At 50.1% G+C, this 143,235-nt stretch overlaps 1 protein-coding gene and 1 pseudogene across 1 annotated transcript; one reads left to right on the top strand and one right to left on the bottom strand.

Annotated features, from left to right (window-relative positions):
* Positions 1-49,708: 49,708 nt before the first annotated feature.
* On the top strand, positions 49,709-125,671 carry UMODL1 (uromodulin like 1). Its single transcript, XM_061168050.1, has 21 exons — positions 49,709-49,784; positions 54,250-54,492; positions 61,981-62,142; positions 63,630-63,751; positions 66,117-66,303; positions 68,296-68,436; positions 82,306-82,560; positions 85,174-85,286; positions 87,246-87,465; positions 93,568-93,705; positions 95,118-95,696; positions 96,853-97,110; positions 98,849-98,961; positions 102,623-102,836; positions 104,458-104,595; positions 106,327-106,646; positions 116,701-116,846; positions 117,334-117,570; positions 118,157-118,316; positions 120,492-120,576; positions 125,490-125,671. Exons 1-21 carry the CDS (start codon positions 49,709-49,711, stop codon positions 125,669-125,671), a joined length of 4,089 nt encoding a protein of 1,362 aa, XP_061024033.1.
* On the bottom strand, positions 109,125-116,443 carry LOC133073828 (ubiquitin carboxyl-terminal hydrolase 1-like; annotated as a pseudogene).
* Positions 125,672-143,235: the final 17,564 nt, after the last annotated feature.

The raw sequence follows: 143,235 nt of genomic DNA, 5'->3' as shown, positions 1-143,235 counted from the left end.
GTTTCCTTCTCACGCCCTTGTGCACGCTGTCAGCTCCACTCTGGACACGCTGCCCCAGCCCACGGTCCCTGCCTGTTGAATCTTTGCTGGTGGCTGCATTAATCAATCCCGGATTAATTAATTAACACTGCCAAAAACTCCAGAGTTCATCCGGTAAGTAGCTTTTGTCTTGGATGGGAAGGGCTTCAACTGCATTACACATATGCTAATAAGGAGAAAAGGAGAAAAGGAAGGATATACCCATTTAAATGCAGAGTTCCAAAGAATAGCAAGGAGAGATAAGAAGGCCTTCCTCAGTGATCAGCCTGAAGAAATAGAGGAAAACAATAGAATGGGAAAGACTAGAGATCTCTTCAAGAAAATTAGAGCTAACAAGGGAACATTTCATGCAAAGATGGGCTCAATAAAGGACAGAAATACTATGGACCTAACAGAAGCAGAAGATATTAAGAAGAGGTGGCAAGAATGCACAGAAGAACTATACAAAAAAGATCTTCATGACCCAGATAACCATGATGGTGTGATCACTCACCTAGAGCCAGACATCCTGGGATGTGAAATCAAGTGGGCCTTAGGAAGCATCACTACGAACAAAGCTAGTGGAAGTGATGGAATTCCAGCTGAGCTATTTCAAATCCTAAAATATGATGCTGTGAAAGTGCTGCACTCAATATGCCAGCAAATTTGGAAAACTCAGCAGTGGCCAGAACACTGGAAAAGGTCAGTTTTCATTCGAATCCCAAAGAAAGACAATGCCAAAGAATGCTCAAACTACCGCACAATTGCACTCATCTCACACAGCTAGTAAAGTAATGTTCAAAATTCTTCAAGCCAGGCTTAACAATATGTGAACTGTGAACTTCCAGATGTTCAAGCTGGTTTTAGAAAAGGCAGAGGAACCAGAGATCAAATTGCTGGATCATTGAAAAGCAAGAGAGTTCCAGAAAAACATCTATTTCTGCTTTATTGACTATGCCAAAGTCTTTGACTGTGTGGATCACAATAAACTGTGGAGAATTCTGGAAGAGATGGGAATACCAGACCATCTGACCGGCCTCTTGAGAAATCTGTATGTAGGTCCAGAGGCAACAGTTAGAACTGGACATGGAACAATAGACTGGTTCCAAATAGGAGAAGGAGTATGTCAAGGCTGTATATTGTCACTGTGCTTATTTATCTTATATGCTTAGCCAAAGGCATGGAAGAGCCCCGTCCAGGGCAGCAGAAGCAAGTATCCTGCCTCCTGAGGCCCGTGGGTGCCAAGATCTCTGTTCCCACAGCATGTGCATTCAGGTGGTTTTTTCCATCCCCTGAGAGCAGGGCTCAGCCCTGGGGGAGCCCTGGGACACTGCCCTGCTTCCTGCCTCTTCCTCCCTGCCATTCCTGAGGACCCTCCATTCCTTGGGGCAGGTCTGAGCGCATACTGGGTGGAAATGTTTTCCCAAGTATGTCCACTTCCTAAGCCCCAAACTTGTGAAGGTGACCTTATTTGGAAATGGAGTCTTTGCAGATGTAATCTGGTTGAGATGAGGTCATCCTGGAGTGAGGTGATCCCTAGATCAGAGATCCCATGTCTTGAGGAGGAAGAGCCGTGTCTTGGAGACACACAGATGCACCGGGAGCAGGCCATGTAAAGATACAGGTGGAGAGTCGAGTGAGGTGGCCACAAGCCCGGGAAAGCCAAGGATTGCTGGTGGCCCCCCAAAGCTGGGAGTGGCACAGAGGGGCTCCTTGCTGGAGTCTTCAGAGAAAGCACAGTCCTGACCACACCTGGATCTTGCATTTCTGGCGCTTAAACTGAGAGAGAGTATATCTCATTGTTTTAAGCCACCAAGCTTGTGGTCCTTTGTTCTGGCAGCCCTGGGACAAGAACACAGGCTGAACCACTTAGTGTGGAAGGAGGAGGCTGTGAGTCCTACCTGAGTCACGTCCCCACCTTGCCAGGGCTGAGCTGTGTGACCTTGGATGAGTTACCTAATCTCTCTGTGCCTTGGCCTCCCCCTGAGTTGTGGAAGGGCTGAGTTAGTGAGTCTCCAGGGTTGGACAGTGGACAGGTGCCCAGCATGATGTATGCCCCTAAGAGTGCTAGTTCCATGTTTCAGAATTTAAGTTTCCCATTCACTTCAGCACTGCCATGGACTCTCAGGACACACACTTGTTCTGTGCCATTTTTGGGGGGCTCATTCTATGCCCCACAGACCAGGCAGCTCAAACAACAGAGCTTTATGCTCTCAGAGTTCTGGGGGCCAAAAGTCCAGAATCAAGGAGTCAGCAGGGCCGTGGTGTCTCCGAGGAGTCTAGGGGAGCTAGAAGGTCCTCCCTGACCTTTTCCAGCTTCCAGGGGGGCCCGGCCCTCCTCCGTTTGTAGACACATCGCTCCAACCTCCACCCTCCCTGTGTGTCTTCTATGTCTCCTTCTCTTTCCTCATGACCCCAGTAGTTAGATTGGTGACCAACTCCTCAATGACCTCATGTTAACCTGATGACATCTACGAAGACCCAGTTTCCCAAGGCGGCCACCGTTGTGGGTGTTGCGGTCAGGACTTCAGTGTGTTTTGTGGGGGACATGATTTGCCCCACAGCACTGCTTCTTGTGAAAACTTCCAAAAACCATGGCGAGGTATTTTCAGTTCAGGCACTTAACAGATTTTTTTTTTTTTAATGTATTTTACCCATGAGCATTGGACAACCAGTGGAACGTGTGTTAAAACAGCTGCCGAGTATAGATGGCTGCCGTGTGAGGTTTCATGAATAGCTGGGACGTGGCTCAGACGCTCAGTCGTGTCCGACTCTTTGCAGTTCCATGGACTGTAGCCCATCAGGCTCCTCTGTCCGTGGGATTCTCCAAGCAAGGATACTGGAGTGGGTTGCCATTTCCTTCTCCAGAGGATCAGAAATTGACCTGTCTGCATGTACCTTCTTCTTGCCTGGGGAATTCCATGAACAGAAGAGCCTGGCCAGCTACAGTCCATGAGGTCACAGACTCAGACATGACTGAGCGGCTAACACACACGCACATGCACACGCACACATGCACACACCCACACACCCACATGTGCGTGCACACGCGCGCACACACACACACTTGTGCCCAGAAACTTCCTAGCTTTTGACTTTATGGGATTCACTCATTCATTTATTCATTCAGTGAGTATTTGTTGCATCCTTTGCATTCTAGCATCCATGGAAGATACAATGGAGTATGACGCCTTGGTCCTCTAACTCCGGTCCAGCTTTTTCTGGCTTGAACTTGTCCTGAGCATCTTTTCCCCATTTTGGAAAGTTCCATTTTCTGTTCCAAATCAAGCTGGTTTCCCATACCCTTCTCCCCATACCCAGGTGGGAGACACACAAGCTTCTGTTTGTGTCTTGCTTGCATCTGGATCTGGTGAAAACTTCATTCCTGAGGATCTCTGCTATGGGTGGATGGGACAGCTACTTTATTCACCATTGTGATTTCACAAGCTACACATATGCATGGTGACCCAGGCATCAGTGGAATTCAAAATCTTTGTGAAGAACAAACTTTTGCACAGTAAAGGGAACCAAAAATAAAACAAAAAGACAACCTACAGAATGGGAGAAAAAACAATGCAACTGACAAGGGCTTAATTTCTAAAATATACAAATAGCTCATACAACTCAATAATAAAAAAGCAAATGGCTCAATAAAAGAGTGGGCATTTCTCTAAAGAAGACAAACAGATGGTGAATAGGCACACGAAAAAGTGCTGGATATCATTAATTATTAGAAAAATGCAAATCTAAACTACAATGAGGTATCACCTCATACTAGCCAGAATGGCCATCATTAAAAAAGTCTACAAACAATAAATGCTGGAGAGAGTGTGTAGAAAAGGGACCCTTCTATTGGTAAGAATGTAAGTTGGTATAGCCACTATGGAGAACAGTATGACAGTTCCTTAAAAAGCTAAAAATAGTTACCATATGATCCAGCAATCCCACTCCTGGGCATAAATCCAGTTGAAACTCTAATCCAAAAAGATACATGCTCCCCTATGTTCACAGTATCACTATTCACAATAGCCAAGACATGGAAACAACATAAATGTCCATTGACAGACGAATGGATAAAGAAGATGTGGTACATACACGCAATGGAATACTACTCAGCCATGAAAAAGAATGAAATGATGCCATTTGCAGCAATGTGATGGACCTAGAGATTATCATACCAAGTGAAGTAAGTCGGAGAAAGAAATCACTTATAGCATCTAAAATATGATACAAAGGAACTTACTTATAAAACAGACTCACAGACATAGATATCAAGCTTAAGGTTTTCAAGGGGAAGGGTGGAAACAGGGATAAATTAGGAGTCTGGAATTAGCAAATACAAACTTCTAGATATAAAATAGATAAACAATAAGGACCTACTGTATGGCACAGGGAACTATATTTAATATTCTGGAAAAAAAAAGAAAAAAAGCCAATGTCATATGAATAATGCAGTGTCAGCCACTTAAAATCTCAAATGAGGGCCATTTTACAGGAAAAATAATAAATATAGTATATTTGGGTTCTCCAGAGAAACATAACAGATAACCAACAGGGTAACAGGGTTTGTGTGTCTATATGTGTGTATCTATGTCTAGATCAAGAGAAATAAATATTTAATTTAAGGAATTATCTTACACATTTTTTTTTGTAAAAACATTTATTTTTATTTATTTGGCTGCATAGAGTCTTAGTTGTGGCATGTGGGATCTAGTTCCCTGACCAGGGATCGAACCCAGGCCCCCTATATCAGGAGTGCAGAGTCTTAGCCACTGGACCACCAGGGAGTTCCCTATCTTACACATTTAAGGGGACTGGTCAATCCAAAATTTTCAGGGTGGGCTGACCGACTGGTGACTCAGAAGAGTTGCATTTTGAGCCCAAAGTCTGTTTTGGCAGAATTCCCTCTTCCTTGGGGGATGTCTTTCCTTTTTCTTTGTCTTCCACTGATTGGATGAGTGTGTTGTGTGTGTGTGTGTGTGTGTGAACTCAGTCACTCAGTCTTGTCCAGTTCTTTGCAACTCCATGGACTGTAACCCCTGAGGCTCCTCTGTCCATGGGATTTTTCAGGCTAGAATACTGGTGTGTTGCCATGCCCTCCTCCAGGGGATCTTCTCAACCCAGGGATCAAACCCACGTCTCCTGCATCTCCTGCATTGGCAGGTGGGTTCTTCACCACTAGCACCATCTGGGAAGTTGATTAGGTGGGACCCCCCTCCCCCAGTACAGACAGCAATTTGCTTTACAAAGTCTACTGATTAAATGTTAATCTCATCTAAAAAATACCTTCAAAAAAACATCTAAAATCATATTTGACTAAAATCTGGATACCACAGCCTAGCCAAGTTGATATGTAAAACTATGACTAATCAGATTTTAAATTTAGCTTTGTTTTTAAAAATCAGTTAAGCTTTTGTAAGCCTCCCAATGGAAATGAACAATGCAAGAATGAGAATAAGGAAGGCTCATCACTGAAGACGATGACACGTGGGTTTCTCAGACCTTGGACGCGATGTTTGTGCAGGACGGATGTGCAGCTGTAACTCTGCGTCATCAACAGACACTCCTGTCTTCAGTCCCACCTACGTGCAAGTGATCGGGCAAGTGCGTTACTCACACCCTCTTCATTTTGCTGTTGCTGTTGTTCAGTCACTAAGTCATGTCTGATTCTTTGAGACCCCATGGACTGCAGCACGCCAGGCTTCCCTGTCCTTCACCATCTCCTGGAGCTTGCTCAAACTCATGTCCATTGAGTCGGTGATGCCATCCAACCACTCATCCCCTGTCGTCCCCTTCTCCTGCCTTCCATCTTTCCCAGTATTAGGGTCTTTTCTAATGAGTTGGCTCTTCCCATTAGGTGGCCAAAGTATTGGAGCTTCCACTTTAGCATCAGTCCTTCCCATGAATATTGATTTCCTTTAGGATTGACTGGTTTGATCTCCTTGGAGTCCAAGGGACTCTCGAGAGTCTTCTCCCATTTTTCTTATTGCTTTTTTCCCTTATGAGGATGAAAATACAATGGAATTAATGGTAATTCATGAGAACATGGCAGTTCATAAGCATTGCCCTGGATAAAAGTACCACAGGTGTCAATGATGGACTGATGCAGTGGACACATCTATCCCAGGCTGGATGCCTGACAGATATGAATCAGGAAGTGCTAGGGGCTGTTGAATCATTGCTGGGTGTAGGAGCCATCCTGTGCATAGTAGGAGGTTGTGCAGCATCGCTGGCCCCACACCTGTGAGATGTCAGTAGCAACCCTCTTAGTTTTGACACCCAAAAACATCTCCAGATGTTGCCCAGTGTCCCCTGGCTGGAGGGGGCCCCAGAGCATCAAGCGTGGGCAGCAGGATCCAGGGGGTGTAGGGAGTGGGAGGATCCTGGGGGTCACTTCAGGCTGAAGCTACAAGGCCACACGGACTGTGCACAGAGAAGTCAATGGCCTTGGCGGAAGGTAGAGGTGGTACAAATGTGGATAGGAGCCCAGGCACTGCACAGTTTGGAGCTTTCACATTGGGAGCTGGTATGCAGATTCAGAGGTCAGCAGCAGTCGATTCTGGGTGCAGACCTTTCCTTCCCATCCAGAGCCTCCGCTTGCTGCAGGAACCCTGTGGCCTTCACCACCGTAAGTACTTGATTAAGACTAGCTGAAATCCCACCATCCCTGAAGACCCAGCCCCAGGTGGGCTTAAGGTTCTGGGGATTCTAAGTGCACCAGCTGTGTGGTCCACACTCTGTCTCCCTCTCAGGAGAGCATGTGAACGCACAACTGGAGAGGCACCTTACTGAACCATCCCTGGTTCAGTACAGGGCCCATGAAGGACTTCCAGACTCACAAGTGATCCACATGCCCAGGTACTAGGACTTTCCCCTGAGGAGCCTTCCCAGATGGCTGCGTGTGTCTTACAGAACCTCAAGGATGCTCAGGGCATCATAGAGGTGACATGAAGGAAAATGAGCACCAACAGACTGAGGTGTCTCCCCACCCCACTACTCGTGAGCAGCCTGGATAAGAAAATGCAGAGCTTCCATTTTCAAAAATAGGCTGAGCAGACTCCAGAGGAGAGATGTAGACCCCAAATGAACACGTGAAAAGGTGCTCAACATCGTTTATCATCAGGGAAATGAACAGTAACATGATAATGAGATACCACTACATGTCTATTGTTGTATCACTAAGTTGTGTCCAACTCTTTTTTGATCCCATGGACTGTAGTCCACCAGGCTCCTCTGTCCGTGAGATTTCCCAGGCAAGAATACTGGAGTGAGTTGCCATTTCCTTCTACAGGGGATCTTCCTGGCTCAGGGATTGAACCCACATCTGCATGGCAGGCGAATTCTTTACCACTGAGCCACTTAGGAATCCAAACAGGTATCCATTCTACCCCCCAAACTCCCCTCCCATCCAAGCTGCCACATAACATTGAGCAAAGTTCCCTGTGCTATACAGTAGGTCCTGTTGGCTATCCATTTAAAATATAACAGTGTGTACATGTCCATCTCAAACTCCCTAACTATCCCTTCCTCCCATCTTTCCCCTCAACCTCGGGCAGACATAAGTTCATTCTCTTAAGTCTGTGAGTCTCTGTTCATTTGAATCATTCATTTGAATCATTTCGTTTTAGATTCCACATAGACGGGATGTCATAGGACATTTCTCCTTCTCTGACTTTCCTCACACAACATAATAATCTCTAAGTTCATCCTAGAGGTTGCTGCAAATATTTCATTTGTTTTAATGGCTGAGTAATATTCCATTGTATATATGTACCACATCTTCTATATGGGTCTATTTATATGACATTCCGGGAAAAACAAAAATATTAGGACCTATACCAGGGGTGCTGAGGGTGTGGGGAGAGCTGACTGACAGCAAAGGCATAGGAGAGGGCTTTTACGGGTGATGGCAATGCTCTGTACCTTGATGGAGATGAGCTGTACATCTGAAAAGGATGCACTTTTTATTTATTGAGATACAACTGACATGTAACATCATATTAGTTTCAGGTGTGCAACATAACTATTCTGTATATATTGTGAAATGTGTAAATTTTATTGGCTGTACATTTTACCTCAATAAATCCATCTTAGAGAGGAAAACATAAAGAATGCAAAGTAAGCTCTTCTTCAGAAGATGTGAAGACTCAAGGTCACAGGATCCTGAAATCTTCTGAAATCTTGGGACTTCCCTGGTGGTTCAGTGGCTGGGACTCTGCACTCTCAATGCAGGGGACTTGGGTTTGATCCCTGGGTGGGGAACTAGATTCCACATGATGCAACTGAGAGTTCCCATGCTGCAAGTAAAGATCCCACTTGCCATGACTTAGACCTGGTGCAGCCAAAAAATAAATATTTAGAAAATCCTCTGAAATCTCAGCATGGAAGGGCAGCAGGTTTTGCCATCCCCAAATAGGCCACTTGCAAATAATTATTTTCAGTTAAATGCAGTCAGCCCCCAGGAGATTCAGGAAAGGCTCTGTACCTCCTCCTCTGCCTGTTTACATTGGAGAGGGAGCCTATACCAGAAAGACAGCACTGACCAAGGAAACTTTTTTACCTAAGAGGCTTACCTGCCTAACAGGGCAGCTCCTGTTTTCCAAGCATCTCCGCTGCCTTCATGTGAAGGGTCCCTCTCGCCGTGGCCTCCCCACCATTTGCCTTAGCTCAGGATGTTCTACAAGCTTCAGTTACCAGGTTGCCTTTTGAGTCTTTATGTCTTTCTGGGGCTTCTGTATGTCAGTCATTTTCTTTTGCTTCTTTCCCTGTGCATTAATGGATTTAATGATCAGACCAGCCAAAGAACCTGAAAGAGCGGAAGGAAAAACTTTCTTCCCCTGTACTACATGCCCTGGAGAAACCCAGAGGAGGACAGAGTTTCAGAGCAAAAGCCTCAGGAACCTTTTCATTTCTGGGTTTTAGGTTTTTTGTTTGTTTGCTTAAATATTTATTTGTTTATTTGGCTGTGCTGAGTCTTAGTCATGGCATGTGGGATCTAGTTCCCTGACCAGGGATGGAACCCTGGCACGCTGCATGGGAAGCGTGGGGTCTGAGCCACTGGACTTCCAGGGAAGTCCCTAGATTTTAGGTCTGGGGTGTGAGCCGCCTTATCTATTTAAACATAAGACACAGGGAGGCTTTCTGGGACTGTTCTGGCCTCCATCATGCAAGGATCCTTCTTCCGACTCCTTTCCCTAGATCTTAGGTCTGGGGCGTGAGCCGCCTTATCTATTTAAACATAAGACACAGGGAGGCTTTCTGGGACTGTTCTAGCTTCCATCATGCAAGGATCCTTCTTCCGACTCTTTGCTGAACCTTTAGTGTAGACACTTAATTTTTCCATAAACAAGGATATTAGGAAATGATACTTTTGGCAGGCACTGCTTTATGAAAACTTGTTCTCTTTGGATAATTCTATACGAGGAAACAGGGATGGTGAGATCACTCGTTTCGGTGAATATTTTTGAAGTGAAGCATCAAAAACAATGCTATAATGTTTGTACACCTTGAAATAAAACATTAGTGGGAAAACTGCATCTGTTGGGAGCCCGTGTTGGACCCTGAACCTCAGAGCAGGGAAAAGCGAGATGGTTGTGATTGTGCCAGGCAAAGCTCGGCCTCTCGCCTCCCCACTCCTGGGTTTGCCCCCTACTTCTCCCCCGCCCCTCTGCACACTTCCCCCTGCCCCAGGCCCACCATCCGCGGGAAGAACTTCGATCCCGTGAGTCCCTGGCACGTCTTGTGGGAGGGCAGGGCAGAGGGCCCTGAAGGTCAGCCTGGGAGCCTTGGGCTTGTCCTGGGAGGAGCTCAGGTTTCGGGTCTGTCCCCTCATCCTGGCCCAGACACTGTTCCTGCCACTTTCTGGATCTTTCTTTGGGAGGTAGGGTCAGGTCAGGAGATGCTGTGCTGGGGCTAGTCGGCCCCTTCTCCCTGCAGCTGGGCTTGAGCAAACTGAATCCGGGGTGTGGGTCTGGGCAGAAGCCAGTTTCAGTCCTGCCTCCAGACCTCGGTTGTGGCCTCTGGACCAGCTTTCTCCAGACACCTGCATCTGGGGACTGGAGCCAGCAGCGCCTTTCCTGGATGTGAAAGTGGTGATGTGGCAGCATCTGGCTTTTGTTCTCATATAGCTCCCACTTACACGGGCATTTCCAGGTTTCTGTCCACACAGCACCTCCCCAGACCACAGCTTCGTCCCATGGGCCCCGTGCTAGAGGAGGCCTGAGGTGGAGGGCTTGTAGGGGATTCCTGGGTTGGGAAAGATTGAGGGCAGGAGAAGGGGATGACAGAGGATGAAATGATTGGGTGGCATCACCGACTCAATGGACTTGGGTTTGAGCAAGCTCAGGAGATGGTGAAGGACAGGGAAGACTTGCGTGCTGCAGTCCGTGGGGTCGAAAAGAGTCGGACATGACAGACTGACTGAACAACAACCTGGGCCTCTGAGAAGCTGATCCGAGGCTGCAGGTCCTCCAGAGAACACAGTTCTGGACCACTCTCTGTCTGGGGTTGCATGGAGGAGAGCTCTGCAGTTTGTTACTTGGTGTGACACAGGCTCAGCAGTTGCTACTTTAAAAAAATTTTTAAGACATTTGGGGAATTCCCTGGTCGTCTAGTGGTTAGGACTCTGCACTTTCATTGCTGAAAGCCCAGGTTCAATTCGGGTGGCTGGTTGGGGAACTAAGGTCCTACAAGCCATGCAGCATGGACAACTAAAATAAAAATAAAAAATAAAGAAGACATGATTTTTCTGGAATGGGTTTAAGTTCACAGCAATATTGAGAGATTTCCCATAAACCCCCTTTCTCTACTCCGGCACACCCTCCTCCACTATTGACACCCCCCCCCCACCACACCCCGATGGTACATTTGTCACCACCGATGAGCCTGCATCGACACGTCATTATCATCCAAGGTCCATAGTTTGCATTAGGGGCCACACTGGAAAGTAACCTTTAAAACTGTCATAAACATTTTTTAAACAAAAAATTGCATTGAGCAGTGAGGTCATCACTGTGACCTTGAGATTTACTTAGGGGCAGTAGTGGAGGTGACAGGCTGATTAAAGTTGGTTCAAGGATGCAAGGCAAGGCATTAGGACACACTTGCATTTGGACAGCAAGTGTGTGTGAGTGTGTGTTTGAGTGTGTGTGTCGTGTGAGTGTGCATGTATGAGGATGTGCGTGTACGACTGTGTGTATTTTGTGTGTGTGAGTGTGTATATGAGTGTGTGAGTGTGTGTATGAGCCTCTGTGTGTGCCGTGTGTGTGTGTGTGCATGTATGACTGTGTGTGTTGTGCATGTGTGTATGAGTCTGTGTGTGTGTGTGTGTGCTGTGTGTGAGTGTATGTATGTGTTGTGGGGCTGGGAACAGAGAAGGCAGGATGGTGTCCAGACCATATGTGAAGGTCAAGAGTTCTGTGGTTTCTCATGTAGGAAAGAGTAACTACACGCGAAAAACACTTAGGACTGTGCTTAGCATGTATAAAGGCTCTATCCATGTGAGCTGTGATCGTTGTCACCACACTGCCAGGAAAGTTTGCCTCTTCTTCCCTGCTCACGGGCCATGGGGAGCTCAGAGCCTTGTGTCTCCCTCCTTTCCGCTCATCTCTGCTCTCCAACATCGGGGTGGGCGTCTCCTCCCCTCCCACAGCCATGGCTGTGGCTTTTAGCCTTAAAGAGAGAAATCTTTGTTCTTCCTGAGCTGGCCTAGGTATGAACTGAGGGACATAGTGGTCCTAGAACCAGGGGAAGGTGGGCAGCCTGAGAACTCAGGCTGTCTGGACTAAGATGCAAAATGGGGGGGCATGATGTCTAGTCCTGATTCAAGGCCAGAACAAAGTCTCCCAGCAAGACTAGGAGATGAGGGCGTCCCCCACTGATGCACGCAGGCTTCAGTTGAGTCTAAATATTTTGAAAGAGGGCTCATAGTCCTAGCTTATCAACTTCCTCTTCGTTTCCACACCCACCCTCGCCTTCTCTGTTCCTGGGTGTACGGGGCGACCTTAAACTCTGAACACACGGTGTTCACACTCACTGAGGTTGAAGGCGTCCCTGATGACATTCTCACACTCACTGAGGTTGAAGGTGTCCCTGATGACATTCTCCATCCTCCGCCTCTTTTTCCAGACATGATGAATGCACTCGGTACCAGGGTGTGCAGCACACGAATACAGGAATTATTTTTGTCTCTTTTTCACCATGAAACATCTTTTTACCATTTTAACTGTGCAGGCTTAAAAAATTTTTTTTCATATTATAATTGTCTGAGCTCAGAAGAGCCAACAGTGTTACTCATTGTCACCAAAACCCAGATGGTATTTTTATTCTATGCTCAAATTGGCTTCCACACTTCTTTCCAGGCCCTCTAAGTGCCTTAAAATTTCCATTTATCGGGTCAAGCTGTTCTTTAATCACCAGAAAGTGCAGGACACGTGTATGACTTAGTCCGTTTCAAGCTGAGATAAAGGAAGGTTGTTTTAAAAAAAAAATAATCTATGAATGTTTATCTGTTTTAAGAAGAGGAAAAAAGTGAGTTTGTTTCTAATACAGGGGGCTTCCCAGATGGCTCAGTGGTGAAAAAAAAAAAAATCCACCTGCCTATGCAGGAGACATAGGAGACTTGGGTTCAATCCCTGGGTTGGGAAGATACCCTGGAGAAGGGAATGGCAACCCATTGCAGTATTCTTGCCTGGAAAAAAAATTCCATGGACAGAGGAGACCGGCAGGCTACAGTCCGTGGAGTTGCAAAGACAGAAATGGCTGAGCATGCACGCACGCACTCTAATACAGGCGTCTCTGGGTAACCTCCGGGATTCATCTCGGGACCTTCCTCAGATCCCAAATCCAACTCGAGTCTCTTACAGTTGCCTCTCAGAATCCATGGGTTCTGCACCCTTGGAGGCAGAGAGCTGGCTGTATTTCATCATAACTCATACTTAATAAAGAGTGGTTTGCAGGTGGCCCTGGAAGACAGAAGGTGGTCTGAGTTCAGCTGAGCCTTGATAGAGTGCATGCCTCCACATTCCCTGTGGGCAAGGTGGGGGACAGGGTCCCAGAGAACATGGCAGGTTTGGACTCCTAGATTAGCAGGGCACAGTTGCACCCCACAAGGCTGGTTCACAAATCAGTTCCTCTTGGTTCCCAAGAAAAAGTTGTAAGACTCTGGAGACGGACAGGAGCCTGGAGGTCTCTAGTTCCACTGGCTCACGTTTTTGGATGGGGAGCTAAGCATTCCAGCCTGGGGGCAGCGTCAAGGCCAGAACTCAGACATTGACTCCAGGGCTCTTTCTCCAAGGGCGAGAAGGCTGCAGAGAGCCTCTCCAGCCTGCGAGAGGTGTCTTTGTTTATCCTGTGCTGAAGCCCTGGTGTCAGGGTAAGGCCAGGCCTCCCATGGGAGGATGAGCTTGCCGGAAGAGGCCATGGTGTCTGGTGTCCGGGACTGGACCGGCCTGGTCTTGCCCTTGGCTTTTCCTTCCCCAGCTCTGAATGTCTTTGCAGATCCTGGTGCTGGTGCCCTCAGCCCCAGCATTGTGGAGTATGGGCCATTCTCCCTCAACTCTGCAGTATGGCAGATGTCCACTCCCTCCCCAGCATTTGTGATGCATAGAAGAGTAGAATGACTGCGGCCCACCTTTGATTTCAGGTCTCCTGGGCCTGCACAGGTGAGCCATGACCCTATTCCTGTAAACCTAGACTCCGCCAAGGGGGGCTTGCTTAAAAAATGCAGTCATGATGCAGTCACATTGAAGCAGACCGTGGCTGGGACTGATCTGAGAGGCTTAAGAGGGCTCAAGAAACTCAAGATTAGTGGTTAACTTATTTTAGGCTAAATGGTTCAAAATGAGAGCTCCTGCACTTAACTAGAAAAATCACAGAGTCCCTAAAATTAGTTTACTTTTTTTGCCTCCAGAAACACCAAAAACTTGGCCCTTTGAGGCACTGAAGCTCTATTATAGCTTCCGGGAACCAGTCTTCTGAACCAGATATTAATGTCTCTCTGCTCTGGGGAAACACTGAGGAGTGGGAGAAACATGCTCAGAAATACTGAAGTGTAGTTCCATTAAATTATTAGCAGGGTCTTAAATAGAGAATGGTGATAAGAGTCCTGCTTTGAGAGGTGTTATGGGCTGAATTGTGTCCCCAGATAATTTATATATTGGAAATCTTCACCCTCAGTATCTCAGAACATGACCTTATTGGAAATAAAGTCTTTAAAGAGATGATTAAGCTGAAATTAGGTCCAATCTGACTGGTGTCCTTCTAAGAAGAGGAGGTCAGCACACAGTCGCCCATAAGGGATCACCATGTAAGGACCCTGGGAGATGATGACCGTGTGCACATTGATGAGAGAGGCCTCAGAGGAGCTACCCTGGCTGGAACCTCAATCTGGGATTTCCAGCCTCGAGAACTGTGAGAGAATGAGCTCCTCTTGTCGAAGCCACCAGGTCTGCGGTATTAGTCAGCAGCCACAGCTGACTAACGGGCTGGGGATAGACACTCAGAAGCAGTGTCTGATATCAATTAAGGGTCCCACGGATGCTGCAAGCTCCAAGACCAGGGTCGGGGCAAAACTGAACGACTAACACTTTCGCTTCCGTACACCTTCCTAGGAAGACTGTGCCCTCATAATGGACACCTTTGATCCTCGTCACATGTTAACTATGGACATAAGGAGAAGACCAGTAGTGAGCATCACCTTCATATCTTTTCGACATCTGTGAGAGGTTGCTGGTACACACTCCTACATCTACCTTGCCCTTCCTTCGGAGCAGCAGAACACCAGTTTTATTTGAGGTGTCGGTGTGCTCGGCTTTTTTCTAGCCTCTTGGCCCTCGTATGATGTTCTGCCAAAGGAATGTCCAAGAAAATGTGGGAATTCTGTTCCGTCTCCTCCAAAGGGAGGAGGCGCTTCTCTCACATCCCCCTGCTTCTTTCTTTCCGCTGCCTGGAATGTGGATGCCGTGACTGGAGGTCCAGCAGTCATCTTGTTCCATGAGTTGAGTCTGAGAAACCACATGTGGCAGAGCAGAAAAAGAGAAGCAACCTGGGGGTCCATTGACTTCACGAAACTGCTGTATCTGCCCTGTAGTGTTTGCTTTAGAGTTCTTTTACATCAGAGAATTAAACCTCTGTGCCTTTAAGACACTGTCGCCAGATCTTTGCTATACTCAGCTGAATTGAATCCTAATGTTTTCCATGGACTGAGGTCAAATGAAGAATCTTTGGTACAAAGAGGTTAAAAAAGCACATGAGCACACATCTGGTGACTAGAAATTCCACCTTCTTTCGTGCTGCCCCATGTGGTCCGAGAATCACTGAGTTAAATGGGGCTGGTGAACTCTGGAAAGTGGGGTGTCCTTCTGGTTCCCATATTTACCTCTTTCAGTTCATGATGGACATGAAGGCCCCCAGAAACTTGTGCAGCAGCAGCCCTGAAGCCCCACTTGCCCCGCACAGGAAGCCCTTTGGGACCCAGGCAGCTGTGCCACGCAGCAGTGAGTATGGGGAGCTGCTGATGGAGAAACTGTGAACAACTTTTTCCTTTCCTTGTTTTCTTGGCTTTTGCACGACCTTAATCCATGTTAGCATTTCCATGTGTTTTCTCTGTCAAATGAGTGACTTTGGAAGTCAGTTGGAGCTTCACAGTTTGGAAAAAGATGTGGGGTGAAGGAAGGGTGAGACCTGGGTGGGACCAGGCCAGGGAGTGGCCCAGGCCCTCAGCGCCCGCTGTCTGTGCCCAGACAGGTGCCAGGCAGGATGGTGGGGTGTGTGTGAAAGAGACCCCCAACGGCATCCCAGAAGGTCAGCACAGGGGGCCAAGTTTCCCATGGCCATGGTGCAGGGACTCTGGCCCAGCTGCAAGTAGAGTGGCTACTAACAAGGACAGGGCCAGAGCCATGAGCCCAGAAGACACTCAGTAATTACTGCTGATTGGCAGAAGGTATCTGTGGTCAAACCAGATGACTTATTTCAAAACAGCAGCCAGACGAGGCACAGCTGGGATCTTCACCCTCAAAGACGCTCTCTTTCCCTGTCTCTAAGGGGTTAGAATTCTTACAGATGCTGTGAGGACCTGGGGTGTGTGTGTGTGTGTGTGTGTGTGTGTGTGTGTGCTCAGTCGTGTCTGACTCTTTGCAACCCTGTGGACTGTAGCCCACCAGGCTCTTCTGTCCATGGGGCTTCCTGGGAAAGAATACTGGAGTGGGTTGCCATTTCCTTCTCCAGGGGATCTTCCTGACTGAGGGACTGAACCTGCGTCTCCTACATCTTCTGCATTGGCAGGTGGATTCTTTACTACTAGCGCCACCTGGCAAGCCCAGGAGACCCAGTTACATCCAGAGGCTGCTCTGGCCTAGTCACGCCCCAGGGATAAGGATTTAAAAGGTGAGGGCCTAGAAGATAGTCCTTGGTGTCAGGCTTTCCTCTGGGGGTCCTGACAGTTGAGGCTCAGCCCTGGGGGGACTGGCTCCCATCCAGCCCAAGCTGATCCAGGTGAGATGCTCTCCGGCTGCTGGGTGTTCCCAGGACTGGCCTAACCTGACAGGCAGGTACTGTGCCCTCATGGGAGTGGCTCACCTTGAACCTGCCCCTCCAGGAGGGTGGCTGGTGGGGAACCACCCTCACCCAGCCCTATTCTCAGTCCTGGGTGCTCATCCATCCTGCTGGGCCTTTGGTTTGAAGCTCATTTTAAAACAGAGTGTCTCACGAATGACCAGATGTCATGGTTTGCAGACTTTAGGTGTTTTTACATTGTGCATAACTGGTGACTGGCCTGCTGGGCAGCCTCTAGAATGAAGACGGAACCTCCCTTGCCCGATGGAAGTGGCCCTGGCAGCAGTATTCAGCCTCATCTTGGCAGTGATCAGACTTGGCTGGGGAGTTTTCCAAAAATCTAATAACGCCTCGGCTGCACTCCAGCCCAATCTTCACTGGGGAGGGGGGCCCTGGCTAGATGGTGATACAGGTGGGTGTTGCTGCTGTCTGTTCACCAAGCCCTCCCCTCGAGGACCCCGTCTATGGACCAGGGTCTGCAGCCAGGAGATCTGAGCTGATCTGAGGTCTTGTGGGCAAGCTCGGGCAAGCTTTGGTCCCAACCTCTACCTGGGGATGGCAGGTCCTCCCCTGCAGGTGTGCTGTGAAAACCAGGTGTGAGATCAGCTGGGCGGCCCTGCAGAATGCAGCACAGACACCCTTCCATTAACACCTTAACCTCACTTCTGGGTAGAAATCAGACGGCCCCGGAGGCTGAAACTCCCAGGCTGCTCTGCACTCCTCCCCTGGTCTCGGGGTTTCCACACACTGTCCCTGCTCCTTACAGCACTGACTTTTTCCTTCTAAGCATTCTCTCCCTCCCAGTCCCTGTTCATTTCATGTCAGTTTCCCTGCCTGCAGCTCCTCCCTGGAGATGCCATAGCAGATGTCTTTTGCTTTCTCCTTCCTTGGCCTTTTTCCCCATAAACATCTCAAATTTCCTGAACTTTCAGGGCCTCTCCCCAGTCTGTGCCCTTGTCCAGGTGAAGTTGCCCATTCCTTTCTATCATATCCAGTCTTTCCGCTCTTTCCTTTCAAGGGGTTCTATAGTCACCAGGGCCTTTTCCCTGGAAAAAAAAAGCCTTTTCCCTTTTCCTCCGGAAAGGTTGGATTTTGATGTTGTTCCCACATGGCTCCTAAAACACCTTCCATGTGACCACACCTTGGTTGGATGAGCTCGCTGAATGGTCCTCTGGACTTTTGGCTCATTGTACCTCCCTTTCTTCATAAGCTAGAGGGACCTTTAGGGGTCCAGATGGACAAGTCAAGACCACATGTGTCCACATGTGTCTGCATGTGTGTGCATGTTTGCACAGTTGTGTCATATGTGTACATGTGTGCATATGTGTGTATGTGGGGTGTGCATGAGTGTGCACGTGTTCATGGGGGGGGGGGTGTGTGTGTTGCAGTCTGTAACCTGCACACAATGAGCTGCTTCTCCCCTTCCATCTGTCAGTGTTTCGTTCCCAGTGGGTGGAGATTTCGGTGAGATTCCCATCAATCTTCCGGCAAGAACAGAAGAAGTGAAACGTTGATTTCAGTGGGATTTGGTCCAAGGAAGGAAAGCAGAATGAGTTTACATTACTCTCCTGGGAAAGGTTTGGCCCTGAGGATGTTATAAGGATAGTGTTAGGGTGTGGGCAGCAACATGCATCATGGTGTTTTGATTAGGGTTATGAAAACTGACTCCTGAGTTTATAGCTGCTGCTGCTAAGTTGCTTCAGTCGTGTCCGACCCTGTGCAACCCTATAGACAGCAGCCCACCAGGCTCCCCCGTACCTGGGATTCTCCAGGCAAGAACACTGGAGTGGGTTGCCATTTCCTTCTCCAATGCATCAAAGTGAAAAGTGAAAGTGAAGTCGCTTGGTCGTGTCTGATTCTTAGCGACCCCATGGACTGCAACCTACCAGGCTCCTCCATCCATGGGATTTTCCAGGCAAGAATACTGGAGTGGGTTGCCATTGCCTTCTCCCTTATATACTAGCACTCGTGAATGATTGAATTCCAGAGCACCAGGCTACCAGAGCCTAAAGTCTGCAATTTAAATGAGATGGTCATGGCCCTGTGGAGGCTGTTGCCCTCCCCAAGCCTCCTGTGGGCCCCTTGGCTGGGTCTGGCTATGAGAGGGCCAGATGGACTCACCCCGGGATCCTCGGGGTTCATGGTTGGGCCCCACAGGATGAGGGAACCCGCTGAAAATCTGTACACCTGGCTTGACCTGATGCACAGACTCTTGGCAGCAGGAAGTGGTGTGTGTGTGCATGCCTAGTCACTCAGTCCTGTCCAACTCTTTGCTACCCCATGGACTACTACAGACCACCAGGCTCCTCTGTCCATGGGATTTTCCAGGCAAGAATACTGGAGTGGGTTGACATTTCCTCCTCCAGGGGATCTTCCCAACCCAGGGGTCAAACCTGTGTCTCCTGCATTGGCAGGTGGATTCTTTACCACTGCACCAGCTGGGAAACCCAACAGGAAGTAGGCCATACACTGAGCAAGGCAGTGTTGGCCATAAATTACAAGTGATGAAAGACTTGGGGTGGTTCCGAGGGAACTGGGGTACTCTCTGCATCTCCTGCCTAGGGAGGCAGAGAAGGGGTCACCAAAGGCCCCAGCCTAGAGCTGCAAACACAATTCTTTTGTGAGAAAGAACCCAAGAAACTGGGGGCTGCAGCGTTCTTCACAACTGCCAAGAGGTAGAGACAGCTCACACGCCCATCAGCAGATGACTGTGTCCAGCAAGATGTGCTCTGTCCACGCAGTGGAGTCTTGTTCAGCTATAAACAAGAACAAAGAGCTGATACCGGTAACAACATGGTTGAAACTTGGAAACATTCTGTTATACATGAGGCCACATTTTGTTTTATCCTGTTTGTAGGAACCCAGGGGGCTCAGTAGTAAAGAATCTGCCTGCCAATGCAGGAAACACAGATTTGATCCCTGGATCAGGAAGATCCCCTGAAGAAGGAAATGGCAAGCCACTCCAGTATTCTTCCTGGGAAATCCCATGGACAGAATGAGCCTGGTGGGCTACTACCAGTTAAATTCTCCTTCTATCACTCCAGAGAGTCAATCACGATGCCCAACTGCAGGGGCACTTCCTAGTGGTGGTAAGGGAGGCCTGAGTCACCAGAAGCAGATCAAAGTCTGGGCAGAGTTGCTGCCAGAGACTCAGGTGTTGCACAACTGGATAAATGAGTGATGAGAGTATAAACAGGCACAGCATTTCTGCCTCCAGGTTGGTTAGGAACACAGATTTATATGTCAGCATGTCTCATCTTGAATTGACATGAAGTTTTGTCAGTTGCTGCCATTCTTGGCATGGGTCTCATTCATTCCATTTGGATCCATGTGGTCCGGATCTCAGAGAATGGAAATGGCTGTGATGGCTTTCCAAGCTTGTTGTTATTGTTCAAACACTAAGTCATGTCTGAGTCTTTGAGACCTCATGGACTGGAGTACACTAGGCTCTTCTGTCCTCTACCAAGCCTGGAGTTTGCTCAAACTCATGTCTATTAAGTCAGTGATGTTATCCAACCATCTTGTCCTCTCTCGCCCCCTTCTCCTGCCCTCAATCTTTCCCATCATCAAAGTCCCTTCCAATGAGGCAGCTCTTTGAATCAGGTGGCCAAAGTATCGGAGCTTCAGTTTTAGCATCCATCCTTCCGACAAATATTCAGGATTCATTTCCTTAAGGACTGACTGGTTTGAGAAGTCCAAGGAACTCTCAAGCGTCTTCTCCAGCACCACAGTTCTAAAGCATCAGTTCTTTGCACTCAGCCTTCTTTATGGTCCAACTCTCACACCCGTACACGACTAGTGGAAAAACCATAGCTTTGACTAACCAGACTTTTGTCAGCAAAGTGATGTCTCTGCTTTTTAATATACTGTCTAGGGTTGCCATGGCTTTTCTTCCAAGGAGCAAGCGTCCTTGAATTTTGTGGCTACAGGCATTGTCCACAGTGATTTTGGAGCCCAAGAAAATAAATTCTGTCACAGCTTCCACTTTCCCCCCATCTATTTGCATGAAGTGATGGGACCAGATGCCATGATCTTCATTTTTTGAATGTTGAGTTTTAAGCCAGCTTTTTTGCTTTCTTCTTTCACCTTCAACAAGAGGCTCTTTAGTTCTTTGCTTTCTGCCATTAGAGTGCCTTTCAGAAGGTAGTTCCCAGGATCACCACCCAAACCAACTATTTGCAAGCTGATCCTCACCTTGGGGTTTGTTATGAGGAAAGTGAAATTCAGGCTTTGATGCAAATTCTCCTTACATACTGTGGTCTATTACATTCATTTATTTGGAAAATGAATAAGGGTGTGTTATGTCCATTTAATTGAAAATGGATAAGGGTGCATCATGTTTTAGAACGAGAAAATATTATTCTAGGAGTAATGCTCTGTGATAGATTTCATTCCATCACAACAAGTCCAAATTATCCATCATGATCTTTAGGTAACAATAAAACATCTGGAGCTAGGATTTTCTGACATTTAGAAACTTGCTTCTAAATTAATTTGTCCTACAAAATCGACGCGTAGCTGCCAACTGTCATCCTACTCTGATTAAGCGTGAAGGGGAGGAGGGAATTCAGCCCAGTGGTGTGTATCTGGGGCGAGGTGACCTTCCTAATGAGTCTGGAATCGCACTGCGGAGGAACCATCTGGTCAGCTGGGCCTGAAGGGGACGTCAGTCCTGATCTTCCCGCCACGAATTACACCCAGCTGGTGTCTTCCCTCAATTACACCCAGCTGGTGTCTCCTGCAGGGTGAGATCTGAAACAGATGAAAACACGGTGGGAGCTTTGGGTGTCGGGGAACAGGTGGCTGCCAGCATGTTGAATCCATATGTGATGGGTCTCAGAGACTTTTAATTGATAGTGGTGGTGAATCACGAAGGTAGATGTTTGCTATGACTGGAACCAGAGCCAAGGATGGGCAGAGACTCCAGTCCTCGTCGACCTTCCTCCTGACACTGCCGGTTGTGAGGTAATTGCAGCCAAAGGCAGAAGGAAGCTCAGCAGCTGGGCGTGCCCTCATTCATTTTCTGTCTCCTGCTGCAGTAGTTCATGGGTGCAGGCTTGCCCAGCTGGCCCTGGTGGTGGCAGGTGGGTGGGTCCTGCTGGCCCCTTGAAGCTGTCTATGCTGCCTGAGGCTGAGGAGGGGATCCCTCCATAAGGGGTCCTAGGTGGGCTCCATGAGGTGGTGGTGGGGTTGGGGACCACAGGTTCTAAAAGGTGATATCCTATTTCAGAGCATCTGTTTACCCCTTTGTTAGGGCACTTGTGCCCCCTCCCCCTCCAGGACAGAGTCCCTCCTTCAGGGGCTCCTTATCTCTCCATCTAAGGAGTCAGTAGACCAGGGCAAAGACTGCCTCATGCTCAAGACCGCAAACCTCACAGTCTCTTGCGGGGAATGAGAGAGCGATCGGACACCTGTCGAGCCAAGCACGAGGTACACAGGGCCTACGTCTAACCTCTGGCCAAGGGTTGTCATCTTGGCAGCTAGTTTAATACCATCCCCCATATTTATGACAGCATTAACATGACAACTCAAATCACTTTACAGTTTTACAAAGGCTTCTGCCTCTCTGGTTTCATTTGATGCTGATGAGGAGGTGGGGGCCAGGTACGAGCCTCCTTCTCATTTTACCTATGAGGAAAGCTTGGCTGCAAGCTGCAGCCAAGTAGGTGGTAACTGATGAAGCTGGACCCTGTTGGAACTTTGAGGCTCAAGACCTGGCTCTGGCTCTGTTTGGGGACAGTGCCTCTTCTTGGGACGACTGCACACTCGCAGGAGGGTAGGTGCCCTGGCCAGGCCCGCAGTTCATCCGTGAGCTCTCGTCCTGCCCCTCAGAACCAAGAACATCATTCGTCAGATGGCCAACAAGGGCCATGTGTTGCCTTGGGATCCATTTGGTTAAGGCTCAAACGTATAAGTCCCATATAACCAATTCCTTTTGTCAAGGACTCCCAGTCCACCTTTTGTATCCTGTTCCATTGCCCAGCCCTACCCAGTCTGCCTCAGCCTGAGGGGCTTTCTGGGCATCTGGTTCCAGTCTCGGCTCACCCCACGTGCCCCTGGGCTGTGGTTTTGATTCCCGGAATAGACTTCTTCAAGATCTGGCAGTCCCCTGCATGGGAGGTATCTATGAAGAAATGGACAAAATTCTATCATCACACAGATTCTGTGTACCTGCTGTAGCCTGAACGTTTGAGTCCCCTACCCCTCAAGTTCATATGTTCCAATCTTAATGCCTGATGTGATGATGGTCTTGGGAGGTGGGGACTTGTATAATTGATTAGGTCATGAGAGTGAAGGCCTCATGAGCAGGATCAGGGCCCTTATAAAAGAGACCCCAGAGAGCTCCCTGCCCCTTCTTCCATGTGAGGACCCAGCAAGAAGGCACAGTCTGTGAACCAGGAAGAGACTCTCAGCAGACACTGAATCTCCCACAGCCTTGATTTTGGACTTCAGCCTCCAGAAGCATGAGAAGTGAATGTCTGTTTTATCTTAGTTGCTGGGTCTCTGGCATTTTCAGTTGCCTGAACTAAGAGGTTATCTATTTACATTTTATATATTTTCAGCCTGGGCCACTTCGTGGTGGGAGGGAGAAGAAATTGATTTCACAGGTTGACAATCTATTGCATAAAGCAGAACTATTTTCTCATTTCCCTCTTTCTGATGGTGTGGAGCTCCCCTTGGGTACGGGGCTTCGGATTTGTGTAAACACATCTGAGCCCAGCCTTTCTCCGGCTCAGCCACCAGCTTTCACTGCCATCATGAGCCGTCGTCCCCCGCATTGGCCCTGTCCAGCACCCCTGCTTCCGTTCAGTTCTGGTCTCTTGTCTCGTCAGCCAGGTGACCATGGGGCGGGAGGGAGCAGACCCCTCTTCCGTCCACTTTGGGTAGTCACCAAGTTTCCCCAGGGCCTCTGAGGTCTTAGCCTTGCTTGATTCAGCACTTGTGAGTGCACAGGCCCCCCTTGGGGCTGGGTGGGCAGGGGCCGTGAGAGGGGGCTGTGGACGGAGTGAAGAAAATGCCCTGGAAGCAGATGCCTTGACCTGACTCCTCAGTCCTCCAGGTTCTGGGACTGGCCAGTCAGTCACATGCCAACTGCACTTAGACCCTTAGCTAAATCTCATGCGGGAGATTGCATCTAAATGATGTAGGTATGTATTTATGTCTCTGTGTGCAGTATTACTATGAATTTTCCACCTTAAGACTTTCAAAGGGCTTTCCTGGTGGTCCAGTGGTTAAGAATCCACCTGCCAATGCAGGGGATGCAGGTTCGATCCCTGGTGGGAGAACTAAGAGCCCATGTGCCCCGGGGCAACTAAGGTCTCACCTTGCAACTGCTGAGCCCTCACAGCAAAACTTAAAAAAAAAAAAAGAAAAAGATTTTCAAGACTCAGGGATCTGAAGCATCCTTGTTTTCACTATCCTTCCCCTCCCCAAGCCTCACCCACCTGCCCCACCCCTCCCACCCCCCTACCCTCCCACCCCCCTACTCTCTACCCCCCACCTCCCCACCCCCCAACATTCCTTGGTCAATTCCCCTTCCTGTCCTGCTTGTTTCACGGTGACTAGGTCCCTGTGGTCCCTGAAATCTGCCAATGAGGGCTGGCATCTGTCAGGGTACAGGATGTACCTCATAGGAACACAGATCCGAACAGGTGGAAGAATGGAGAATTCAAATCTGCTTTTTTGGTGCTGAACATGGAATTCAAATGCAGACAGGTCTTCTCATCACTGGAATCCATGTCAGAGAGTGGAGCACAAGTAAAACAGCGGTTTGTTGGAAGGCAGTCTTTCCTCCAGTGGTTCTGCATTTCTGTGTGTGAGCTGGGCTGAGATTAGCTCCTATCTATCCTCAAACATCCCTGAAAGGAGGCATGAAAGTGTAGGGAGGCAGAGGCGGGGCAGAATGCAGGGTGGAGCAAACTGATGGGGGAGAGTCCCACCCCCAGCTTTGAGTGAGTGAACGTAGGAACTGATGGTTTTCATGCAAATCAAGAGTGGCCCTATTGACAAGGCAGGCAGGGAAGTTAATGGGGAAATAAGCTAGAAGACAGCAAATAGAATCAGAAGTGTGTGCTTTCTATGTACAATTTAACTGCATTTAAGGGATGTTGCCCTCCCCTGCCCTAGCTTCCCAGAGGGTTCCGAGGTGGCTCCATTATCACAGTCACCTGTTAGGGTGTGGGGACCTTTCATTCCTCCATGACTTCAGTCTCCACCACCACCTCTGCCTAAACAGCTGGAAGGCCAGCCACCCAGCATGTCTGGAAGCCTTAGGAGGTTCCTGCTGGCTCCCCTGGACTGAGGCTGACCCCTGCCCAGCATCCACCCCATCCCACACCAGGTATAGGATGGGGGGCTCCGGGAGAAGACTCTGCCTCCTCGGTTCAGCATGATTTTAGGACAAGGATCATCATCCACGTCTCATCCTCTCCCTGTGTCCCAAAGTGCAGAAGAAAAAGTCGGGCCATTTCAGCAGACTCCAGCACGAGACAGGGTCAGGGCATCATGGCTCTTACATTTTGTTTTTAAAACAATAAGGCAGGATTTAGACATTGGCAACTGACTGTTCTACGTTTGGTGGAAACAGGATGGAATCTTTGACAGCAGCATTTACTCAAAACCTGGCTCAGTGGGAAAAAAGATCTTGGCTCATCAGAGGCCGTGCTGGGGGAGGGGAGGGGGGAATTCCGGGAAACCAAAATTGGGTTTCAGCATCTCCAGTCCAAACATTTGGGGAGCCGTTGGTTTCCACGTCTGTTGGGGAACAGGATGACCTCATCCTGATGCATGTGGCCTGACCTTGCTGCTGCAGAAGAGGCTGTGTGTTGGGGGGAAGTGCTCGCCATTTCTTATCTGTAGGGAAAGGTACCCACCATGCATATCAGAAGTTAGAAGGTGTAAGTAAAGCAATAGCAAGCTGTCACTCTAGGCCTTCAGAACTTCACTGTGGCCAAAAGGAATTTATTTTAAGATTCTGATGTCATAACCTCGGCGGTTTATTTTCTGAGCAATGCGCCTTGTCTTGGAGACGCGGACACCTCACTACAGCACTGGGTCATTACCACAGACCTCAGATGAAAGCCAGGTGTGAGGTCACTGGCTGGCTGCTACCGAGGCCAGATTTACAACTGAGCTGTGGGCCACGTAGTCCGGCAGCCGCCATCTCCGCTGCTTTATTACTCTTACTGATTCTAGCTGATACTTTCTGGCGCACGAGGTGCTGGGCTGTGAGGAGGTGAGGTCCAGGGGAACGGAGCTGTACAAACACAGGGAGGTAGTGGATGCTCCTGTCCTCTGGGAGCACAGGAAAATACCCGATTATTTCCTTTCTTCCACAGTAACAAGGTCTTTATACTTAGAAATATCTCTTAATAGCAGTCTTCCCTGTTTGCTTAGATGGTAAAGAATCTGCCTGCAATGCAGGAGACCTGTCTTCCATCCCTGGGTTGGGAAGATCCCCTGGAGAAGGAAATGGCAACCCACTCTAGTATTCTTGCCTGGAGAATCCCATGGACAGAGGAGCCTGGCGAGCTATAATCCATGAGTTTGCAAAGAATGGACATGACTGAGTGGCTATTGCTCAACAAGGTGGGGAGAGTCAGGTTCTCTGGAGACTTGCTTGCATCCAACTGACCTCTTTTGTAACTGTCTGTTAGCTGCTTGTCAGATGCCAGGGACAGGTCAGTTGGAAATGGTGGGAATTTGTGCTGCAACTTCGGCATTTACACCTGTAATGGAATTCATTGCTCGTGGATGGATGTCCTTGATTAAAACTCCATCACCTATCTTTTTTCTTTTTTCCCCATAGCAAGCATCCTCTAAACGAGTTGCTACTCAAACATTCATGTGCCCATGAGTCATCTGGAGGACTTATGAAATGGCAGCTTCTGATGTAGTGGGTGTGAGGCCAGCCTGGGTCAGTGTGGACTAACCATGATGCTGCTGCCAATGGCCCAGGGACCACACATTGAGTAGCCAAACCCGAAACCTCCTTGGGCCCCAGGAGACTTCTAGACAGCTTCTGATATGGTTTCCTCCATAGTACCTGAGGTCCACAATCCTGACAGGTGAGTGAACAGACAGAGCCTCCGTGGCCTGGCTGATGGCACAAATGTGGATGGACAGTGAGTTCCGATTGGTGAGAAGCAAGGGAAAGACAGACTTATCTGTCAGCTGGGAAGGTGTGGATGGGAGACCCTAAGGTCAGGAGGAGAGAAAGCCTCTCGGGGCCTGAGACTCAGAAGGCAGAGGGGCTCTTGCACAGAAGGTGGGGGTCAGCAGGATCCATCTCAGAAAGGAGGAGAGAAGACAGATGTTGTAGGGGAACCGAGCCAGACCTGGATACCCTTGAAGAGACCTTAGTGGACCCCGGAAATGGGAAGCCAGGGGTTCATCTGTCAGAACACCATGTGCAGCCTGGTGATATCTTCAGGTCAGAACCTAAGAGGGAACTTGCACTGGCCCTACTGTCCAGGGACCCTCTGCTCCCAAGGTGTGTGGCCTGCATGTCCCCACTCATCACAGTCACTGAGGTCCCCGTAAAGCCCAGCAGACAGCAGCCCATGAGACCTTATTGCAGGCTTTTGACTCTCTTGTTGCTGTTGTTCAGTTGCTAACTTGTGTCCAACTCTCTGCGACCCCATGGAGTGCAGCACACCAGGCTTCCCCATCCTTCACCATCTCACAGAGTTTGCTCAAACTCATGTCCATTGAGTTGGTGATGCCATCCAACCATCTCATCCTCTTTCGCCCTCTTGTCTTCCTGCCTTCAATTTTTCCCAGCATCAGGGTCTTTTCCAATGACTTGGCTCTTCATATAAGATGGACAGAGTATTGAAGCTTCAGATTCAGCATAACTGCCCTTTAAACCCCCCATGCCTGTGAACGCCAAGCAGGTGTCTCAGCTTGTAGGAGTCTTCAGGGCAGCTGGCCTGGACAAATACTGCCCCATGAGAGATCACCTTTCTATGTTCCCAGGTCAGCCCAAGGGGTCAAGGTAGTATGTTGCCATTTTGATGATTTAAAAACTTCTCACTGTGGTATATAATTTCAGCCTTAGGAAAAAAGTTGCAAGAATAGGACAAAAAATTCCTGTACTTTCAACTGATTCACCAGCTGGTGGAATTTTGCTCTATACTCTCTCTCTAGTTTAATCTCTATGTATATATCTTTTCTTATATTTATATAGCATAATCTAAGTCTATATATTTTCATGTATATAGTATAATCCCTATCTGCACATGGATATCTTTTCTTAGATATTTATAGTATAATCTGTCTCTCTCTATATTTCCTTTTATATATACATTACAGAATAGTCTATTTATGTATATACTTTTCATACATATATAGTATAATCTGTTTTATATATATGTGGCAGAAAGTGAAGAAGAACTAAAGAGCCTCTTGATGATAGTGAAAGAAAGGAGTGAAACAGTGAAAAAGCTGACTTAAAACTCAAAATTCAAAAAAATGAAGATCATGGCATCTGGTCTCATCACTCTATGGCAAATAGATGGGGAAACAATGGAAACAGTAATGGAATTTCTTTTCTTGGGCTCCAAAATCACTGTGGACAGTGACAGCAGCCATGAAATTGGAAGATGCTTGCCTCTTGGAAGGAAAGCTGTGGCAAACCTAGACAGCATACTGAAAAGTAAAGACATAACTTTGCTGACAAAGGCCCGTATAGTCAAAGCTATGGTTTTTCCAGTAGTCATGTTACTGACGTGAGAGTTGAACCATAAAGAAGGCTGAGAACTGAGGAACTGATGCTTTTGAACTGTGCTAGAGAAGACTCTTGAGAGTCCCTTGAACTGCAAGGAGGTCAAACCAGTCCATCCTAAAGGAAATCAGTCCTGAATATTCACTGGAAGGATGGATGCTGAAGCTGAAGCTCCAATACTTTGGCCACCTGATGTGAAGAGCTGACTTATTGGAAAAGACCCCGATGCTGGGAAAGATTAAAGGCAGGAGGAGAAGGGGACGACAGAGGATGAGACGGTTGGATGGCATCACCGACTCAATGGACATGAGTTTGAGCAAGCTTAGGAAGATAGTGAAGGATGGGGAAGACTGGTGTGCTGCAGTCCATGGGATCACTAAGAATCGGACATGACTTAGCAACTGAACAAACAAAAAATACATAGTATAACCTTTATGCTATGCTATATACATATACGTATATGAGTATGTATAGTATAAACTCTGTGCTATGGTTTGAATGTTTTTTTGTCCTCCCAAAATTCCTATGTTGAAATTTAATTTGCCAATGTGATGGTCTTAGGAGGTGGGGTCTTTGGGAGGTAATGAGGTCACGAGGGTGGAGCCTCATGGGAGGTCATGAGGTCACGAGGTCATGAGGTAGCCCTTCCTGCCTTATAGGAAGAGGTCCCATAGAGGTCCCTCACCCTCTACCATGTGAGGATGCAGTGAGAAGATGCCCCCTACAAACCAGAAAGTTGGTCCTCATCAGACACTGCATCTGCTGGAGTCTTGATCTGGAATTCCCAAGCCTCTAGAACTGTGAGATATAAATGTCTATGGTTTATAAGTCACCCACCTAGTCTCCGGTGGCTCAGACATCTGCCTGGGATGAAGTAGACCCAGACTTGATCTCTGGGTCGGGAAGACCCCCCTGGAGAAGGAAATGGCAGCCCACTCCAGTATTCTTGCCTGGAGAATCCCATGGACAGAGGAGCTGACAGGCTACAGTCCAGGGGATCTCAAAAGAACTGGACACCACTGAGCAACTAACACTTTCACTTTTTCAACTAGTCTAGGTATTCTGTTTTAGCAGCCTGGATGGACTAAGATACTTTGTCTAAACATGTATCTTTTCATATATATATTGTAATCTTTATATATATCTTTACTTATGTCTTTTCATATGTACATATAACATCTCTGTTTCATCTATGTTTTCATATATGTGTGTGTGTACCAAATGCATCCTCTTGTATCACCATAGTACATTTATTAAAATCAGGAGACAACATTGCTACATTCTAGTCTCTCATCTGTCATCTATATTCAAAGGTAATGTCTTTTTTTCATGTTAAAAAATGTAAATCTGGTTAATAGCATGACTATCTGATACTGATCAGTTACCACTTCCACCATCGATGCATAGGAGCAAATTAAAATGATGGTGGCTTGTTCCTGTGAACAGGATGACTTTAAGTGAAACAACTTTGCTGTGACCTCTTCCTGGTGGGTCAAAGCTGCTGGCTGGCTGGTCCCTTGTCATCATCCTCACAAGTTCCCTCCCCAGGACGAGTAAGGGAGGTGCTGTCGCCTGATTCTATTCCTTTGAAAAGGTTGAGAGAGTTTGACAAACATTCAGATAATTACATGTTCCGAGATCACTTTCTTTGGAGAACAGAGGGATCCTTTCTGTGGGGAAGATATTGTCACTGGGGATGAGTGGAAGTAAAGAAGTCCTACAAATGAGCTAAACATTTTTGTAGCTTATAAAATACAAAATTGCAAAACAGAATAGGGTCACAGATGTAGAAAGCAGACTTGTGGTTACCAAGGGGGAAGGTGGGGAGGAATAAATTGGGAGATTGGGATTAACATATACACACTATTACATATGAAATAGATAACTTATAAGGACCTACTGGGGCTTCCCTGGTAGCTCAGGTAGTTAAGAATCTGTCTGCAATGCAGGAGACCAAGGTTCAGTCTTTGGGTTGGGAAGATGCCTGGGAGAAGGGAATGACAACCCACTCCAGTATTCTTGCCTGGGAAATCCCATGGACAGAGGAGCCTGGCAGGCTATGGAGTCACAGAGTCGAACATGGCTTAGTGACTAAACCTCCACCAAGGACCTACTGTATAGCACAGGGAAATCTACTCAATACTCTATAATGACCTATATGGGATAAGAACCTGAAGAGTGGACATATGTATATGTATGACTGATTCACCTTGATGTACACCTGAAACTCATACAACATTTTAAATTGACTATACTTCAGTAGAAATTAATATAAAAATATTGCTGTTGTTTAGTCACTAAGTTGTGGCTGACACTTCTGTGACCTCATAGATTGTAGCCCACCAGGCTCCTCTGTCCATGGCAAGAGTACTAGAGTGGGTTGCCATATTCTTCTTCAGGGGATCTTTCCAACCCAGGGACTGAATCCACATCTCCTGCATTGGCAGGCAGATTCTTTACCACTGAGCCACCAGGGAAGCCCAGTTAAAAAATAAATATGCCCTTTACAATGACTTCTTTTGGGTCCAGAATCCTTTTCAGAACCACATATTACTTTTAGTTTTATGATCATAATGATATTGAGGAAAAATATCTTTACTTTCTTTAGTAAAGGAAAATGGAAAACTAGAGTCAATGGCATAAATATTGCTTTATTTAAAGACTTGGAATCCACAAACTCTTTCTATAGATCAGCAACAATCTAAAACAATCAGCCTGGGCAAACCTCCCATGACTGACATGGGGAAGCAGGGGTACTAGGACCTGATTTCTTTCTTTCTTTTTTTTTTTTTAGGACCTGATTTTAGGTGTGTTCATGGTGCATGCCGTCCTGACCCCGGCCTGGCCTGAGTCTGGGAGGTAGTGCCTAGTTCTCTGCCCTTGAACCTGGTATGAGACTCTGCTCTTGTGTTAAAAGGCAGATTTCTGACCACTTTCTTCCATTATGAGGTTGATTACAAAGTTCTCCCTAGCCATGAAGGAATGAAAGCTCCCCAGCTAAGTTTAAACCACAAGTCACTGGGTTTCAATGGGATCCGCCGTCTTCCCATAAAGTGAAAAAGTGAAAGTCGCTCAGTCGTGTCTGATTCTTTGCGACCCCATGGACTATATAGTCCATGGAATTCTCCAGGCCAGACTATTGGATTTGGTAGCCTATCCCTTCTCCAGCAGATATTACTGACCCAGGAATTGAACCAGGATTTCCTTCACTGCAGGCGGACTCTTTACCAACTGAGCCATCAGGGAAGCCCATAACTGAATAATAATTCTTTGTCCAGAGTGATGTCAGTCACCTCAACCTCAAAGTCCTGTCCCTCTGTGGGGAGGTGTTATCGCCGAGGGCCTGAGTGGTTTAGGGGACAAGAGGTGACAGTGGGATGGTTCTTGGCCACACTCTTCCAGCCCTAAGCCAGGGCGGGATCGAGACCAGAGTCTCTGAGCGCTCCCAGGCTAGGACCTCCTGCATTCCAGCCTCCAGCAGAAGAGACTGTGAAGTACCACCCAGAAAATGAAGATGTGTTTTTAGCCTGTCTTTTATCTAAAAAAAAAAAAAAAAAGAAACCAGCTGAACATTTGAAATGTTTATTAAACGTTTTACCTAACAGCAAAATGTCTAGGATGCTTCATGGGTGAACAGAGGATACTTACAAGGTAACTAAACCTGGCTCAAGTCACACACTGGATTTCTCCATGTGGAGTTTTGAGGTGGTCTCACCTTCCTAAATGTGCTTTGATAGTGGTAGCAAAAAAAATTTCCCATGACACCTCTCCTCTTTTGCAGGTGAGGAAGCAGGGGCTCACAGCAGGCAGGAAGTTTGTCCAAGGTGACTTGGTTAGCGCAGGGCAGAGCCAGGCTGTTTCAGAGGCTAACATTTTCAGAGGTCACCAGTACCTCAGAGGTCATCACCTGCAGTATCATCACTTTTGAGGCCACCAGTTCAGAGGTCATCATCCCAGAGGTCACCAGCTCAGAGGTGACCAGGGCACGACCTGGTACCGGAGGTTGTGGGGATGCTATGTGAGCCAGAAGCCAGTCCCCTGGCAGGCGCACTTGGGCACAGCCTCTGCACCTGATCGGCCCTGCCTTCGCCCTGATCTCCCAGGCGTGTCCTGCTGCGTTCCCTTTGATGATTAACTGCTAAGCGATTCCAAAACATTGCTCCCGTGTATCCGCTCTTCTGCCCAAAGCGCCCAATTCCCTGTTGAGGCAGGAAGGAGGGTGGAATCAGATGGTCTGAGTCTGAATCCTTGTTTTCTGTCTGGAAACGAGCACGCAAGCACATTTCCTGTCCACTGTCTCAGCTGTTTTAAGGAATCCACGCACACGAAAGCGACAATACTATGGTCTGCATGTTAACAGCATGAAGGAACCCGGCCAGGCTTTTGCAACTTCTGTCTATACACCTTTTGAGAGGTTAGAACTTTTGGGAACCAGCAATTTTTTTTTTTTCCCAAATTTTTAAAAAATTTATTTTTAGTTGGGAGACAATTGCTTTACAATATTGTGTTGGCTTCTGCCAAAGGATAACATGAATCAGCTGTAAGTGTGCATATATCCTCTCCCTGGAAGCCAGATTTTTTATCCTAAGCATTTTATTATGAAAATTTTTAGACATACAGAAAGGTCGGCACAAACTGTGACAGTGAGTACTCTAGATTCTACAATTAAGGCTTGCTACACTCACCTTCTCACATCTCTAGTATCTATTTCCCTCCATCCTTCAGACTGCTGTCTTGATACAAAGTGACTTGCAGATATGGAAGCCTTTCACCCTGAAAACTTCACCGTGGCTAACATTAGAGTCCAACATTTGTTTACAGCTTTTAATCTTTTAAAAATAAAATTTAGATACATTGATATGCACAAATGTTACACGTACATTCACTGAATCTTGATGAATTGTCAACATTAGTGGCGCCCGAGGACGTCTCTGGCCCCGAATGTCCTTACGTGATCCAAGTTCACATTGTTGTTCTGCTGCTGTACTCTCTTCCCAAAGCTCCTTCCCACTCACTGGACAAACCCACTTTCCCCTTCAGGGACTTTCCTGTGAATCAGTGTCTAAGACTGTTGCCCCGGGCAAAGGCTCAGCCTGTCTGGGCAGCATGGGGCCAGCCTGCAGTCCTCCAGCTTTTAGGACCGTACATGGTCTGCAGTCTGCTTGAATACTCCCAGTGTTGGGGAGCTCATTACCATCCTTGGCAGCCATCTACCCTGATCTAAACATGAGAAGGAGAATTCCATGGACAGATGAGCCTGGTGGGCTACAGTCCATGGGGTTACAAAGAGTTGGACACAACTGATTGACTAACACTTTCACTTTGGCTCTTCCTAGGTGGCACTATTGGTAAAGAGCCCGCCTGCCGATGCAGTATACATGAGAAACGTGGGTTCAATCCCTGGGTTGGGAAGATCCCCTAAAAGGAGGGCATGGCAACCCACTCCAGTATTCTTGCCTGGGAAATCCCATGGACAGAGAAGCCTGGAGGGCTACAGTCCATGGGGTTGCAGAGAGTCGGACAAGACTGAAGCAATTTAGCACACACACAAGCATGAGAAACCTCTTCCTGAGCTAAGCCAAAACCCACCCGGGGATAACCTCCAGCCATCATCTCTTGTCTTACTTTTTGGCTTTCTACCAAATAAATACGTGCTGCTTCTCCATGACAGATGTCCAAACATTTGACATTGGCCATCAGGCCTGCTTTTGATCTTTTCTGAGGGAGCTATTTCCATACGTGGGCACCATAGCTGTTGTGCTCACTCCCGACTCCCTTCTAGCAAGCCCAGATTCCATCAGTCTTTTCTCCTCTGGCATAGACATCAATTAACTAGTAGCTGGCCCTGTGCTTCCAGGAAGATCTGGATTTCCAGCTGACGTTGGCAGAGGGGAGTACAGACCAGGACTGGGTGTCCAGGATGAAGTGGGGTCAGTGTGGCAGGCTGTGGAAGGTGGGCTAGCCTGGCCATGCCCTCGCCCCACACCGCGTGAGTGGAGTGGAATGAGTTGGAGGGGGCAGGTGTTGTGAGCCTGGGCCAGCAGGAAGATGCTGAGACTCGGGAATGGGGGGAGGACCCCCAAGAAAGGGTAGAGTGAGACTTAGCATCTGCCTCCCAGCCCTGCCCTGGGCACTGTGGAGCCAGCCTGGCACAGATGAATGACTTGGATGTCAGCTGGGTAGGACATCTCCTTACTCGGGACCTTCTGTGCGGGAAACACAGGGTGCAGGGCTGAGGGGGCTGACCCCTCAGGGAAGGGGCCTCTCCTGGTGTCCCCCCACCCCTCACCTCTGGGGTGTTGGGTTCCTGGGTGGTAGGTGGGTCTCATCCTCCCCACAGAGATGAGGCCCGAAGGCAAAGTCACTGGTGTCTCTGCTGGGACTCCAAGCACATGCTGGCAAGTCCAAGGACAGGGCTGGACTCACTAGCCCAGGGCAGTAGGGGGTGGCACCACGGGGAACAGAGTGAGCGTGCAGGAAGGTGGCTCTGAACCCCAGGGAATAGCTGTCTCTCTGGGAGCTTTTCCCTCCTCCCTGCCTCCTTCCCTCCCATCCAGTCTTCCTTCTTTCCTTCCATTCTTCTAAGAAAGTATCTCCAGGAGAATAAACAGGATGATCACAAGGCCAATTTATTTCTATTTCATAAAAATTGAGAAAAGGGACATTCAAAATTATTGTGCATCCCTGGGTTTCAGCTCTGCAGGGTCCAAGGCAAGGTATGGTTGAATCTCTCGGTGGCCGTGTCTCTGGTTTAAGCCCCTTTGGCCATGCAAGGCCAGACCTAGCCCAGTTGGTCCTGCCCCCCGGCCATGCTCCCTTTCTTGGGAGCTTAGTGACCACCTTGTTCTTCCCTTGGCTCATTGGCCGGGGGAGAGGAGATTCCTCAGCCTGGAAGCAGAGTCCGATCTCAGTTTCAGAATTCCTCGCTCCATCCTCTGCTCCCACCACTGCCTGCTCAACAGTTTCCTTGTCTCATTTTCTCAAAATAGTTTGGGAAATCCTGAGGGCAAACCACTTAAAAACTTTGCACTAGTTCTGTGTCCAGAGGCCTCAGTTACTGTGTGCAAACATATCTCAGCAGGAGAACCATCCCCTTCCTGTGGTTTGCCTCGGAGGGAGACTTAACACATGCTTCTACCTTAAGACATCTGTGGATGTGCCCGCAAAGACTCAGGGGTGGGACCCGCCTGAGACCTGTGGGTTTCTCTAATCCCTTTCCTTTGTAATAGTGTCCTGGGGCTGTTGCAACAAATTACCACAATGTCTGTGGCTTAAAACAGCAGAAATTTATTGTCCCGAACTGTGGAAGATGTCCGCAGGGCCATGCTCCCTCAGCCGGCTCCTGGGATGAACCGCTGCCTCTTCCAACCCTTGCAGTATCCATGTCTGTGGTGTCGGTTCTTCTGTCCTGGGCCTGGAGGTGGATCACTGTAGTCTCTGCTCCTCTGGATGTCCTCTTAGAAGGTCAGGTTCATTCAGTTCAGGGCCCACCCAGATCCAGGGTGACCTCACTCTCTGTCTTTACCTTAATTACATCTGCAAAGGCCCTACTTCCAAGAGTCACATTCTGAGGTTCTGAGTGGACACCAGTTTTTTGGGGGTGGAGGGGTGGGAAGGGCTGGATAGCATCACCGAGTCAATGGACATGAATTTGAGCAAACCCTGTGAGATTGTAGAGGACAGAGGAGCCTGGCGTGCTGCAGTCCTAGGGTCACAAAGAGTCGACATGACTTAGTGACTGAACAACAACAATGGACACTGTTCAGTCCACTACATTTAACACCCTTGTCATCTTTTCCTTCTCAGATGCCCTTTCTTTCTTCTTTCTTCTTCTGATCAAAATTCTTTTTATTTTTTAAATTTAATTTTTTTTGGAGTATAGCTGCTTTACAATGTTGTGTTAGTTTCTGTACAGCAAAGTGAATCAGCCACATATCCACAGATATCCCCTCTTTTTTTGGATTTCCTTCCTGTTTGGGTCAGCACAGGGCCCTGAGTAGGGTCGGGTGCCCTTTCTTTTTCCTTCCAGTGCTGTTGAGATCTGTAAGACGGTTGCCCCCAAACAGTGCATGTATCATTTCTCCCGAACCCTTCAGCAAATTCCCCGGGTGTTGTGCTGGAAATGCTGTGTGCTCTGTTTCCTCCTGGGATGGAAAACTGTTCTCCACGCCCCGCCAGTCAGTGAGACATTCCAGTCCAGTCTTTCCATTTGGGCTTTCTCATCTGTCTGTCTTTTATTTACACAAGCCCCAAACCACCGAACGCTGCGTGGTAAACACTCATTCATTTACTCTGCAAATGCTGGGCTTGGAATCCCAGGCCCTCCCTCCCCTGGGGAAGCCTCAGCAAAGCGCTGGGACGCCAGGGGACTTTCTTCACATACTTTGAGGTTTTCTGAAAGGGTATGTTTTTCCTAACATCACTTCCAATGTATTTCTTAACCAAAAAAAAAAAAAAAAAAAAACCCTCCTAAGCTTTGGAAAATGGAAAAGGGTTTACTCATCTGGAAGGAAGCTCCCAGTTTTAAGAACCCATTACCAAACCCTCAGGTGATTGTGATGGCCTGGCTGTCCAGCCCCCAGAAGGCATTGTTCAGCAGAGATTTCTGTGTTACACTGGGCATCTCTTCCAGGTTCAAATACTGGCCAAGATTTTCCAGAGGGTCTTCCTTGTCCTATGGTGTGATACTCTTTTTGAGTCTTTTCTTGGTCAATGATTTGTAATGCAGTCCTATTTAGAGGTACCTGGATTGTCACCCTGGTTATTTAACTGTTCTCTATGCAGAGAACATCATGCGAAATGCCAGGGTAGATGAATCCCAAGCCAGGATCAATACTGCCGGGAGAAATCGCAACAACCTCAGATGTGCAGATGGTACCACTCTTGTGGTAGAAAGCAAAGAGGAACTAAAGAGCCTCTTTGATGAGGGTGAAAGAAGAGAGTGAAAAAGCTGCCTTGAAACTCAACATTCAAAAAACTAAGATCATGGCATCCTGTCCCATCACTTCATGGCAAATAGAAGAGGGAAAAAGTAGAAGCAGTGACATTTTGTTTTCTTGGGCTCCCAAATCACTGCAGATTGTGATTACAACCATGAAATTAAAAGATGCTTCCTCCTTGGAAGAAAAGCTATGACAAATCTAGACAGCATATTAAAAAGCAGAGACATTATTTTGCCGACAATGGTCCATATAGTCAAAGCTATGGTTTTTCCAGTAGTTATGTATGGATGTGAGAGTTGGACCATAAAGAAGGTTGAGAATCAAAGAATTGATGCCTTGGAATTGTGGTGCTGCAGAAGACTCCTGAGAGTCCCTTGGACTGCAAAGAGATGAAACCAGTCAACCCTAAAGGAAATCAACCCTGAATATTCATTGGAGGGACTAATGCTAAAGCTAAAGCTCCAAGTTTGGCCACCTGGTACAAAGAGCCTATTCATTGGAAAAGACCCTGATGCTGGGAAAGATTGAAGGCAAAAGCAGAAGGGGGTGATAGAGGATGAGTTAGTTAGATAGCATCACGGACTCAATGGACATGAGTTTGAGCAAACTCTGAGAGATAGTGGAGGACCAAGAAGCCTTGCATGCTACAGTCCATAGGGGTCGCAAGGAGTTGGACACAAGTTAGTGACTGCAGATTAAATTTCAATTAGTATGAAATTCAGATGTATTTCCAAGACCACATGTACTATTGGGCATCAGTTTCTCTCCTGGGAATGTCTTCATCTCACTCTTGGATACCTTCTTCAAGAGGTAGATGAGGAAGCTGCCAAAAATTACGTTTCCCCATTTTCAGTCTCCAAGGGGAAAGGAGGCCCAAACCAGTCTGAGCCCTGATCACAAGACGGAAGCATTTTCCTGAAGGTCTGAACACCAGCGTGGTCTTGGTTACTTGGGGATGCAAGTCTGTGGTTCTGTTAGGGTATGTTTACCCCAAAACAAGGTGCCCTCAGGGCAGAGGGTGGGGGAAGCCAGGCACGGGGACCTCTCTTCCATGTGCTTGTCTTGGTGATCCTCTAATGTGCATGTGGGCCAACCCAAAGCCATTCACGTAATAAGCACTTATTGAGCATCTCCTGTATGCCAGGCACTGGGCTAGGTACCAGGAGGAGGTGGTCTTAGCCATGATTCCTCCTGTTGGGTTGCCCATCATCCATCAAGGGAAGACACATTTATTGCCATGGATACAAGGGGCCAAGGGGTCAAAAACATCAGAAGAAAAAGAGATGGGAGAGGGCAAGGACAGGAAGTTGAAAGGAGGAATTAGTATTTGAGTAGGTACTGATCAGACCCATATCTGTTTCCTTGTTGGGCCAACTCTGATCTGATGGGCCTGGGGTCCTTCCTGAGCATCGGCCCCTTAGGTCACTCTTGTTCTCTGTCTTCACGAGGGGGGAGCCGGGATGCCAGCCTTGATGAAGCAATGGTCACATGCAAGGGTCTCCAGCTCATCGGCCCACCCATGAGGAGGTGCATTGTCCCTGTCTGCAGACAAGGCTGTGCCCAGATGCCTTCCAAGGCTTCTCAGAAAGCCATGAGGACCGGGCAAAGGAGTCCTTGAGGCCAAAGGCCCAGGGCAGGCTCCTCATCCTCTTCTGCCTGGTGGCCAGTGGGCCCATCTCGCTCTGTATCCTGCTCCCTAAAGCTGAGCTCCTATTCACCCCCAGCTGAAGGAGCCCCCTTGGGAAGTAAGCCTTGCCCTGCGCTGTAATCTCAGAAGTGGAGGCTGGAGGCATGGAGGTGGGGCTCCTGTGTGTGACCTGGTGGGGTGGATGGGGTGGGGTTGGGGAGCCCCAGCGGCCTCGGCAGGTTCAATAGCGCCAGCTTTTCCTCGTCACAGCACTCTGGACACTGCATTCCAGGGCTTAACAGCCCTCATTATCTGACCCACATATCTCCTGCTGAAACACCTCAACCTCCTGTGACTCGGCCCTGAGTGACCTGGAGGCCGCGTCACACATCTCGTGGAGGTTGGCACCTTGCTCCCGGGTGGAGGCGACCCAGCAATGCGTTCCCTGGCTCTCTGCCTCAGTTCCCACTTCAAGAGAGGCTCGGCTCTTAGATGCCATGTTGTTCTCAGCTGTTGCTGCAAGGATGCCATTTCATGAGGGCTGGGGCCGTGTCTGGCCTCTCTGTGCCTCGGGGCCCTCCCCCTCATCAGTTCCTTGGAGGAGCTGAGCTCCTGGCCCAGGGCCTTTGCAGCCAGTGCCTCCCACTCCAGGTCCAGCTTTCACCCGAGGGCATAAATAGTTGTGAAATGTTCACTTCAATTTTAGTCTTCTCCAGCTTCCCTGGTGGCACAGCGGTAAAGAACCCACCTGCCAATGCCGGACACTTGAGATGTGGGTTTGATCCCTGGGTTGGGAAGATCCCTTGGAGAATGAAATGGCAACTCACTCCAGTATTCTTGCCTGGAGAATCCCATGGACAGAGGAGCCTGGTGGGCTACAATCCATGGGGTTGCAAAGAGTCAGACACGAATTAGGGACTAAGCAACAACAAAGTCCACTCTATAATAGATTTCTAGGGCCATCATAATAAAGCACCACAAACTGGGGGGCTTAAAACAATAGAAATTTGTTCTTTCATAGCCCAGAGCCGGAAATCCAAACTTGAGGTTTTGGCAGGGCTGTGCCCCTTGGTGGTGGTGGGCTGTCCCCAGCACCCTTTGACTGGCAGCTTCCCCCACCTCTGGTTCTGTCGTCTCCTGGCTTCTGTGAGTCTGTACCTAAACTTCCCTCTTGGGAGGAAAACAAGCTTATTGGATTTAGGGTCCACCCTAAGCCAAGACAATCTCACTGTAACTAAATTACAGCTGCAAAGACCTTATTTCCCATGTACTGGGGGTATGGCTTGAATATATCTTTTGGGGAGGGGGACATGATTTAACCCACAGCAGCCCAGACTGTTGAGCCCCCAGGTGGCCCCAGAATGCATTCAGGGATGTCTATGGGATGAATAGACTGACAGATGGGGAGCTGACTGCAAACATGTTATGGATGAAAAGGTTGGACATCTCAGAGGAGTCTGATGCATGCTAGTGAGCTCTCTCTCTTCTCCTTTCTTGTACCTTTGATTCTTTCTGACTTGAATTCTCTGTATCAAAGTTTTCCTTCTCCCTCCTCCTTTCTCACTTCCTGTTTCCTGCCCCTCCTCAGGGCTGTTTCAGAGTGAAGCCATCAGAGCTGGATGTGCCCAAGGAGGAGGAACAGAGAAGGCACTTTCTCCTGGGCTCTGGCCCACATCCATCTGTCCCCAGAAGCTTCTCCTGTCACCTTGGAAATGAGAGTGCTCTAGGCTGTAATGTGGACCCCTTGCTCTCTCAGAGGCCAGGCAGCACCTTCTGTGCCCTCCTGTTTCCACTTGTCTGCTGGCAAAATCCATCCCAGCGTGCCTCAAGAGCCCAGCTCAGGCTGTGATCTGGGGAACTTTCTTTTCCACCAGGAGGCATGGGACTTATCTCTGACCAATCTCAGAAAACGAGCAAGATCCACAGTGCTGAGTGGTCACTCTCATGAACACTTCTGCTAGCACTTAGGCAGTGGGGACCACAGACTGTGTGACTCCAACAAGACACATTAACGTTCTCACAGTTCCGGAGGCTGGACGTCCACTGTCAAGCTCCAGCAGGGTAGATGGACCTTGCTGGTGAGGACTCTTCTTAGCTTGCAAACAGGTTCCTTCTTGCTGTGTTCTCACGTGGCTGAAAGAGAAAAAGAGAGAGAGAGGGTTCTGGAGTTTCCTCTGATAAGGGCACGGATCCTATCAGATCAGGCCCCACTCTTTTGACCTCATTTGTGGAAGAAAAGCTATGACAAACCTCAGTTCAGTTCAGTTCAATCTCTCAGTCGTGTCCGACTCTTTGTGACCCCATGAATCGCAGGACTCCAGGCCTCCTTGTCTGTCACCAACTCCCGGAAATGACTCAAACTCATGTCCATTGAGTCGGTGATGCCATCCGGCCATCTCATTCTCTGCCATCCTCTTCTCCTTTCGCCTTCAATCTTTCCCAGCATCAGGGTCTTTTCAAATGAGCCAGCACTTCGCATCAGGTGGCCAAAGTATTGGAGTTTCAGCTTCAACATCAGTCCTTCCAATGAACACCCAGGACTGATCTCCTTTAGGATGGACTGGTTGGATCTCTTTGCAGTCCAAGGGACTCTCAAGAGTCTTCTCCAACACCATAGTTCAAAAGCATCAATTCTTCAGTGCTCAGCTTTCTTTATAGTCCAACTCTCACATCCATACATGACTACTGGAAAAACCATAGCCTTGACTAGACGGATCTTTGTTGGCAAAGTAATGTCTCTGCTTTTTAATATGCTCTCTAGGTTGGTCATAACTTTCCTTCCAAGGAGTAAGCGTCTTTTTATTTCATGGCTTCAGTCACAATCTGCAGTGATTTTGGAGGCTCCCCCCCCAAAATAAAGTCTGCCACTGTTTCCACTGTTTCTCCATCTATTTGCCATGAAGTGATGGGACCAGATGCCATGATCTTAGTTTTCTGAATGTTGAACTTCAATCCAACTTTTTCACTCTCCTCTTTCACTTTCATCAAGAGGCTCTTTTGTTCTTCTTCACTTTCTGCCATAAGGGTGGTGTCATCTGCATATCTGAGGTTATTGATATTTCTCCTGGCAATCTTGATTCCAGCTTGTGCTTCCTCCAGCCCAGCATTTCTCATGATATATTCTGCATATAAGTTAAATAAGCAGGGTGACAATATACAGCCTTGATGTACTCCTTTTTCTATTTGGAACCAGTCTGTTGTTCCATGTCCAGTTCTAACTGTTGCTTCCTGACCTGTATACAGATTTTTTAATAGGCAGGTCAGGTGGCCTGGTATTCCTATCTCTTTCAGAATTTTCCACGGTTAATTGTGATCCACATAGTCAAAGGCTTTGGCATAGTCGATAAAGCAGAAATAGATGTTTTTCTGGAACTCTCTTGCTTTTTCAATGATCCAGCAATTTGATCTCTGGTTCCTCTGCCTTTTCTAAACCCAGCTTGAACATCTGGAAGTTCGTGGTTCACGTATTGTTGAAGCCTGGCTTGGAGAATTTTGAACATTACTTTGCTAGTGTGTGAGATGAGTGCAATTGTGCAGTAGTTTGAACATTCTTTGGCATTGCCTTTCTTATGGGTGGGAATGAAAACTGACGTTTTTCAGTCCTGTGGCCACTGCTGAGTTTTCACAGCATAATAAAAAGCAGAGACATCACTTTGCTGACAAAGGTCATTATAGTCAAAGCTATGGACCACATAGAGTAATGTACAGATGTGAGTGTTGGACCATAAAGAAGGCTGAGTGCTAAGGAACTGGTGCTTTTGAACTGCAATCCTGGAGAAGACTCTTGAGAATCCCTTGGACTGCGAAGAGATCAAAGCAGTCAATCCTAAAGGAAATCAACCCTGAATATTCACTGGAAGGACTGATGCTGAAGTTGAAGCTCCAATACTTTGGCCACCTGATGCGAAGAGCTGACTCATTGGAAAAGACCCTGATACTGGGAAAGATTGAAGATGGGAGGAGAAGAGGGTGGCAGAGAATGAGATGGTTGGGTGGCATCATGGACTCAATGGACATGAGTTTGAGTAACCTCTGGGAGATAGTGAAGGACAGGGAAGCCTGGCGTGCTGCAGTCTATGGGGTTGCAAAGAATTGGACACGGCTTAGTGACTCAACAACAACAAACCTTAATTAATCCCTTACTCCAAATACAGCCATAGTAGGATGAAAGATTCAATCTATGAATTTTGAGGAGACAAACATTCAGTCCACAATGTACTTGCCAATTTTTCAACACGAATCTATTTTCTTGCGAAGCACACAAGGATTGCTGCCAGGTACTACTGGTTGGAGCCCAGTGCTGGGTGCTGGGTGTTCTGGCACCAGCCCCGGCTCTGCTAAGGCCCCAGTGTTGACCCCCAGGACTATACAGAGGGATTAAAGCTCAGGACAAAACAGCACTCACTGAAAACCGCCTACTGTGGGCAGTGTGAGAAACAACGTCAGGGAATCTCTAAGTGAGAGTGAGTGAGGGTTTGCAAAGGAGCCAGGCAGGGCCAACGCCAAGTGTGAACAGCTGAGGGTGGGCCACTGTGAGTCGCCTCTGCAGGGGAATCACCCAGACGTGGCTGAGACAACACAGCCAAACCCCAAGCACACCTCCCTCCACCAGAGGATGGAAAAGGTGCTTTCCTAGTGGGACGAAGGTGTTATAGACCCATTCAATCAAAGGGAGGGACCTTCCTGGGCATGGCTGGCAGAGCAGGGCCATGGGCTGGGCGGTGAATGGGAAATGCCCAGGGTGGTGACTTCTCAGTCATCTCTGGAGACACGTCCTGAGGGCCTTCTCCCGGCTCTGCAGGCTGCAGAAAGCCCCCCACACCTGGAAGCCCTGGAACCCGGCCGGGTTATTTTAAGTTGGTGCCTACGCTTCCTGAAAGGATGAATGTACAAGTCACCTTCAGACCCCACGATCTTCAAATGTTTCTCACTGTTCACCACAAAGAAACTGCTGGACGTGTGGCTGACTTGCGGAGTGGAGAAGTGGGGAGGTGGGCAGAGGGCGGGGGTGGTGGGAAGAGCACCACCACCAGTTGGGGGCCTGACGAAAGGGGGCTGAGACTACGCCTCTGACCAGTGGGGTGCATGAGTGTCCTGGGGGTGACTGTAACACAGTCTGACAGGCAGGGCCCCCTGAAACAACTGACCTTCAGTTTCTGATGATCCTGGAGGCCGGAAGTCTGAAACCAAGGTGTCAGCAGCGTGGTTCCTTCTCAAGGCTCCTTCCTCACCTCTTCCAGTTTTTGCTGTGGCCAACAACTCTTGGTGTCCCTCAGCTGTGGATGCATCACACCTGTCTCTGTCTTGGTTACATATGCAAGACTCTATTTCCAGATAAAGGCACGTTCACAGAGACCAGGAGTTAGGACCTGGACATATGTTTTGGGAGGGCTGCTGTTCAGCGGGGACACCTTGGATAAGGGGGCACCTTATCCAAGGGCATCTCACTTCTGTCTCTTTGTTGGCAAACTGCCCTGGGTCTGGATTGGACAAGGGGTTGTCCACCTTGCTGTCTCCCTGAAACCACCCCCCTCAATATGCCTTAAAGGAAGAGGGTTCTTAATCAATGAGGTCCCACTGCATAGCATAGGGAACTCTGCTCAATGTTATGTCGGAGCCGGGATGAGAAAGTCTGGCGGAGAATGGACACATGGATGTGTATGGCCCAGTCCCCTTGCTGTCCACAACATCGTTAATTGGCTATACTCCAGTATGAAATAAAATGTTTTAAAAAAGAGAAAAAAGTAACTGCTCCTCCCCGAGAGGTTCTAAGCCATTTCCTGGGCTGGGGATGGGGAGAGGGAACTGCTGTTTCTTAACAAGATTCCCAGTAGTTGACAAACTCATCCTGGTTTTCATGGGACTTTCCTGGGGTTTGTAGTGAAAGTCCGACATCCTGAGAAATGCCTCAGCCTTGGCAAACCAGGATGGTTTGTGACCCCATCCTTAGGGCAGGCAGGAGTGAAAACCTCCAGCTCGAAACCCTGGGGTGGGCCCTCTGGCCAGGAGGGGGGCAGTGAGGCCGCCACCAGGAGTGTCACCCCACCTACCACTGGCTTGCCGCTTCCCTCTGCCCCAGAAACGACTTCGCCCAGGGCAGGTGGTGTAGCCTCCAGGCGCCACAGGTAGAGTCTTATGTCCATCCAGAGGCAGCGCGGCTGGAGCAGAGCATGCCTTGGGCGTGGGCCCCTGTTCCCAGGCCACCCTTCTCCTGCTCCTCACCTCCCTGTTTCTGGGCCCTTCCGTGCGTCCGTCTCTGTGTCTGTGTCTCTGTGTGTGTCTGTGTGTGCCTGTATGTTTGTGTGTGTGTGTCTCTGTGTGTGTTTATGGTGGAGGAGAGATGAGTGTGTGGGGAGGGACCGTAAGAGCAACCACACTAAAAATGAGGATGCTCAGAACCCTCCAGAAGAGATGTCAGCCGTTATGGGGCAGGCTGACATGGTTTTGCCATCTGGTTTCAGGGAGGACCAGAACCCCCTGAGTGGTGGCTCCAGAGTGGAAGTCAACTTTGATGCCCGTCGAGAGGAGTTTTCCGGCAGACCCACACCCCATGGGAGGGGCTGCCCCACACAGGGCTGTGTCCTCGGGACTTTAGAAGGGTTTAGAAGGGTTTGGTGGGTTTGCTCAAGGGTCTGTGTGCTCCTGCGGGACTTGAGCCCCTGGGGCCCCTGAACAATCTGAGAAGTTTGGGGTGAGGCTGGGGGCTCCTGCACTTCCAACAAGCCCATCCACATGATTCTGATGCGGGGGTCCTCACTGTGCCCCGGGAAACATGGCTCTAAGTGACCGGGGTGGCAGAGAGTGGCCTGGAGTGGGTCAGGAGCCGAGCCAGGATCCTAGGGAGTCTTTGAAATCCAACGTTTTCCCATCTTGATGAAGCTCCTCTTCAGCTCTTCATCCATCATGGACTAGTGTCCAACAGACTTTGTCCATTCAGGACTTCATCCGTCATGGCTAGTGTCCCTGGAAATGACCCTTTAGAGATGGGGGCACCTCCCCATCTCCAGCACCAACCTCACCATGGACAACAAGCAGAGCTGTCTCCAGACCCCACCCCGTCCCCAGGTGCCACATGCAGCTCTCACCCTCCATCCCCACCTCTGCCACCCACGCCTCTTCTGTGCATCCCGCCCCTGCCTGGGTCAGAGAGAGCAGGAGAGCACCTGGCACCCCATGGCCCCACCTGCCCACCCTTCCTGGTGGACAGTGGTCCCCTGGGCTGCGTGTGGAGCAGGATTCTAGGAAGGAGGCTGTGAGCAAAGCCGCCCATGCCCTTCCCGCCCCAGATGACCTCTGGAGCCCGTAATGGCCCTGCACACGCAGACGCACATGATGCCGCATCCCAGGTTGACCCTGGGCATGTATACATTCTGGCCTGTGGGGTAATGGCAGGTGTGATTCTGTAGTGGAGTCAGCTGAACCTCCCTCTTAGGACCACAGAACTCAGAGCCAGAGACGAGAAAGGCCCTCTGGAGGTTACCTAACTCAACCCCTCCTCCTCCAGATGGCTCAGCCCAGGCTCCGTCACAGATGGCAGCGGGCACAGCTCCGTCCTTGAAGATGTGTGTTCCAGGGTCGGGGAGCTCACCCTCGTCCTGCCTGTTTGTATGTGTGTGAGAGAATGTGAGGGTGTGTGTCTGCACATACGGGCACACATGTGAGCTTGTGAGTGTGCAAGCATGCTTGTGCAGTGTGCCTGCAAGCATTGTGAGACAGCACACACACACATGTGTGTGCCAGCATGCATGTGTGCTCACACACACACACACACACACATGTGGGTGTGAATGTGGACATGTGTGAGTGAGCCTGCAAGTGTGAGAGTGAGTGTGAGTGTGTCATAGGTGACTGTGTGAACGTGCCTACATGTGTGGATACTATGGTGTGAGTGTGTGAGTGTGAACGAGTGTGTGTGCAGGTCCTTGGATCCAGCCTGCACCCCGCTGGCTTCCCCCAGTCCCCTCGTTCTTGGACACGGCATTGGCAGGACGCTGGACTTTGTGCTCCGGAAGGGGCACCTGGGGGCCCTTTGCTGGTTGAATCAGTGGCCAGATGCACCCAGAAGTGACGTCCTGGAGGGCCATCCATCGCCCTGCTGATTACAGGGCATGGTTCTTTCTCCTCAGCGTGTTAACAGGGGAAAGTCAAATGTGGGAAATCCCTGTGGCATCAGGCAGAAAAGCACGCTGGAGGGAAACACCTTGCTGTGGATGAAACACACAGCCCACACGCTTACTCTGCCTGTGCCCGGAGGATGCAAATGCAGGGTAAGAGAGGACAGCTAGACCAGGCTGCCGAGAGTGAGGGAGTTTTTAATCCCATGGCTTTGATATGAAGAGAAAGCATACTGTAACAATATTTCATGGACAATTTCTAGTTGGCAGGAAGCGCTCAGCAGACAAAAGGTCTGGATTTTGCTCCCTTCTCTGGGTCTAAGGCTGGGTTCTCTCCTGGTTGAACTGTGTCCAGACAGGGGTGGAGTGTGAAGAATGTGGGTTTCAGAACTGAATCCCACTTGCTGAGGGCCTCTTGGACTCTCAGTCTCTTTATCTGTACAAGGAAGATAAGGGACCTACTTCACAGGGTGGTTCTGAAGATGAGAAAAAGTGGTGCCCAAGGCCGATTTCCAGTTTCACAAAATACAAGATTTTCTTTGATTCCACCTCATCTTTTAGAGAAGTGCTTGTATCTTATAGCAGCAAAAGTTCTAAGAGGTGATAGAATACTGGAATACAGATTCAACTCATATTTTAAATGTTCATATTTAGCGTCATTGTAATACTTTTCCTACTGGTGGCTCAGCTGGTAAAGAATCTGCCTGCAACTCTGAAGATCCGGGTTCAATCCCTGGGTCAGGAAGATCCCTTGGAGAAGGGAATGGCAACCTACTCCAGTATTCTTGCCTGGAGAATTCCATGGAGAGAGGACCCTGGCAGTCCATGGACTTGCAAAGAGTTGGGCATGACTGAGCGAGTAACACACATACACACATTTATTCTGTTAGTGCTAATTGAACTTTATTCTCTTGAATGTTCTATTACAACTTTAGCTTGCATTTTTTTCTTATTGACCCTTTTTTTAAACCTCCATTAGAGCAGCAGGATTTGTGAGTCAATCCTGGAGTACTGTTTTTCTATAAAGGGTACTGGCTCCCAGGAGACTCGCTCTGAGCCCCTTAACTGTACGATTATTTCCAATTCCTTCTTTTTTTTTTTTCCTCATCCTGGCATCTGTGATCTAGTCGTTAACCCTGCAAACTGCAGTTAACCCTGCAGTTAATCATCTCAGGGGTTAATCTCTGGAGAATTAAAGATGTAGTCATGTTCTTAGGGAGTTAGGCCAGAAGGGCCCTCCTGGCAGAACTGTTCTGTATGCTGAGCATGAGGGAATTATACATCTGAACCATGGAGCTGAGCTGGATCTTTATTATCCTATTTGAAAGTTTTCTCACTAGAACCAATGAGATCTTTGTATAATGTTCACAACTGTGCCTAGTTTAATATTAAAAATTGTACCACGTGATGAAAGATGACCCAACAGAGGAATAAGAAAGTGGCATTGACTAGGAAGTATATGATATGAAATTTACAAATTCAGTTTACACATGATGGCTACTGAAATAAAACATAAATCATCTATCATTCTGTCATCATTTGTTGTTTTTCTGTCTCTCAGTCATGTCTGACTCTTTGCAACCCCATGAATGGCAGTGCACCAGACTTCTCTGTCCTTCACTATCTCCCAGAGTTTGCTCAAACTCATGTCCATTAAGTTGATGATGCCATTCAACCATCTCATTCTCTGTCGCCCCCTTCTCCTCCCGCCCTCATTCTTTCCCAGCACCAGGATATTTTCCAGTGAGTTAGCTCTTTGCATCGGGTGGCCAAAGTATTGGAGCTTCAGCTTCAGCATCAGTCCTTCCAATGAATATTTGGGGTTGATTTCTTTTAGGATTGACTAGTTTGATCTCCTTACAGTCCAAGAGACTCTCAAGAGTCTTCTCCAGCACCACAGTTTGAAAGCATCAGTTCATCCTTACCATGTTTTATTCCTCTGGCCCTTCTTGGGTTGGGCCCACTTTCATAGAATCATGGAGTTGTTATTTTTTTTTGGAGACAGAACTGTTTGAGGCTCTGCTTTGATGTCACAAGATGAGAAGCTGTTTCCACGCTGTTAAGCGTCCTCCCGGGGTGCATGTCTGGGCGATGTTACATTCACATGCTCTGTACTAACTTACTACCCCCCTTCCTCCCGAAGGCTCACTTCCACGCCCTACGGCTTTAAATTCTGGCAAGTGATGACAGCTCTGAGACCGCAACTTCATGGCCCTCAGACCCAGCCTCAGGCAGGGATCGCTGGGTCACAGGGGTAGGTTTATGGCTTTTGATCTATTTGTCCAATTGTGCAAAGGATGCTCTCTGAATCTGATGTACCACTTTGATTTGCTGCTGTTTTCTCCTGCCAGTTCACGACGATAAGGTAAGAGAATACTTTGGACTTGATGGAGGGAGTCAGATTCGGTCTGAGATGTGTTTTTTGCGTAACAACGAGATGGGACCCAGCGATGTAGTCTGGCAGGTGGGTACTCACCTTTCCTGAAAGATGCCATCTGCCTGGATGGAGGATGGGCCATGACACCCCGGTGACCCGGGGGACACGGCCACAGTGGTAGCTGGTGTTTACGAGCAGGCATAAGGGACTGCTCCTGGCAGTCCCTCCTGTCTGAAGCCACTGCCACGGTCAGTGGTGCTGGGGAGAGACGGGCCCTCTCTCTGGGTCCAGGCAGCCCAGGCCCCTTCGTGCTGCCACTCAGGAGAGACCTGGAGTCACCACCACTGCCCAGCCATGCTCAGGACCCTTGGGCTGGCCCTGCTGGCCCTGCTCATCATTGTGAACCCAAGCCAGGCCAGCGGCTTCACAGGTGAGGGGTCTGGACTCTGTGTGGGCGATGCTGGAGGGGCGAGGGCTCCCAGGAGAGGGTCTCCTGAGGACAACAGCCCTGCTGAGAGTGGGGGCAGGCACAGATGCACCTGCTGGGAGAGTCAGGGTCTGCTCCTTTTCGGGCAAACTTTCTGTCACTGCAAAAGAGGTGATAGGAATGCTTCAGAATCAGCTGGGGGTCAGTGGGGTTCAAGGGCAGGCTCTGAGTCATGGGGTCTGGGATGGGACCCAGAACTCTGCATTTCTGCCAGCGGCACAGATGCTACAGGCCTGCTGAGAGTAGCACATGCCTGGAGACTGAGAATTGAAGTCCCTGGAGCCTTGGCACATTAGTCTTCAATTTACAGAAAAGGGGAGGGAGACCCAGAGTGGCCAGGGATGCACAGAGGGCCACACAGCTGGCCAAGGGCAAGATTTCCACCAGGACGACCCTGCCCTCGACCCAGACTCTGACCCTCTTTCCCCCACCAGGGAGGGGGATTCAGGATGTGGGTCTTCCCGCTCAGCTGGGGCTCTGGGCTCTGCCAACCCCATTTCCTCGACATTAAATGAGGGAGCTTGTGGCCCAGGGGTATGTGAAGGGTGAAGAACACATCCAGGGCCTTTTAGAGACACGTGTCAGCTGCCAAAAACACACTGGGATTCTCAAGCCCCAGATTTCAGAGCACTGAGATTGCAAAGCTTTTAAGTCATTTTCTCCTACACATCCATCTTATTCTGTTGGGAATTCAAACAGAGCCATTCTGTTCCTATTCTCAGTTTCAGTTTTGAACTGGTTTAAAATTTCTTCACAACTAGGCAGAATTCTGTTATTTCTTTTTTATGAACTGTGATTTTGTAAGAAAACTTGGTATTTCCTCCAGAATGAGTAACGTGCACATCGTTCAGGTCAGTGGCAGGACGATGGGACTGTCGGGAAGCCAGAGGAGATCTCAGGGGGCGTTTCGTGCGCATGAGGACTTGGGTGGGGGCAACTCAATGGTCCATCAGGGCTGTAGGTCTGTCTGCTCCCAGGTTTCACAGACTGGGGCAATGGCCGTGATGTCATTTAATCCTCCTACAGTCCCAGGCACAGCTACGATTTTACAAAAGGCAAGACCAGGGCACTGAGGGGACATGAAATGAGGTCAGAACCACACGGCTGGTATTTGTGGAGCTGGTGTGAGTGCTGACCTCAGCACCCACCAGAGCACTTAGGCTTTCTCCCTCTGGGATTAGAACCCGGGGACCCCGCCTCCTGTGCTCCTGAAAGGATTTGTTGAGCAGCAGGATATGCCCAGTGGTTTCTGTGGTGGGCTCCGGCAAGAAGCCAGGCCTGGGGAGGACTTGGTGGCCTCCAGCAGAATGTAAAAAACGAAACAAGGAGAGGCAAGTGTAGTTTGGAAGATTTGTGTGTGTGTGTCTGTGTCTCTGTGTGTGTTTGTATCTATGTCTGTGTGTGTCTGTGTGTGTCTCTGTGTGTGTTTGTATCTATGTCTGTGTGTGTCTGTGTGTCTGTGTCTGTCTGTGTGCCTGTGTCTCTGTGTGTGAGTGTGTATCTGCTGTGTGTGTGTCTGTGCGTTTGTGTGCATGTGTGTGTGCGTCTGTGTGTGTGTGTGTGTGTGCTCATGCCTGTGTGCAGGAGGGCTCTGCTGAGGATCAGCTGGGACCTTGTCATGATCAGGCCCAGAGGCTTTCTGGAGGCAGAGGAGTAATCTTTATCAGTGGTTGCATCTTGTCTTCAGTTCAGATGAAAAACAAGGTCTAGGTCAGCCTCACCAGCTTCTCCACGCAGGAAGTTTTGTCCTTTTCACCCCATTGCTCCACAGTGACCCTGTTCACTGTGCATCTTCTTCAGCCCCCGCAGTCACCTCTAAGCTCTGGCCTCGGAAGCTGCCTGCTGCTGCCCCACCCCACCCAGCCAGGGGCCTCCTGATCCCTCCCAAGGCTTCCTGGGACCCGCTCTTTGGTGGGTGCAGGTTGCGTCCACCCCCAGGGGCCTGCCATCCCCAGGGAGGCCACCATGCGGCTTGGGAGTAGACTCGCTCTGGGGTGGTGGGATTCAGCACCCAGCTCTGTCCAGAGGAAGGCTGCAGGCTCTGCCGCCAGCCCGAGCATGAGGGCTGGCTTGGCCTCGTTTCTTCTGGGCATCACCAACCCCCAAGCCTTGCTTTCTGCATGCTTGTGGGCACCCATGGGCTTCCCAGGTGGCCCTAGTGGTAAAGAGCCTGCCTGCCAATGCAGGAGATATAAGACACGTGGGTTCAATCCCTGGATCAGGAAGATCCTCTGGAGGAGGGCATGGCAACCCACTCCAGTATTCTTGCCTGGGGAATCCCACAGACAGAGGAGCTAGTGGGCTACAGTCCATGGGGTCACAAAGAGTCGGACATGACTGAAACGACTTAACGCCTGCGCACTTGAGCACCCAGGAGGACAAAGGTGGGAGTCTCCAAGGGTGTTGTCCTGGCATGGGGATGAAGGTGATTTCTGATGTCCCCTCTGAGCTCTGCCCCAGAAATCCGGCTTCTCCCTGAAGGTTTACACTATAACATAGAGCTCCTACCCAGTCTCATAGAGCTTAGAGTGCTATATGACGTTGAGTATATGAAAACTGAAGATACAGTCAAGTCATTCATTCGTCCTTCACTGACAGCCCATGAATGCAGTGAGTCCCACACTAGCCTCAAATGTGGAGGGCACCCCATGGTCTCCGTGTCAGCCCTGGGGTCTGCCTTGGCAAAGAACCACAGACTGAGGAGCTTGGTGATGGTGGTTTGGTCGCTGAGTTGTGTCTGACTCTTTGTGACCCCAAGGGCTGCAGCCTGCCAAGCTCTTCCATCCATGTGATTCTCCAGGCAAGAATACTGGAATGAGTTGCCATTTCCTTCTCCAGGGAATCTTCCTGACCCAGGGATTGAACCTGGGTCTCCTGCATTGCAGGAGGATTCTTTACCACTGAGCAACCAGGGATTCCTGGGGGACTTAACAGTTGAGATTTATTTCCTCTCAGGCTGGAGGCCAGAAGTTCAAGATCAAGGTGTGGGCACGTGGATTCCTCCTAAGTCTGGGATGGAGGGTCTGTCCTAGACACATGTCTCCTCAGCTTCCGGGGGCTTGAGTCTGCTTGTGATTTGAGTGACCTTGGCCTGTAGGAGCATCACCCTGATCTCAGCCTTCATCTCCCATCTTATCTCCCTGTGTCAATTTCCCCTCTCATAAGGATGCTGGTCATGTTGCATTAGAGGCCACTCTGCTCTAGTATAAACTCATCTCAACCAGTTATGTCTGCAGAAACCCTACTTCCAATTAAGGTCACATTATAAGGTCCTGGGCCTTAGAACTTCAGTGTGTGAATTTGGGGTGGGACACACTTCAGCCTGGATGTGAAGAGCTGACTCATTGGAAAAGACCCTGATGCTGGGAAAGATTGAGGGCAGGAGGAGAAAGGGACGACAAAGGACAAGATGGCTAGAGAGCTTCACTGAATCAACAGACATGAATCTGAGCAAACTCTGGGAGACAGTGAAGGACAGGAAAGTCTGCATGCTGCTGTCCATGGGGTCGCAAAGACTCGGACATGACTGAGCCACTGAACAACAGCCACCATCCTTCAACCCATAATAATGGTCCCTGCTCCATGCGGCAGTAGAGGCTTCCTGGGCAGATAGAACACCCCAGGACCCCAGGTGAGCTGGTCCATGACATTGAGGCATGGGGCTGGTGGGAGCAGGTGCCACAGGGTCTCAAGAACCAAGTAATGATGCTGGCGAAGGCCATGGGCATCTGTGCCCAGAAGCCAAGCTCCAGATGAAAGACATTCAGGGCCAGATAAGGCTACCTGGATGTTTCACTGCAGGCGCCATACCCTCATCTCCTGCTGACGATAGCAAAAATCAGACTGCACTTTACTGTCTATGCACGTCTCACATGAGCTTGACCTGTGTGTTTATCTTCCATCTCATTCCAAAACGGGTGTCACTGCCAGTGTGCCCAGCACATATTGGGCTGGTGTATTCATTGAGGGAACTGCTATGTATTCATGTTCCATGTGACAGCCCTTACTGTGGAGATGAGAGGTGTGCACAGTCTCTCTGGCCCAGAGAGTCTGAGGACGTGAAGCAGAGCCCAGGACATGAGCCCCAGATGCTTGGTTCCTGTGTATCCCTCCCTCCGGTGTAGAGTCAGCACCGCTAGGATAGGGAGCAAGGGTCAGGCTGGGAGGCGTCTCCTGCCTTGCAGAGGAGGATTGCTCAGCGCAGGTGTCATGCTTTATCCCTTGAGTCTCCATGACTGCATGGCCTTCTCAGATACAGGCCAGTGGGCAGATCCCCTGGGTTCTGCCCTGTGCAGGGGTTTTGCTTCACCTGCTCTTGCAGAAGCGGGGGACTTGCAGAGGACCCCTCAAATGGTTTGATCCTGGCATTTTCTTCTCTTGTTTCTCCATCCTCCTCCCTCCCTCGTAGAAAAAGGCCTCTCTCTGCTGGGCTTCCGGCTGTGCAACTACAGCGTGATCCGGAGCGTGCAGAGCGTGGAGGCTGTGCAGATGTCCCGCCTGACCCACGTTCCCTGCGGCGGCTGGATCCCCTGGCGGCGCTGCCCCAAGACCGTCTACCGGACCCGGTACCTGGCGGTGGAGGTTCCGGAGCCCAGGAATGTGACCGACTGCTGCGAGGGCTATGAGCAGCTGGGCCTCTACTGTGTTCTGCGTGAGTCCTGTCTGATCTTGGGATAGCCGCTCTTCACGCCCTTAGCCCTGAACTGACTAGCTCCTTCTGGAACGCTGCTTCTCAGCCTGCTGTGTGCACCTGGGTCATTCAGAGGGCTGGCCCAAGCACAGGGCACTGGCCTCAGCCCAAGGTTTTATATCCAGTGGGTCGGGCGTGGAGTACACGTTCTCATGGGCGCTGATGCTGGCATGAGGCCCCACCTTGAGAACCTGTTACGGGTGGGGTGTTGGCTGTCAGACATGGCTGCATATTAAAGTCCCCAGAGCTTTAAAAATGCCGATGGCTGGGTCCCTTCTCAGAGACTGATGGATTCCATCTGGGGTAGAGCTTGGGCATGGAGATCTTTTTTTTTAAGGCTCCTCCAGCAATTCTGGGGCTTCCCCGGTGGCACTAATGGTAAACAATCCACCTGCCAATGTAGGAGACATAATAGATGAGGGTTTGATCCCTGGGTCGGGAAGATCCCCTGGAGGAGGAAACGGCCACTCCAGTATCCTTGCCTGGAGAATCCCAAGGACAGAGGAGCCTGGTAGGCTACAGTCAGTGAGGTCACAAAGAGTCAGACGTGACTTAGCGCTTAACAGGCACAAATGTGCACCAGGAATTCTAGCTGGCAGCTAAGTTTGAGAACCAGCATTTGTATCTCCTCTATATTGGCAGCCAGTTTCTCATTCTAAAGACTGTGAAATCCTTATCTAACTCCAATCTGTGAGCGATGGAAAGGGGCCCCTAGGGGCCCCTAACTGTCCAGAGGCCTCCAGGCCCTCTTATCCTTTCTGTGTGACTTAAAGATGCTTGGGGTGGTGGCCAGCACTTGTGTGGCTGGTCCAGGTCGTGTCTGAGATTGAGGGGACCAGGCTGTGTGGGGGTTTAGGGCTCAGCCTCTTGACCCAAAGGGAACTTCCCAGACTTCTTCCAGGGCGAGGGTGCAGGCGGGTGCATGTGTGAATGTGGGGGAGGTGTGATCGTTACTTTGAGTCAGTTCCAGAGCTAAGATGGGTTTCTGAGCAGTCAGGAGGTCGCCCTGTCCCCACACCCGTGGTGGAGGGGAAGCGAGAAGGGTGGGGCTCCGTGGGAGGCCATGGGGCAACCTGAGATGCAAGGGCCACCACCTCCAAAAGCAGAAAGCGCCAGTTTGGGAGGGTGCAGGGAGGGTCCCACATATGCCAACGCCAGGGCTGGAGGCCAGGACAGGCAGCAGGCTAGGTGTGGACCCTGCACCCTCAACCCCGGGGGCTATAAGATGTAGAGTCGTGGATCAGTCAGATCCTGTGGATGGTTGCGTGGGTGGCACACAGAGTCTGTCTGAGCTTCCCTCCCCTCAGGCCCCCGAAGCTCTTGGAAGTCAGGAGAGCTATCTGCACTGACCCCACTCAGAGGCCAGACTCAAAGATGTCCGGACAGCTCAGAGTGAGCAGGTCTGAGGAGCATACCTCTCCCTGGAGTTTTGAAATGACACCATGATCACCAACGCCACCACCAGTAAAAGCCAGGAAGGGCCAGGGGTGTCAGGTCTGGGGCTGGGCATCTGCTGTGTGTTCATGCTGGTTCCCTAAAGGGAAATTTGTGGGCATTGGGGGGGCTGTCCCTTGGTGCTGGGTCCGAGGAGTCTTTTCCTGTGCTGACTGTGGGCCTCTCTCCACTCTCCCTGTTTCTAAGGGCCACGTGTACAAAGGGTGGTTCCCCCGCCCTGGGAGCACCCTATTCCTGGGAGGGGGGGGTTGCCATGCTGGGGAGGCTTTGGATGGGGCTCATGGCACTTGGCTTGGAGCATCAGATTCTGGCTGATGGAGGGGCCACCCTGCCCCGCCCACCTTCACCTGTGGAGGCCACACTTCCCACTTGCTGGCTGTCATGGGGCTGGTGAGGTCACAAGTCCAGAGGGCCGGAAGCATCCTTGGCCCCACCCAGCCCCAGCAGTCACTTTTCTCTACCTTCTGCTGTCCTGCAATTCTGACAAGCGAATTCTCCCAGAGAGAAGGCAGGGAGGAACCTGCCGCTCATGTTTCTTCTCAGCAGACCAGACTCTTGGGGACTCAGCCCCACTTTTAAAGTGATAGTGCTTTTAAATAGAAACCCACCAGGCGGGAGAGGCCCAGAACATTCTAGCTAAGAGTCCCGTGGGCAGATCTGCTCTGGGAACTGCAGGTTGTGGGGTGGCTGGTTTTTGAGGGTGGGGAGCGGGTGGAGGCGCTGGGAGTGACGGAAGGAACAGTCACCCAGAAGGCCCCCCTAGGCCCCACAAAGGGGGCTGAGACGGAGTGGGGGGTCCACAGTCACCCCGGATCTTAGAAGGGTCACTCCAGAAGCAGCATGAAGAGGAGCCAGTCAGGATCCCCGAAGGATGGAGAAGAGAGAGGAAAAGGGGGTTTGATTGCGGGCATCCTATAACATTCAGTGGAGATTCCTGGTCACCACTGGACAAGAGCTGATGGGGACACAGACCAGGGAAGGCGAGTGCCTGCACCAAGGTGGGGCAGACTCGGGCATGAGTCTCCCTGACCCCCGTCGGGTTCAGTGTGTGGTGTTGGGCCCAGAGCCCACTGGGAAAGTCCTGGTTCGGTGTCTGGACCCTGCTGGGCAATGTGGCTGCTGAGGGGGCTGGTGTGTGACGGCAGAGCTAGGGCAGGGACCGGCAGCACTCGTTCGCTATGGCTTGTGAGGTCCCCGGCAAGCATTTGATTCCCCCCACCTCCAAGCTCGGGGGCACCACGTGGGCAGCTGGAAAGTACCGGTCGGAAGAGTTTACGCCACGGGTACCGGCAGCTCAATTCTCTCCACGCCTGCCTGGCTCCTCTGACCAAACCCTGAATGTTGGACCAAAGTTGGTTCCATGATGCCTCCTGACAGCCTGGCTTTTTGGAACCAGAAGTGACAAGTCTCTGGAAGTGATGCACAGAGACCTGTGCCTGGGGCTGACCGTCAGAGAACCCGGCAGAGGCCAGACCCTGGACGTGGTGGCCACAGGAGGAGCCGGGTGTGTGGGAAAGGAGGAGAGCAGAAAGCAGCTCACCTGGGTGTGGGGCTTCTCACATCTCAGCAACCTCAGCTCAGAGATCTCATCCTCAGCAGCACCAAAACCTCAGCCTTGCTCTCTTCTTTCTCCTCCCACTCAACAGCCAAGGACCTAAAAAAGGGAAGAGCATTATGAGAACACATGGCATGTTTTTCAGTCTAGATGACCTTTTCAATTTTTTTAAGTCCCACATTTTGAAAGCAATGATAAGCCATACATGGTTTTATTTAAATGTCTTCTTAAAATACAAAAAAAGAATATACAAGCCATGGAGAAAATTTGGAAACAAAGAAGAGAAAAAAAAAAAAACAAAATGGGAAATGGCCCATAATCACCTCCCTCCTTTCCCCACAAGAATAACCACTGTTAACATTTTCTTCTAGTTTCCTTCAGGGCAGACGTTTTACAAAAGCATGGTCACCCTGTTGAAGACATTTTGTTGTACGCTTTCACCCCTTGGCAATTTATCTGGAACATCTTCTGTGTCAATGGATCGCATTCTCCAGCATGATTTAATGCCCACAAGGCATTACCTCATAGGGATGGATCAGCACTAAGCAATCTCCTACCGCTTAACGTCTCGTAGTTTCCAAGTTATTTTTTTTCTCATTATAAATAATGCTGCAATGGGTAACGTATGGTGCAAACACGGCTGCACACAAGTTGGACTATTGACCCAGGATGGATTCCTCAGAGGAGGACCGAGCATCCCAGTGGACGCTCAATACCTGCAGTTCCTGCATGGCTGGTCTCCTCCACACGACACGCCTAGGACCCCGCTGGACTGGGAGCCTACCCCAAACTTCCCATCTCCTGGGCTGATGGCCAGGGTCCCTTTGAGTAAAGAGGATTCTGAGGAGGAGTATAATCTGATTATTCCAGAGTGGATCAGACTCCCTGGCCCTGGAGAGTCCTCAGGGCGGTGGCTCAGATAGAAATCTCTGCTTTATCTCATTGAACTGTGACTAACGTGGGATGGCCAGGTGTTGGGCAGTCCAGAGGCATTGTTTGTATCGGGTTAGGGAAGGAGAAGCAGATTTTTAACTTTCTACCAAGCTGGAACTGTTGACTGTTCTCTTGGGCTCTCCGTAGGCTGGCCAGCCCTGAGGGACAGAGAGAAACTGCCAGAAGCCTTCAAATTAAGACAGACTGTAACTCCAAAGCACTTCTATTGTGATCAAGCAACCATTCTGGGAAGTCAGTTTTTCTTCATGTCCTATATTTTCCTTTCATTCAGATAAACCTCTTGTTGTTCAGTCGCTCAGTCGTGTCCAGCTCTTTGTGACCCCATGGGCTGCAGCACCCCAGGCTTTCCTGTCCATCACCAACTCCCGGACCTTGCTCAAACTCGTGTCCATTGAGTCGACGATGCCATCCAACCATCTCATCCTCTGTCGTCCCCTTCTCTTCCTGTCTTTGATCTTTCCCAGCATCAGGCTCTTTTCCAATGAGTTGGCTCTTCACGTCAGGTGGCCAAAGTATTGGAGCTTCAGCTTCAGCATCAGACCTTCCAATGAATATTCGGGGTTGATTTCCTTTAGGATTGACTGCTTTGATCTCCTTGCTGTCCAAGGGACTGTCAAGAGTCTTCTTTAGCACCACAGTTCAAAAGCTTCAATTCTTCGGTGCTCATCCTTCTTGGTTGAGAATAATTTTAGATTTCCAGACAAAGATTTGTGAAGACAGTAAAGAAAGTCCCCCACCTCCTCTCCCAGAGTCCCTAATGTTAGTTCTGACATTTCCAGGGTGCATGTACCGGTAAGTACCAACCCGGGTGCCTTGCTCTCAGCTCTACTCCATGCTTTATTTGGATTTCCGTTCCCCCCCACCCTGCCAAGATCACTTTTCTGTCCCAGAGCCCAGGTTATTAATATATTTAGATTCATGTATCAAATATCTTCAGTGGTGAGATTGCTGATTTTTATGATGGGCGAGAAAGTACAGAGCTCCGGATTCCTGGTTGGTGGCCCTCCAGGGATTCCCGCATTTCCATCCCAGCCCCGCCTCTTGGGCTGCCCTGCACATCTGTTCTTCATGCCCCCAAAACCCTCCCTGTGTGGCCGCTTCTCCAGGACTTCAGACATCGAACTAGCCACTGAGACAATTAGGAAGTGAGGAAGGAGCCAAGGGCAGTGTGGAGAGGAGGAGAACACTCCTGAAAGTGACCGCCAAGCCTGGACTCAGCTTCCACAAAGAGAGAGCTGATGGGGATCCTCTCTGCATGTGTTTCAGCAGCTAAATCTCTTCTTGGGTGATGCAGCTGCCCTGGTGATGTGTTCCCAGCAGGAGGGGCCACTCCCTCTTTTCTGTCTGTGGAGCACCCTGCAGAGAGCCCAGGGGACCCCAGAGGACCACCGTCAGTACTCAGCACTTCCCTTCCACCAGGCGAGCCCACAAGTCCCCCCGGGACGGGTCCTCCCCAGTTCTGTAGGCGTCTTTCCAGAGCGTGGTTGTCACGCCTCCTCTGACTTTCCAGGGGTTTGAGGGGCCTGGAGCTGTGCTTCTGAATGTCGTGTGGGACACAGAGCCTTACGTGGATCCGGGTGGGAGCCGGATGGGTTTGAGTGACACTCATGCTGGCATGGAGCACTTATCCCCGGGTGGGTAGCCAGACCTCATGCAGGCCCTTCCCCGGATGCTGGCGCTGGGGTCTCACCTTCCTGGTGCTTTTCTCCCTGCTGCTCTTAGCCCCCTGGAGCTCAGGGCTGTGAAGCCTTTGGTGTCCTGTGCTGCCCTCAGCTCCATCCACTGCTGGGCTTGCACAGACCCACAGGTTCTCTGGGGGGTCAGCCCTGCTGCCTGGATGTCCCTTAGCGTTGGCTCACCCCTGGCCACCTGCCTCCAGAGCAGCACACCCAGCTTCTCCCAGGTTCCCGCTCTGCCCATCCTCTGTGCTTTTCTGTCCCTGAATATGGGCACCCTGGCTCCTGGCTAGATCCCCTAGGAGCCTGCAGATTCTTAGATAGTTCCTGCCTTTCTTAGATCGCTAAAAGCCCTTTTTCTTTAAACGCCCACTCATGACTCCCCCAGGCCCCTGGCTAAGGGTCAGGGCACTGGTTTCCCCGAGTCTCACATGGTGGCTTCAATCACATCCGGCTGCACGCTCTGCACCCCCACTTCATTTTCACTTCCTGCCGGCTCTTGCCTGCACATCCGCATTGTCTGCCCGGAGCTGTATCACTCCACGCAGAGCACGTTGTGAGTGGTGGCCCTGGAGACATGCAGCCCACAGCCCTGCTGCCTGACCTCAGTGGACCTCCCGGGAACTGACCAGGGGAGGGGACAGTCCACGCTGCCCACATTTCCATGGGCAGGTCCCGGAGGCTTGCCAAGCTTCCCATCTGCACAGCCAAACCCTGGCTGCGCCCGAGCCCGTTCTTCCTATAGCTTCCTGACCCAGCCCACCTGCTCATCCACTATGCCATCACCAGGCCCACTCCTCATTCTTGCCTTTACCCCTCACTCTGCACACTGCTGCCCCCTGCCCAGGCACAAAGGCTCATGGCTTGCAGGCTCCTATAGACCCCATCTCACGTTATTCTGTGTCCCCATCTTCCAGGACCCTCAGGTGGCTCTCGGGGACTGGAGCTGCCGCACACCATATGTAGAGCCCCCAGTACCTGCAGTTTGACAAACCACCTTTCCACCCCTCAGCCAACGCCATGAAATCATCCACATTCTCTGCTCCTTCCCTCTCCTATCCTGCTTCGCTGACCTCCCCAACGGCAGTCTGACATGCTCGTCTGAGCTGTGTCCTGCTTGCCGGGGAGGTAGGGGCCTATGTGAGAGCCCATTGTGATGGTCCAGGTGAGAGATGGTGCAGTCTGGACCAGGGTGATGGGTGCAGGCAGCGGGAAGCCTCCGATGCTGGAGCCCTATAGACGCTTCTCTCCAGTGCAGTCTTCTCTGCCCACCTGCTCCCGGGCCCTGCCTTCCTCCCCGCAGTGTTCATCTGCTCGAACTCCCATAGTTCCGTTTGTACACTGGCCCCCATCCCCTGGACTCCAAGTATCCTGAAGGCAGAGACTTTGCCTCTGGCCTTCTCCTGGGTCCTGGGCACTGTGTGCTGAGCCTGGCACATAGTAGGTGCTCCGTAAATACTGGATGAGTGAGCTGTTAAGATGCAAAGCAGCAAGAGGGCCTCTTAGGGGGTAGTGGGGGCCCCCTGTACATGTACTCCTAAGGCCAAGAGAAAGAGGATACCCAGGCCCCCAGCCAAAAGTTGCCCTCCTCCCAGAAAAGTTGGTCAGGATATATTAGAGTCAGAGCAAATGGTCTTAATGGCTGCTCTGCAGGGCATGGCGAGGCCCTTGAGCGGGTTGCTCTGCGCGGCTCGGAGCTGCAGACAGATCCTTTGCCCAGAGGCATCCGGATGTAGCACCACGTGTCCCACTGGGGATTCTAGAGTCAACACCACTCATCACTCATCACCTCATCACCTGTCCCCCCAGCCCTGAACCGGTCTCAGGAGTTTGCCTCCAGACCTGGGAGCTGCCCGGTGATGGGGCTGGAAGCATCCGCCTTGCTGTGCACCCTGGATGCTGACTGTCCTGGTCTTCAGAAGTGCTGCCCCTCATCAGGGGGCCACCGCTGCTCAGCCCCTGCAGCCCCAGGTAGGGCAGGGGCCTGATCTGGGAGGAGCGGGGGTGGGTTTCTGGAAGCAGCAGCCTGGGTTTTACAGGGAGCCGACAGCCTGTGTCTGGCCTGTTTCACTCATCAATATCCGGCCACTGACCCCTCGGGGGGACGTGTGCTCACAGATGCCCTGAGTGGGGAAGATGTTCCCGGAAGAGCAGGGGCCCCAGTTTCCCCAGACTGACAGGGGGAGCCCTTGGGGCTCCGGTGAGTCTTCTGGGAGCTGAGCTGTGTCAGAGCTGGGTGGTGTCGGGCTGTCAGCTGGCGCAGCCCCATGGGGACCCCCCTGTCTGGCAGGTCCGTGGCCTGGTTCTCAGGGTGGGACCCTAGGAGAAGGCATTCGTCAAGGTTCAGAGCTAGGGAAACACATATAATTGTATACGTTTTATATAGGCTTCCCAGGTGGCACTAGGAGATAAAGAATCTGCCAGCCAATGCAGGAGCCACAGGAGACTCGGGTTCAATCCCTGGTTTGGGAGGATCCGCTGGAGAAGGAAATGGGAACCCACTCTAGTATTCTTGTTTGGGAAATCCCATGAACAGAGGAGCCTGGTGGGCTATGGTCCATGGAAAGAGTCGGAATAACTGAGCACACACACATCATATTATATATGGTGCAATATATATTGTAATTCATTATTTATTGGTATAACACATAACTTAGCATAGTATAAAGTAATAGTATATATAATTTACTGTATTATATTACAGGGTTCCCTGGTAGCTCAGCTGGTAAAAAAAAAATCTGGCTGTAATGCAAGAGACCCCAGTTCGATGCCTGGGTTGGGAAGATCCACTGGAGAAGGGATAGGCTACCCATTCCAGTATTCTTGGGCTTCCCTGGTGGCCCAGTTGGTAAAAAATCTGCCTGCAATGCGGGAGACCTGGGTTCAGTCCCTGGGTTGGGAAGATCCCCTGGAGACAGGAACAGCTACCCACACCAGTATTCTGGCCTGGAGAATTCCATGGACTGTATAGGCCAGGGGGTATTATATTATATATAATATATAATGATACTCTTATACTGAATACATTATAGTTTATATACTATAAATAATATATACAGTATTTTCTAGTATCGAAGTGAAGTTAAAGTGTTAGTCTCTCAGTTGTGTCTAACTCTTTGCGATCCCATGGATGGTAATCTGCTGGGTTCCCTAGTCAATGGGATTGTCCAGGCAAGAACATGGGAGGGGTTGCCATTCCCTTCTCCCGAGGATCTTCCTGACCCAGGATGGAACGCAGGTCTCCTGCATTGCAGGCAGATACTTTACCGCCTGAGCTACCAGGGAAGCCCATCTAGTATACATTGAATGCAATAATATACTATATAGTATACCTAGGATTATCTGTAGTATGAGAGGAGCTGGGAGAGGAGGTGGGGGAGTGTGTCACAGCGCCCCAGTGACCTCTGTTGGCCCCACCCTGTCCCGGGCCCGTGGCTCACCCACGTTCCTTTGCACAGCTCCAGAGAGCAAGCCGGAGGGCTGCTGGTACAACGTGACAGTTGTGGTGAAGATGGACTTCAAGGAGCTCCAGCAGGTGGACCCGCGGCTTCTGGATCACATGAGGCTCCTGCACTCCATAGTAGGTTGGCGGGGAGGAAGGGGCTCCATGAGTGACCCCAAGTGATTGCCTCTGAGCCAAAAGTGAGATCTTCCTTAAAAATGGCTTGAAAGAGGTATGATTTTCATGCAGCAAAATGCACTCTTGCAAGCGTGCCATTTGGCGTGTTTTGAGGTACCCAGTATACAAGCCCCGCACCCTCATGGCATAGAGCAGGGAACTCCTCCTCTCTCCAGGGTCTGTTGCTTAAGCACAAGCGTGCTGGGTGCAGCCGGCCCAGGCCCTGGAGCTGTGCCTTTGAATACCTCCCTTAGGGATCCCGAGTTCTGGCTCCCGATTGAGGGAGCATCTCAGAAGTTTGGAAGGTGCTGGAGGGGGCCTCTAGGTAGGGCTCCACCCCCTCAGCACCATCCACGATTGGGGCTGGACCGGTCTTTGCTGTGGGTCTGCCTGTCCCATAGGATTTAGCGGCAGGCCCGGCTCTAAGCACAAAATGTGCCCAGCTGTGACAACCAAAACTGTCTCTAGGCGAAGCCACAGGTCCCCTGAGGGGTGACACCAGCCCCCTGGGGAGCCCCAGCCTAGACACAGCTCAAATTTTCTGATGCCTCAGCAACGCCTCCAACCAGCAGGATATCTTCACCTGCTGGGTGTCCCCCGCGCCGCCACCCAGGTCCTAGGAATCCAGTTGGCAGGGGCAGGCACTGCCTGTCACCCACTGTGAGGTGCCTGCCCTATATGATGGTCTGACCTCAGGCCTAGCTTCCCAGGCGAGTGACCCACACAATCCCCCACATGCGCCGAAGGGCCCTGCACCTGGGGAGTTGCTCGGCCATTGCCTCTTGAAATGCTTAATGATTTCTGAACAAGGGGCTGCCCGTTTTCCTTGTGCACTGGGCGTGGCTGGTCCCGCCTGACCATCAGGCCCCACAGATGTGTCCCATGTGCCATGACATCAGACCCAGAGTTGGCTAGGGAAAACCCCTAGCCACTCCCTCTCATTGCTCTGGGCTGTCCAGTAACTGGTTTGAGAGGTACTCTCAGTCATCACCTTGACCCAGAAGTGTCCTTGACTGCCCCCACTGGAAGAGATTTCTGTCTCTCCTTAGCTTGTTGCAGAGTTTGGGATGCACAGTAGGCCAGTAAGAACATGGCCAGTCTGCAGCCAGACTGCCTGGATTCAAATCTCAGCACTGTCACTCATCAACTGTGTGACCTTGGGCAAGTTACTTAACCTCTCTGTACCTTAGATTCTGTTAAACAGAAATCATCATAATCTTACCTGAGACAGCAGCTGTGAGGTTTAGACAGTCCATGTAAAGAGCTTAAGATGGTGCTGATTTGGGTAGGTTCTGAGCTGCTGTGGTTGCTGGTTTTTGAATGTCGGTGTCTCCTGTCACCCTTTAACTCTTCATGTGTATAGGGTTTTTTCCTCCCTGCCGGAGGAGCCTGTCCACATGGGCTCCTGACTGTAGCAAATGCTAGGCACTCTGACTAAGGGCTTTGAAAGAGGCCAGTGTTGGCTTTCTGCTCTGCCGACCCCAGTGAAGGGTTTCAAGCCTGCTGAGGAGGGTACAGGCTTTGGTGCCCCCAAAACACCTTCTGGTTCCCTGGGGAGACTCGGGAGCTTCTTGGCAAAGCCCGCTTCAGTGAGGCTCTTCTGCCTGGTGGTCATGCTGCTTTGCCTGGCTTCCCAAGGCAAATAATACCTTGAGATGTCAAGATACTAGACTGGAACAAAAGGAAATCAAGTGGAATGAGAAAAGGGATCATTAAACTTCAGAAAATATCAGACATGACTTGACACCTAATTCCAGACCTGCTTCTCTGTTGTCAGCTGCAAGGTGTTGGGGGGGTGGTCCCACGCTGACCCGTGTCTCTTTTTGGGGCTACGGTGGCAGAGCGCACAGGCGGGGTACACGTCAGATCTCTCCTTGGCTTCTCCCCGTGTCCTCACACCATTTCCTTCTGCCAGTGTCTGTCTGTGTCCAAATTCCTTGGTGGAAGGACACTAGTCATGTTGGAGCGAGGCCCACCCTAATGAGCTCATCTTAATAATTAATCTGCAGCAGCCTTGTCTCCAAATAAGGTCACAGTCTGAGGTGCTGGGGGGCTAGAACTCCAATGTGGAGATTGTTTTTGGTTGGAGGGGGGATCACGATTCAGCCACAAAGTATTTATAATCTGGTTTGCAGGACTTTTATTGGGATGAAGGCAGAAGTAAAAATATTGTAGATTTTTCTTTTTTGTGCAGGAGAATGGTGCGTGTGTGTGCGTGCTCCATGTGTGTGTGTACAGCTTATAACATCTCTGGACCTCCATCCTCTCCCAGTCTACCTGATGGGGTACCCTTCTACCGCGTGATGCTCTGACCCTGGTTTCACAGGTCACCAGTGCTCTACAGCCTCTGGACACCACTGTCCACCACCTGCACTCAGCCGGGAGGGACCCCTCGACCACAGTGTCCTGGCTGCTGCTGGGCCTGCCAAGGCCGGTGCCCGTGGCCCATGTCTCCGCAGTGCTGGACGGCGTGGTGAAGCGCATCTATGAAGTGATCGATGTCCAAGTGCAAGGTGGGGCTTCCCTCAGTGGTCCCCTTGGGGTCAGGGGCCGCAGGAGTGCTGGGAGGATCATCCAGCTGGGGGGTAGGGCGGACTCACCTCTGGCTCACCCCAGCTCGAAGTTTAAACTCTAGATGCTGAAGCCAAGATTTTGAGAACTGGTTCTGTACCAGCACTGCCTTCCTCTCCCCTCACCCCACCTTGTCCACCTCTCACAATGGGTTTCTCCTTCCATCCAGGTGGGACTGGAGGCTGAGTCCCAGAACAGCCCACAAGTAACCCACGTCATCTGTTCTTGGGGTCCCAGATTGCCCTTTAGTCTCTTTCCCACCATTGCCAAGGACATCCTTGTATCTAAAAGGCTCTTTTTTCCCAAGGACATCCTTGTATCTAGAAAGATTTTTTTGGCCATGCCACACGACATGTGGGATCTTAGTTCCCTGACCAGGGATTGAACCTGAGTTCCCTGCATTGGAAGGCAGATTCTTAACCACTGGACCATCAGGGAAGTCCCCAAAGAGTCTTGAACCAGAATTTACACAGAGCTGAATTTGGTGAAGCACACTGATGTGTTTCTGGAAGAAATTATCTGATATTTGTGTGTGTGTGTGTGTGTGTTTCTATGTCAGAGGTCAGCAAACTTTCTGAAAAAGGTCAGATAGTAAATTTTTTTTGGCTGTGGGCCTCATGGGCTGTTTCAGCTGCTTAGCTTTGCCACGTGGCGTGAAAGTAGCTGTGACCAGTCTGTGAGCAGAGGGGTGGACTTCAGTAGAAGGTTCTTTCGAGCTACAGGAGGCAGCTGATGATTGCTGTGTCCCTGGGAGGGTGGCTGCTCTTGTGAGACAGCTCATTCCAGGACGCTGAAGGTCACACACCAAGATGCCAGAGTCTGCAGCCTGGGGAAAGCTGTTTTGCTGTTGTTTAGTCACTAAGTAGTGTCTGACTCTTTGAGGGCCCGTGGACTATAGCCCACCAGACTCCTCTGTCCATGGGATTTCCCAGGCAAGAATCCTGGAGTGGCTTGCCATTTCCTTCTCCAGGGCGTCTTCCTGATCCAGGGATGGAACCCACATCTCCTACACTGGCAGGTGGATTCTTTACCACTGAGCCACCGGGGAAGCCTGGGGAAAGCTCTAATGATGGCATTTAATTATCTTCAAATTCCACAACTATTATTGAAAACCAGACTGAGCAGTACCCATTAGCCAAGCACTCGTTTTGTCTGTCCTGACAGGTTTCTATTGGGGGAACCCTGAGAACTCTCCTGTAGGTGAACAAGGAGGGGTTGTGTCTCAATCACTTGCATCTCAGGGGCAGGGCATCGGAGAGCATCCATTATGGGTGCAGATTGAATTGGGTGGTTTGGGAGAAGGGGTGAGGATGTGGGGTTTGTTCTAGCTTGGATGCTGTCCCAAAGCAGAGGCAATTCTGTAACTGGTATCTCAACAAATCTTACCCACAGGAAGGGGCAGCCAGCACAAAGATGTGCTAGGGTTGGTAAAGAATGGATAGCCCCTCACTGTGGCCAAGAGAGGGGGTTGGTACTTGGCGGGCGATGCCGGTCTTCTTCTGTGTGGCTTAGATAAATGGTCTTGCCTTGTGTCACTCTGTCCTGGCCATGGAGAAGCCTGGTTGCCTGTTCTGAGCTGTGCTCCCACCAGATGGGGGAAGGCCAGGCCCCTTCTGCACGGCAGGGGCTGCTCAGCCCTCTTTCCCCGTCCACACACTGCTGCCCACAGGGCTGATGCTTGGGGAGGATGCCTGGACCCCATGAGTTCAGGCTCAACACAGCCCCAGAGTGATTTGCTCAGGCCACAGCTGTGCCCTGAGCTGCGGGCTGGCTGCTCCGGTGGAGGAGGCTGTGGCCGATGGGGCCTCTAAGTCAGAGTGTTAAGAGGGCCCCCAAGACCGCAGCGCCATCCACTTCCTCAGCTCGTGTGACACATCTTGAGGTTGATGGGGATGGCCCCGATGAGCGTCCTCACCTGTTCTGCTTCTCCGCAGACGTGAACGAGTGTTCCTATGGTGAACTCAACACCTGCTCGGGGAGGGAACTGTGTCTGAACGCGGAGGGCTCGCACCAGTGTGTGGGTTACCTGAAGTCACCCAGTTCGTCTCCCCCGGAGCTGGACGGCACGTGTGCAGGTGAGCGACTGGGCTCTCCAGGTGGGGAAGGAGGGCCTTAAGGAATCTTGCAGGCTGGACGGTCCTCTGACCGCAAGACCCTCTCTTCTGGCAAAGAGGGAAAGACTGGCTTGTAGACGAGAAGGCTCACTTAGTTCTTTTGAGCGTTCTTGATCTCATAGCTGGATATTCTTTTCTTTTTTTTAATTGTAGTATAGTTTATTTAGCATGTTGTGTTAGTTTCAGGTATATAGCCAAGTGATTCAGTTATATATATGTGTGTATGCTTTATATATTTATATGTATATGTATATACATATAAATATGTATTTATTATATTTATTATATAATATTCACATTATGTATTATATTGTATATTATATTATTATAATATAATATTACTATATTAAAATTATATGACAATATTATATAATATTATATTTAATATATTATATTATTTAATATATTTATTATAATTATTTATTATATTTATATGAAACTATAAATATGTATTTATATCATATATTTATATGATTTTTCAGATTTTTTTGCCTTATAGGTATTACAAAATATTGAGTAGAGTTCCCTGTGAAAGAGTGGGCTATTCTTATCCTCTCTGAGTTGACAAATGTTTGTTTATGTGCCATTCACCATGCTAGATGCTGGTAAACATTTATGAATATGGTGTGACAGATATATGAATAGGTCATAATCTTTGCTCTCGGGGAACTCAGTAGAGAATGAGCCAGATGCTCTCCAGGCTGGTATGTAAACAAGATGCCTGTATAATTTATTGTTTAAATGGGGACTCTTTAGGAGTGAAGGTGGCATGATTACTACTTACACTGGGTCCCCAGGAATAACCTGGACTGTCCATGGGTTGGTATGGTCAACTCCACACCAGTTTAAACTGGTTAAAAAAGCAGTTGAAAGCAACCAACTAGATGGCAAATGAAAGTGCCGAGTGCTGGTGGACACACCTGAAAGGAAGTCCTAGCTCTGTGCGGGTCTGGTCGTGGGGTCATCTCCTGCGGAAGTCAGGTGTGAACAAGCTACTGGTGTGTGTGTGTCTGGCTCCTGTAAGAAATCATTGTATTTCGCAAAGAGCTGGAATCTAGGTGGTGAAAGGCAGTGAGGAGAGGTGGATTCAAGGAACATTTTAGAGACTGAAGCTTTGGGACTTACTGATTAATGAGATGCAGAAGAGGAAGAGAGGAACAAGGCAGCGTGTCCTGGGGTAACCATGAGTAGATAACAAATGAACTAGCAAGACTAGGGTTATTATAATCATGTTTGACAATAACAGTTTAAACTGAGATGGAGATGAAAGCAAGTGGAGATGCCAGGTGCTGACTGTGTTGGATCATTGGGGCTGGGGCTCAGAGCAGGGCCTGGGATGCAGTAAACCTGGGTCGTCCACGTGAAAGTGGCATTTGAACTCTGGGCTGGTTGGGAGAAGGGAAGGAACCCTATATTTAAACATCTTCCCAGGTGGGTCAGTGGTAAAGAACATGCCTGCTAATACAGGAGACATGGGTTTGATCCCTGGGTTGGGAAGATCCCCTGGAGAAGGAAATGGCAACCCACCCCAGTATTCTTGCCTGGAAAATCCTATGGACAGAGGAGCCCTGCCATCTACAGTCCATGGGGTTGCAAAGAGTCAAACGCGACTGAGCGACTAAATGACTCCAGGAGCAGGGGCTTGCTGAAGTGAAGTGAGGTGAAAGGAAAACCAGGAAAGATGATACCCAGAAGTCAAGAATGGGTGATGCTTTACAGACATTTACCAAGAAAGGGCTCAGAGAGATCAAGCAGGATCTGGAGAAGATGTGGGCTTCCAGTTCAGTTCAGTCGCTCAGTTGTGTCCAACTCTTTGCGTTTCCAGGAGGGTCTTATTTAAACATGGTGATGCCAAAACATATCTGTGTGCAGTGGGAGAGACACACTCATTCTCACAGCTTCAAATGGTGGGTTGGAGATGAACAGGTAGAGGGTTCAGCTTGCACCGACAGGGCACTGATGGTCAGGGGCACATCCATTCACTTACCAGATACATTTTAAAGAGCACCTATTACATGCCAGTCACTATCTGCTCTAGCTGGGATTCTTCAGGGTCCGAGATTCCCTTGCTCCCTGGGAACTCATATTTCAGTGGGGAAGATGACAAAGATGTGGACAAATATGATACGAATTATGGTGCAGCAGTTCTGCTATGGAGGAAAATGGTGTAGGAAAGAGATGGGGCAGGTGCGCTGTCTCAGGTGGAGTGGCTGGGGCGGCCCCTGGGGTGGGGTGACCTTTGTGAGCGTGAGGGAGTCATGAGACTGACAAGGGACAAGAAGGAGGTGGTGGGCTGAGCCGTGATCCCCAAATGACTGCTTCCTACCCCAGTACCTGTGAGTAGGATATCTCACACCACAGAGGGGCTCTGCAGGTGGGATTAGGCTGAGAACCTTGACACGGAGGTGACCTGGATAATCTGGGTGGGTCCAATGTCATCACAGACTCCCCAGGATGGAGAGGCTGAGGGTCTGAGCCAGAGAGAGCAGATATGATGAGGCAGGCAGAGAGGGGAGAAGAGCTGCCTCGCTGGCCTTGGAGGTGGGACGGGACCACCAGCCTCAAGGTGTGCGACCCTCCAGGGACTAGAGCAGAACGAGATGGTTTTCCCTGGAGCCTCCAGAAGGATTGCAGCCACACCTTGATGTTAGGCTTCTGGTCTCCAGGGCTGTGAGAGCACATTTCTCTTGTCTTCAGCCACTAAATTAAAAGTTCTTTATAGCATAGACTTTACTTTCACCACCAGACACACCCACAACCTGGCATTGTTTCCACTTTGGTCCACCCCTTCACTCTTTCTGGGGCCATTTCTCTGTTCTTCCCCAGTAGCTTATTGGACACCTACCAATCTGGGGGCTCATCTTCTGGTGTCATACCTTTTTGCCTCTACATACTGTTTATGGAGTTCTCAAGGCAAGAATGCTTCAGTGGTTTGCCATTCCCTTCTCCACATTTTGTCAAACTCTCCGCCATGACCCGTCTATCTTGGGTGGCCCTACATAGCTTGACTCATGGTTTCATGGAGCTACACAAGGCTGTGATCCATGTGGTCATTTTGGTTAGTTTTCTGGATTGTGGTTTTGATTCTGGAGACGGTGGGATTGTGGTTCTTGTTTGTTCTATCTGCCCTCTGATGGAGGAGGAGAAGAGGCTTGTGCAAGCTTCCTAATGGGAGAGACTGGCTGTGGGGGACAACTGGGTCCTGCTCCCGTGGGCAAAGACATTCTCAGTAAATCTTTAATTTTCTGTTAATGGGTGGGGCTGTGCTCCCTCCCGGTTAGTTGTTTAGTTGCCTTGAGGCAACTCAGTCCTGGGGTCTACAAACTCTATGGTAGGGCTCATGGTGACCTCCACGAGGACTTAGGCTGACACACGTCTCCCAGGACCGCTGCTGCCAGCGCCCTATCAGCAGATCACTGCTGACTCACGCGTCCGCAGGAGACCCTCAGAGAGTCAGACAAAACTTCGCGGCTGAACAACAATAAAGTGAAAGTGTTAGTCGCTCAGTCATGTCTGACTCTGCGACCCCGTGAACTATGTAGCCTGCCAGGCTCCTCTGTGCATGGGCTTCTCCAGGCAAGAAGACTGGAGTGGGTTGCCATTTCCTTCTCCAGGGGATCTTCCCAAACCAGGGATCAAACCTGTGTTTCTTGCATTGCAGGCAGATTCTTTACTCTCTGAGTCACCAGGGAAGCCCAAAGTGTGTGGTAATTCTTCCCAGCGGCCACAGGAAACGAATACCAGGAATCAGGGCCCAGCAGCATGGAATTCAAGAACTGGGAAGCCGGTGGGGGTGGAGCCCGGCGGGAGGGTTGGGGACAGGAGGCAGAGCCAGGCAGGGCCCACATGGTGTAGACACAGCAAGACCATGGGGAGTTATAACATTTTACTCTAGAAAATTGTAGACAAGTATACACACAGAGAGAAGAGGATAACAGATAATCTGATGATGCTCGGAGGACCCATGTATCATATCCCCTCCTCCATCCACCCCCTCCCCCCCATCCCCATTATGCTGAAGTCTCCTTCCTCAAACCACTTCATCTGTTACTACATCAGATTGAATTCCTAGGAGAGAAGAATGAGATTTTTAAAACACTTAAAAAACCAAAGCAATAATTCCTTAATATCGAACAGTGTGTTGAACTTTCTAGTGGTCTCACCATTGTCATAATTTTTCGGTTTGAGTTACAATTTAAATCAGGTCTACCCATTAGTAAGCTTCAGGTTTGATCCCTGATCAGGGAGATTCTCCTAGAGGAGGAAATGGCAACCCACTCCTGTATTCTTGCCTGAAAAATTCCACAACAGAGGAGCCTGGCGGGCTAGAGTCCATCCCCACAAAACATCTGGACGCATGCATGCTCACCCATTAGTAATGATGTCTCTTATGTCACTTTTTAAACTAGAAGTTTCCCCCTCCATCTCTGTTTCCTTGCAGTCGCTGGAGGATCCCGCTCCCTTAGCCCAGCAGTTTCCCACCGACTGGGGTCTGCCCTGACCCCTGCTGGAACTTCTGTAAACCACAGCTGGCTCTGGGGCAGGCCTCTTTGGTGGTGCCCAGGCCCCCTTTGTATCAGGTGAAGTTAATGAGTGCTTACAAGTGCGTTGAATTCATGGGGTGGCGGAGCAAACCAGCTCTACCGAGACGCAGCCGTCAAAATCTTACAAGCCCGGCCGGGTGACACAGCTGTCCCTTCCCACCCGCTGCAGTCAGAATGCGCTGCACACTCAGCAGCATTGCGTGCCCTGCTCCCTCACTCCAAAGCCCTCACCAGCGGCTCTGGAGTGGTTTAAGGGCACCCCCAGCTCCCTCGTTCTTCAGGGGAGGGGGTACATATGCTGCACCCCGTTCCGGACTTTCCTGAAGGGTCCCACTCTGCTCGCTGCCTGAATGACATACACTTCACTGCCAACTTCCTTCCTCCTGTGACCACGTTATGCCCAAATGTCCCAAACAAACCGCCGGCTTTGGAATCCCTGTCTCTGGGCCAGCTCCCCAGAGAACTCACACCAAGTAGTAACCCAAGCACATCTTCACCCATTTATCAAACCTCGACGCTTGGCTGTGGGGGTGAGGAGTACAGGGGACACTGAGATATTCCACATGGTCCCGCGACGTGAGACCACCTGGGATGTGAGTGCGTGCCAAAGTCACAACGAAAGGAAACATGACGTTTTAGACAGAGGTCAGTGAAGAGAAAGATTTTTTTTTTTTTCCTCATCTGAATTTTGGACCTGAATGCTACCAAACCAAACTTGGGTCCGTTAGACCCTGTGTCACAAAGCCAGTCTACTAATGCCAGTCGTGGTGAAGGTCATGGGCAGCAGACTGTGAAGGCTGAGTCGCATCGGTCATCAGAGTCATTCAGTGGCCTTGTGGATAAGCCCCAGACACCAGGGATGGAGGAGCAGAGCGTGAAGGAGGCTGGGCCTGAGGGACCAGGGTGTTCTCTTAGGGCAGACCACCTCAGCCACCCCACCAGCCTGACCCCTGGACCTGCCCCTACCCTTACCCCATGTGAAGAACCAGCTCACAGCCCCCCTACTCCACACCTTGGAAGTGAGCAAGGGAAACTGTTACTTGTTCTTGCCCCACCCACCCCACCCTCACTGCAGCAGGGGCCCCTCTAGAGCCTCGCCTGAATTTCCACCATTAAAGAGGCCAAGAACCCGGGTCAGTAGCAGGGGGACAGAAGAGGATGCTGTGGGGTAGGTCTTTGATGGCCTTAGTATCTCCTCTCAAGCAGTTCAGCAGAAATGCGGGTACACCTGATTTAATCTGGCCTCTAGAGCTGCCTCTTATCATTCTGGGACCTGATCTATTACTTTAACAACATGATAATAGCAGTGGAAGGATAAGTCACCCCTAGTCTTAGCACCCTAGCAAATTATTTTTATTTTCCCCTGTCCTTCTGTTTTTTTGCTTTTTTAATCTTATTTAAATCCTGCTACATATGCAATTTTATATTCTGGTTTCTTTACTTCCCATTATGTCGTGTAAAGATTTCTGAGAAGCAACCTGGTCTTTGTGATTACGATTTTTGATGGTTGAGTAACAGTGGTATGCTACAGCATATGATATAATGCGCTTAGCTATTTCCCTCAAGGGTGGCTTTTAGGTCACCTCCAACATTCTGCTCTGAAGACTAGAATGTTCTTGCTAACGTAAAGTGGTTATGGAGAATATTGTTACAATTGAGTTTGAATTAATAATTTAATCCACATGTTCCTTTCTCTTTGAAGGGAGGCTATTCCTAAAGTCTCTGGGTTTTTAAAAAACTTTTTATTTATATTGGAGTATCTGGTGGCTCAGACTATAAAGAATCTGTCTGCAATGTAGGAGACCTGGGTTTAATCCCTGGGTCGGGAAGATCCCTTGGAGAAGGGAATGGCTACCCACTCCAGTATTTTTGCCTGAAGAATTCCATGGACAGAGGAACCCAACGGGCTACAGTCCATGGGATCACAAAGAGTTGGATACCACTGAGCAAGTTTCATACTCATAGCTGATTAACAATGTCGCGATAGTGGACAGTGAAGGGACTCAGCCATGCCTATACATGTATCCATTCTTCCCCAAACTTCCCTCCCATCCAGGCTGCCACAAAATATCGAGCAGGGTTCCATGTCCTATACAGTAGGTCCTTGCTGGTTATTCATTTTAAACAAAGCAGTGTACTCGTGACCATCCCAAACTTCCTAACTCCCTTACCCCACCATCTTATCCTCCTGACAACTCTAAGTTCTTTCTCTAAGTCTGCGAGTTGGTTTCTGTTCTGTTCAGTTCATTTCAGTCGCTCAGTCATGTCCGACTCTTTGTGACCCCACGAACTGCAGCACGGCAGGCTTCCCTGTTCATCACCAACTCCTGGAGTCCACCCAAACCCATGTCCATCGAGTCGGTGATGCCATCAAACCATCTCATCCTCTGTCATCCCCTTCTCTTCCTGCCCTCAATCTTTCCCAGCATTGGAGTCTTTTCCAATGAGTCAGCTCTTTGCATCAGGTGGCCAAAGTATTGGAGTTTCAGCTTCAGCATCAGTCCTTCCAATGAACACCCAGGACTGATCTCCTTTAGGATGGACTGGTTGGATCTCCTTGCAGTCCAAGGGACTCTCAAGAGTCTTCTCCAACACCACAGTTCAAAAGCATCAATTTTTTGGCACTCAGCTTTCTTCACAGTCCAACTCTCACATCCACACATGACCACTGGAAAAACCATAGCCTTGACTAGATGGACCTTTGTTGGCAAAGTAATGTCTCTGCTTTTTAATATGCTGTCTAGGTTGGTTGTAACTTTCCTTTCAAGGAGTAAGCGTCTTTTAATTTCATGGCTGCAATCACCATCTGTTTTGTAAATAAGTTCATTGGTATCATTTATTTTTAGATTCCACATAGTAGGCATATCACACAACATTTCTTTCTCTGACTTAACTCAGTATGATAGTCTCTAGGCCCATCCATGTTGCTGCAAACAAAATTATTTCATTTCTTAATGACGGAGTAATATTCTGCTGTATATGTGTGCGTGTGCATGTGCGTGTGTGTATGTGTATACAGACCACATAGTCTTTTTATCTTTTAAAAAAGCACATGCCAGCCCCACTTCTGCAAGAAAACACTCCTCTCTTGTGCCCTGGGCTTTGTCTGATTAGACCTTGTGTCTCTTCTGTGCACAAATGTGCCCACAAAGCTTTTCATAGAACCCCTTCAGACCATCCCAGATCACCTGGACTGACCCCCAGTGAGCATGAGTGCTAAGTCACCTCAGTCGTGTTCGCCTCTTTGAGACTCTACAGACTGTAGCCCACCAGGCTCCTCTGTCCATGGGATTCTCCAGGCAAGAATACTGAAGTGGATGCCACGCTCTCCTCCAGAGGATCTTTCCAACCTGAGGTTGAATCTGAGTCTCTTACGTCTCCTACACTGGCAGTAGATTCTTTAAATCCTAAAGGAAAAATCAACCCCGAGTATTTATTGGAAAGACTGAAGCTGCAGCTCCAATATTTTGGCCACCTGATGTGAAGAGCTGACTGATTGGAAAAGACCCTGATGCTGGGACAGATTGAAGACAAAAGGAGAAGGGGGTGACAGAGGATGAGATGGTTGGATGGCATCTCCGACTCAATGGACACGATTTTGAGCAAACTCTGGAAGATGGTGAAGGACAGGGAAGCCTGGTGTGCTGCAGTCCATGGGGTCACAAAGAGTCAGACAGACAGAGACTCAACAACAAGTGCCACCTGAGAAGACCAATGAACATGGAAGGTTGGAATCTGCTCAGGCATCTGCAAAAACATCAGGCTCCATTTACAGAGAGAAATACTACCAAACTGCCATGCTGTTGCATTGTAAGTTTCCCTCAAGATAAAGGGCCACCCGATAGCTGAACATAAACAGAGAAAGCAAACTGCCCCAAATTCACTTCCAACAGGGCAGGAAAGACATAGCTAGTGTCTCCAGATCAGAAATTTAGAGTGAATTCCAATTGCACATGGCTAAGGGAAACAGCACATGTTTTAAATTTAGAAGCTAATATAATAAATGAGCTATCTGCTGGAACAAGTTAGAGGTATAAATCCATGGAAAATACAGCACAAATCTCAGATGCTTTTCTTGTGAAATTAGTCACCCAATTAATGACACACGGGGCAGCTGGATTCTTGCATAAAGCAAAAACTGTAAGAGATGTCGCCCAGTTTGCACTTAATGTTCCAGGAACGTGTTCTGCATTTAGGATGGATGAAACTGGATTCAAGGGTCATCCTAACTCCCTTCAACACGGTCCCTTCCCAGTTGGAGCCTGATGATGGTGTGCATCTTGGTAAATAACTGTTCTGGGTCTGCTGCTTGAGGAAGGCAGGCTGCCAAAGACGGCCACTCAAGTTCACATGCCTGATCTGCAATCAGCTTTTTGACAATTGAAGGCTCAACACCTTGGCTCTGGCCCTCAGTGTTTCTACTTTCATAAGGTTCAGGTGTCTAACTGAGAGGTCCAGGGGTTAAAGATGAACGGAGCCTGACACAGGAGATACGGGAAAGGTCATGGCACCGGCATCAACCTTCCTGCCCCACCAGACATGGGTCAGGGCTGCCTGGAAAAAACGAGGGCTGAGACCCGTGGACGCAGACAATCCAATGTGCCTCATGAGATCAATGTCGACTCCTGAATTCAGATTCACAGCTGTAGCCTGGGGAGAGCCACAGGGCAGGGGTACCCTGGGATCACTCGCAGTTGAGAATTGACTGATTTATTTTCTGGGACCACATTTTAAGAGGGAGGGGCATTGCCAAGCCGGCGGCAGCGACAAAAAGTGTCCTGGCCGATAAACTGAAATCCAAGTCAGAGGGAAGGCGGCAGGTTCAGAAACGAAGGATTATTTCCAGTTTACAGTATCTCAGAGTCTGTCCACAGAAGAGGGAGGCAGTGGCCTTAGCGTGTCAGAAGTTGGCTGGTTTTGCAGCAACATGGAGAACTTTCCAACCAGCTGTGCTGTCTCGCCAACAGCTGCCTTGAAAACTACTTAGACTGGGGAGGTGGATTCATTTTCTGGGGCTGCTATCATGAAGCGCCGCAAACTTAGGGGTTTAAAGCAACAGAGATTTGTTCTCCCGCAGTTCGGAAGGGCAGAAGCCTGTCATCCTTATCCCTGGGTCCAGGTCAAGGTGTTGGCAGGGCAGGTCCACTTTGGAAGCTCTAGGGAGACCCCTGCTTTGTATCTCCCTCTTTCTGGGGGAGCACGAAGTCCTTGGCTTGTGGCCACATCACTCCCACCTTCGAGGCCGACACAGCATCTTCAGTTCTGCTCCTTCTTCACGTGGTCTCCTCCTCTGTGTGTGTGTGTTCACTCTCCCATCTTGTGATTGCACTCAGGGCCCACCTGGATAATCCGGGACCGTCTCTTCTCAAGACCCTTAATTTCATCACCCCTGAAAAGACTCTTTTTCCAAATAAGGTCACATTTGCAGGTTCTAGGGATTGGGAGCTGGTGTCTTTGGAGGTCAGTCTGTTCCCGGTGATGGGATCATTTAGGAGTACAGCACAGGGCAGGGGGCAGGGAACTTTGTCATTAGTTATTGGACAGCTTTGCCATTTACTTTCTCCTTGACCTTTCTGGGCCTCAGTTTTGTCCTCTGTAAAATGGGATCATAGTAGTACCTGGTATTGTTGGAAAGGCTGTGTGGTACGACATGTCCTGTGCAACAGCTCTCAGCCAATGGCATCTCTAAATGTGTCACCGAAAGCTTGGCCAGCAGTGTGATGGAGTCATGGAGGGGGCGCTCCCATACACTGTGTCGCCTCTGCTGATATGATGCCAACCACACTGGCTGGCATGTCCCATGCATGCGTCTGGTATTGCTGTGGACATTAACCCATCTTTGTTTCCGTCACTGCCTGGGGGCACAGTAGGTGCTCAATAAACATCAAACCATATGAAATTGCCCCTGGAGTTGGTCAAGCACAGTTGAATCTGGACAATGGCAAATGTCTCCATTGGAGAAAGCTACACCTCACTATTTGGGAGACGGTGAGGGACAGAGAGGCCTGGCATGCTGCAGTCCATGGGGTCGCAGAGTTGGACAGGCCTGGGCGATTGAGCAACAATAGCTGCACAAATGAGGTAGCATTGTCTGCAGGGAGGATTTATGTCTGTGGATGAGAGGGCCACGTACCCACAGCATCTTCACTGCAGGAACCACAGATAGATGGCAGCTTCGGAGGGGTTCACAGTCATCGATATGGCCTTTGATGGCTCCTCAGCCCAATAACCCAGGGACCCACTGGTATCTTAATTTAAACAGTGAAGACGGGAATTTGTCTGGTGGTCCAGTGGTTAAGACTTTGCACTCTCTGCAGGGGACATGAATTCAGTCCCTGGGTCAATCCCTAAGACCCCTGCATGCTACACAGCAAGGCCAAAAAAAAATACATTTGAAAAAAACCCCAAAATACCCTTGAATGTGTCTCCAGCCAGCCTGATACTCTCAGCTCCTGGGAGTTCTCTCCAAGAACTAGGAGACACTTTCTATTTTAATTTCCCTCAGCCCTGGAGACACTCTCTGTAGCACGTGCTTGTAAAGGGCCACACACAAGCCCTAAACATGGATTTGTTTGCAGTTCCCTGCCCAGTGATGCCTGAATGACAGCCGGGGTGTGGGGTCGGAGCCCTGATGAGAGCTGGCTGCCGCTGCCCAGGCCTCAAGCCTCATTCTCAGCCCCATTGTCCTGTTTGGTGGGTGTTGTGTTACCATTTGTGGGATTGAAAACATATTTGGTGTTGTGTGGTTTGACTGCGTGAATCAGATCATGCATTGCTTTTAGCAGATTTCTAGGAAAGTTGTAGCTTTTCCTTACTTTTTCAGTGATTCACGTTCCTGGGGACAGACCTGAAAGCTCTGTGGTTGTTAGACCCGCAGCAGGTGACCGTCTGGATTCAGGGTCCCAGTGGGTTGGGGATGTGGGAATAAGACCTGTGGTCTCAGGGTCTGAGCTGTTGGCCAATCTTCAGCTGAAACAAAAGATGGTGTTGTAAAGAATGAAAACTGTCTGTATGACAAAGGCACCGACGAACACTGGATGATTCCGTGCGAAGGACTGACGTGTAGCGTACAGGCTCCCTCCTCCTGCGAGGAGAGGTCTCAGGAAGCTGCGGGAATTTAGATGGAGGGAAGCTGGGTTCGCCTGTCTCTCCAGCATCCACTAGGGTATACCCTCTGCTTTGAGGAGCCTTGCAAGGGTTTCTGGGGGGGAAGCAGAGTCACTGGGCACTGCTATTTCTAAAGGGCAGCCCAGGGAGGACACGCAGGGCCGGGTTGCAGGGCAAGGGTGGGACCCCGATCTGATCCTGAGCCTCCTGGCAGCCAAGGCAAAAAGGGAGATGGTTGACTTGTACCAGTGATAATTTTTACTAAAAGGAAGCATACACCTTTGTCTGAAAAGACGTTTTTTATAATATTTGAAAACATATACCCTATGAATCCATATAAGAAGGGTTTTGGAAACAATGCATATTTTAATTCTTTATTCTCTAGTATGGTTTTTACAAAAGATTAAAAAAAAGAATCGGCTTCTTGCTTGTTTCTTATTGAACTCAAATTCTGCTGTAAAAGTGATGGTGCCTAGACTTTTGGCCACCCTACTTTTTGTATAATTCATGTTGTCCAGTTGCTTGCTATAAGGCCAGAATTTTTCTCCCACAAAAGGGATTTAATTCTATGTGAGTATTAAAATATATTTTGGTTGTTATATTCAAGTGTTGGTCTTTCAAACATGAGTTTCGATATGAAAACACAGAACACCTCAGCCTGACTCTGTCTGGTCTTGCTTCCCTACCGGGCCATTGTTTTGGGAATGAATTAGCCAGGCAGAAATCCACAGGCAAGTGATGAAGTGTTTGTGAATCAGAAGAGCGGGCCCTTTGATTTTGTGTTGAGATAAACGTAGCGCAGAAAGCTCACACCGTGTGTTAATCTGCTCAGGCTGCCATGACACACGTCACAAACTGGGAGCTTAAACAGTAGACAGGCTTTTCTGGTGGTTCAGCGATAAAGAATCCGCCTGCCAAAGCAGGAGACACAGGAGACTCGGGTTCAATCTGTGTTGGGAAGATCACTTGGAGGAGGGCATGGCAACCCAGTCCAGTATTCTTGCCTAGAGATTCCCATGGACAGAGGAGCCTGGAGGGCTACAATCTACGGGATCACAAAGAGTCAGACACAACTCATGACTCTTCTGAGGCCTCTTGGCATGTAGATAGCTGTCTTCTCCCTGTGTCCTCACAGGGCCATCTCTCTGCATGTTTGTGTCCTAATTGCCTCTTCCTATAAGGACACCAGTCACACTGGGTTGGATCTAGCCTAATGACCTCACTTTAACTTAATAACTTCTTAAAGACTCTGCCTTCAAATACAGCCACATTTTGAGGCATTGGAGTTAGGACCCGAACACATGAATATTAGGGGGACACAATTCTGTCTATCACACACCATAATGTGTTTTGATTGCAGCTATAAAAACAAGTTGGTTATCTCCATGGCTTGGTTATTGTACATAATGATGCAATGAACATGGGGGTGCAGGTGTCTCTTTGAGCTAGTGATTTTGTTTCCTTTAGATCAATATCCAGGAATGGAATTACTGGGTCATATGGTAGTTCTATTTTTCTTTTCTGGAGGATACTCCATACTGTTTTCCATCGTGGCTGCACCAATTTACATTCCCGCCAGCAGTGCATGGGGGTCCTCATATTTTTTTTTCACATTTTAAAATCACTTTATTGAGGTGTGATTGGCATATAAAAAGTTGTATGTATTTAACGCACATGACTTGATGAGTTTGAAGATAAATATACACTCCTGAAACCATCAGAGGTTTCCCATTTTTCTATATCCTCGCCAATATTTATTATCTCTTATCCTTTTAATAATAGCCATTCTAACACTTATGAATTGCTACCTCAGGGTGGCTTTCATTTCTGTTTCCTGATGATTAGTGACACTGAGCATCTTTTCTTGGACCAGTTGACCATCTGTATGTCTTCTTTGGAAAAATGTCTATTCAGATCTTCCATCCATTTATAAATTGGAGTATTATATTTTTTTGCTATTGAGTTGTATGATTTCCTATATATTTTGGATATTAGCCCCTGGTCAGGTAAATAATTTACAGGTATCTTCTCCCAGCCTGTAGGTTACATTTTCATTTTGTGGCTGGTTTCCTTTTCTGGGCAGCAGCTTCTCAGTTTGATGTTGGTTCACTTTTTGACTTTTGCTTCTTTTGCTTCCCTCTGATGTTTTCTGCATCTTTCTCATTCTACCCTTTTGTAGATTACCCTCCCATCAGAGACCTCGTGATCCTCAACGTCACCAGCAGCAGCTTTCAAGTGTCCTGGAGCTTAAACTCCACCCAGAACCACACTTTCTGGGTGCAGGTTTACCGGGGTGAAGAGTTGTTCAGGAGTGCCAGCACCCCCGGGATGAGTCTGGAGGTGGCCGGGCTGGAGGCTGGAGTGAGGTATGGGGTGAAGACCAGCTACCAGGCGTGTGGGGCCAACATCACTGCCATGGTCACTGTCAGGACTGGTAAGGCCACGTCCAAAATCCCCATCACCTGTGAGTTTCTCAGTCTAGCCCAGTTCTGTTGGCCCTAGAAATTCAAATCATTGTGCTTCTTGTGGGCAGAGCAGGGGCGGTCCCTGGCCTGACCTCACCCCTCCTGGGAGGGGGACAGTGGGCGTGCTCCACGTCCCGGAGCAGGGTCACTGCACTCCTTGTCTGCACAGGCTTCCTCGCTCCCCAGCACCTCACCCTGATTGAGGGCTCTCCTGACACAGGGTGATGAGGGCTCTATGGAGACCTCATCTTTCTGGGGTTTGAGGGATGCATGAAGCAGTCAGATAGAGTGAGGCCCCAAGTGAACTAGAGCTGAAGACACTTTTTCCCCCCCAAATAAACACAACATATTCATGAACTGGGGATTCCAGTATCCGTATGACTCTGACTGGTGGCTGACACTGGCCACCTCCCTGCTGCCTGGTCTCAGTGGTGCTGGGTTCTAGAAACCTCTGTCGTGTTTGGTCCCCGGGGGTGGGGGAGTTCCCTCCTAGGCTGGCCCCTGGCATCAGGACAAGGAAGTGTGCATGGGGACAGTGGGCTCTGAGACATTCTGGGGACCAGAGAAGGGGAGAGCCCCAGCCTAGGGGTTCTGAGCAGGCAAAGGGCAGAAATCCCTGCATGAAGGACCCTATGAGGAAAGGGTGGGGAGGAGGGATATGTTGGGAGTTTGGGATCGACATGTACACACTACTATATTTAAAATGGATGACCAATAAGGACCTCCTGTATAGCATAGGGAACTCTGCTTAATATTATGTAGCAACCTAAATGGGACAAGAATTTGAGAAAGAATAGATACATGTATATGCATAACTGAACCACTTTGCTCTATACCTGAAACTAACATAACATTGTTAATCAACTTTCAGTCAGTCAGTTCAGTACTACAATATAAAATAAAACTTTTTTTAAAGAGGAAAAGACCCTATGGGGGTCAGTTTCATGCACAGGGATAATGCCCATGACTGAAATAAGTGAGGTATGAAAGAAGCAGTCCTACACCCTTTGTGAACCGATTCAGGGCTGCCCCATGTGAAACTGTCAAAGCGCACAGCACAGGTCCCTACCCAGAGGGCCGCCAGAACCCTAGTCATGCAAAAAATGTAAGCCCTTGGCTTTGCACAAGCCTCCAATTTCCAAACTGGTGCCATCTCCTCTTCTTGTTTTATTTTCAAATTGTTCCATGGAGAAAATGGGGAGCACTTGCTTCCCTTTGAGGAGACTGGCATGGGGAGGAGCTCATCCCTGTGGACCATCCTGGGAGTGGTCTAGCCCTTCCGAGTCCCTGCTGGCTTCTGTCTTCCACCCTCTGCCCTCTACCTCCCCCCAGCTTGCCTCAGACGTGACCATTTACGGAGCCAACATCGCAGCACAAATTCATCTCTGCTAGGACCTGTAGTAGGAAGACGTAGCTCCCTCCACTCCCACTGCCCCCTACCCTCCCTTCCAATGCAGGATAGATAATTTGGAAGATTCCAGAAGACTCCTGATTACCAGCTTATTCATTCCCCAGCTGATTCTCTTTCCTTCTCTATATTGCAAAAATGCCTTCTATTTGCAGAACTTTTTTTCTTTTTTAAAGAAGCTTGATTGGCTTTAGAGGTCTTAGGTAATTAATTAGACACTGGTACAAGCCTGCTATGTTGGAGGCAGTGGAGATTATTGTAGCAGTGGAGACCCAGGGCCTCATGGTGAATCCAGGTTCCCTAAGCACTGGTGGATACCAACCACTCAGGAGGCTCTGTGATGTGGGCAGGGCTGGGGCTCAGGAATCCTGGGCCTCAAGGTTCACTCGTTTCTCTTGCTGAGGTGGGAGAAGGTTCAGAGGAGCCCTGGTCCAGAAATGGGCACTATTCAACCTTGGGGACATTTCTGGGGCTGTGTGTATGCAGTGGCGATAAATTCTGCCCTTGCTGGCTAGTGGAGAGCCAGGGTGGGGAAGGAGTGTGAATGGCCTGTAGGTCATTAGAGCTGCTGCAGCACCTGCTGTGGGTGTGGGCTTCATTCTTGATAACAAAAGAGATGTATGTAAGCTCCCACATCCCACCTTGAGGTTTCCATCTTCACTTATGTCCACAGGAAAGGATGCTTTCCTTGTAGGGTGACCAACCCTACCATTTTGCCCTGGAGTGGGCCCTGGAGAGGTGGGAGTTTTATTTTGAGAAAACCAGAAACTCCTGGGCAAATTAGGATGAATTGGTCATCTGAGAGGGTGGGACATGTGCTTGTGATCCAGGCCAAGGAAAGCAGTGGCCACATCTTGTGAGGAGGTGCTGGAGGAAGGGGTCTTCATATCCTACATGGCTGGTTGACCAGTTCCCGCTGCTGTGTACCATGTGATATTTATACCTCGTTCCCCTGCTCTGGCTCTAAAGGTGTGTGTTTGAGTCTGAGTTTTCATCATGCCAGTGTAGACATATCATATTCCTTATGTTGGTTTCTCCTAATCTGGCCACCAACCTGAGACTCATGCCTCAATCTGTTTTCTAAAGCCTCCCCCTCCAAAGAGTAAGGGAAACTGGAAAATGTTAACAGAAAATCTCATGGATTTCAGCTAACTCCCATTATCATCTCTCTCAGATGCCCGAGTGTTTGAAGTCATGGTCAGGATCCTAAACCGCAGCATGACAGAGGGGCTGCTGGACCACGGGAGCCCCGAGTTCCAGGACTTCTCCCAGCAACTGATGCATGAGGTAAAGCCTGGGAGAGGGGCTTCTGAGGGTCTGAGCCAGAAACCCAACAAGAGGCCAGTGCGGGTGTGGGATGAGCGCCTGTCACCAGGGCTGGGGAGGGGGCAGTCTCAAATCCCATGGTAATTACTCAAAATGCCCCTTTTATGGGTAACTTACCTAGATTTGGGGCCAAAACATCTTGGATTCAAATGGGCTGGACCACTTGATGGCTTAGCTGGGTTTTCTGTTGAACCTTCCATCTGGGAGGGTCTGGGACTGCTACTCTCCTGCTTTGGGGCAGCTTTACTGAAGACGTATTTACCAGATATCACAGCATCTGTCCCTCCCTGGGGTTGAGCGGAGTCACCAGCACAAGGCTTGGGAGAACAGGGCCAGCAGCAACTACCATCTATCCTCATAAGCTGAGTAGGAGAAAAGAACAAAATGCTGAACTGTCAGAAACTATGAAAGGTCTAGGATTTCGCCCTGCCTGCAAGCTAGTAAGTTAGACTATTGGATGGATGCTGGCAGAGGACACGAGATGCCTGGGTCAGAGATAAGGACCTCATTGCTCACAGCAGAGCAGGCAGCATGAGCATCAGATGGGTGCCAGGTCCCCTGTTGGCCCCCAAGTCCCGAGCGGGTGACACAGAGGGAACTTAGTTTCCTCTGCATGTGGTTGATGCACATGCAGGACCTCTGCATCACTGCTGACAATCCCCATGCAAACCTACCTAAACCTTGCAGAAAGAGACCTTATCTTTTTTTTAATATTTGTTGCTATTGCTCAGTTGCTGAGTCATGTCCAGCTCTTTGCGACCCTATAAATTGCAGCACGCCAGGCTTCCCTGTCTTTCACCATCTCCCACAGTTTGCTCAAACTCATGTCTATTGAGTCAATGATGCCATCCAACCATCTCATCTTCTGTCACTCCCTTCTCCTCCTGCCCTCAATCTTTCCCATCATCAGGGTCTTTTCCAATGAATAGGCTTGTTGCATCAAGTGGCCAAGTACTGGAGCTTCAGCTTCAGAATCAGTCCTTCCAATGAATATATTTGCTTTTATTTTTTATTTTTCTATCTACTTTGCTGTGACATGTGGCTTGTAGTTCTTTGATCAGGGATCGCACACAGGCCCCCTACTTTGGGAGCCTGGAGTCTTAGCCACTGGACCACCAGGGAGGTCCCAAGAGACGTTATCTTTGTGACATCAGACAGTGAATTGATCTGCCCTTGCTCTGGATTGGGCCATCCTCTCTCTCTCCCAAGGCATTCATCACACACGTGTCTTGGAAAGATATTCTGGAGCAAGAAAGAAGTTCTGCAAGTTCTACTTGCAGAATGTGTGGAAATGGGACAGACTGAAGGAGGGTTGCCTCTCTATGTTCACCTGCGGGGGCAGGGGTCAGTTTTTGACCTTTCTTGGAGAATTCTTCCTACTTTTTAGCAGTGCTTGGCCTGTGGGTGCAGGAGTGGTGGGGTAGGGTTGGGGTCTCCTTGCTCCGGCACAGGCTGCCCTGAGCACCTGTTTGGTCCTGTGTTTCCTGGGGATAGAGCCCAGGGATGGGGGACAGTGCCAAAGAGCCATGAGATTGCTCCTCTTGGTCATTCCACCAATCCACCAGTCAACCCAATTATCTGCTTGTTTCTCACACACACATTAACCTTCACACCGGTTTCCAGGGCACAGGGAGTGGGCCGTGCATCTAGGGCTGCAGGATGGGGAGTTGACTGTCATGGTCTCGGCATCCTCAGAAAGACTGACAAGGCCTGGCCCACACTCCCAGGGCTCCAGTCATCTGGGGGGCGACACTGTTGCCCCAAGAGGTGGGTGAGTGGGAACCTCCTCTTGGTCATGAAGGGGACCCATGGATTCTGTGCGCCATCCAAGTGCCACTCTGGGGGCCCCGATGAGCAGTTTTGAAGACCTTGATGGAAAAGTCCGCTCCATCTGAGTGTCTGTCGCCTCTCCCGGGCCAGGTCGCCGCCTCCTTGCCGCCGGCCATTTCCGACTTGTACCGAAGAGGGAAGCTGAGGCTGCAGGTCGTGTCTCTCCGGACCGGAAGCGTGGTGGTGAGGCTCAGGCTGACCATGTGGGACCCTGAGTTCCCAGTGGGCGTGTCCACGCTGGCCCCTCTGCTCCCGGCTCTGTGGGCGAACACCGTGTTCCAGGTTGACCAGCGGGGGACGCGCGTGCAAGGTGGGTCCCCCTCCCCGCACACTGGGCATGCCACCCTGATGCCTTTGAGTCTAGGCTGCATCAGTTCTGGCCAACATTCACTTTATTCCAAAAGGTAGATGGTGGTGGTGGTGGTAAATTGCTTCAGTCATGTCCGACTCTTTGGGACCCTATGGGCAATATCTCACCAGGCTCTTTCATCCGTGGGATTCTCCAGGCGGGAATACTGGGGTGGGTTGCCATGCCCTTCTCCAGGGGATCTTCCCCACCCAGGGATAGAACCTGGGTCTCTTGTGTCTCCTGCATTGGTAGGCGGGTTTTAATCACTAGAGCCACCTGGGAAGCCCAAAAAGTAGATAAAGTAAATGAAATGTGAGTCCTTATTCTGTGTTCCTCCTTGGGAACTGGGGCCTGGGGCCAGCCTCCCCAAACCATGGAGCCCACGTGCATCCCACACCTCCTGTTTCTGACAGGAGAAGTGACCTGCGGGGCCTGGAGTCACTCACTCCGTTGGATGGAGCCTCTCACCTGCAGTGGGCCTGGAACCCAGGGCAGAACCAGGCTGGAGGAATCACAAGGGGCACAAGGGCAGGAGATTCCTGGGTGTGCGTGGGGGCCCAGCGCCGCCTGGCTGCTGTGCGACGCGCCAGCATGGGGGTCTGTGTCATCAACCCGAACACCTGTAATTTGACTTGGTGATGCAGGAAGTCACGAATCAGGGAAGAGGGGGAGGTGGAGAAATAGGGCGGGGGCAGGGGCATGAGAGATGGGGGGGCAGGGGGGTCAGAGTCAAGGATAGGACAGAGACAGAGACACCGAGAGACAGAGAGAGAGATACAGGGGATCCAGAGTGGACCAGGTGGGGAGAGACAGGGACTTGGAGAGACAGAGATACAGAGACGACAGAGACAGTGAGCTGTCACGTCAGGAAGGTTTTGCTGTCGACTTGGGGATGCAGTTGCCTCGCATGGTGAGGGCACTGCAGTTTCTACATCAAAGAGCCTGTGTGGGGCTCAGTCTGGGCATGGCTGACCAGCCCCTCCACAGTGGAGCGAGACCCTGAGTGGGTGCTGCCAGCTCCTGTGAGCTCAGTCCCTTCTGGCTTGCTGTCTCTTTGCAGGTTAATTCTCTCTCTCTTGCTATCCCACAGTTTAGGTTGCTATCTCATGTTAGCTGCCTCCGATTGCCCTCAGGGCATTCAGGGCCGGTCCTTACCCTAAGCAATGCTGCCCGCTCCTCTCCGTTCAGCCCCTACTTGCTGGTGGCGGATGTGAGCGTCTGGGGTACTTTTCTGCTGGGAGTTGCTTTTAGGCATGTAACTTGTGGATTTTATTTATTTTTCCTCCCGGTTAGGTTGCCTTCTGAGATTCGAAAACTTCCCCCAGACCCTCCAGTGAGAGGGTTTCCTGGTGTTTGGAAACTTCCTCTATTAAGACTCCCTTCCCGGAACGGATCTCCATCCCTAACTCTTTTGTCTCTCTTTTTATCTTTTATATTTTGTCCTACCTCCTTTCGAAGACAATGGGCTGCTTTTCTGGGCTCCTGATGTCCTCTGCTAGCGATCAGAAGTTGTTTTGTGGAGTTTGCTCTGCGTTCAAATGATCTTTCAATGAATTTGTAGGGGAGAAAGTGGTCTCCCCGTCCTATTCCTCTGCCATCTTTATGTTTCCCCTGGCTTGCTGTCTCAACCTCCCCCAAAGCAAGAAGGCAGGGAAAGTGCCGCTGGAGTGTCACACCTGGGGCACACTGCCTGCTTAGCCTGCCGGCTCTTTGTCACTCACCCCCACGGGAATGGACAAGGTGGTGGCCCTCTCTAACATGATGATCTCTGCCTGCCTGGGCTCAGAGGCCAAGTGCCAGGCAGACACCAGGCAACCTGTGGGTAGATCCCCCAGGGCCCACCTGAGGCAGATCTGAACTGTCTTTGGAAGACCCAGCCCTCCTCGAGGTGCCCCCCAGCCCACATCTCCCAGCATCAAGGCTTAAGTTACTCCCGATCCTTGTCAAGTGAGGCTGTGGGTTGAACGGTGACCCTGCAAGATAAAAGAACTTCAGATGTGACCGTATTTGGAAGAAGGGTCTTTGCAGATGACCGGGTCCCGGCAGCGTGGCCGTCACATTGTCACAATCTCATAATGTCCCCGAGGTCTGTTACCCCTGGTCACTGGGTGGCCACGTGCCCTGGTCTTCCTCTGGGATGGTGTACATGTGCGGGGAGGCCCAGTGTTGAGCAGCACCCTGGTTCTCGGATCCTGTCCACACTACCCAGCGAGGGAGGCTGGATGTGGTGGAATCCCAGCTCTGATGCTGGTTTGCCGTGGGCCACTGTACAGGGGGCTTTGCCTCCTGGGCCTCCGTGTTCTCATCTGGGAGATGGGAAGGTGAGGACACATCTCACCTTGTGGGCAAACGAGGGAGCGCTGGGATGGGGGTCAGTTAGCAGGTGCCCGGCGCAGCTTTGACAGCACCGCCCAACACGTCGGGGTAACACTTCTCTAGGACCTACATCCGTATTTCGGAAGAGTTCTTGGGCCTGGATGGTCCCCCGCCGGTCCTCCCCCCTGCTCCTTCCCCTTGTTTCCCTTGTCTCTCCAGCCTTCGCCCCCCACCCCTTCCTAAAACTCTGCTCAGAAAGGCTGTGCTGCTCACCTGCTCCAAGCGCAGACGACCCACTGGGCCTCCGCGTGTGTCCACGTGGCCCCTTCATGCCGTCATGCTGTGTGCAGACCTTGGCCCAACACGGCCCTGACGCTGGCACTGTTCACTGTGAGGGGTCCCCTGGGTCCCCGCAGTACCCGGGCAGCAACACCTCCTCCTGTGAGCTCAGGACAGGTCTGGCCACACTCCCCAAAGCTTCCCATCGGCCACGGGCTCCTGACAGCCTCGCAGACACAGGGTCCCTTCCTGTCACCTCTGTGGGCAGAGTGAGAAGGCATGGGCAGGGGAGCCTGGCCCCGGGACTGTCACCATCCCCCTGACCTGCTGATGGGGGGCTCTTTCCCCACCTTTGGTGGCGCTGCCTTTGGAGCCAGCTGCCGTTAGAAACCCAGGTCTCTGTGCCCACCTGCCTCCTTGCGTGAGACTCTGATGCCGGTCCCCAGGAAGGGCTGAGGGCTCTAGCCAGGCAGGCTCCACCCCCAAAGGCCACCTGGGCCTCCAAGACAGCTTGGAGCTTCCCGAGGAGCCTACCTTTTCAGGGATGGGGTGGTTTGTCCTTGGGCCTCCCTGCCTCATTCCTGAGGGTTACTTGTGTGGGGAGTTGCAAGTCTCCCATGGCCACCCCGTCCTCTGGACAGGGGGCCACACCCTCGTCCCAGCTTCCTGCCAGCAGGAGCAGAGCGCAGGCCCCATAGGGGATCCTGTCTGCATCCTCGTCTGGCGATCTGGGAGGCATGAAGGCTGCTCAGCAGCTCCCACGGCTCACAGGCCCGAAGCTGAAACCTGTATGGCCCTGGGCTTTGGTGCAAGACCAGAGTTGCTCCGGCTTGCTCATGAGCCCTGTGCTGGCTGAGTGAGCAGGCAACCACCTCCCCGAGATAACCTCTGAAGCTCTGCAGATTGAACTCAGGTCTCAGTGGGGCCTCCACTCTCCTTGTGGCCCTCTGCCCCGGCTGGCCTGGCTCCGGCCCTGGCCTTAACTGTCAGCACCTTTGAGCCATCTGCAGGCTGGAGGTTGGGCAGCACTCCAGGAGATCTGGGCCTGCGGGGAGCCCAGGGTTGGGGTGTAACTGTTGCATCAGCTGATGAGCCTGCTGGTCTCAGCGGAGCTGCTTCCATGAAGATCACATGAAGCAAAACTGAGAACCACAAAACGGGCCTCTGAGCCCCCGGCTGCAGAGCTTTCTCTGCACAAAACTGGACACATGCCTTATCTTCACTTGAAGCCCGGCCAAGTCCAGGCTCTGTGGGCACCCTGAGCCTGGCCAGGGAACCTGCCCTGCAGCTCTTGGGAAACCTGTGCAGAGGGCTGGTGACCACCCCTCATGGGGACCCTCAGCCCCCTCAAGGTACCCAGCTTCCCCTGATGGCAGAGGGTGACTCTGCTCAGAGCCACCTGTTCTCTTGGCGTGGGGGTGGGACAGGCAGTGACCCACAGAGCCAGACCTGGGCTGAAGGATGGATTTCTGGGGCTGGGGGAAGACTGTTCTCCCACCTGGCTCCTCCCAGGAGATACAGCTTGAGTGCTTTATTTTTGTTTACTTTTAAGTTGGAGTATAGTTGGTTTACAGTGTTGTGTTGGTTTCAGGTGTACAACAAAGTGAATTAGTTTTACATATACACTTGTTGTTCTTCAGTAGCTAAGTCGTGTCCAACTTTTGCAGCCTCTCTTGGCCAGGCTTCCCTATCTTTACTCTCTCCCAGAGTTTGCTCAAATTCATGTCCATTGAGTTGATGATGCCATCCAACCATCTCATCCTCTGTCATCCTCTTCTCCTCCTGCCCTCAATCTTTCCCAGCATCAGGGTCTTTTCTAATGGATCGGCTCTTCGATTCAGGTGACCATAGTCTTGGAGCTTCATCTTCAGCATCAGTCCTTCTAATAAGATTCAGGAATAATTTCCTTTAGGAAATCCTTCCTTTAGGATTGACAGGTTTGATCTTACTGTCCGAGGGACTCTGAAGAGTCTTTTCCAGCACTATAGTTCAAAAGGATCAAGTCTTCATGGCTCAGTCTCCTTTATGGTCCAACTATTGCATCCGTACCTGACTACTGGAAAAACTACTGGAAATACGTATACATACATCCACTCTTTCTCAGATTCTTTTCCCATATCAGTCATTATAGTGTACCGAGCAGAGTTCTCTGTGCAATACAGTAGGTCCTTTTAGTTATCTATTTTATTATACAGTAGGGTGTGTGTTGTGTATGTCAATCCCAGTCTATCCCTTCCCCCTTTCCCCTTGTAACCATAAGATTGTTTTCTACATCTGCGACTCTTTCTCTGTCTTGTAAATAAGTTCATTTGTACCTTTTTTCTTTTTCAGATTTCCCATATAAGTGATATATGTTTGTCTTTCTTCCTTAAGGTTTTATCCTGCTTACTCTCCTGTAGCGCCTTATTGATCAGTCATGTGTCAACATGCCCAAAGCTATCAGATTCTTTGCTCCAGTAGGGCCACATATGGGGGCTAGGGGTGACCAGGGGGCCCAGAAGAGGGGAGGGGAGGGAGCGGCCAGAGAAGGAGTAGGGGATGCTCCTGATGAGTTTTCCCTAAAGCTGGCCCTGGCTGAGAAAGGACGGGAGGCTTTGGGGGGATTTACAGGCCTGGGGAGGGGGGATTTACAGGGCTTACTTAACAGCCTACCTTGCCCGGATCAGAAGGCTCAGGGCTTCTGGTGGCTCGAGGCCTTTGAGTCTCTCTTGGCCATTTCCCAGACCTGGAGAGGAGGTTTGCAAGGGCCGTCCGGGGACTCAGAAGGTTCATGTTGTAGTGACTGGACACCTCCTGGCTCAGTTATTTCTCTGTTTCTTTCTTGGGACACTAAATATTAGGGGATGGCTGGCACATCAGAGAGAAGAGACAGCCCCTTGGGATCAAAGAATAAACGAGACGGGACTATATTCACACCTGTTGGCGCTGGTGGTGGTGATTTGGTGGTTTAGTCGCCAAGTTGTGTTTGACTCTTGCGACCCCATGGACTGTAGCCTGCTAGGTTCCTCTGTCCATGGGATTTTCCACTGGAGTGGATTGCCCTTTCCTTCTCCAGGGAATCTTCCCAACCCAGGAAACGAACCCCGGTCTCCTGCATTGCAGGCAGATTCTTTACCAACTGAGCTATGAGGGAAGCCCGTGGGCTCTAGTACCCCCAAGGGAACCGACGTTGCCTAGTTTCTTTTTTCCTCCAGATGAGACAGCGATGGAGGCAGGCAGACACTCCGTTCAGATGGTCCTCGGTTCAGATGGAAGCTTCTGGGAGGGCTCTGTGCGGGGCCCCCCACCCCACACCGGGTGCTGGATGCCAGGGCCTCACTGACGCCCTGCCCCAGCCCTCCGTGCATTTGCTGAAAAGACGGTCACGAAGAACTCGATGCCACGACCGCTCTGTTCTCTGAGCAGCCTCTGCCGTGTTCTCACCACGTGGCCGTGTTCACTCACGTCCTCTCCCCCTCCCGCCCGCAGACTGGGACGAGTGTGCAGACAGCCTGGAGCACGACTGCTCGCCGGAGGCCCAGTGCATCAACCTCGAGGGCTCATATACCTGCCGGTGCCGGACAGCCAGGGATGCCCACCCCTCCAGACCGGGCCGGGTCTGCGACGGTGCGCTGCTTCCCCACCCCCAGCTCTGGGCTGAGCCCCTTCCCTGAGGGCCTGGGCTGGAGCAGGGCCGACCTCCGTCCAGTAGGGTGGGAACAAGGCCTGGGGCCCACCATACTGTTAGGAACCCATGAGAATAACTTAATTCCTTTTAAAACCAAAAGAAAAAATTAATATAGTAATAGTAAATATCGATTATGAGTGTAGTCTTTATACCAAGGCAGTTTTCAGAAAATTTATTTATTTGTTTTTGGCTGTGCTGGGTCTGTGCGGCCGCGTGCACTATTTGCAGTAGACAAGCTTCTCATTGCGGCGGCTTCGCCTGTTGCAGAGCATGGGCTCTAGGGCACTCAGGCTTCAGTAGTTGCAGCTCTCTGGGCTCTAGAGCACTGGCTCGGTAGTTTAGGTGCACGGGCTCAGTTGCTCTGTGGCATGTGGGAACTTCCCGGATCAGGGATCGAACTTGTATCTCCTGCATTGACAGGCAGATTCTTTTCCACTGAGCTACCAGGGAAGCCCCTGGACCAATGCAGTTTTAAAGTATGATTTTAAATTATTCTTTTGAGTGAAAAGACCTGAGAAAGTCATGATGAAACCCCTGGAGGGAGAGGGTGGCCCCTTCCTGGGTGGCCCACATCCTGAGAGGTGTAGGAGCCCAGGTAAGCAAGGAGAAGGCCTTGAGGTGAGGCCTCTGAGTCCCATTCCAGGCACATTTCGGCCTCAAGATTCTGGGGATAGGGTGTGGTTCTGATCAGCTGGTTGGGGATACCTGGAGTGCTGAGCTAAGAAGCAGGAGGAGGTCATATACAGATCCGCAGTGCTGTGATTGACTAGCAATGTTTGCTCTGGGGGCAGGTGGGCAGTGGAGGTGCTCAGCCACCTGTCTGCTCTGCCATCCCTGCTAAAGCCTTCTGGCTGGAAGCAGCAGCAGCAAATTTTTCCCGAGGGAGCAAGCCTCTTGTCCTTACCTACTGTGTTTACTGTCCTGCTTCTTGAGACCCACACAGTCACTCCCCTCACATCCTTTTTCTTACACGTGTAATGCCCAGCAGGCTGGTAAGAGTGACCAGCACCAACCCCCACAGTGAGCACACATTTGGGGGAAATGGTCCCAATTTCTCAAGCGCCAGATTCACCCATCTGAGGCCTGCAGGAACCAAGCCCTGCATTTATGTCTTGGTTCAGCAGCCACTGGGTGGACCCCCTACTCACAGTAGGGGCATCCTCACTGGTCAAATGAAGAAGCCCCCTGGTCTTTAAAGAGAGTTCTTGGGAAACCAAAAACATGGATCCTTTTAAACACTCTGAATCACTCACTGGGACAACCTGTGTCCCCCTCGAGGTCCCCTGGGGGGTGGGCGCACTTGGTTAGGGTAGACCAGATGCCCCGTCTGAGCCTGGCTGTGTCTTGGCAGGTGACGTGCAGAGCCCTGTGGATGTGCCATCTCCAGTGTCAGAGGTCACAGCCTCGGTTCCCAGCACAGAAGCAACATCCTTCAGTCTGGAGACCCCTGCCTTGTCCCCCAGCCCTGGACACCTATGGAGCACCCCTGCAGCAGGCCAGGCCTGGACCCTAGGGCTCCCACCCAGGAGAGGAGTCAGTGGCTTGGGCAGCCACGGTGGTAACAGCACCAGGCATGGCATGAAGGCCAGCGTGGCCCCAGGCCCGGGGACCGGCCAGTGGACAGCCAGCAGGGTGGCCTTTTCCCCCAGGGTTCCTGGACCAACCCATAGCTCCTCTCCTGGGGCCACGGACAGCCTTCCAGACACCCCTGGACAGTCACCCCCTAACTCTACTGTGGAGCTGCCCTTCTGGCCCACTCCTGCCCCGGATCCCACGGGCCACATTGAGTGGCACTCCAGCCTCCCCATGAGGGACACACCCCCAGCACCTCTGGACCCCACGTGGGTGCAGAACTTGGACCCCGGGCCCTTCAGCTCTCCAGACCAGCCCTTGGCCCCCACGCCTGCATCTCTGAAGACCCCGGCCTGCGGTGAGTGTCAGGGAGAGTGCGTCTGGGGCTGTGAGGAGCCATGTGGTGTGTGAGCCCCCATAAGCAAAGGCTCACCCAGTCCAGGGCCATCAGCAGCCCCGGGTAGGCCCTCATTTTTTGCTGCGTAGACCCACTGCAGCACACTCAGTCCCCGGGAGGCCAGCTCCGAGTCTAGTTAGGGTGAGAAGTTGGTCTCCCCTCTTTCTCTCTGGCCCTGTCCTCCCCTTTCCTGTTTCCCTGTTGGCCAACAGCAGGAGCAGGAAATCGAGCAGATGTTGCATTAAGGGCACTGAGCACGGGGGTACTTCTCCCCAGTAGTGTTGGGCCCCAACCTTTCTGCACCTCTCCAACAGTGCTGCACCCCCCAGCCTGCTGAAGCCCCTCCCAGCAGTGCTGCACCCCTCATCCAGGTACAGACCCCAGCAGTGCTCACCCTCAAGCCCGCTGCCGTCCCCCAGCAGTTCTATATTCCTCCCACTGCCCCCAGCCACTCCGCCCCCAGCAGCTCCACATCACCCATTACCTGCAGAGGTTTGGCCATCATCAATAGTCCAGGGTGATACCCCAGGAGCCAGGTGTCACTTTGAGAAGGAGACGGGCTTGGTAACGTGACTCTCATGGAAGAAGATAGCCCTGGCACGCTTGTGTGAGTTCCCCAAGCCAGTCTGACCCTGGATTGCGTCCACATGGAACCCACTGTCAACTGTGGCTCCACTGATGCATGTCCTCTGCTGCACGAGGCTGGATTCCAGACTAAACTCTTAAGCCTGCATAAACAGCCCCAAGTCACCTGCAGGAATGGTCTGTGACCAGCAATGGCCACCTGGCTGATTCCTTGGGAAGTCTGCCTGGGGGTTGAGGAGGGGGACCCCTGGAGGAGCCGCCCAGAACCTCCTGAAGAAAACTTTATTTCTGGAGTTCCCAGGACCTCAGGGTGGACACAGAGCCAACCTGAGGGCAGGGGAGCCGTGCCCGGGAGCCCAGGGCTCAGGGGGCAATCCAGGGACCCTGCACCCTAGTGTGCAGCTGGCGGCAAGTGGGCTTAACATCCCCTGAGGATGCTTGTGTCCCCACATGGTGGGGTGAAGCTTATCCTTCCTGTTACTGGGAACCTTGGATTGATTTTAATCAGGGGCATTTATATTCCACTTCTCAGCTCCTGTCCCTGTCGGAAGGGTCACTGTCTCCAATGTGACCAGCACGGGCTTTCACGTGGCCTGGGCGGCGGATCCCACCCTGCGCTCCACTTTCCAGCTCAGCCTGGTTTCTGCTCGGAGCACCCCTGTGCACCTGCAGACCCGGAAAGCAAGCCTCACGCTGTCAGGCCTGGAGCCCGGCGTCCTGTACCTGGTGGAGATCGTGGCCAGAGTGTGTGGGCAAGAAAGTGCCAGAGCCCAACTGAAAGTGAGGACAGGTAACAGGCTCTAGAACAATGTCACTGTGGGTTCTTAAAGGGAGGAGAAAAAGTAGGACAGAGGTTTTCAATGGGTGAAGGTTTAAAACAGCTGCATTTATGTGTAGATGCTGGCTTTCCTTTCTTCTCAGTGTAGGAACACCTGGCTCGCTTCTTCCTCAGCTGGGGTTCGAAGGCCATGTGGGAGGGGGCTTATTTCAGGGACAAATGAATGAATGAATGAAGTTGCTCAGTCATGTCTGACTCTTTGTGACCCCACGGACTGTAGCCTGCCAAGCTCCTCTGTCCATGGAATTTTCCTGGCAAGGATACTGGAGTGGGTTGCCATTTCCTTCTCCAGGGGATCTTCCCAACCCAGGAATCAAACCCAGGTTTCATGCACTGCAGGCAGACTCTTTACCATCTGAGCCACCAAGGAAGCCCCATTTCAGGGACAGGTGGTGGGCAAACAGGCTGCTTTGCACAGTGCTCCAGACTCTGCAGAGGCTGCAGACCCTCGATCACCTGTGTCCTCGTGGGTATACGGCAGGGAAATGGGTACAGTCATGTCCGACTCTTTGCGACTCCGTGGACTGTAGCCCACCAGGCTCGTCTGTCTATGGGATTTTCCAGGCAAGAACACTGGAGTGGGTAGTCATTCCCTTCTCCAGGGGCTCTTCCTGACCCAGGGTCTGTTTCATTTCCTGCATCAGCAGACGGGTTCTTCACCACTAATGCCACTTGTACAGTGCTGGTCTATGCAATTTCTCTGACCTCTCTCACTCCTAGTGGCCGTGGCTTTCAGGAAAGATGATGATGGATAGATCTGTGGGTCTGCCCCACGATGAGCCTAGGGCTGCAGAGTAGAAGGGAGGGGAGTAGAATTAAGCAAGTCAGGTGTATTAGTACACTCTGATGAGGTGGAGCTGATTTTGTTTGTTTTTTGGGCTGGGTCTTCGTTGTGGCGCTTGTGTTCTGCACAAGCTTGTGAGAGCTTGTGGCTCACAGGGGTGTCTCAAGTTGCAGAGTGTGGGCTCAGTAGGTACAGCGTGCAGGTTAGTTGCCCCAAGGCATGTGAGATCTTCGTTCCCCAACCAGGGATCAAACCTGAGTCCCCTGTGTTAGAAGGAGGATTCTTAACCACTGGACCACCACGGCAGTCCCATGGTGAAAGTGATTCTTGTCGATAGGTATATATTCAGATAATATTCCTCTTTTCTCCTCATTAGCATTTGTCATCCACATATTTTCTCGAATATCTAACTTGCCTGAGCAGCCAAGGGCAGGCCTGGTGTTGCAGATTAGTTATCAAATCTTGGGCAGCCATCCAAGAGTCAGTAGCAGTTATCTCTGAGGTGGGGTGTGCACCCCTCAGGTGATGCCTAAGATGTCCCATTAGGGTGCAGTGAGAAATGTCTAGAACTTTTGTTTATATGCTTTAAAGCAGGACTTCACTGTGGCCTGGGATTTAGAGAGGAGATGGTGGGTGAGAGTGCTAAGTGCAAGTTCACGGTAAGCTAGAGGAGGGGAGGTCACTGCTGGCTGGATGAGTCCAAGTTGCAAGGGCTGATCTGGTTCTGTGGCTCCAGCAAGGTCTCTGCACTGCACATATCAGGTGCTCTTCCTTCTTTACAGAGTGCAAACCAGCCTCCCTTTGATGTTCTTCCTGACTGATGTGAAAATACTACTATTGAGACAAAGATGATAGTCTGTTACCTGACACTTACCATAGCAAACATGTTTATTCCCCATCCTGCAGCGGCTCAGAAGCTCATTGGGAAAGTCAGAATAGTGAACGTCAGGTATTTAGAATCCTTCAGCAACACCAGCAGCGAGCAGTCCCAGGCCTTCCTGGAGCTCTTTCTGAGGACGGTAAGTTGGTGGAATCGGTCCTCATTTTCTCCTGGGATGTGAAGGAGGGAGGTGGTTGCATCCTGAACAGCCAATGGGGGTTCAGACTTGACTGAGGAAGGCCACGGACTCCTCGTTTCTGGAGGAAGCTGGGGCATCCAGCTCTGGTGAGGGGCCTGTGTGTTCTGATCTGTCATTAAACAGACACACCAGCAGGTGAGGGACTCACCTTTTCCTCTGCTTCGCGTTGTTTCTGGTTCAAAGTCTCTACTGATGTGGGACCCTGTGGAGCAGAAAGTCTCCCCTGTGCCTTAAAAAGGAAAAGCATTTACAAATTGAGATCTATTTCACACACCATAAAACTCACTCTTTTAAAGTGCGGAATCCAGCGGTTTAGACGGTTTGCAAAATTGCGCAGCCATCACCACCATCTAATTCCACAATGTTTTCATCCTCTGAGAAAGAAACCAGTTTATCTCTTCATCTCTCCTCTCTGCCCCTGGAACCAGATGTGTGCTTTCCGTCTCTATGCATTTGCCTGTTCTGGATATTTCAAAGAAATGGAATCATACAATACATGACTTTTGTGTCTGGCTTATTTCACTGGGTATAATACCTTCAAGGTTCATCCCTGTTGTATCAATATCAGAACTTCATTCCCTTTTATGGCCAGGTGATATTCCTCCATAAAGACAGACCACGTTCTGTTTAGCCATCATCCACTGATGAACATTTGGGTTGCTTCCACTTTTTGGCTATTGGGAATAATGCTGCTGTGATTCCAGCCTTAAAAAATTCTTTTTCCTTCTCTTTGTTGCAGTGCACTCTGCAACCCCTTTGGCATTTTTTGGCATCCCAAAGAATGTATATTGTTACAATTTATTTATAGTGGCAATATGTTATTTTTGCTGGCGGTTAGGTTACCCTTTGATGGATAGAGAATGCACTTGTTGAGATCTTGTTTGTATAGAGCAGGAGTCCCCAGCCTCCAGGATCTAATGCTTGGAGACCTGAGATGGAGCTGGTGTAATAATAATAGAGATAGAGGGCACAATAAATGTAATGTGCTTGAATCATCTCAAACCATCTCCCCCCAGTCTGTGGAACAATTGTCTTCCACAGAACCAGTCCCTGGTGCCAAAAATGTTGGGGATCGCTGGCATAGAGGACATCTGAGATATTTTAGGTTTTCCTTACTTCGGGAGTTTAAGATGCAGAACTGAGAGAGCTTGGCAGTGCCACCTATTGGTGGAGTCATAACAGGACGAAGCCTCAGCAATGCTGGTGGCTGTGATGTTTGGTGATTCTTTTCAACCCCATCAGCGTTACTGATAAAATAGGCATACTGCCTCCGGGAACCATCCCATTGGTGATCTTTGGGGCCTGGGATCCTGCTTTATTTATCCTGAGGTCTCCAGCTCCTGGCCCAGTGTGTGGATGGATTCAAGAGCTGTTGACGGTCTGATTCACGTGTGTATCACCAGCTTCCTTGGGATAGTTGCACATCACGAGTTGGACCACATAGAAGGATGAGTGCCAAAGAATTGATGCTTTCAAATTGTGGTGCTGGAGAAGACTCCTGAGAGTCCCTTGGACTGCAAGGAGATCAAACCAGTCAATCTTAAATGATATCAACCCTGAATATTCATTGGAAGACTGATGCTTAAGCTGAAGCTCCACTACTTTAGCCACCTGATGCAAAGAGCCAACTCACTGGGAAAGACCCCAATGTTGGAAAAGATTGAAGGCAAAAGGAGAAGAGGATGGCAGAGGATGGTTAGACAGTATCACTGACTCAATAGACATGAATTTGAACAAACTCTGGGAGATAGTGAAGGACAGGGGAGCCTGGTATGCTCTAGTCCATGGGGTTGCAAAGAGTCAGAGACAACTTAGTGATTGAAAACCGACTATAGCCTGGCCACCAGGCTCCTCTGGCCATGGGATTCTCCAGGCAAGCATATTGGAATGGGTTGGCATGCCCTCCTGCAGGGGATCTTGCTGAACCAGGAACTGAGCCTGGGTCTCCTGCATTGGCAGATGGATTCTTTACCACTGAGCCACCTGGAAGGCCCCTAACAACAACACACATCACATTAAGCAACAATCACTGAGATCAGATCACACGGCTCTAGTGGCCTCACGAGACAGCTTCATTACCACTCAAGTTCCTTGATTAACCTTTCTTTTTGAAAGCATTTCATATTTTTGCCTATTTGGGGGGACAGTTTGCTATCTGGAATTTCTGCATTGCAAATAACTGTGCAACTTAACACCTATGTAGGACATTAGGACACATTTTTGGGATGTTGTGGGATAATTTGTTGCTTTTTTCTTTATCATTTTCTAGCAAGGGGCTTGGAACTTTGCTTTGAGACTGGCTTGTAATTCAGACAAGAGTGACTTTAACCCAAGACTCTACAGAGCCCTCTCTGGAAATCCCAGAGAGAAAGAAAGAGAGACAGAGATAGAGAAGACCAGCTCTTCCAACGACAATGGTGGCAGCCATGTGACTGCAGGAGGCTTTGGGGTCTCCTGAGCATCCACAGTCTCTCGTGGGTGATATACTCACACTGGCTGTCCCAAGGCTGGGAATCCACAAGCCTGTGCCTGAACCTCATGCAGTTTAGACGCAGATGAGGTATTCTTATGAGGGCAAACCATGGAGGTGGGCTCTTCCATGGCAGATTTGCGCTATATGGACCACTCAAAGCTCATCATATGATGGGGGTAGTTTTCTAGGCATTTAGGCCATGATAGGTTAGAATGGAATATTATGGTTATCATTACATACAGGGTTCTGTCCAAACTGATAGAATAATAAGCAAGGCTTATAAGGGCAGGACTCTTGAGAGTCCCTTAGACAGCAAGGAGATCCAACTAGTCAATCCTAAAGGAAATCAGTCCTGAATCTTCATTGGAAGGACTGATGATGAAGCTCCAATACTTTGGCTACCTGATGCTAAGAGCTGACTCACTGGAAAAGAACCTGATGCTGGGAAAGATTGAAAGCAGGAGGAGAAGAGGATGACAGAGGATAAGACAGTTGGATGGCATCACTGATTCAATGGACAGGAGTTTGAGCAAGCTCCGGGAGATAGTGAAGGACAGGGAAGCCTGGTGTCCTGCAGTCCATGAGGTCATGAACAGTCAGACATGACTGAGTAACTGAACAATGACAACAACTAGGATGCTCAAGGGAAGCAGTCTCCGGAAAGGCAGGCGGCAAGAAAGAAAGGGGGATGTCCTGCAGTGTGAGAATCACAAGGACTGTTCTAGAAAAAACCAAGTGTGGGAGGTGGTGTCCCTCCCTTTGACCACTCGTTCAGCCATCCCCCACTCCCATGGCTCTGAGCCAAGAGTGATCAGCAGATCCTAACTGCCCTCGTGAGCCCCCTTCCAGGTTACAAGCCCCATAGGGTAGGGCTTTGGCACTCAGCCCCATGCTGACTGGCTGGTTGGTGGGGAGGACAGGGCTCATTGTCTCAGACTCCACTGGTATTTGTGCTGGGTCTGGGGACTTGGCAGACAGGGACCAGGCCAGAGCTGACCCGTGGCTTTGATGTCTTCCCCAAGGCCAGCCCTGCTGCTGGCCACAGTCCCCAGAGGAGCCACTTTAGAATGAGGACTCTATCTCCTCTCTCAGCGGGCAGCTCTTTTCACCAGCCCTGTTTCTCTAAAGGTGCGGAATTCCTTGCCAGCCTTCATGCTTCAGCACCTGGACACAGGCGGGGTGCGCATAGAAGTGACCCGCATCTCCAACGGGAGCATCGTGGTGGAGTTCACCTTGCTGGTCCTCGCAGACGTGGATGTTCGGGAGGTGTCTGCTGCATTCCTGGCTGCCTTTCGGAACACCTCTCTGCTGGAGGTGGTCGGAGGCGACACCTTCATAGGGGGTAGGCGGAGGCCAGGCCCCGATGGAGACTCACTCCCCAAAGGAGGCAGTGAAATCCCCCCACTAGCTTCGTTTCTGAAAGATGTGCCTCCTCGAAAGGGCTTCCCTGCATGGGATGAAAATGGAAACCTATAGGACCCTTGTCTGTCTTACTGCTACTATAGTTTTTTGAAAAGGTTTACGGGTTGAAAACATCTTCTGGTGAACCTGCCAGGATGCCCAGGAACACTGCCTCCTCTCTGCATCCTGCTCCTTCCTCCTCTACTGCTGCCCTTAAGTGGGATGGGCAGAGGGCAGACAGGTCCCTTTCTGTAGCCAGAGTTCCTCCCCAGCACAGTTGCCAAGGAGACCCTAGGAAGAATAATTGAAAAGAAAAGCAGGGAGTAGAGGCAGTTTAGAATCTCTTCTCATATTGTATTGGTCAGCTCAAGCTGTTGTTAAAAAAAAAAAAAAAAAACAACACCATGGATGGAGTGACTTAAACAACAGACATTTATTGTCTCACAATTCTAGACACTGGATGCTGGCTGATTTTGGTGAGGGCTCTCTCCTGACCTGTCAGGGCCACCCTGCGGCTGTGTCCTTGTGTGGCTTTTCCTCTATGCGTGTGGAGAGAGGGCTCTGCTGTCTCTTATTATAAGGCTGTCAGTCCTAATCAGACCAGCACCCCTCTCTTATGATCTCAGCTAACCTTAACTATCTTCTGAAGGGCCCATCTCGAATTGCAGTCCTGCTGGGTGTCAAGGCTTCAACATATAGATTTTGAGGACACACAATTCCATGCTTAGCACATACCAGGCCTGAGAATACATGATAAGAGGCTTAGAGTTACATGGATGAGTAAAATCACAGACAATATAGATGAATATTTTTCTGATTTTTGGAATGAGAAGGGTTACGCCTACAGAGAAAAAGACTGGAATAGCTACCTCTATAAAAAAATTCAAGCTCTCATATCAAACAAAATAGTCACCATTGTAAAGCAAGCAACAGACCAAAAAATAATTTCAACAATCTGGTGAAGAATTATATCCCAAATATAGAGTGATCACTTGCATTGGTAATAAAATACTAAGAATGCAATAGACACAGGCACAAAAGACCCAAATAGACAGTACATGAAAGATGAAACACAAAGATGGAAGGCTTTGCCAAGCCCTTTTAGTGTTTATCCATTTTCTTTAGTAAAGCTAAATGGTATTGCTTCTTGGTATTGCTAATAAGATGAGTAACTGAATGTAGAGATGAGAGCAGGTGGGTGGCTGGGTCCCTCTGCCTGAGACCAGGGTGGGGGTGGGGTCCTCCTTGTCTCCTGGTCTCCAGGGAGCTGAGGGGATGCTGCTGTGCCCCTCCCCCACCCCAGCATCCCCGGGTCCAGGAATCCTCCTTCCAGAACAATCTTAGCAGACTTTCTGCCACCTGCTCCCACCCCATCCCCCACAGAAATTCGAGGTGCCACCCTGCTCTTTAGCCCTCCAGAACTGGCCATCTTTCTGTCACTTGATAATTTTAACTTCACTCCCCAAGAAGCACCTTCCCCATCAAGCTGCTGTGAACCGTGGCACGGCCGAGATGCTCAGGTCCCCACGAGGGTTTCCTGTCTTGCTTTCTGAATGCTGCAGATTACGATGAGTGTGCAAGCCAGGAGGATGACTGTGCCCCAGGCTCTGCCTGCAGCAACACGCTGGGCTCCTTCATCTGCAGCTGCGAGGGAGATGCCCCTGACCTCCTGGTGGAATTTTCTGGAAGACCCTGTGAAGGTAATATTATCAGGATCCTTTGTTTGGAACACCATCAGATAGTCTGTTCTTTTAAGGACACTCATCCCCAAAGTGCATCTTTTCTAAATGAGGTCAACACATTTTTAAGTCCTGGACGAGTTTCTGGAGTGTGCGTGTGCATATGTGTGCCACACATGTGCATGTGTGGATACATATATGTGTACTTGTGCATGTGTGTGCACATGTTTATGTTCTGGTACCTCCCCGTCCTTCCACACACCTCCAGCCTTCTGGAGGCACCTCATCTCCTAAGTGCTTCTTCTGATGCCTGTGATGAGGAAACATATACAACCACTCAGGTGTGTCCTCTCAGATGCTAAAAGATGATCTTTCAAAACCCAAGTCTGTGTGACAAACGACACATGGAAATCTTTCTACTCAGCCCCACTGTCCATGCAGCAGTTCTTCCACTAAATGGGACGTTTGTGGATTCACTGTTGACCCTGAGATGACCCCTGCCCTCTAGGGATCTGTGGTCAAATGGAGGAGACAGGCCTTTACAGGAGTGAACACGATGCCTCAGGGGATGCGAGATGTGGGCTACTTGAGGTAGAAGCAGGAGGCCCAGAGGACTCTTAAGTTGTTTCAGTCCCATGGGTGTGGTCAGGGTGTGGTCAGGAAAGAGGGGTCTTAGCGCCAGTCTTAAAGGATGGCTCAGTCTGGCAGAGGGGGCTGCTGCGGGGTGGGGTGTGGTGCTGGGTGCAGCAGCGGAACGGAGCTGTTGAGGGTGGGCAGGGTCCAGGCCCGCAACCTGGGCTGGCTGCAGGTAGTGTCTGCCGGAGGTGTTCGGGAGAGATGGGGCAGGCTGCTCAGCGGGGCCAGATGAGGCCAGATGAGGCCAGACGAGCAGGCTGTGAGCACTGGGAACAGGGATTTAGGCTGCCGCCCGGGGCCGGGCAGCTGGTGAGCACCTCGAGATGGGATGGCAGGGGTCAGGGGGGCAGGTGCTGGAGCCAGTCTGTAGCAGAGGCCCCAGGAGGGCTGAGCGTGTCCTGCGTCTGCCCTCAGAGGATGGGGGATGTTCTTACAGAGCCTCATGCTCTCCCAGAGGTTGAAAGTGAGCGTGCTTTGAGGGAAGCGGGAAGCTGAGCAGGAGTGAGGAATCTGAGGATCCAGAGTGAACTTCACTAACCCATTTTACTTATTTATTTATTTTTGGCTGCACTGGGTCTTTGGTGCTGCGTGTGGGTTTCTATAGTTACAGCGAGCAGGGGCTACTCTCTAGCTGAGGCACAAGGCCTTAGTCGCTCTGTGGCATGTGGGATCTTCCCTGGACCAGGGATTGAACCCGTGTCGCCTGCATTGGCAGACAGATTCTTAACCACTGGACCACCATAGAAGTCTTTCATAACCCATTTTACAGAGGAGACTCAGGGGACCCTGGGGGTGATGGCTGGTCCCAAGTCCATGGACTCATCACACGCCCAGTGTCAGCCTGGGAGGGCAGAGGGCCCCACAGTTCCCTGGCCACGGCAGCAAAAGTGAGCCAGGGCGTGCCCAGCTGCTTGGGCTGGCGGGAACATACAACACACATGTGTGTGCAGCTGTGCTGGCATGTGTGAGCTCCCCATGCGTGGCTGCAGATGCTTCCCATCTGCTGTCCACCTTCTGCCCACACCCTCCTGCCCTATGCCACCCCGCTGGCCAGGCTCACGTGGCTGACCCTAAACACAGACCCACTCTATGCTTCTGTCTCCTCTTGCCTTGCAGGTGACTCTCCTGGCAACACAACCCAGGCCCCTGGCCCAGAACAGCCCCCGACCCCAACAGGAGCTGGAGCTACCTCTGGGCAAGGTGCCCTCCCTGCCTCCCAGGGTGTGTCCCCACGGCTGAACCTGACTGGGGCGGTCAGGGTGATCTGCGAGATCGAGAAGGTGGCCCTTGTCATCCAGAGGCGCTTCCTGCAGCAGGAGGGCATCCCCGAGTCCTCGCTCTACCTGGGGCAGCCGTCCTGCAACATCAGTAACCGAAACAGCACACACGTGACCCTGGCAGCCGCGTGGAACGAGTGCGGGACCGCCCTGCAGAGCGTGAGGCTGGGGAGAAGTCTCCGGGCATCTGGATCTCGGGGTGGGGAGGGTCAGCATCTGGCCTGGGGGACTGGGAAGACGCTGCACCCCGGGGTCTCTGACTCTGAGTGCGGGACCCTGAGCCAGGGGTTAGAACAGGGTGGAGTTCTCACGGGGGAACAGGTGCGAAGTCAGCGTTTATAAAATCCTGCCGGTGATTTGAATGCACAGGCCAGAAGGGGAGGTAGTGAGGGAGAAGAAGGGGCAGGAAAGCCGGGAGTCTGTGTGCACATGTATGTTCACGTGTGCATGTATATGAGAAGGTGTCTGTGTACACGTGCATTTGTATGTGACAATGTGCGTGCATGTATATGAGAACGTGTCTGTGTGCGTGTCTGTGTGCATGTGTGTCAGCGGTTGCATGTGAAGTGGCAGGAAAGCTGGGAGCCTGTGTGTGCATGTGTGTTTGTGTATGACAAGGTGTCAGTGTTCGTGTATGTTGGGGGGGTGTTTGTGAAGAATGTATGAATACTTGTATGTGTGCGTGCGTTGGTGGGGGTTACCTGGTTGGAGGGCCATCCAAAATTTTGTTTGAGGGTCTTTCCTCTGTGGTGCAGTGTGGGGAGTGGGCTTGTCCTGGCCAGAAGGCATTTACATTTCTTGTGCAGAGAGGGGGTCTTGGCCCCCCGCCATTGACTGCTGGGCTGACTCTGGGCCAGGCTCCCAGGCCCCATCCGCGTCTCTGGTTTGCAGCATCCCCATATGATGGGCTGACGGCTCCAGGTCCTAAGTCTCTGAAGGCTGTCTCTAGGTCACGGTTACACTCCTGCTTCCCCCCATCCCCACATTTGGCCCCTGAGCATGAGGGCTCTCCTCTCAGGGCCACACCAGGCAGTCAGCCAGCCCCGGGACTCAGGGAGAAGACGCAGCCCCGAGCAGGTTGTCCTTGGAGAAACGTTTGGTCCTGGCATGGAGTGGGGGCCATAGCCCAGTAAAGCCAGGTGGGGCCAGGCCAGCACTCAGCCCAGCACCCAGCTTGTGCCCCAGGGTGGGGAGAGGCCTCTGCAGGGAGCCTGTGAAAGGGGGCTGAAATGGTCCCAAGAGATGTATGTAGGGGACCAGGCCTGTGGCCGGGGACAAGTGTTGGCGGCCGATGAGGGAGGCCAGGAGTTTACAAGATACAGGGTATCTAAGTGGCTCTGGCCAGTGGGACAGGCTGGGCTCTGGGTGGGAGGGCCGCATCAAGGGGAAGGGTCCTCTTTTGGAGGTAGGCTGGGGAGGGTCTCAGCAGGGTGTCAGCCACGGCCCTGGGGGAGGGTAGTCCTTATCAGGGAAACTGCTGGGTTAACTGTGCTACTGGGTGGGGAGGGCCCTGAGGGTCTTTGGCTTCATTTCCTGGAATAGGGGTGGGGAGGGTACTAGGACCTGCTGGCTGGGTGTTTAGCTCCCTCATCAGCGCCAGGCTGGGTATTATTAGAAAGAAAGAAAGTGAAGTCGTTCAGTTGTGTCCAACTCTCTGCAACCTCATGGACTGTAGCCTACCAGGCTCCTCCGTCCATGGAATTTTCCAGACAAGAGTACTGGAGTGGGTTGCCATTTCCTTCTCTAGGGGATCTTTCTGATCCAGGGATCGAACCCAGGTCTCCTGCATTGCAAGCAGATGCTTTACCCTCTGAGCCACCAGGGAAGCCCCTGGGTATTATTATCCATGTTTAATCAATGGGACCTGGAAGCTCACCAAGGTCTAAGGGGTAGGTCAAGGTCAAGGTTGCCTGGCCTCCGAGGACCCTGTAGCCTCTGTGCCTCTGCAGCTCCAAGGGTCTCAGTGGCACAGGGTGGGACCCTCAGAGGCTCTGGCTGGAGCCCTGGGTGAGCTCCCTTGTGGGGCGGGGGAGCCTGGGCACAGGCTGGCCTGAGCCTGCTGATGACCCCAAGTCTAGGGCAGAGGGAGGCAGCATCTTGGGCTGGAAGGGTTGGAATCAGTGTTGTGCTGAGCAGGAGGCCCAGACATGACCCCGGGCCTGAGCAGGAAGGGCTGGGGGAGGGGAGGTTGGAGGCCTGGTGCACACAGCTCAGAGTGCCAGCCCGCCTGGATGCCAGACCCCAGGCCGAGGGCAGGCCAGGCAGCTGGAGGTCAGCGGGGACTTGTGGGCCTGGCTGCCCCTTGAGGGGGTCCTCAGACACACAGACACGGGCCCTGGGTTGAAGGACCAGTTAGGATGTTTCTGGTGACCACAGCCTTCCTCAGCCCCTCTCCGACCCTCTAACCAGTACAACCAGAAAACAACTAGGGTTATGGTTCTCTTTCTTAAAGATCCCTAAGGTTCTCACCAGCAGGTGAATGCACAGAGAGTGGGGCGAAGCTGCTGACGCGGTTCTCAGGGCCGCTTTGGTGAGGGGCCTGTAGAACCAGGGAAAGACACGAGAAATAAGATGCTCCTGCCTGTGGTGCTCAGGCAGGAGGAGCCCTGGGCTACCCCGTGGGGGAGTCGTCGCCGCCTACACGACTGAAGGGCAGACAGGGGCCCAGAGACAAGGAGAAGGCTGCTGTTGTCAGCTCTCCTGCTTGCTTGTTTTTCCCAGCTGGACAAACACCTGGTTTAGCTATTAAATTCAGTAAGACTCGGAGCCCGTTCAGAGCAAAAGGAAATTCATGTCTTATGAGTCATATCCAAGCCCTGGAAGCCACAGGAGCTCTTATGTGTTTTCAAATTTGTCAAAAACTAAGATTCCCCTGAAGGCTCACTTATACAAATACAACAGAGTATATACTGTTAGTGGGTTCTGCCTCCTCTTCTTTTATTTTTGGTTAAATTTTATTGACTTCCTAATTTTTAATAAAACTGAAATTTAGGGTCTCACTTCTGAGTTTGATTGACTCTATACAGATAATTTTAGGGCTTCTCTGGTGGCTCAGAGGTTAAAGCGTCTGCCTGCAATGCAGGAGACCTGGGTTCGATCCCTGAGTCGGGAAGATCCCCCGGAGAAGGAAGTGGCAACCCACTCCAGTATTCTTGCCTGGAGAATCCCATGGAGGGAGGAGCCTGGTAGGCTACAGTCCATGGGGTCGCTAAGAGTCAGACACGACTGAGTGACTTCACTCACTCACTCACTCAGGAAGAGATAGGGCTTCCCTGGTATCTCAGTGGTAAAGAACCCACTTGCCAATGCAGGAGACGAAACATGTGGATTTGATCCCTGGGTCAGAAAGATCCTCTGGAGGAGGAAATGGCAACCCACTCCAGTATTCTTGCCTGGAAAATCCCCTGGACAGAGGAGACTGGCAGGCTACAGTCCACGGCGTCTCAAAGAGTTGGGCACAACTGAGTGGCTGACCACAGCACAGCAGAGCCCTGGAAGAGACAGAAACAAGCCCATGCCCCAAAGATTTCCTGGAGTACAGAATCATCTTCACAATTTGTGTAAAATTCTTACAATGATGGAAGGACACTGTCCAGGTTTTCTGAGGCAGTTTTCAAAGAGAGTCAAGGCACATGACATCCACCGCTGGGAGGGCACATATTCTAGATTCGTTGTCTTTAATAAAGCTCATCCAAGATGTGACTTCATGGCTCTGTAAAACCAGATGTGCTCAATGAGATTCTGCTTCTGAACTGAAAAAACACAGAACCTATAAACATCATGCACATCATTCAAAAACATGAAAAGATGAACATGCGTGAGGGCTTCATAGATCAGTCGTGTCTGACTCTTTGTGACCCCATGGACTGGAGCCCACCAGTCTCCTCTGTCCATGGAGTTGGCCAGGCTAGAATACTGGAGTGGGTTGCCATTTCCCTTTCCAGGGAATCTTCCTGACCCAGGGATTGAATCCATATCTACTGTGTCTCCTGCATTGGCAGGAGGACTCTTTACCACAGCTCCACTTGCGAAGCTTGGAGATATGAATACACTTTATTTTAAAAAGCAATCACAGGAGATAGATACAAATTCAAAGACATTTAAATGTTTTCATTTTGAGTTGTTCACTTAAGAACCTGTGTGACTTTGTTCCCAGAAGCTAATGCATCTGGAGTGTCTACCAAGGAAAATGAACTCTAAAAATTATGATGATTTTCACTCTAATTTCAGTGTTTGTATAATAACCTAGAGAGACCAATACTATCCAAGAGCTAAAGATTCTTTAAAAACAATGCTTTCTTCCGGTTTTATTGAGAGATAACTGGCATACAGCACTGTAGAAGTTTAAGGTATATAACAAAATGACTAGGGATTACCCTGGTGGCTCAGACAGTAAGGAATCTGCCTGCAATGCAGGAGACCCAGGTTTGATCCCTGGGTCAGGAAGATCCCCATGGAGGAGGAAATGGCAACCCACTCCTGTATTCTTGCCTGGGAAATCCCACGGACAGAGGAGCCAGATGGGCTACAGTCCATGGGGTTGCCAAGAGTCAGATATGACTGAACACATACATACACACACACACACGCCTACATACATCATGAAATACTTATCACAATAAGTGTAGTGAACATCCATCATCTCATATAGATACAAAATTCAAAAATAGAAAAAATTATTTTTCCTTGGGATAAAAGCTCTGATGATTTACTCTCTAACAACTTCCATGTATAAAGTGCAGCAGGGCTAATTATATGTTTTATGTTGTGATACATATGAGGTATGATACATCTTACCTCTCTAGTACTTATTCATCTTTTAACTGCAGGTTTGTACCTTTCGATCACCCTCATCCAATTCCCACTCTCTCACTCCTGCCTCTGGTAACCACAAATCTGATCTCTTTTTCTATGTTTGTTTGTTTCTTTTTGAAGTATAATTGATCTATAACACTGTGTTAGTATCTGTTGCAACATAGTAATTCAATATTTCTATGCATTTCAAAATGATCACCATGTAAGTCTAGTTCTGATATGTCACCATACAAAGATATCAACTAGTTATTGACTATATTCCCCACACTGTACATTTCATACCATGACTCATTCATTTTGTAGCTGAAAGTTTGAATCTCTTACTCTCCTTCACCTATTTCTCTCATCCTCCCTCCCTTCCACCTGGCAACCACTCTTTGTTCTCTGTATCTATAACTATTTCTATTTTGTTACGTTTGTTCGTTTGTTTTGTATTTTAGATTCCACACACAAGGGATAACATGCAGCATTTGCCTTTTTCTGTCTGACTTATTTCCTTTAGCATAATACCCTCTAGGTCTATCCATGGTGTCACAAATGGCAAAATTCCATTCTTTTTTATAGCTCAGTCGTATTCCATTATGTATATTGTTGTTCAGTTGTCCTGTCATGACTGACTCTTTGTGATTCCTTGCATAGCAGCACACAAGGCCTCCCTGTCCCTCACCATCTCCCAGAGTTTGCCCAAGTCCATGTCCATTGCATCAGTGATGCCATCCAGCCATCTCATCCTCTTATGCCCTCTTCTCCTCCTGCCCTCAATCTTTCCCAGCATCAGGGAAACCAGTCAGTTGGCTGTTCGCATCAGGTGACCAAAATACTGGAGCTTCAACTTCAGCATCAGTCTTTCCAATGAGTATTCAGGGTTGATTTCCTTTAAGGTTGACAGGTTGGATCTCCTTGCTGTCCAAGGGACTCATAGGAGTATTCTCCAGCCCCATAGTTCAAAGATATAAATTCTTTGGCACTCTGCCTTCTTTACAGTCTAGCTCTCACAACTGTACGTGACCACTGGGGAGACCATAGTCTTGACTATATGGACTTTTGTTGCAAAGTAATGTTTCTGCTTTTCAACACATTGTCTAGGTTTGTCATAGCCTTCCTGCCAGGAAGCAATCATCTGATTTCATGGCTGCAGTCACCATCTGCAGTGATTTTAGAGCCCAAGAAGAGGAAATCTGTCAGTGCTTCCACCTTTTCCCCTTCTATTTGCCATGAAGTGATGGGGCTGGATGCCATGATCTTAGTTTTTTTAATATATAGTTTTAGGCCAGTTTTTTTACTCTCCTCCTTCACCTTCATCAAGAGGTTCTTTAGTTCCTGTTTGCTTTCTGCCATTAAAGTGGCATATCTGAGGTTGTTGATGTTTCTCCCGCCTATCTTGATTCCAGCTTATACCTCACCCAGCCCAGCATTTCTCATGATGTGCTCAGCATATAGATTAAATAAACAGGGTGACGGCAGACAGCCCTGTGGTACTCCTTTCTCAATCCTGAACCAGTCAGTTGTTCCATACAGGGTTCCAACTGTTGCTTTTTGACCCATATACAGGTTTCTTAGGAGACAGCTAAGATGGTATGGTATTTCCATCTCTTTAAGAGCTTTCCACAGTTTGTTATGATCCACAAAGTCAAAGGCTCTAGTGTAGTCAATGAAACAGAGGTAGATGTTTTTCTGGAATTCCCTTGCTTTCTCTATGATCCAGTGAAAATTGGCAGTTCGATCTCTGGTTCCTGTGCCTTTTTAAAAACTCATTCTGTACATCTTAAAGTACTTAATTCGCATAATGCTGAAGACTAGCATGCAAGTTCTTAGGCACGACCTTACTAGCACGGATTCAGTGCAGTTCAGTTGCTCAGTCGTGTCCAACTCTTTGCGACCCCAACTAGCATGGGAGATGAATGCAATTGTCTAATGCTCAGCGCATTCTTTAGTAGTACCCTTCTTGGGAATTGGGATGAGGATTGACCTTTTCCAGTCCTGTGGCCACTACTGGGTCTTCCAGATTTGCTGACATACTGAGTGCAACATTTTGCTAGCATCATCTTTTAGGGTTATTCAGATCCTGTGCCCATTTTTAAATTGGGTTTGTTTTTTTGATGTTGAGTTGTATGAGCTCTTTGTATGTCTTAGATATTAACCCCTTATCAGATATGTGGTGGGTTAGTTGCTAAGTTGTGTCTGATTCTGGCAATCCCACGGACTGCAGCCCACCAGATTCCTCTGTCCATGGGATTTTCCAGTCAAGAATACTGGAATGGGTTGACATTTCCTTCTCTAGGGGATCTTCCTGACCCAGGAATTGAACCTGGGTCTCCTGCATTGCGGGCAGATTCTTTACCAACTGAGCTACCATATATCATTTGCAAATATCTTCTCCCATTCAGTAGGTTGCCTTGTTTTGTTGATAATTTTGTTCATGATGTAAGTTTTTAGTTTATGTAGTCCCATTTGTTTACTGTTGCTTTTGTTTCTGTTTCCTGAGGAGACATATCAAAAAATACTAATAAGACCAATTTCAAAGAGCACACTGCCTATCTTTTCTTCTACAAGTTTTATGGTTTCAGGTCTTACATTTAAGTCTGTATCCATTTTGAACTTATTTTTTTGCATGGCATGAGAGTTAACCAGTTTGATTCTTTGGCATGTAGCTGTCTAGTTTTCCCAAAACAATTTTTTGGAAAAGTTGACTTATCTGCATTGTATATTCTCATAGATTAATTTCCCAAGTAAGTGTAGGTTAACTCCTGAGCCCTCTATTCTGTCCTATAGATCTATGTGTCTGTTTAGGTGCCAGTACCATGCTATTTTAATTACTGTAGCTTTGTAGTATAGTCTAAAGTCAGGAAGTATGATACTTCCAATTTTGTTCTTTCTAAAGATTGTTTTGGTTGCTTGGGGTCTTTATGTTTCCATACAAATTTTAGAATTTTTTGTTCTAGTTCTGTGAAAAATGCCATTGGTTATTTTGATAAGGATTGCATTAAATCTGTAGATTGCCCTGGTAGAATAGTCATTTTAACAATATTAATTCTTCCAGTCCATTCACATAGTATATCTATCCATCTATTTGTGTTGGTCTCCAGTTTCTTTTATCAGTGTCTTACAGTTTTCTGAGTACAAGTATTTTACCTCCTTAGTTAAATTTATTCCTAGGTTTTTAATTTTATTCTTTGATGTAATTGTAAATGAGATTGTTTTCTCTTTCTGACAGCTTATTAGTTAGTTTGATAGCTCCTGTTAGTGTATAGAAATGCAACAGATTTTTATATATTAATTATGTTTTTGCAACTTTACTGATTTCATTGATGAGGTGTTTTTGGTGATGTCTTTAGGATTTGGGGGCTTCCCTGATAGCTCAGTTGGTAAAGAATCTGCCTGCAATGCAGGAGATCCCAGTTCATTTCCTGGGTTGGGAAGATCCTCTGGAGAAGGGAAAGGCTACCCACTCCAGTATTCTGGCCTGGAGAATTCCATGGACTGCATAGCCCATGGGGTCACAAAGAGTCCAGCATGAGTGACTTTCACTTTAGGATTTTCTATGTATAGCCTCATGTCATCTGCAAAGGGTGACAGCTTTACTTCTTTCTTTCCAATTTGGATTCCTTCTATTTTTCCTTGTCTAATTGCTGTGACTAGGACTTCATACTATGCTGAATAGAAGTGGTGACAGTGAGCATTCTTGTTTTGTTCCTGATCTTAGAGGAAATGCTTTCAGCTCTGAGTGTGATGTTGAAGAGCTGAAGATTCTTTGATGTAAACAACTTTACCAGTTTGTCCAGGTCTGTTTAATATGCACATAAGTAAAACATACTCACTGTATAATTTACTATAAAACAGCAAGTAAGGAGTAGATGCAGTAGCTGTAGAAGGAAAGATAATTTAAAATGTCCTCCTGTTCAGGAACTTTCCGATCATCAGAGAGCAGACAGTTCCCTTCCTACTCCTCTAAGCTTCATCCTGCAGATGAAGTTTTGTTTTCAGACCCTCTCAAGTCAAGGCTTAATTGTCCATTGGGTTTCTCGTCAGTTAGAGGCACAGGTCACATTAGTATTGGTAATCTCAGAATCTCTATTTTCAGCAAATGCTCTACTGGCAACCTTATCAGGATTCGACCATTTGTCATATGGCTCATCCTCTGCTTTGCTCTATCGTCCTTCAAGCAGTCCAGTAATATTTACTTTACTTGGCTGTGTATTTCCACCAACTCTAATTCCAACTTCTTCATTTGCATAATTTTCAGCCACACCTCTTGTTTCCTCTTCACACAAAATTTCCCTTGTCTAGTTCTAAACTGTTAAGGTTGGTGACCTTAACACAAGCAGAACAAGGCCCACCGCTGGCCGTGGTGCACAGTAAGTTTTACAACCACAGGTCACTCAGGCTGTTCCTGGTTGGTCCTGGGCTCCGTCCTTCTAGTGATACTTTTGAAGGCATCAATAACGGGTATTGATCTTGGGGAGGCCACTGCCATGACAATCAAACCCCAAGCCACTAGCCAAAGCAACTCAAACAGATAATTACAACTTTAGGCATTTTGTCAAACAAAAGACTTTGCCTTCAGTACAACGATGGCAATTTTCACAGAAATTCTTATCTCCTCCTGCAATGTTCTCCACTAAATCAGATGATGAAACTGCCCATCTCAGGGTTTTCATCTCTGTTTTGACTCTGGAGAAATTTCAGAACTCTCTTTGATGTTGGCAAGCCTATCTCCTTGTGCTGGTACACAACTGCCTGAACATCTTTTTTTCCTGCTAAACATTCACATTCGGAGCAGCCAGTCCTTAATACCAGCTGACCGTGGGGTCATTTCTCTAGCATGAAACCGATTTGCTTTGCATTTCTGTTTATGGGCTTAACCTCGTTAATACTACCTCGTTAATACTCATTAGTTCCCTGGGGACTCGTGTCCTCAGGCGAGAACTGCATTATCACCTCACATCCCCCAGTCCTCTTCCAGATCACACTCATTTTCTTTAGGTTGCCCTCTGGACCTTTTGGTTCTGTGTTATTCTCCGCAGAATTACAGTGCAATGTTCTGAGTCGCAGACTTTAACTGGTTTATTTTAACTTGATTTCTTCGGTGAGGGCGCTGCACTCTCATTTTCAGAAATGCCCTTGAGGATTATTTGGGCAGGAGCCTGATCTGTTGTTTGGAGTATCTGATTTAGTTTGTCTCTGGCTCTCTTTTTAATGCAGAAAAGGAGCACAGGTAATAGGCTAAACCAGTGTCCCAGTGTTAAGTTCGCTGCTTTATACTGGGGAAAAGTTGTCAGCGTTTTCACACTTGGAGGGGGTAAACTTTAAACAGCCCCTGCACCCAGAGCCGTGGTCGGCAGCCACTTTGGGGGCCGACTAGGGCCCGGGAGCTCACTCACTTCCCGTTTGTTCTCAGAACATGACCACTACAGTGGTGAGGACCACGCTGAGGAACGACGTGTCCCCAGAGGGCATCATCCACCACATGAAGATCGAGAGCCCCATCCACTGTGCCTTCCAGAACGACCTCCTGACCTCATCCGGCTACACGCCCGAGTGGGGGTGAGTGCAGAGGTCTCTCCCCTACTCCCTGGGGCTCACTCTCCTCCCAGCGCCTTCACCTGGGGGTTTCTTTAGGGCTTCAGTCACTTGAGGACCCTTCTGAGAGACTGAACATACAAATGGATACTGGCCAGGACTTTATTAACTGCCAGTTTCCCTAGATTTGTCCCCTTTTCCAGTTTGAACCAACCAGAGAAAGTCAGGTCTGCTCCCCTAGCTAGTCACATAGGATGCCATCAGGGCACCCCTGAGCTCCCCTTTCCCTTGTGAAACTCACCCCCCGCCCTGCCTGCCTTCAGGTCTCCACCAAACTCTAGTGACCGGGGCTGGCCCCAGCTCCGGCCAGCTTGGGGAAAAAAATAGCCTTTCTCTGCGTGTTCTCACTGGATGGTCTTTTATTTTCACCCTTCTCTGGAGTTGCATTTTGGAGAAGAAGGGGAACAAGTGGGTCAAAGAAGCAGACCCCTGCAAACACTCCCTCTTGCAGGGTTTACACCATCATTGAGGACCTCCACGGCGCTGGAAGTTTTGTCACTGAAATGCAGTTATTTATTGGAGACTCTCCGATTCCTCAAAATTACAGCGTGTCTGCCAGTGATGACGTTAAGATCGAAGTAGGGCTCTATAAACAGAAAAGCAACCTGAAGGTGGTCCTGACCGAGTGCTGGGCCACGCCATCCAGCAACGCCAGGGACCCAGTCATGTTTGGCTTCATTAACAACAGGTGAGGACTCAGGGGCCACTGGGCACCTGGCCCCTGCTGTGTAGTCTGGTTTTGTTGTTGTTGTTCAGTTGCTCAGCCATGTCTGACTCTGCAACCCCATGAACTGCAACATGGCAGGCTCCTCTGTCCTTCACTATCTCCCAGAATTTGCTCAAACTCATGTCCATTGAGTCAGTGATGCCATCCAAACATCTCATCCTCTGTCACCCCCTTCTCCTTCTGCCCTCAATCTTTCCTAGCATCAGTGCGTTTTCCAATGAGTTGGCTCTTCACATCAGGTGGCCAAAGTATTGGAACTTCAGCTTCAGCATCAGTCCTTCCAATGAATATTCAGGGTTGATTTCCTTTAGGGTTGACTGGTTTGATCTCCTTGCAGTCAAAGGGACTCCCAAGAGAATTCCCAGACACAAGTGGATGCAGACCTGGGTTTAGGCAGTGCCCTCAGAATGCCCTCCTGTTGGGAACTGGAGACCTAGCCATCCTTGCCTACTTGGAGACTTGTGGGCATGCAATGTAAGGAAATTCATCTGGCAACAAAAACAGGAAGGCCAGTTTAGAACTAATGAGTCACCTTCTCTCTTCCCAGCTGCCCCATCCCCAATACACACACGACCGTGATTGAGAACGGCAATTCCAACAAGGCCCGGTTTAAGCTGAAAATCTTTTCCTTCATCAACAACTCCATAGTCTATTTGCACTGCAAACTCCGCATCTGCATGGAATCCCCTGGAGCCACGTGCAAAATAGTAGGTGTTTTGCTATTCTAAACCTCTGGACTCAGGCTCTATGCTATGAGGAGGGAGGCTCCAGGATCAGAAGCCCTGGGTTTGGGCAGCTCTGGGACCTGGCTTCACAGAGGAAGTGCTGGGCCCACAGAATTGGCTTTTAAAAGGCATGAAATGAGGTCTTGATGGTGGACAGCCTTGGGTGGAAGACCGATGTTCCTGGGTGGTTCACTCGAGCCCTTCCTGGGGCCATAACCCTTCCACTGGCCATCACATCAGACCTTCCTTCTCATAGAGCTGTAGTGCTTCTCTTCAAGGTGTAAAAATGTTTTAATTTGAAATTCTTTTTAGCAAGTTGACAGAACGCTACTGAATCCTCGCCATTACACTGTTTAATCTTTTTTTTTTCTTTCCTGTTCAGCATTTATGCTGGGATTATGAATAACTTTACAGTCTCATTTCCTCAGACCTTTGAAACTGAGGTGTGCTTTGCGTTCCTGGGTTGGAGAGTTATTCTTTGTCCACAGACAAGTAGGTGCAGTGACTGTCACATGTCGCCTGTGGCGGAGGATGGCGTGGAGGGCTCTGCTGGTCTTTGGGTCAGCTAGTGGCTGTTTCTCTTTCCTTTGGGGGACACGCTTGTTCCTGTGCTCCTCATGGAAGTTGGGTGGTTTTCCAGGGCATTGTCTGAATGCACAGGAGAAAAAGCCCAGGTACTCCTGGTTTTGTTGTTACTTTTTCTCAAATGGAAGATCTTCTGGAACAGCAGGAGGAGAGGAGCACAGACTCCCAGTGCTTGGCTGTGGAGGGACCCTGACCTGCATCGGCCCCTTAGAAACACTAAGGGGGGTTTATTATTGATTTATTTGGCTGCGCTGGGTCTTAGTTGTGGCACCTGGGATCTTTAGTTGGGGCATGTGAATTAGTTGGGGCATGTGGGATCTAGTTTCCTCACCAGGGATCAAACCCGGGCCCCATGCATTGGGAGCGTGGAATGGTCTTAGTCGTTGGACCACCAGGGAGGTTCCAACCCTAAGGGTGTTAATGGCCACGACAGCCTCGGTAAGGAGCTGCCAGTTCTCAGATTCTCTATTATATGGGCTGCACGTGTTTCTTTCCAACTTCCTTTGGGATGGGTGTTTATTGTCTTCCCAGGGCTGCTGTAGCAAAATGTGTGTGTGCATACCTGCGTGCGAAGTTGCTTCAGTTGTGTCCAATTCTTTGTGACTCTATGGACTCTAGCCCGCTAGACTCCTTTGTCCATGGGATTTCCCAGGCAAGAATACCGGAGTGGGTTGCCATACCCTCTCCCACCTCAGGGATCAAATCCACATCTTTTGCATCTCTTGCATTGGCAGGAGGGTTCTTTACCATTAACACCACCTGGGAAGCCCTGCTGTAACAAAGTACCATAGGCTTAAATAGCAGAAATCTCTCCTCACACAACTCTGGAAGCTGGAAGTCCAAGATCGAGGTGTCAGCCAGGTTATTCCTCCTGAGGCTGTGGGGAGAATCTGTTGAGGTCCGGCTCTCTGGCTGGTCAGGGCCACCTTCTCCCTATGTCTTCACACATCTTCCCTCTGTGCTTGCCTGTGCCTGTGTGCAAATGCTCCCTGTTTACAAGGACACACTCACACTGGGTTAGGGTCCACCCTAACGGCCTCATCTTACCTGGATCCTCTGCAAAGACTTTGTTTCCACATAGGGTCACATCCACAGGTACTGGGGTTAGGACTGTAACATCTTTGAGGGGAGGGAATACACTCCATCACAGGTATATAGTAAGTAGATTCTATGTCACTAGTAGATTCTATGTCACTGAAACTTTTTGTAAGGCAAAGGCTTGAAAAGGAGCAAGTGTCTACAGCAGGCTGGGAAGAACACAAAGGTGACTCTGAGATGAGGCCAGAGCTAGTAACTGAAGACAGCTCAGGGGGCTACATCCCACTTCCTCCAACCCACCTGCTGCCTCGTCCTCCCCTCATCCCGCCGGGCATCCAGCCTGGCACAGCCCTTTGATCCAGGTGATCTGGCCTCCCCAACATCCTTCCCCTCTGACTGAACTCATCCATCGTGACTTGACGTTTCTAGCAGGAAACAGCATGTGTGAATCAGTGTACTATCCCTGAGAGTGGGTACCTTTCTCGTAACCATTGTTCAACTAATGTGAGCACCTTTTTCCTATGAAAACAACAGAACTGTGATGACTTTCGGTCACTGAGAAGCAGCGAGCCATCCGTGATGCACCAGATGTCCTGGGGACCGCTGATTCGGTCTGAAGGTGAGCAGGTGACTCGGGTTAGACAACTAAACCTGGCTATTGATTCAGAAGCTTCTAGCTGTCCCCAAATATCTGTTCTTCCCTCCTTCAATGGTAAATAGAACCCTTAGTTTTTAGGGGACAGGTGGCTGCCAGGGAAAATCTATAGTTCCCAGCCAACCTCACAGCAAGAGTGGCTGCATGAGTGAACTCTGGTTAATAAGATGCAAAAGGGAGTGTCAAATGCCCTCTTTATAAACACCTGGTACACACCCAGCTGCCTGACATGCAGGAGAGGTGGCTTCAGCTAGCCACCACCTGGGGCCATGAGGACCATCCAGACAGGAGCTCAAATGAGCTGGTGCCCCAGGACACCCTGGAGCAAAGCTTTGGGGCCAGACTTGAGCTCTGACCTCCTATTTTTATGCCAGAAAGAAATAAACTTCCATTTTCTTTGTACCGCTATCTTGGGGTTTTCTCTTTCATGCAGTTAAACCTAATCCTAGTTGATTTCCCCTTTTTATTTTGTTTCTTCCTAATCTGGACAGGCTTCTTTATCTCTCTATTATCTTGTTCAAGAACTTCTGAGTTCTGGAGGTAGGGTGTAAACCAGGACAGGAGTCCTGACCCGAGCTTGGGAAGGAAGGTTTTTGGCCAATGATATTCAGCTGCTGGTTCTCATCCAGAACATTTCAGAGATTTAAAAGATGACAGGTCCCTAGCCAGGCCCCACGCCTCTCTGCTCAGGGTCTCCCAAGCTGGACTCCAGGCCCTGGTGTTTGCATTGGTCCTTGGGCGATCACTGGCCTGGGTGCTGGGACAATGCTTTTCCTGCCCTCTTCATTGTCTTAAATTGCTGAGAGCTGGTTGATCTGGGGCTCTAATATGAAAGAGAACATATATGTGAATCACATTCACTAAGAATCATAAACTGAGTGGTTAAAATAACAGAAAATACTCCTGAAATCTGGAGACACAAATCCAAGATCACATAATGGGTGGTGCTGGCTCCTTCCAAAGTCTCTGAGGGCCTCCGTTCCAGGCCTGGCTCCCAGCCTCTGCAGGTCCTGCTGGGTGACCTGGCCGTGGCCGCCTCCCTCCAGCCTCTGCCTCTGTCATCACGTGGCTTCTCCTGAACACCTCTGTCTTCTTACGGGGACACTGATCATTGAATTAGGGGCCTCTCCCACTTCAGTATAACTTCTTAACTAATGACGTCCGCAAAGAACCTATTTCCTAATAAGGTCGCATTCTGAGGCACTGGGGGTTCGGACCCAACACACATTTTTTTGAGGATTGTGCTTCAACATGTAACACTGTTTGCTGGCCTTTTAAAGGAAGAATCCACCCGGGCAATCCCTGAATCTGTGCTGCCAACAGATCATCTGTCAGTATCATACTTCTTGCACTTAATTTTTGGAAATCGTCCATGGTCATTTGCTTTTCCAGAGAACATAATTTCTCAGTCACTAGAGTTGTGTGTGTGTGTGTGTGTGTGTGTGTAAGAAGAAGTTGAGAAAGTTTGAGGTTAGTGTCCTGTAGGCTCCTGAAATGAACCAGTGGGAAGGGTCTGGAACAATTGTGGAGGAGGCTCGAAAGTGAGAAGCCTGGGGGTCCCCGGATGGTGACTGAGCTCAGCCTCTGGAAGTGGCCTGGGTTCTAGGCCCCCAGCTCCTGGGTTTTTGCACACTTCCGTCACTACCCCTCACTGAGATGTGTCCCCTTCACAGGGGCAGTGACAGGTCAGTGTCTTTGCAGAAGAAGTGGTCATGTACCTCACACCATGATGTCATCACCGCCCTGTGCATGGCTGCTCACACTTCTGGGGGAGGACCCATGTCTTTTAAGTGTCTCATCCATCAGGGCTGACATGTGGATGCTATGTTTAAGGAGACATTCCCACTGATGGTGTGGGTCATGTTGCAATGCAGGCTCCCTCTCTATTTGGAAGCATCTCTCCTGAACCAGTCACCGTTCCTGGACCCTGATAACCAGTGGACAGTACTGGCCTGTGGACTCCACTCAGAGGTGCTCTGAGTCTGTGGCTGGTTAAGAGCACTTGACTGTAGGGAACAAGCCCAGCTGGAGAGGCAGCAACCAAACAGGTTCACTTGCCTCTGGAGCTGGCAGTCTGGGGCTGCGGCTAGACTCCGTGGGGCCAACCATGGGGGGCCTCTTCTGCTTTTCTGCTACGGCATCCTCAAGGGAGATAGTGCCCCCTTATGGTCACAAGTTGGCCCCTGACATGAGATACAGGAGGAGGGGGTATCCATGGTACCATCCACTGGAGGCTGGATTTAAGGGCCAGCTGTGAATGAATTGTTAGGAAGCTGGTGACCCAGAGTCTTGGGGCCTCTGGTTCCTTAGAAGGTTGCAGGTGCTCCAGCAATCATTCCCAGTATCCTCATCCCTGTGTGGCCCTCCCTCTGGAAGACAGGGTTGCCCGGTTTCCAACTGACCCATCATACAGGCAGTCTGAAGGGAGCCTCTTCTAAGCCATCGTTGACCACTTTGTTGTAAATGCCCGAGCTGTGACTGGGGGGGCCCAGAGAAGCAGGCATTTCAGGCCATAGCCCCAGAAATGGGAAACGGGATCTCAAGTGTTCCTTGTTGCCCAGGAAGGCTTTCCTACCCAGACCTTTCTGATAAGCTCGTGTGATAAGATTGAGATAAAATTTACCTAATATAAAGTTAACTTTTAAAATAAACTATTGGGTAGAATTTAGCACATTCACAGTGTGGTATGACCATTACCTTTCTCTAGTTTCAAAACATATTCATCCCCCAAAGCAGTTCCAAGCCCACAGAGAGTGAACCCCCAGCCCCAACCCCACCCCTGAAACCATGAGGTCGGCTTCCAGACTCATTTCCCTAAAAACAGGATCACATGACTACTTGTGGTCCTCGGCAACTGTACCTGTCACTCAGCTCAGCGGATGTTTTCAAGGCTCATCTGCGTCCCACGTTACGTGTGGCAGAACCTCCTCCCTTTTATGGCTGAATGCCATTCCTCTGGGTGATGGACCACATTTGTTTGTTCATTCAGCCTTTGATGGATTCGGGTCTGTTTCTCCTTTCCGCTGCTGTGAACCTGCATATACGAGTATTTATTTGCATCCCTGTTTTCAGCAGTTTGGGGTCCAGACTCCCATGTGCTTTCTTGCCCCCGAGTCTGGGGAAGGCCGGCTCCCTGGTGCTGAGTTGCATGTGGGTACAGGCAACGTGTCCCTGTGCCGAGTCTGCTGAGCTCTCTGCCCCCATCTGCACTGCCTGTGGCTCCCACGTGGCCTCGTCTTCTTGGCCAGTGACCATCCAGGGGATGAGCAGGAGGAGCTGTCCCCTCTGCTATGCTCTCCTGGGCTTGAGGCACCTGCCCTGGCACCTCTGGGAGCCCCCAGGTTCACGGGCACACGGAGCGGCTGCCGCGGGAGAGCCTGCCCCATCACGGGCTCTGACCTGAGTCCTCCATCTCGGGGCGATGCTGGGGCCAGCCGGGACCTGGCCCCGCTGCGTGGGTGGACCTCCCACCTGCACCATCTCACCCCTGAAGGTGTTACCCAGTCCAAGCTCACTCCGTTCGCTCCACAATAGGCCAATAAATCTGAGAGACAGGGGGTTAAGATAAGCGACTTTATTCAGGCAGCCTGCTGACCAAGAAGATGGCAGGCTTGCACCTCAAAATAACCATCTTGTTGGGGTCTGGGTGCCAGGTTCCTTTATAGAGTCAGAGAGAAAGAAGCAAGGAGGAACTAAAGTCAGAAGGCAGAATAGAGAGGGAGAGGCAGTGGGGAAGTAAAGTGAAAGGGTCTTCAGTCTTGCAAAACATCTCCAAGGGAATGGCCAACATTTGGAAGGGGTGTGCTAATCCCTTCTGTTCACAGGTGGGTCAGTTCAGCTGCTCAAGTGTGTTCTACTCTTTGCTACCCCATGGACTGCAGCACGCCAGGCTTCCCTGTCCATCACCAACTCCTGGAGCTTCCTCAAACTCATGTCCATCGAGTCAGTGATGCCATCCAACCATCTCATCCTCTGTCATCCCCTTCTTCTCCTGCCTTCAATCTTTCCCAGCATCAGGGTCTTTTCCAATGAGTCAGGTCTTCGGATCAGGTGGCTAAAGCATTGGAGCTTCAGCTTCAACATCAGTCCCTCCAGTGAATATTCAGGACTGATTTCCTTTAGGATTGACTGGTTGGATCTCCTTGCAGTCCAAGGGACTCTCAAGAGTCTTCTCCAACACCACAGTTCAAAAGCATCAATTCTTCGGTGCTCAGTTTTCTTTATGGTCCAACTCTCACATCCATAAATGACCACTGGAAAAACCATAGCTTTGACTAGATGGACATTTGTGGGCAAAGTAATGCCTCTGCTTTTTAATTTGCTGTCTAGGTTGGTCATAGCTTTTCTTCCAAGAAGCAAGTGTCTTTTAATTTCATGGCTGCAGTCACCATCTGCTGTGATTTTGGAGGTCCCCCCCCCAAAAAATAAAGTCTTTGTTTCCATTGATTTCCCATCTATTTGCTATGACGCAATGGGACCAGATGCCATGATCTTTGTTTTCTGAATGTTGAGTTTTAAGCCAACTTTTTCACTCTCCTCTTTCACTTTTATCAAGAGGCTCTTTGTTTTTCTTCACTTTCTGCCGTAAGTGTGGTGTCATTTGCGTATCTGAGGTTATTGATATTTCTCCCGGCAATCTTGACTCCAGCTTGTGCTTCATCCAGTCTGGCATTTCGCATGATGTACTCTGCATGTGGGTAGGGTCGGATTATCTATGAGCTGAGCAAAGGCACTCTAGCTTACAGACAGGCAGAGGGACAGAGTCCTCTGAGGCTGACTGTTGTGTATGATTGTAATAACAATCAAAAGCAATGAAAAGCAAGTTAAAGAAACAGTTCCAACATGGAGTCAGAACTGGCTTCTTTTGTGCAACACAGGGTCACCTCCAGCGGCAGGGCCGGGCCTGGGAGCCGGCTACCTGGTCCTCATTTTGGGGGCTGCCTGCGCCTTGGTGGCTGGGGCAATTGCCCTCCTCGTCCAGCATTACCAGAGAATGACTGGAAAATACGACTTCAAAGCTGGGTCCGACAACTTCAGCTACCAGGCGTTCCACGAGTAAGGAGCCCGGCTGCCCCGCAGGTGAGTGACAAGCGAGACCCTCTGACATGCGAGCCCTGCCTTCGCCACTGATGGTGACCGCACAGCGTGTCCGGGGGTTTTGGCTGCGGGTAGATTTGTGGGTGTTGGTGTCTCATGCCTGCAATACTGTGTGATTTTTAATACGAAATATATATTTGGTCTTCATCCACTGTTCCTGGTACACGTGTGTGTGCTCACTTGCTAAGTCATGTCTGCCTCTTTTGTGACCCCATGGACTATAGCCCACCAGGCTCCTCTGTCCATGGGATTCTCCAGTCAAGAATGCTGGAGTGGGTTGCCATGCCCTCCTCCAGGGGCTCTTCCTGACCCAGGGATCAAACCCACATCTCTTATGTCTTCTGCATTGGCAAGCAGGTTCTTTACCACTAGTGCCACCTGGGAAGCCCAACTTCAGCTCAACTTTCCTCTAACGTTAAAGACAACAGCCGCCTTGGCCGGGTGCCTTCTCGTCTGATTTGGGACCCACAGGGTGTGGTCATGAAGACCCTTCCATTTACTGACCCTGCTCCATACTGTCCTCATTGGGGGTACAGTCACATGGACATGCTCCACAGTGGCTAGCCCATGTCCCCTTCTTCCATCCCCACGTTTAGCCTGTCATTCTTTCGAGATAACAGACCTTCAGCACAATTCAGTTCTACAGTGTGGTAGACCTGGGATTCGTTCCTTAAATGAAGACAGCGGGCTCCGAGAGCTCAGGTCAATCACCCGGGTCACACGCAGAGCCTGGGTTACTTCTCCATGAGGCAGCATCTCTTTCTGGTTGACTTTGTTGTGGCCAGAGAAATTGTCCCCTGGAGACTCTGGGAGTGTGATGTCCTCACCTGATCTCACCTGGCCTCAGCCCCCATCAACCTGAGAGCCCGTGACTCCAGGCCCTGGAGCCCTAACATCCCCGTGGGAAGGACTGGGACCGGGGCCCATGACCTCCCCGCATAGAATCACAAGGACATTCCAGTTTCTTACTTCAGATATAAAATAAGAATGACAACAAGGAGGCCAATACTTTTCCTGGGGCATTTCCAAAGAAATCTGGTGAGTTGACCAGGGAGGCTGGCCCCTCCTCAAAATTAAGACACGGAGGGAAAATTGGCCCCTGGTCTTTTCTTACGCTCCCGGGACTTCTGTCTTCCAAAGTATATAAGGAAGAAATCGATAACTAGTTCCCAAGTTCTTGCAAAAATCTACTCTTTGGAAAACATCAAACAAACATCCCCAAGGTTGACACCTGGCAGAGCCCCAGTGGGCGATGAGCCGTGTCCGGGTGGGTGGTCCACAAACAGTGCAGACGCACTGAGTCCCCAGGGTGTGGCCGCCTGTCTCAGGTGTGTGCACCCGTCACACCTGCTTGCTTCCCCGAGGGAGTGGCCCTCACCCGGACCAGGTTCCCATACTCCCTGGGAGTCCCTGCCCTTTTATTGGGCCCGGCCTGGCATTGTTCGGCGAGCACAGATGTCGTGTCCTTAGGATTGGCAGTAACTCTCTACTCACCCTCCCGGGGTTTCCAGCAGAAACATTGCTTTTCCTGGGACAGACTGACCCAGATGATCTTCCCATACAGGTAGCTGTGCTCAAGTTCCGTCTTTACTCGAGCCTCGATGGGAGCTTGTTTTGTCCTACATCCAGGCTTCGATGAGCCCCAGAGATGGAGAGCGCACAGACTACGCCTACCCCCAGGGAGCCCGTCCTCCATGTGGGCCCCCGACAATCAGCGGTGCCAGGAGGGTGAGAGGAGCTGGTGGAGAAGCATGCAGGAGCCCGGACGCCAGGAGCCCCAGACACACGGATTTTCAAACCAAGCTCCAATGCAGCTCTGCCATCCCCCAGTCACCACGACCACCCAGAGCGCCCAGCCCTGTCGCCACCCCAAGTGGTCCAAGCCCCTGTCTTGGCTTTGCTCACTGTTGACACCTATCACCTACCACCCAACCACCCAACCATCCTTGTGCCCCTCTGTTAAATACATAACATTTCACTTTCTCAAAAATATTTGACATCACACTTGAAATCCTATTTTTAAAAATAGGTCAGTCATAAAAAAATACTGCTAATGTGATTTTTAGTAGACACATATACCCTTTGACTTTAGTCCTACATTATTACCAAGATATTGTTTCTATTTACACAGCAGTGACTCAAAAGGCATTCTATTAATATGAAAAGTTTTATAGCAAGTAGGACAATATTATATATATATCTCTCTCCCTATAAAATAGGGAGAGAGATATATATAGATTTTTTTCCCAAGCATTTTCACAGATACTAAAATAAATAATTTACCTGGGGGTGAGGCAATATTTACCCATTGCATAATGGGTAACCATAAAATGAATGGGCGAGTTATTTACATAAGTTTACAAAATGAGCTCATGAGGAAATAGGTCTAGAAACTAAGTTTTAGTTTAGAATTTTCTTCATTGCACCATGCTAAGAGATAATGCTTCTTACTTTACTTGAAGTACATGGAATTGCATTTGACACCTAACACCTCAGAGTATAGTGTTTTCCCTTGATGAACTTAGAATTAGAACATGGTCTTAGTTTTTAATTCATGGGGTTAATTTTATTGAATGTTTTTAATTCATAGGATTAATTTTATTGGATGTTATTAACACGGGACATTAGGGAAATGTGAGTATTTTGATTTATTGAAAATCTCAGAGTCAGGATAGAATTGCAATATGTGATACCATGGATAACGATTCTGAGCGAACGGAATAAATTGCTACGACACCAAAAGAGGCCCATGCTGACTGCTCTGTCTGGTTTCATCCACCTCACAAGCTCACTCAGCGTCCGCAAGGGTGGGCGCGGTGCTGTGTCTCAAGGAGACCAGGAGCCCGTCTCTGGCTCTTCCTGAGCTGTGTCCACTTGTCCTGACATCAGCTCAGGACCTCTCATTGACCTTTCTTGAGGAAGAGACAGTCAGTGTTCAGTAAACCCAGGCTTGAGACCTGTGACTGTGTGGATCTGAGGTAAAGTGGTTGATGTGGACTTTAGAACTCCATCTTTAAAACTTCATCCACAGTGTTCATGTAATCTCAGGAACCACTGTGTCCATTCTCTAGTGTTTTCTGTAATAATGGGACTTTGGTCACCCCCTCTTTTTCCTTCCACTGCCCTAGTCCCTTCTTTGACAAATACTTCCTGAGCATATACTATGCACCAGGCCCCGAGCTCAGAGCTGGAGATCATGAGAGGCAGGCTTGGTTCTCCCCTCAAAGGGCACATGGTCTTGTGGGGGAGAGACACTCAAATCAACCAACGTCGGGGGCCATGACAAGTGCTGAAAGGGGCAAGAATGTGTGCGTCGTGAGGTACCCCTGACCTGGTCCACCCATCCACTCATCCACCCATCAACCATTCTCCTCTCTGCCCATCCACCCAACCACTCATCATCCCTCCCTCCCTCCCTCCCTCTATCCTTCCTTCCATCCATCCTTCCTCCCATTCATCCATCCATCCAACCAGCAAATATAGTTGAGTTCCCGTTCTCATGCTGACATTGTGTGCGTGCATGCTAAGTCGCTTTAGTCGTGTCTGACTCTTTGCGACCCCATGGACGGTAACCCGCTAAACTCCTCTATTCATGGGAGTGGGTTGCCATGCCCTCCCCCAGGGGATCTTCCCAACCCAGATATCAAACCTGTGTCTCTTATGCCTCCTACTTTTACCACTAGCGCTACCTGGGAAGCTGTGTACTGACATTTGGAAAACAGAAAGAGTGAGGTAGAATCCATGTCCCCAGAAACTCAACATCCATCTAAAGAAAAGCCCCTATGAATCCTACTTGCAGTTAAGTCAGGGAAGCCAAGGAGAGAGGGAGGGAGCCAGAATTACGCATGTGTGTGCCCATGGGCTCACATTACTTCTCCAAGAGAGTCTGGGGTGCTGCTGGGAGAAGGTAGGCTCAGTCTGTATGTTGCTTGTCGTTTAATCCCTCTGATTTAAGACTCTGCTGGCATGGCTCAGGAATTGAATTCGTAGCATTCTGAAACAGAAGGAGGAAGGGCAGGATCCAGGGTGGCCCTGGACATCTGTAGAGGTCGTTCACTGCTCTCCAGTGCAGAGGTCACCCCCAGAATTGTGAAAGGCACACTCTGTGAGGCCAGACTTGGGAACCTCGGAGACCCTCCAGAAGACCCCTCCCAGGACAGAGTGGGCTGTCCTGCCTATCCAGGGCGGGGATTGTATGAGTGTGGTGCACACACCTATGAAAGTGAAAGTTGTTACGTCACGTCCAACTCTTTGCTACCCCATGGACTATACAGTCCGTGGAATTCTCCAGGCCAGAATACTGGAGTGGGTAGCCTTTCCCTTCTCCAGGGGATCTTCCCAACCCAGGGATCGAACCCAGGTCTCTTGCATTGCAGGCGGATTCTTTACCAGCTGAGCACACACAAGAGAAGCCTGTGCACACACATTGTAGATATTAATTATACACCTTCTCACTTTAAAATGGAGAAAATGGGGGAAATGGAGTCGTTATGCAACTTTCCCAAACAGCTAGTAAGTAGAGAGACTGGAATTGAAACCAGGGCTGCCTGCTTGTGAAGTCCTATGATCCTCTCTGCTGGGGAGGGTCTGATGAAAACCAGGGATCTGATGGAGGCGGAGACTCACCGCATCCGCCTGGTACCCTCCGGCCCAAGCTGCGCTACCCCTAAACCACCACGAGATGGCGCTGCAGACCAGGGAGGGAGACCCGTTTTTCTGCAGCCACCGGTGAGTGCCCTGCTTCTCTGGTTTGAATGCTTTCGCCCTTTGAGCTTCTCGGCTGTGAAGGAAGGAAATCTGAAATCATTCCACAGAGCTTCGGGTCTCAGGGGCACGTGTCTGCTGGGGTGGGGCTCAGACAACCGCGCTGGTGGTGAGGAAAAAATGAATCAATAGTCTAAGAATGAAGTGAAAGTTTTTATTCTAGCCAACCTGAGGATTATCGCCCAGGAGACGTCTTGCAGTGGCTCCGGGGAATGTTCCAAGGAGGTCGGGGAGGGGGAGTGTACGTGTGGTTTGGGGGAGGGGGTGTGCAGTCATGCATACACCTTAGCGGAAGGCTGCTGCAGTCACCAGGAACAGCATCTGAGTTAACGGTTTGGGTGCTCTCCTGAGTATGGAAACACACAAGAATCCAGGATCATACAAAATTTCTCCTGAAAATCTCTGACTCTCTGAGGGCTGGTCTTCTCAGAGCACAGAGGGCCTCATCCTGATCTTCACCTTGTAGGTCAGCGACTGCAGAGCTTGCTGACTTTTATAGTCCCCTCCCCTTTGATCTTAATTTCAACCAACGTTTGGAGGCATTTCGTGACCAGTTTGTTCCAAGGCCCTAAGAACGCTCATTCCGGGGTCAGGTGCAGACTTGACAGGCTGCTCCACGCGCTGTTCTTGGACAAGGCCTTGATGACAGGGGCCCAAAACCTCTGGGCCACCTGTCCTACTGGTCTGTTCTGGCCCAGGAAGTGGGTCCCTCTTGTTGCTTCTTTCTACAACTAATTATACGATTGCAATCATTTTTCTTATAAGACTACATATTTGGTCAATCATTTCAGGTCACCTAGTTGTTATTGGGACTTCCCTGATGGCTCAGTGGTAAAGAATCCACCTGCAATGCAGGAGATGTGGGTTCGATCCCTGGGTTGGGAAGATCCCCTGGAGGAGGCACTGGCAATCCACTTCAGTATTCTTGCCTGGACAATCCCATGGACAGAGGAGCCTGGTGGGTTACAGTCCATGTGGTTGTGAAGAGTTGGACATGACTGACCACATACAACACACAAAGTATTTCAGCTAAGAACTTCCGTTAAGTACAGCCCAGTACTCGCTAGGTCATCTGAGCAGTCTGTTCCAATGGCTCCCTTTAAAGGAAATGATATATTGGCATTTTACATCAAGTTAACTGAAGACGTCTACACGTACATGGTGAGTGGAGGGTCATTGTGACCCCTTACGGGACTGAGAAAGGGAAGCTGTCTTCTAAGGAGTTACGGGGTTGGTGTCAGGAGAAGAAAAATTGATGTTTCTGGTTGAGCAGGAATTTCTGCTCTGGGGAGGTCTGGTTAAAACACAATGTACCCTGGAGGGAAGGGAGGGGAGAGAAAGCAGGCCCAACAACAGGCCTGGGGGAAAATGAACATATTTGCAATAGGTTTCCCATATTTTTCTACATTTGCTTTTTTTTGTCCCCCTTCTCTACAAGGATGGTGTTTAAAAAAATTAGTGCACATTTAATTTTCTTAAAAGTGGGGCCCAACAGACCCCACAACAGCAGAGAAAAAGGTTTATATTCAAAGGTTCCCTGTTTTGCCTTAAGATATAAGGTTTTACTTCATCCCTGGTCTTTCAGGGTGGAGGGACCTAGTGCCTTCATAGCAGGGGAGGCGCCGGCCTGGGCGGCTGGGGGGCCAGCTCTGCGTGGACTCTGCCTTCCTGCCTGAACTTCCAGAGGGAGGGGCGCCTTCCTTCTCACCCCTCTTTGTTTCTGGGAGGAAAAGGGCAGCCACGGCAGGAAACGGTGTCTGTGTGCAGTAAAACCCGGGGTAAACTTCCCTGGACCGGCACTGGGGTGTCGGGGCCACAGCGGGACCGCCGGCAGCGGGAGTTCCGGCTGGCATGGGGAGGCGAGTCCTAGAACCAGGCAGGCTCGGGCTGAGCTTCACCAGCCTCACGTGGGCGCCAGGCCCCTGGGACGCGTCTTGAATACTCTCTGCGGTTGTCCTGAGTCTTGGGCACGTCTGTTTCCAGGGACACAGGATGAAGGTCAGGGTGGCAGCGTGGCCAGGCCTGGGATGGAGACCCAGTCCACCACCCGGTCAAGCGGCTGAGAGGTCCCGTCTGTGTCCAGGGTCCCCGGTAGCCTGGTCACCACGGGGAGCCCTGGTGGAGGAGGAGAGCTCTCAGTGAGGGAACGGTGGTGGGGCCTGGGCTGAACGTGAACGGGGCAGCTCCGTGCTCGCATTGACCAGGAGGTCGCGTCACTGTGGAGCCCGGCGAGGCCTCCGGCTCCCGCTGTGACCCTGCGCTCCGGAGACTCTTCCACCCCTGGACCGAGGTTCGCGCTCCCTCGGGGAGGGGGCTGGCTGGCCCAGCCTCAGGAGCGCGTGGGCCTTCCTGGGAGCTGGTCGACTTCTGTCCCGAGGACCGGCCCCTCTCACATTTAGTTCCCCCTTTCGCTGAGATGGAACCACAGCCATCGTTTGCCGGTGTCCCCACCCCAGCAGCCCACACGGCACCCCAATCCAGTTTCGAACCTGAGCTGCCCTCTCCAGAGGCCTGGTCCCCATGACAGAGGTCCGGCTCACGAGACATCCCATCTCTTTCCCAGCAAACCTCCTGTAACTCTGGAGTTTCACCAGGTCTGGCCACGGGCTGCCCTGGGGGTGGGCAGACTGGACCCTGCATGCCCCAGGAGCCCCTGGACACCTCGGTCATGGATGGAAGTGCTACCACCAAGCTGATTCTAGGGCCCTGCCTGGAGCAGCAGATGGGGACTCCACGTAGGCAGCCCAGTGGCCGGGTGACCTGCTTTTAAGGTCAGCGAAGATCTGTCACCCGCTTCCCACCCCACGCCCGGGAGGAGGTGGGCAAATGCCCCCCTGCCTGCTGGGTCGCCTCCACCGGGCCCCTCCCTTACCTGCGGGCCTGCAGCCAGGCCCACCCCTGTGGGGGGGATGGGACGCAGCACAGGATCCAGGTTGCTGCCCTGGCTTGTTCACCACCCCTGAGCCTCCGGCCTCCAGTCCTCGGAACGTCTGGGTCCCACTCCTGTTGGCTGCTGACCAAGGTCTGGGGCTCTGATGTCCTGGGAGGCTGCTGGGTGCAGAAAACATCTTCATGGCTCCTGAAAATTTAATGTCATTTCTGAGGTTGATTTTTAAAAGACAATTCATTTCCCTTAATTAAATTCAACTTGTGAATCTTTAAAATTTATTTTGCATGCATGTGGGGACTTCTACCAATCACTTTGAAGGGGACCTTGGAGTTTAATGAAAAGTGACAGAAACTGTTGTGACCAATCCTGTTAATTAAATTCCCTTGGGCATTTAAAACTGTATTTACAAATTTGATTTTTTTTTTTTTTTTTATTAGTTGGAGGCTAATTACTTCACAACATTTCACTGGGTTTTGTCATACATTGATATGAATCAGCCATAGATTTACACGTATTCTTTGATTTTCCTTCTAAGGAGCTTCAGCTGTATGACCCATGTGCTTTAAAAATCTCCAGTGAGGCTGCTGAGAACAGACCAAACCTAGAAGCTTGGTCTCAGGGTCTGAGATACACATGTTATAGCCACGCTCTCCGGGAAACAAACTCACTCAGAAGGACAATGCAGATAGTGGAGTGCAGTTTATTACACTGGCGGGCCCAAGGCAGAGTCTCCTCTTAGCCAAGGACCTCAACCAGCATTTGTGAAAATCTTTTATACCCCATGTGTAAGTGTCCAAACCCACCAGCCCAAATTCCTTGAAACTTACACAAACAAAGGAAGGATAAATACAACTACAATAACCCCATCATTCACGTGTTATGTGTTCAAACAGTTAATAATCAATAAGCCCACGGTTACATTCCAACCAGTTGATAACCGATAAGCCTGTGATTACATCCCGATAGATACGGAAAAAATTTATGACCTGTCCAGAGGCAGGAGTGATTATGGTATGTTTCCTCTTAGGCAATGAGTAACCTAAATGTGATCTTCAAGATTCCCCTGCCCAGAGGGGGGTCTTATCCTTCCATTGTCATTCCCACAGGCGCTAAGCACAGAGTTCAGAGTCCACTGGAGAGGTGGCCGTGCACGACCAGCACGGACAGGCCTGAAATGGAGTCCAGGCCCTATGAATTCCTTCTTCACATACAGATTCTCTTTACATATCTAATCCATTTCTCTTATGCCTTTCAACTTGAATGTACAAGCCTACAAGGAGCAGGGCATTTTTAAACTAGAATCAGCTCTTCTATTCATTGTTGTTTAGTTGCTCAATTGTGTCTGACTCTGCAAGCCCATGGACTGCAGCACGCTAGGCTTCCCTATCCTTCACCATCTTCGGGAGTTTGCTCAAACTGATGTCCGTTGAGTCAGTGATGCCATCCAACCATCTCATCCTCTGTCATCCCCATCACTTGCCCTCAATCTTTCCCAGCATCAAGTTCTTTTCTAATGAGCTGGCTCTTCACATCAGGTGGCCAGAGTATTGGAGCTTCAGCGTCAGTCCTTCCAATGAATATTCAGGGTTGATTTCCTTTAGGATTGACTGGTTTGGTCTCCTTGCAGTCCAAGGGACTCTCGAGTCTTCTCCAATGCCACAGTTCAAAAGCATCAATTCTTTGGTGCTCAGCCTTTCTTATGGTCCAACTCTCCATACATGACTACTGGAAAAAACATAGCTTTGACTATACAGAACTTTGTTGGCAAAATGATGTCTCTACTTTTTAATACACTGTCTAGGTTTGTCATAGCTTTTCTTTCATGGAGCAAGCGTCTTTTAATTTCATGGCTGCAGTCACTGTCCATAGTGATTTTGGAGCCAAGGAAATAAAGTCTCTCACTGTTTCCATTTCTTCCCCATCTATTTGCCATGAAGTGATGGGACTGGATGCCATGATCTTAGTTTTTAGAATGTTGAACTTTAAGCCAGTTTTTAGCTATTCTATGGGATAAACTAGAAGAAAAAATCTGTGCTGTGGGAGCCTCTAATATGCCTCATTCTCTTAAATATTGCAGATTTTAAAGCAAATACACAGACTCTTCCTGAACATAACAGGAAAGAATTAAAACAATGGGTCTGATGTATTTTATCATCTGCCCGTTATTCTAAACATCCCTAGAGTTAAAAGAGGCTTCTCCACTTCAGAAACGATTTCACCACTCTAAGCAAGTTATCCTGTCACAGTGGGAGAGGATTGGGCCTGGACTTGAGACCAAGGACTGTGGCATTCCAGATGCTTCTATCAGGCCACTGGTGAGGCCTCTGGTGAGAGTCATCACCCTGACACCCGCTGAAGTGTCACCCAGGCGTCTGTCTCCCAGGCTGAGCCCTTGGGTTCCCCCAGATCATTTCCCACCCGGCCCTCTGGTTGTCAGTCACATCCCAGTGGTTCCATCAGTGACCAGATTCAACTCTCTGTGGCTGAGTAATCTGGCAGGGGGGTGACTGCTGCCAGGCCTGCTAATCAGAGTTCAGGGCTGGGACTCTACCTCTGACTTGGGCGTGGGCACTCTTTCTGGGGCTCACACTGACAGAACCTCAAGCTTCACATAGATCTTACAGTTTCATCCACCCTTGGAGGCAGGAATCCAGCTACACATTCTTCAGGTGGGGAAACTGAGCCCAGAGGGAGGAAGGAACTTGCCTGAGGCCCAGGGTGGTGGTGGGGCCAGGCTTCCGAGTGGCCGACCACCATGCGTGGCTTCAGTGTAGAAGCCCCAGCTTGGGAGCAAGACCCTGGTTGTAACCAGGATGGGCACCGCCCTGCTCTGACTGTCCTAGAGCCCGTGAAGAGAGGCCTTGTGCCTTCTCCCGGGTTTCATCCTGCAGACGAGGGCTGGGCCACATCAGCCGGATCTCAAGTCTTAGAAGCACCGAACGAGGTGATGTCATTTTCCTCCCCTTCATAACTGCCCACCCCTCTTCCTGTCATGAGAATGTGAGAAAGTCCCATAAAAGGCAGGAATTATCTCGATCTTGTTTTGATGGAGGCTCCAGTCAGGGATGGGCTTTCCTGGTAGCTCAGCTGGTAAAGAATCCACCTGCAATGCAGGAGACCCCGGTTTGATTCCTGGGTTGGGAAGATCTCCTGGAGAAGGGATAGGCTGCCCACTCCAGTATTCTTGGACTTCCCTGGAGGCTCAGTCTACTGTAAAGAATCTGCCTGCAATGAGGGAGATCTGGGTTCAATCCCTGGGTTGGGAAGATCCCCTGGAGGAGGGCATGGCAACCCACTCCAGTATTCTTGCCTGGAGAATCCCATGGACAGAGGAGCCTGGCAGGCTGCAGCCCACAGAGTCGCAGAGTCAGACACAACTGAATGACTAAGCACAGCACAACCAGTCAGGGACATTGTTGCGGAGAAGGGTGTGCCAGGGTTCCCAAGACCACCTTTCGGTTTGATGACCCTCTAGAAAGACTCAAGGCACAGAAGTTAGTTTATCACCCCATGGACTGTGGCTGGCCTGGCTCCTCTGTCCGTGGAATTCTCTGGTCAAGAATACTGGAGTGGGTTCAGTTCAGTCGCTCAGTCGTGTCCGATTCTTTGCAACCCCATGAACTGCAGCACACCAGGCCTCCCTGTCCATCACCAACTCTCGGAGTCCACCCAAACCCATGTCCATTGAGTCAGTGATGCCATCCAAACATCTCATCCTCTGTCATCCCCTTCTCCTCCTGCCCTCAATCTTTCCCAGCATCAGGGTCTTTCCCAATGAGTCAGCTCTTCACATCAGGTGGCCAAAGTATTGGAGTTTCAGCTTCAACATCAGTCCTTCCAATGAACACCCAGGACTGATCTCCTTTAGGATGGACTGGTTGGATCTCTTTGCAGTCCAAGGGACTCTCAAGAGTCTTCTCCAACACCACAGTTCAAAAGCATCAATTCTTCGGCGCTCAGCTTTCTTTATGGTCCAACTCTCACATCCATACATGACCACTGGAAAAACCATAGCCTTGACTAGACAGACCTTTGTTGGCAAAGTAATGTCTTTGCTTTTTAATATGCTGACCAGGTTGATCATAACTTTCCTTCCAAGGAGTAAGTGTCTTTTAATTTCATGGCTGTAGCCTTTCCCCTCTCCAGGGGATATTCCTGACCCAGGGATTGGACTCGGGTCTCCTGCATTGCGGGCAGATTCTTCAGCATCTGAGTCACCAGAGAAGCCCCTATTACAGTGAGAGGATGCAGATGAAGATCAACAAGAGAGAGGACACACGGGAGGAGCTCAGAGGAGAGCAGGCTGAGCTCATGATGTCCTGTCTTGTGGATGATGCTAAGCTCTGACAATGGCATGTGATGACCCATGCGGGTCACTGCCAACCAGGGCAGCTCACAGGCCTCCGTGTCCAGGGTTTTACTGGTCAGTTGTGTGGTGTGGAGCACCTACACTGGTGATCTGAACTACTCAGACCCCAGCCGCTTCCCCCGCCAGGCCAGACTGAGGCGCTCAGCCCATAGCTTCCTCATCATTCACAGCATTTGCAGGAATACCAGACAGGGTTTGGGTCCCTGGGTGCACACACAGCCTCATCAGGTGAACATTCCTCAGTTTAGTTCAGTTCAGTCGCTCAGTCACATCCAACTCTTTGCAACCCCACGGACTGCAGCATGCCTGGCTTCCGTGTCCATCACCAACTCCCCGAGCTTGCTCAAACTCATGTCCATCAAGTCAATGATGCCATCCAACAATCTCATCCTCTGTCATCCCCTTCTCCTCCTGCCCTCAATCTTTCCCAGCATCAGGGTCTTTTCCAAGGAGTCAGTTCACATCAGGTGGCCGAAGTATTGGAGCTTCAGCTTCAGCATCAGTCCCTTCCAATGAATATTCAGGGTTGATTTCCTTTAGGATTCACTGGTTGGATCTCCCTGCTGTCCAAGGGACTCTCAAGAGTCTTCTCCAACACAACAGTTGAAAAGCATCAATTCTTTGGCACTCAGCTTTTCTTGTGGTCCAACTCTCAAATCCATACATAACTGCTGGGAAAACCATAGCTTTGACTATGGACATTGCTAGAACCCAGCTGGAACTGGAAAGTGCAGGGTTCAACACCCTAGCCCCACTGAACCTCTCCTGCACAGGGGCGGGTAGGGGGTGTGCAGAAGGGGCCGGGCGTCTGAAGTCATTGAGGGCCCCTCTGAGAGCCGAATCTGGCTGAAGAGATGCTCAGGCTGCCAGGAGACAGCTCTGCCCTCTCTGCCCCAGCTCTGATTTCCTTAAAGAGCAGAGAAGTCACCCCATGACCCCGGCAGAGCTGGGCTAAGGGGGTGGGGGTGGCCTCAGCTCAAAGCCCCAGACCTGGCCATGTGTAACAGCCAGCAGCGGGGGGATGGGGTGATAAGAGTATGCAGGGGAAGATATTCCCTCCATCATTTTGGGCAGCATTGTATTTTACACATCTCTCCAAGTGTTTATAAATATGTTTTAGAATGTTGCTGAAATTACCATCATCTCAGTGAAATAAACATGTTGGTAATCATGGGGACTTGGGTGTTTCTGCCCAGGGCAGAAACCACAGCAGGCGGACTTAAGGTTTAATGGTTATCCTGGGGTTAGATTCCAGGTGGAATCAATCAGACTGAAGATCTTTGCGGTATTTTTCATCCTCCTGCAGAGTGTCTGTCCAGTTTCACAACCTTGGAAGCCCCAGGCCGGTCCCCCGAGGCCACAGGCAGGAGTTCCCCAGGCACAGGTTCTGTCTACATGGGGCCAGAGTCCTGCACACAGCATGGCCAGGCATCCTTCCCTGTGGCCCAATGCTGTTCGGTTTCTTTTTCATAAAGTTGTTGCCAGGAAGCACAAGTACTGCAAAGTTGACCGGCTAACTCCAGCCTTCTCTCTGTGGATTTTGTGATTAAAGAAAAAAAGAGAGAGAGAATGAAAAACAACAAAACCCCAAGGGTCTAAGACAGAGGGAAAAAAATATATAATCAGCATGTAGAACTTTCAGTGGAAAATTACCCCCAAGTCATCGGCAACTTCTCCACAAATTGTGGAGCCCTGAATATAACCATCTGGTACAAGTCACAGCTAGCTCATCACATCCACGCCAGGTAAGGTGAGAGGACAGCCCTGCAGGGTGACTGAGTTTGGGCGCCTTGTCTATGCTAAGGTGTGCTCTTGAGTTCTCTCCACCCTGTAACAGGAGACGGAGGCACCGTGGGGCAGAGAAGGCAGGGGACAGGGAACACGACAGAGGGCTGGCAGGGAGCCTACTCGCCCAGGAAGCAAGGACTGTGATCCTGGGAGGAGAGAGGGGCCTGGGCACGGCCAGCATCTGGTCTGAGTGTTCAGGTCTGGGCATGTGTGCATTCTTGGCATGAGCTAAGCTGGGGTTGGCAGCCTTAGAAAAAATGTTTTGTGAAGGCGATCTCAGCATATTTGGAAAATGCAGACAGGACCCCACACCTCCTTCCCGTGGCTTTGCCCTCCCCTTCCAGGGCAGTCCAGAAAGTTCTATGACCTCAAATGTGCTGTGGCCACGGCGGCCAAGCTGAGGGAGGGCCAGCCTGCTGGGTGCTCACCATCAGCGACCCTTGGTGGTCCTTGGGGCCGGTGGGGGCACGGGCAGCCCCTCCCACTGTGAAGCCCTCCGACAGGCACCAGGGAGAGTGTGAGCTTGAACCAGAGCGCATGGCAGGAAGCCTGGCTATGCTGGAGGTGGGCCAGTGGGCACGTGGCAGGAAGCCTTTCCTGAGAGTGGGTCTGGGGGGTGCCACACTGGTGGCACCTGTGCAGGGCTCCTTGGGGAAGAGTAGGACAGGGAGACCCCAAGTGGGGCGGGAGGAGGGGGCTGGACGGGCAGAAGGGGAGCCTGGTGTCCCACAGCTCATCCCCAGCTCCCTACTTTGCTTTCAGCATGCCCTGCTGCAGCAGCTCAATTCTGTGGATTTTTCTAGGCTCTGAAACCTGTATTTTTTTTTTTTTAAATTGAAGTATAGTTGATTTATAGTGTTGTGCCAATCTCTGCTGCATAGCAAAGTGACTCAGTTTTACATATAGACATTCTTATTTAAATATTCTCTTCCATTATGGTTTATCCCGGGAAATTGGATATAGTTCCTTTTGTGTTACAGGCTTCCCAAGTGACACAGCAGTAAAGAACTACCTGCCAATGCAAGAGACGCAGGTTTGATCCCTGGGTCGGGAAGATCCCCTGGAGGAGGAAATGGCAACCCACTCCAGTATTCTTGCCTGGGAAATCCCGTGGACAGGGGAGCCTGGTGGGATGCAGTCCATGCGGGGTGGCGAAGAGTCAGACACAACTGACACTCATGCGATGTCCATCACAGGAGGACTTTGTTTATCCATCCTACACGCAATAGTTCGCACCTCCCAACCTCACACTCTCGGTCCGTCCCTTCCTGTCCCCGTCCCCCTTGGCCTGTGTCTTTGAATCCAGAGGGACTCTGACTCAGCCAGGACTAGACGGTCTGCTGTGGCAGGTGGGGGGAACCTTGGAAACAGGAGACAGTTGCCTTGGTTTCTGGTCTTTATCCCTCATTTTCTCAGCATGTGCTTCTATAGTGTGGTCTGCTGGTCCACGTCCTAGCCTCTGCCAGCGCTTATACCTGCTCTGCCTCCAACACCTGCTCTCAGGTGAGACCACGCACAGAGCTGGAGGTGGGCACCTCCATCTGAGCCCTGGGCACCCACGATGTGGACTCCAGAGGCTGGGGGGAGGGGCTGACACTCCCCTGCCACACAACCCCCCCCGCCCTGGCCCCATCCAGCTGTGGCAGAGAAAAGGGGCATTTTCTGCTTTGTTGATCTGCTTGAAGGACGTGTAGCCCAGAGATGGCTTTTGCCCAAGACATTAAAGGACAAAGGCAGGCAAATACATGTGTGGCCTCACTGGCCGGGGGCCACGCCACGGTCAGGACTGGGGAGCTGCCGCAGCCACAGCTGTGGGAAACAATGCCAGCCGGAGGTCTGACTCCCATCTGTGGCTGACTCTGGACAAAGAGCCCCGGGCAGCCTCCTAGAGAAACTGGCTTCATAAGGACTGGCCCCTTCCTGCCTCCGGTTTCTGCAGCCGCAAAGATAATCGTGGCCCACGGGCACTCGGGGCTTCACCTGCACTTGTGATCTTCTTTAATCCTTAAAATAACCCACCAAAATCAAGGCAGCTCTTCTGAGTCCTCTTTCAGGAGCTGAGTCCCACCCAAGGCCCCGGTGGTCAGCACAGATCCCCCAGCTGCTCCCTCGCTGGGCCATTCACAGGAGTCAGAGGACGGGAGCTAGAAATATGGAAGGTGATGCACTTCCCTCCTCTGGCTGAAACACATCCACACAAACTTGGTGGTTTAAAACTATACAAATCGATCATCGTATGTGTCAGGGGTTAAATCTCTGACGTGAGTCTCACTGGGCTCAAATCAGGGTGTGGGCAGGGCTGGCCTCTCCTGGACACTCCAGGGGAAGACTCATCTTTTCAACTCAAGGGATGCCCTCAGTTCTTGGCTTATGGCCCTTCCTCCATCTGCAAGGGCAGGAGGGTAGGTCATGGCCTCCTCATGTCCCATGGCTCTGAGCCTCTCTGCCACCTCCCTCTGCCAGGTTTAAGGATCTGGTTGATTATTCTGGGCCCACCCTGATAATCCAGAATAAGCTCCCTATTTTAAGGCCAGCTGATCACCCACTTCAGTTCCATCTGCTCCCCTTAGTCCTTCATGAGTGTAAAATAATACATTCGTGAATTCCAGGATGAGGACCTGGAGAGGCATGGTGGGATCTGTGTCTCCATGGCCACCGGCCCCTCTGTTGCTTGGATTGGCTGTCCCTCCAAGGTCCAGTCTCTACCTGCAGATTAGCTTTTGAGAGCTGAGTGTTATGAAACAGCTATTATTAAAAGCGGATATAAATGTGCAATGAAATATATTAAAAAAACAGAGGTAACAAATGCTCAAAACTCATCACTTTCTTAAGTCAGACAGAGGAGAAACAGCGTATGACATCCCATATATGTGGACTCTAAAAAGAAATGATACAAATGAACAGAAAGTAACCCACAGACTTAGAGAATGAATTTATGGCTGTCTGGGGTGGGGGTGGGGGGCAGGGAAGTGATAGTTAGGGAGTTTGGGATGGACGTGTACACACTGCTATATTTAAAATGGATAACCAACAAGGACCTACAGTATAGCACAGGGAACTCTGCTCAATGTAATGGGGCAGCTTGGATGGGAGGGGAGTTTGGGAGAGAAGGGGCACATGTGTTTGTATGGTTGAGTCCCTTTGTTGTCCACCTGAAGCTATCACAACATTGATAATTGGCTATACCCCAATGTAACATAAAAAGTTTAAAGGGAAAAAACTCATCACTTCCTAATCCTTTTACCGCAGGTTACTATCATCTCTGCCTTTCTGGTTATTTGCCTCTATTGCATCTGAGGGGCAGAAGTCCTAGCTAATCCCCTGTTCCCCGCAGCCCACCCCCACTGCACAACTCTTTTGACTCTGCCTCCAGTGACATCATTGCAGCAGCTTGAAATCAGCCACAGGGGTTGGGGGTGGGCGGTGGGGGAGTGTTTACATCCCAGAATTCAGCAGAGGCTACAGATCAGGGCTTGATATATTTTGGGTTGATGACTTAGTCTTTCGAAAGTGGCAGAGAAAAGATTAGTAATGCAGATTGACCTAAAGGTATGTCGTGTTTGTAACTATTACATTGTGAAGAGCATAGAAAATTGTCCCATCAGAGGTGAACTGCAACTCCATATTGGCTACAGATGCAAGAGTTTGGCAAGAAATGAGGACTCCCCTGGTTGTCCAGTGGTTAGGACACCATGCTTCCAATGCAGGGGGCAAG

The sequence above is a fragment of the Dama dama genome, chromosome 19, assembly GCF_033118175.1.
Source record: "Dama dama isolate Ldn47 chromosome 19, ASM3311817v1, whole genome shotgun sequence".
NCBI classification, from domain to species: domain Eukaryota; kingdom Metazoa; phylum Chordata; class Mammalia; order Artiodactyla; family Cervidae; genus Dama; species Dama dama.
This window is presented reverse-complemented; position numbering and strand designations above follow the sequence as displayed.

Bases quoted from the DNA above. Each gene is read 5' to 3' on its own strand.
- UMODL1 (XM_061168050.1), top strand. From the start codon at position 49,709: ATGCTCAGGACCCTTGGGCTGGCCCTGCTGGCCCTGCTCATCATTGTG. The intron at 97,111-98,848 runs GTAACAGGCTCT...CCCATCCTGCAG, and splicing joins CCAACTGAAAGTGAGGACAG to CGGCTCAGAAGCTCATTGGG. The intron at 104,596-106,326 runs GTAATATTATCA...CTTGCCTTGCAG, and splicing joins TTCTGGAAGACCCTGTGAAG to GTGACTCTCCTGGCAACACA.